At 42.4% G+C, this 118206-nt stretch overlaps 5 protein-coding genes and 1 non-coding gene across 12 annotated transcripts; 4 read left to right on the top strand and 2 right to left on the bottom strand.

The window, feature by feature from the left end:
- Positions 1–13614: 13614 nt before the first annotated feature.
- On the bottom strand, positions 13615–19629 carry LOC138605610 (keratin, type II cytoskeletal 8-like). Its single transcript, XM_069677981.1, has 9 exons — positions 19167–19629; positions 17203–17411; positions 16346–16406; positions 16117–16212; positions 15840–16004; positions 15295–15420; positions 14895–15115; positions 14742–14782; positions 13615–14437 (listed from the first exon to the last, which is right to left on the bottom strand). The coding sequence occupies exons 1-9, from the start codon at positions 19596–19598 to the stop codon at positions 14142–14144; spliced, it is 1647 nt and encodes a 548-aa protein (XP_069534082.1). The 5' UTR covers positions 19599–19629; the 3' UTR covers positions 13615–14141.
- Positions 19630–27338: 7709 nt separating this feature from the next.
- Positions 27339–31170, top strand: LOC138605507 (keratin, type I cytoskeletal 18-like). Of its 2 annotated transcripts, none has more exons than XM_069677805.1 (7): positions 27339–27901; positions 29127–29209; positions 29760–29916; positions 30007–30171; positions 30256–30381; positions 30564–30831; positions 30978–31170. In XM_069677805.1, the coding sequence occupies exons 1-6, from the start codon at positions 27431–27433 to the stop codon at positions 30786–30788; spliced, it is 1227 nt and encodes a 408-aa protein (XP_069533906.1). In that variant the 5' UTR covers positions 27339–27430; the 3' UTR covers positions 30789–30831; positions 30978–31170. The 2 variants fall into 2 exon arrangements, with proteins under 2 accessions (XP_069533906.1, XP_069533903.1); XM_069677802.1 differs by having other exon boundaries at positions 27340–27901; positions 30564–30784.
- A 1254-nt stretch (positions 31171–32424) lies between these two features.
- Positions 32425–44116, top strand: eif4ba (eukaryotic translation initiation factor 4Ba). 5 transcript variants are annotated; one of them, XM_069677785.1, is made up of 15 exons: positions 32425–32450; positions 34302–34442; positions 36567–36772; positions 37459–37575; positions 37780–37834; positions 37928–38074; positions 38202–38333; positions 38544–38711; positions 38865–39165; positions 39406–39494; positions 39743–40004; positions 40179–40216; positions 41803–41932; positions 42351–42423; positions 42677–44116. In XM_069677785.1, exons 1-15 carry the CDS (start codon positions 32438–32440, stop codon positions 42752–42754), a joined length of 1950 nt encoding a protein of 649 aa, XP_069533886.1. In that variant the 5' UTR covers positions 32425–32437; the 3' UTR covers positions 42755–44116. The 5 variants fall into 5 exon arrangements, with proteins under 5 accessions (XP_069533886.1, XP_069533885.1, XP_069533888.1 ...); XM_069677784.1 differs by having other exon boundaries at positions 38865–39180; XM_069677787.1 differs by lacking the exon at positions 41803–41932 and having other exon boundaries at positions 38865–39180.
- A 1866-nt stretch (positions 44117–45982) lies between these two features.
- LOC138605601 (tensin-2-like) lies at positions 45983–78669 on the top strand. Its single transcript, XM_069677969.1, has 27 exons — positions 45983–46900; positions 55821–55926; positions 56098–56135; positions 65678–65710; positions 65799–65848; positions 65945–66128; positions 66968–67018; positions 67193–67315; positions 67415–67479; positions 69224–69307; positions 69390–69502; positions 69631–69691; positions 69896–69971; positions 70458–70587; positions 71245–71310; positions 71423–71539; positions 71633–73039; positions 73122–73272; positions 73353–74176; positions 74341–74472; positions 75562–75654; positions 75868–75945; positions 76097–76174; positions 76363–76531; positions 76714–76782; positions 77063–77092; positions 77263–78669. The coding sequence occupies exons 1-27, from the start codon at positions 46778–46780 to the stop codon at positions 77405–77407; spliced, it is 4596 nt and encodes a 1531-aa protein (XP_069534070.1). The 5' UTR covers positions 45983–46777; the 3' UTR covers positions 77408–78669.
- Positions 78670–79554: 885 nt separating this feature from the next.
- On the bottom strand, positions 79555–79626 carry trnaq-uug (transfer RNA glutamine (anticodon UUG)). The gene has a single exon. It is a non-coding gene; the product is annotated as a tRNA-Gln (tRNA).
- A 6467-nt stretch (positions 79627–86093) lies between these two features.
- LOC138605756 (vitamin D3 receptor B) lies at positions 86094–111685 on the top strand. 2 transcript variants are annotated; one of them, XM_069678179.1, is made up of 10 exons: positions 86094–86120; positions 86846–86919; positions 98270–98417; positions 99347–99477; positions 100578–100774; positions 101215–101314; positions 102052–102232; positions 103704–103855; positions 105020–105136; positions 105648–111685. In XM_069678179.1, the coding sequence occupies exons 3-10, from the start codon at positions 98272–98274 to the stop codon at positions 105899–105901; spliced, it is 1278 nt and encodes a 425-aa protein (XP_069534280.1). In that variant the 5' UTR covers positions 86094–86120; positions 86846–86919; positions 98270–98271; the 3' UTR covers positions 105902–111685. The 2 variants fall into 2 exon arrangements, with proteins under 2 accessions (XP_069534280.1, XP_069534279.1); XM_069678178.1 differs by lacking the exon at positions 86094–86120 and adding an exon at positions 86366–86539.
- Positions 111686–118206: the final 6521 nt, after the last annotated feature.

The following is a 118206-nucleotide window of genomic DNA, read 5'->3' as shown; positions in this document are numbered from 1 at the left end:
TCCTGTGCAAAGCAAAACAACAGAATAGATGCAGAGGGAAGGGTCTCACAAGGGTCTGCACACACACTCACCAACACACATGTATAGAGGCCCATAAGTGCTGATTTATATTATGTTATATTTGTAAAAGTCTGTATTTTATTTTTCTAGGAAAATTGTATTTATTATACCTTTAAGTAAAGATTTAGAGACTGAGTGTATTGTGAAACTTGCAACACTGTGTATTATAATACAAAGAGGCACACATACTCATCTTTCACCATGTAGCTCTGGCATCCTTCCACACCTGCTTATTGTACATAGTGTATCTGTTGTCATGCAGGTCCTGTGACTGTAAATCATGCACATCAATATAAATACACTTGATTATAGGGTGTTTGAGGTATAAGGGCTATTCAGTTGAATTCAAGAAAAACAAATTAACAGGATGTATTAAAAAATATATCTCCAAAGATACTTTGTAGTTTTTAAGGAACAGGGTGGATTTTGAATCAGCACTACATTAACTCGACGCAGCACAGGCTTCTTGACATTCTTTGAACTAATTGTTGCAGTAAAAGTGTAGAAAGAACGATGTTGTTTTCTGGCATGCAATTTTTTCACACACAAAGGCCAGACAGACTTTCCCTTACATAACAGATAACTCTTCATGTCAAAGTGTTAAATGAGTTTCTGTTTCTGCCTTTTGGCGTCAGATCTTAACTTTACTTTGCTGCTTTTACAGCTTCGCCTCTGGACGCTAAAAACCTGTCCAACAGCTCAAGCGACTATGTTTGTTTGAATTTAGTTGTTTAGTTAACATGCTTACTTTAACATAACATAAAAGATCCTCTATACAGGTAAAACACAAGAGTCAAGAGATCATTGTACACAGCTACTTCCAATATAATCAAACAACTACTATAACTAGTGCTACATACTTCTAACCACACGACAAGAACTTACAGTAGCTTTTGCAAATCCTCTTAGACTGTTGTTCCAGTCAGCTTCATATCTGATGTGCATCGTCTTGGGGTGGAGCACATACTTGTTAAAATAAGACAGGGAGTATCACTAGTAAAAGAGAAAAGTGAAGACAAGCTTCGAGCCTGTAAAGGACTTTACCATCATAAACCGATAACTTGTGATGTGTTCAGATCACATCATGTTAGTGGACAACAACACCAAGGCCTCACAGCCAAACACATTTCAACAGTGCTTTAGTATTCTGACCAACTATTTTCACACTTTCATTATAAATGAGCTTTACAGCAACATATTTTACTTTAAGGTATATTTGGTATAAAAGCATTATTTTTCTTTAAAAAAAATTTCTATTGAAGAAAATTTACCCCATTTCTCTTCTTTAAAAAAACCCAACATAAATGAGATTTCTTTATCCAATTTGCATTTTTCTTTTCGTTCATTAAACTTTTTGTAACTTCATGTTTTATTTGGTTGACTTCTGATTCATTCATTCATTATATATCACAAAATGCATACATAAAATGCATCACATTTGTTTAGCTGACAAGTACAGTCGACCATCCATATTAGTTTATGTATATTAGTAGAGCTCTTCAGATACCTGTATTTGCAAACAAGCCCAAACTTAGAACCAATTTGATAGAAGTGCAAAAATAACACCTACTACATACTTTGGACCCTGTATGGTTGAGACATGCTTGCTATCATGTTTGTGTTGTCTGGCTCAGTGAGTGTTTTATTTGGTGGTTTGACAGTCATTCATAACTGAGAAATAACCTTTCATAATGGAGACTATTTGTTTGACACATCTTTCTCACCTGTTTAAGAGCCTCTGAGAGACACTAATCTTTTAATATATATATTTATGTAAAGTTTCTGGGCTGTTTTTGGCTTTAATGGTATGACAGCTGAAGAGAGACAGGAAATATGGGGAGAGGAGAATGGGGGATGAAATGCAGCAAAGGGCCGAGGACGGAAGTCGAACCCTCGGTGGCTGCAACGAGGACTGTAGCCATGTGTATATGGGGCTCCTGCTGTACCCACTGAGCTAAACCAGTGCCCAAAGACACTGATTTTTAACATGAAGCTTCTATATTCAGTATTTTCACCCGTTTAAATCATCGCGTCTTTTTGCGTTTGATTCGGCTCTTGTTTGAAACCTCAGGGAGGACAAAAAATAGTTGAATACTATCCTCACACCAAGCAGACCACCTTCACGCTAGCTGAGCTAACACCGTTAGCGACAGCTAGGCTAGCAGCCCCTCCTTAAGTGCGGTGTCCGCTGTATTGTTGGAAAAACATTTTAACTTGATTCAGTGTAGCTCTGAGGTCATTCTCTTACAGCACCACACAGCTTGTTGTGTAGGCTACTGGCCTGGAGAAGCGGAAAAGAAATGATTTCCGAAGACACGACAAGTAGATTTTATTCGGAGATAAATTAATTACGGAATCTGATCAGCGCACGGCGTGGCGTATTTCCTGATACCTGATTAAAGAGTATCGGACACATTATTCTTCTATGGTGTCAGAACAACTCTATGTATTAGTATAGTTAGAGTGTAAGTGTGACTATGCTTTCCATAGTGAGGAATAATAACATACTTAGTGCTTTATAGGAACACCGGTTTGATATGAACATGATGTGATTACTGAGGGTATGTTAAGAATTCAGATGCACAAGAGGACAGAGTGACTGGTAAGACTGGTGTCTGTGCTGCTTTGCCAGTGAGGAGAGCTTTTTTCTGCAGAACTGTGAGAGAAGGGGTACTGAGGGTTACTGTATTGTGGTCACCAGAGCTTCATTTCACTAAAGTTCAGGAAGTTCAGGATGCCTGGCTGAGTGTTATCAAACCATTCATGGCACGATGAAGAATAGTGAACAAACACGAACAAGAAAATCTGAAGCTTTAGGACACACAAACACACCCCTGCGTGCTTGTTTTGGCGTCCTCATAAAGTCGTGGGCGTGTTCATCATGAGGGAGTGCTGTTGAATTTCCTTTTAATCTGGGCCACTCAAACCACCTGCTGAAGGTACACACCCTTACAAGACAGCGGCTGCAAATAATGCATGCAATTGTGTTGTGGAAGCCAAGAGAAGGGAATGTGGTAAACCTGCAACGAGAGAGTAGAATCAAAGGTTAGTTAGCATCACAATGGGCGAGTTATGAAGTCTCTCTGAGAATGTTTCACTAACACGCTCAGCCGCATTGCCGAGTACCCAGTGTTGGTTTTTACACAGTGATGCAAAGTCAACAGTTTGTTGGCATGCTAACACATTTTCCAAATACAACCGCACAGTTTGCTGAAAAAGTCACCAGGAGATATTACTTTACGATTCTGGACTTTAACACCTTGCTTATAACCCACCACCCAATCCACCCCCCTCTTCCTCTCTGCACACTCACACACACCTTGCCTCACTATGATGAGATAATAAAGGAAGATCTCCGGCATGGGAACTCTGTCACAAGCTGCAGTCTGACTGAATTACTCACTGCTTCAGATGGGAGAGGTCATGTCGATTGTCTAGCCAAATAACGACCTAGCAACAGGATCAAACATTTGCTCTTCTGCTTTTGGATGAAGTCATACGCACTTCTGTTTTCTGGTTTCATGTTTGACAAACACAGGTGTGCTACATAGATCATCATTTTTTTATACGATGATGAAATGATAAAAAAAAAACACCATCAGTTTCACAGATTAGCTAAATAACGCTAGCATACAAGATTCTTAAAAGCAGCAGATATGCTCATTTCTTAGTTTTTAGCCGTGCTAGAAGTTTGGCTGCTTGGATTGTGTTTGTGTTTGTCGGTTCATCACTTTAGTCCTGACTGAAATACCTCATAAAGATTGATAGCTTTGATCTTTGTACTGATATTCAAGGTCCCTAGAGGATATTCAAATGACTTTGTTAATCCCCTGATCTTTGATGTAGCATCAGGTCAAGGTGGATCTTATTTCCAAAATTGGGGTGAGGCATTACATGGTTGTGTTGTTTCAGTTTCTATGTTGAATGTCTTGTGCAACATCTCGGGGACCACTTCATAATCCTTTATAATGTTTTTGCTCTATAATAATCCATACATAAAACCAGTCTGTCACTCAGACAGTCAAAGACACTTTTTTTATGAACAAATTCCTGGGAACAAATTCCATTCCCAGTCGCCGCAGCTCTACTTTGTGTTTTGTGATGATTATCAGACGGTAGCAAGCTGCTAAATATTAACTGCTACACTTTTAGCATGTTAGCATTGTAACCGTGAGCATGCTAATGTAAGCATTTAGCTCTTAGCATACTTATACTTATGGCATGTAGTGTAAAGTGCTTTGAGTGGTTGGCAGACCATTTGCCATTTTACTTAACAGCCTGTAAGAGTCGATGTGGATGTAGATATTAAGCATTCATATGAAAGAGCCCAGTCTGGGGTAGTTGGATCAGGTTAGACTTTGTTATCAGACAGGGCACTACATTGGCAGATGTAGCATCAAGTCTCACCTTCCTGGTTGGCGACTTTGATCGTGAATTGAGTTTATCTGTTGTCTTCTACTTTGATAACTTTCCAGGGTTGTAAAATCATGTGTCAACATGTGAATCATTTTGAAGTGGTGTCTTATAATCCTCTAAATGTCATATCCGTCTAAGTGGATCATCACTGGTACCATTAACAGCCCCTTGTTTTAAAATCATCGGTTCCTGGTTTCTTTTTCAAAATGTGTGGAGTTTGCATGTTGCATACAGAGGTGACTCTGAATTGCCCACAGGTGTTAGCGTGAGCGTGAAAGGTTGTCTCTCTCTGTATGTGAGCCCTGTGATTGATCAGCCATCAGACAAGGGTGTACCTCGCCTCTCGCCCAATGACAGCTGGGGTAGGATCCAGCCCCTCCACGACCATGAAAAGGATAAGCGGTATAGATAAAGGTTGGATGGATGGATGGATGGATGTTTGCTATGGGTCCTATTTTAGTATTGCAGGGAATAGACAAACTGTCATTCATTTTGTTCTTCATTTCATTTTACATGATATGCAAGTTAACTTTAACCTTCCTTCAATAAAAAAATCTTGTGATTCTTTGGATAATAATTGTGTAAAATAAGTTAACATTAAGCTATGATAGTTGTTTCTCGCTGTTCCTTAAGTTAAATGTGTTGGACGAGGGTTAAACATCTCCATTATACTTACAAAAGATTTGTTTTAACATAGGGCTGTTTTGGTATCAATAAAAGGTAGAATAGAAACTCCCCCTGAGCATGTCATACACTTTCAGTATTAATACTAATGTAAGTCATTCTGATCCTGATCCACACCGCGACTCAACCTTACAAATAGCCAGAATAAAGGACTTAGCCTCCTCTCGTTGGGCTGTAGGGCAGTCCCTCTCAAACACAACAAGTCTAAGCAGGTCTGTTCTGCCTGCAGTGAACACATTCCTTGGACGCCACCCACCCTATCACTCAGAGCTGCAGCACTATCGCCGGCCTCACAGTGACACAATAGAGAACGCTATCCTGTGGATGTCAAGCACTTACCCCAGCCTACACATCAATCAACAATTCCAATAGTGATTAGTAGAATTTACTGCTACATGCTATGCTCTTTATATACAGTGAAACCTATATAATCTGTCTGCAAATGGAGTGGGAAAGGGTGTGGCCCCTCGGTCAACACTGTCATGGGTTAAAGGCCCCTATAGGGTGTTAAACCTGTCTGCTGTTGCACCTCCCATTCATGAGATCTCGGAGTTAAAGACATGACAAGAGGACTGGTGGGTTGTAAAAACAATGAACAGAGGTTTTTAAATGTAATTTTTTCATATTTACACTTTAGCAGTATTATTTCACAGTTGGAGGACATAAGTCATGTATCTGTTTACTGTTATCAGACTACGGTCTCTTCCCACGCTTCGTTACAACAGATGTGTATAAGCCACCTCCTGTTATTGTTTCTGCGGTGCCTAGCAACCACTGCCCAGTCATCATATTTATCACCTTTATGTGTCCCCTTCATGCGTGTGTTTGTGAAATAAAGATTTAGCGAAGTTACCGGTAGGTCATGATGATGCAAATGTTTTGTTAAAAAAAACAGTGGGTAATTGCAGAATCAAACAGCAGACTTGTTGGCACATACCTGCATACTAGCAGGTTCAAACAGGTGAAAGGAAAGTGGGAATGTGTCATCAGACCACCACACCCTTACAGCTTTTACACCTTCTCAATGCTACTCATGATAGTAGCAAATTATTAACTGGTGCCCATAAACCACACTTGGCAGCAAAGAGGACGCCGGAACTTTACAGCTGGCAAATTCTTTAGCGCTGGAGAAGCCGTCCTGTAAAGCTTGTTTCACACAATGTTACGGTAATGGGAAAGTATAGCGAAGAAATGAATAGGGTAGAAGAGAGATTTTATGCTGTGGCCGTAGTTTCTCCAACTAACAATTTGGTTTGAACATGGATCAGTTAAGGCTCACTGAGGTTACAAATGTTGCTGATGGATGGGTTACAAATATCAAGACCCGAGGTGTAAATGACAAAATCATCCAGGCTGAATGATCATCAAATTGCACCTTGACCTCGAATATATATGACGTTCAAGTAGTTATTGTGCGTGGAGTTGTAAATATGACTCACTGGGAAACTGGAGCTGCTTTATTCTATCATTCCAATTTCCATGCCCTTGTCAGTGAGTTTATTACTAATGACTTGAAATCATCGGTTCCTGGTTTCTTTTTCAAAATCGCGGTGCACTGAAGTCCCGGGGGACCCTTGTCAAAAGCACCAGATTCGGCTAATGCAGTTTTCAGTAACTTTATGGGGCTGCACGGTGGTGCAGTGGTTAGTGCTGTTCCCTTAGCTTCCTAGTTTCAAACAAGGGCCTTTCTGTGTGGAGTTTGCATGTTGCATACAGAGGTGACTCTGAATTGCCCACAGGTGTTAGCGTGAGCGTGAAAGGTTGTCTCTCTCTGTATGTGAGCCCTGTGATTGATCAGCCATCAGACAAGGGTGTACCTCGCCTCTCGCCCAATGACAGCTGGGGTAGGATCCAGCCCCTCCACGACCATGAAAAGGATAAGCGGTATAGATAAAGGTTGGATGGATGGATGGATGGATGTTTGCTATGGGTCCTATTTTAGTATTGCAGGGAATAGACAAACTGTCATTCATTTTGTTCTTCATTTCATTTTACATGATATGCAAGTTAACTTTAACCTTCCTTCAATAAAAAAATCTTGTGATTCTTTGGATAATAATTGTGTAAAATAAGTTAACATTAAGCTATGATAGTTGTTTCTCGCTGTTCCTTAAGTTAAATGTGTTGGACGAGGGTTAAACATCTCCATTATACTTACAAAAGATCAGCATGAAATGAAAAATGTCTAAAGATAAGAATAAGTCATTGAGTCCAACAAGAATGTTGAGCCATGCAAAGGTTTGTGCTGCATCAGGAATTGTAGTCGGACACACCCGAGCATTCTTCACAGGGAAAGCTATGTGTCAGACGAACAGATAAACACAGAGATATCTTGTGCACACCCACGATCACTTCTATCAGAGTCAGATATCAGTGATTAAACTAAACAGGACAGCCCGAAAAGTCAAACATCTCACTCTGAGTGTTTTGTTGTGCGGTCAAAGAAAGAAACAAACCCTGGGGCGTCCAGCACATGCCTTTTTATGGCATGCTCAGCCAGCCCGTTCTCATTCCCAAGCCGTCAAATACAGAGGTGCAGTCGGGGCCTCCAGAGTCTTTACAGATGCACAGGGTACCCTCAAGTTTTTACAGGGGAGTAGCCATATGAGACACTTAAAAGTCTGTCAGGAGTGATGGGTGTATCTCTATGAGAAGCAAAAGGGGTATTTTGGGATGCTGAGACAAAGCAGTGTTATTTGACAGCTGATAACACTCTGTGTGACCGTGAGTTACCCATTCATGATGTGTGAGCTGCCAGCATATCTTACTGTTTTCACCTTCTGCCGTTTTACCTCGTAGCTATTGATCAGAGATTGCACCACCGCAGAAACATATTTGAAATTGCAAACAGTAGACACGGCTACATAAAGGAATTCTTTGCAGGTTATCAAAACATAAAGTAAAACCAAAAAGAGGCGTATGCAAAACAGCACAAAATAATGTTCTCCATGCAAATAAGTGGAAGGAAGGAAACCTACCATCTGCTGCAGTAAAGAAAAGGCTTTATTATTTGCACAAGCAGGCTTATGCAATTAAACAAGCAGAGTAAAAGATCTTATAATTAGTTTCTGGCATAGAATTAGGTGGTGATTCTAAGTAATTCTGCAAACATATCCTGAGGTTAAATACAATCCAACATTCAGAGCTACACACCTACATGCCACACTTTGGGCTGGGCAGCGTCGCTCTGCCAGATCGTAGCTTCAAACAACAGTTGAAACCCAACAGGTCCGGCCCCAGGTGCCCCAGAAGTATGCAGCAGTTTAACTACAAGTGTCTTCCCACTCCGGGCTTCAAGAGTGGAATGTGGAAGGTGACAGATGATAGTTTCCTTAAAGCAGCGAGAGTCAATAAAAAACCAGACACAAAATGTTTAGGATGGTTGAGAAGGGTGCAACCGTGAAGGTGAGAGTAACATACCGTGATGGTTTGAACTTCAAAATGTTTAAACAGGTTTCACTGACTTCTCCGTGGCTTAAATGTACTGCAATCGAGCCTAGATTTACTGATGGCTCCCTGTTGACCTCTGACCTCTACCTCCTGCCTTCAGAGCGTTGGTTACATCAGCATCATGTCACCTGCACATTCTCGCAAGGCTGCTGGAGTTTTCTGTTTGTCAACTAGTTTATGGCAAATTTGATTGTACACAAATGACACGGAGCCCGCGACCTCAGGCAGACGGCTCGAGTTACACTCACATGTGACATTCCCTTTTTGCATTGCACCTTTACTCAGGGCAATCGGCTGCTGCACGTCGTTCTCCCTGTGACCATCGTTGCGTTACGCAATCCAAACATTACTTTACTGCTGAACATAATTTAGCAACATGCCCTAAACAAACACACAATTGCTGAAATAAAAGAATGAAGGGCCTCCTGAATTTGACAGAGAGGCCTTTTTGCACACAGGGCTACAAAATATGGAACAATGCAGGAGCTGCCTGACTAAATATGCTACCTCAGTGTTGCAAACACTAAAATTTGTTAGTTGCAGTTGTTGTTAAACTGATGCATGACCTGACATATGCATGTGATATTGAGGTATATAGCGCTTTTCTAGTCTACTGACCACTCAAAGCATTTTAACACTACATGTCACATTCACCCATTCACACACACATTCATGATGGCATGGGCTGTTACGTGAGGTGCCAATCTCCAATTAGGATCTCGTCATTCATGGGAGCAATTGTGTTGCCCAAGGACACTTCGACCCCCAACCTTCTGATTGAGAGATGACCAACTCCACTACTGAGCCACAGCCGCCCCTAATGTCCTCCTGCACTGTTTGTAAGCTTGGCCCATATTTTGGAGTCAGAGTAATGATGTTTCTTAAAGTGATAATCTCGAAGATCTCAGTTTCGTTCTCTTTGGCAGCACCATATGGCGTAATTGCGGGAGCACACTTCCCAGATATCCAGACAGTGTTGCATGTGTGACGTCCACGGTTGGCTCCGGTTGTAACTCTTAATTTTCCTCGCTGACGGTCGCTTTCCTTTTTAGACTGTTTGCCTTCATCTGAGTATCAAATTTGTTTCTCTTTCTTTGGATTTTCACTTATTTTTGAAGTTGTATCTGTAGTCATCGATCTTTTCTTTGTTTGTTCAGCTATAGATTACTTTTGACTTCCTACGTATGCAGAGACCAGAAAAGCAGATGCTTAATACACAAGTGTGTTTGTTGAGTTAGCTCCTCCTACCCTCTCTGGCTGACCAACCGCTGCTGGGTGACGGAAAACGCGTCACCAACTTGGCGCCGTTTGAGATTTGTTCCTCGAAAATCAAACCAGACAGCCAGTCCGTAATACTGCAAATGCAAAGGCTTTCATCAGTGGGCTATAAGCTCAGTCACCATTGTGTTACCTCATTCAGCGATAGATAGAGACTTAACAGACATTTATTTACATACAATTTTTGAGTTATCACTTTAAATGATATTTTTGAGTAGTTTTGATGGACTTATATTAACCCTCACTCTGATCTGCCTTATGTTCTCCGTTGTGAGATCATATTGGGTTGCTGTATCAGACGTATCTCCACCATAGCAGGCTCAGTACATTATTTTCTTTTTTTTTTCACTTGTTTTGTAGCCCAATCTTAAAACTCTGCCTTCTTGGGAATTCATCACCTTCACTTTGTGTGTTGTTGTTGTCGTGTTTGCTTCTGCACGCTTTGGTTTTTACACAAGCGGCACACCTAAACCAGGTATCTAGAGAGTTTCCACTTCCTTAATAAAGATGTTGATCCTCCACCCTCCTGTCAGTGATCTCCACCCTGTTCCTGCAGAAGAAATCAGACCTGTTACTCAAGCTGGGAGAGCAGCTTCTATTTTATAGGTTGTCAGTCTTGCACCTTTTTTATATCCTTAATATCCTAAGTCCTGTGCAGACAAATCCCAGATCAGGCAAATTAACGTGGTGATTACTTGTATTGCCGCTGGTGTAGTTTTAGTGAAACGATTAAATCTGACAGTTGACACGAGTAATCATAAATCCCTGGCGAGACATCTAACACTAATTGTTTTTGAACGAGATAGTCATCGTGGTCTTTTAATCTAGTTTAAGTTCTTTCACATTTATTGTTTCCTAAGTGTGCTAAATCGTTGCTCCACCTGGTTGCCATGCCAAAGTTTGTGTTACACCTTTCATTATGTCTCACGTCTCACGAGACATAAGTTTGTCTCCGATGAGCTCATGGACTGACTCAATGCTGACTTAATACTCCCTTATTTGTTCTCTTTGTAACCATACCCTGTATGCTTGTGAGCTGTTTCCTGCGTTGCAGATGTAACATAAGCTGACCTGCAAGCCTGCACGGGCATGCTGCGCGGAAAATTTAAAGTGCCATCAAACGTCCTGCTGCAAAAAGAAATATATTAAACATATAAAAGCTCTGTCAATGTTAGTGTTCAGTTTGAAGATGATCAAATGTGCTCGGTTACGAATATCCAAACAAGCGTTTCTTCTTGAAGTTCAGTTATACAAGTTCAACACTTGCCTTCAGGCAGTCGAGATGAAGAGGAGAGAAAAGAATTCACCTGATTGTCTTTCCTCATTGAAGCGTGAACGTATTTATTCTGACATTCTGTGTTAAACAGAGGCTTATTGTATATGTTGCATAACATAAAGGTAGAACAGGTACCTGTGACTACACGCTGTGCTGTTAACAGGCTAGAATGAAGGGGTGTGGGCTGCACATCAATCAATCAATGACTAGAATGCAGCCAAGTTTCTATCAATGTTCTTGTTTCACTCGTGTTAGAGTAACCTCACCCCATACCTTACACTCACAAATCCGGAAAATGTATAGTATTTTTTTTTCAGCTTTTATTTGTTCGGACTTATTTTAGATTCTGACAAAGGTTTGATTCACAGGTAGTTTTTGAAAGGGTGCAAAATGACATACGGTCAATCCTACGTGCTACAACAAGAACAGGGCGTGTTAGTTCAGCAGGACTGCAGAGATCAGGAAGCTGCCTGATCCCCGTTCTGTGCGTTATCTGCAGAGTGCTAGTCGTGTAGTAAAATGCCTCCTAGGGGCAGCTTCGACAACTGTTGTCAATGAATAAATGCATGAATGAATTTTAATCAATGAAGTTAGACTCTGGATCCAGCAAGAGGCTCATTTCCACTGTAATCAGAAGGCCCAGGAGGCAAACCTGGAGCAGTACATGCAGTACTCCGAGAGCAGTATATCTGTCAAAGTGCAGTATGTATGTGCAGCAGAAGCTGTCAGAGCAGATTCCTCAGCAGGGCGAACAATGAGATGGCCTCCTAGAAAACACTCAAAGGTTAAAGCCTCTGTGGTTAGATAAGGCAAAGTAAAAATGGTGCATGGTATGTAACTGTGTTTGAACTGTTTTTATACATTTGACCACAGAAAATTCACATCATGCAAACAATGCATCATTAAACTTAAAGCAGTTCTGGCTGTTCGACTGTAATCAATTATGTGGACATTAAATGCAAAGAAACATTTGCATTTGAATGCAAAAGAATTGACACATTACCTTTACTCTTAACAACCATACGTTTTTTTCTGCTTGTTTTATCTGTACAAAAGAGTGTACAAACTCAAATTTGACAACAACTTCTCTTAGTGTTAAAGCTAAGCTAGCTTGCCTTACGGTTGCGGCTCGGGCAGCTGTGGCTCAGTGGTAGAGTCGGTCGTCTTTAAATTGGAAGGTCGGTGGTTCGACCCTCAGTCTACATGTCGAAGTGTCCTTGTCCAAGACACTGAACCCCAAATTGCTCCCGGTGCCATTGCCAGCGGTGTGTGAATGTGATGACTGATTGACAGTTGGGCACTTTACGTAGCAGCCATCAGTGTATGAACGTGTGTGTAAAATGTGACCTGTAGTGTAAAAGCAGCTTTGAGTGGTTGCAAGACTAGAAAAGCGCGATATAAGTACAGTCCATTTTCCATTTACATTTAACCGAAAATTGTCCAGCAGGCCTATCAATCAAAACTGTCTGACTTCTCTAGCTAACCCGGAGCTTTTGAAATACAAATAAAGACAACACAAAGACAGCAAACACTAGAAAATACAGGAATACTGCAAGTCGCACAGAAAACAGAAAATAACGAACACACCCGGACACACCTGGGACACTCCGTCTTTCCTGGCATCAGCTATAAGTGTCCATTCGGTTAAACTATTGTGACCCCAGACTGTATGTGCTTTCTGTGACAACATGCACAGTTCTCACAAAGCCTTCGGGCCTAAAAGGCCTCCAGCCTGCCCCTGTGTGTGTCAGCAGTCACAGCTCTTGTAACAGCGTTGTACAGCAGGTGGGATTGTCTGTCTGCAGCGTAAATTCATGAGAGGCTGTATAGCCTTGGGCGCGGCACCCCCGCCCATAATTCAGGCTTGAACCTGTTCCTGCAGGGCTGAAAGGACCTCTTAAATAATCATGCACTGAAACTTAAACATTTCCTGTTCCTCAGACAGATCGCACAAACATGTCCTCGATGCGACTTATTTAAATGAGATTGTTCGTTGGTTTAGTTCGTTTTGTGCTTTGTGACAACGACAAATACACACTTTATTTACACTAAGTGGTTAAAGGTGTTTAGGAACATGACCTATGTTGACATTTGGTGGGAACATCACCTCTTCTTCATTTTTTTAAAAGAGAAAGTCCTGAGCGTGAACGCATGAACAGGGGCCAAGGCGGGCTGGGTCATGTTTTATGTGGAATGTCGTTATTTCTGTCAACTTGTCTATGATGAGCTCGGTGAAAGTGCAAGTTTAGTGTGTGTGTGTTGACAAAGATTAACAAGCCCCCTTCGGGTGTGTAATAATTTTCCTCAAACACTGTCTTTCATTGTGTGTTTTTCAGGTGAGGTGTTAAGTTACATTTTGCTATCAAATGTTACATTTTTTATTAACTATTTTGTGCTTCTACATAAAACGTCTACAGTATCAGCAAAACAGCACAGAATACAACGTCAAACACTGTCTGAAGAAGATTTATTGTCAAGCCAACAGGACTCCAGATGTTGAACACAAGTGCACCAAAAAACATCAAAGTTAGAAAACTTTTGTGCCTGATGTTCGTCTTGTTTAACTCTTTCAGTACAGCAGGTTTAGAACAAGGAGTTCGGCATGGAAAAGTTCATTTTTCCTAAATAACTTTGCCGTCAAGTGCAGGTTGATGTGTCCGCAGAGCTTCGAGTTTGTCAAACAGGAGGAAACGGCAGAGGAAAATACAACAGTAGTGCCACCTGCTGGCTCAACGAGTGTGGTGCAGTGATCACAGGAACAGGCAGTGACAGACTATAAAGAGCTCACAGAAACCCGAAGAGCGTTCAGTTAGCACCTCTTTATTCAGGATGTCTGAGGGAAAGTTGTGCTCACACCTCTTACAGTAGAAACACATTATTCAACAGGCACATTAATGAGTGAATCATTAAAGAAGTAGAAAGTAAAGCAGAGCAGGCGTCTTTTTTATCCTAACCCAAATCATGAATCTGAAAAGTATCACTCCTCGGCCACAGCTTCGGCCTCCACCTGCTCCTGCTCCTTCTTCTCCTCAGCCGCCGGCTCCTCTGTTGCGGCCTGCGGCTCCTCCTGCTTCTCCTCCTCCTCCTTCTTCTCCTCCTTCTTCTCCTCGGCCTTGACCACCACGGTTTCTGTCTTGGTGACTGTGGTGCTCTTCACTGCGGCTCCCTCCAGGGAAGTGTCGGCGCCGCCGCTGGCCCTGGCTCCACCGAAGGAGCAGCTGACGTAGGACGGGGTGCGGGAGCTCTCCAGGCCGTAGGCGCTGTAGTTCATAGCTGCAAAAGTAAAACATTAATTAAAAATAAGGAGGTGTCTTTTGTTTGGAAAAATTGAGTTACTGTTTTTGGTATGTGTCACCTATTCACAAAACCAGGCTTCTGTTTCTCACATGCAGAGGCCTGCAGCTTTCCTTGACTGTAATGTGTATGCGTCAACGGGTAATAGAGGTAATAGTGTATTCATCTTATTACACAGCCCTGAGACCCTATCATACAAAACATCTGATTATCTTTATTTTCTTACTCTTTCATGTGTTGACGACATAACAAAAAAAAATTAACAGCTAAAATATGAACTTACATGTCTGCTTGGATATAGTGGTCTTGATTCCTGTTGCTAACCTGTAAAGAAAAGCAGAAGAAAGGCATGATAAAGATATACTGAATAATATTAGCGCAAAGAAGACATTCCTCATCACTTCCTCAGGCTGCTGCACGAGTCCCTCCCTCTCACCTGTCCTCCTCTCCTTCCAACAGTTTCCTGTAGGTGGCGATCTCGATGTCCAGAGCCAGCTTCACGTTCATCAGCTCCTGGTACTGGCGGACCTGTAGGGCCATGTCCTGCTTGGCTCTCTGCAGAGCTTCTTCAAGGTCTCTGATGCGGAGCCTGGCGTCCTTCACGGCCAGCTCGCCCCGCTCCTCGGCCTCTGCGATCTGAGCCTCCAGACTGTTTCGCTACGAGGAGAAGAAGAAGAGGCAGAATGAAGGGCTGTACAACAAACCTCCAAAATCGTTACAAGGTGAGGTACCACTGATTTAATGCTGAATTAAGCTACTCAAATTAAATCAAAATAATTAATAACCTTTACAGTATGACATGTCTATATATACAAGCAGCACGCTGTCATTCTCACCTGTGATTTCACGATGTCGATCTCTTGCTGCAGCCTCATTATCCTGCGGTTCATGTCAGAGATCTCAGCCTTGGATGACTTCAGGTCGTCTCCACATCTGCCTGCTGACTGCTGCATCTCCGCATACTGGAAGAGGCAGGGAAGAGTCAGAGTGGCACATCAAAATGCAACATGTAAACCAGGTATGTTTTGCTGGCATGCAAGTTTGATGTCATACCAGATGTTTTTTTACCGCACCTAAATTTGACAGAAATATTGCGATGGAAAACCACCAGTCATGGTTTGCATGAGGCTTTTGACAAAGTGGAAATTGAGTAAAGTACAGTATAAGGCAAGCTGAGTTGTGACAAGAAGGCCAGCTAAGACCAAAGAGGTCACGACATCGCTCTTACTAACTACACTGCACAAAAATCATGCAGCTAAGAAGAGGAAGAGTCTGTCCTGGTTTTTTTGGTGTACGGGAAGTTTACGGGAGAGACTGGCCTAGAAGACTGTAAGTGTTGGTTAAAGGCATACATTTGAAATGACCCAAAGAGTGCCCTCACCTTGTTCTGGTACCATGACTCCGCCTCGGCTCTGCTCCGGTTGGCGATGTCTTCATACTGGGCGCGCACTTCAGCGACAATGGCGTCCATGTCCAGATTGCGGCTGTTGTCCATCTCCACCACAACAGATGTGTCCTTGATCTGACCCTGCAGCTCCTGGATTTCCTACAAAGGCAAATACGCAAGCATAAGCACAGAAGACATGGACCTAGAAAACAAAATATAAAGTGAAAATACCCCTTTGTTGTTTGTTGAAAATACCCCAGTTATTACTTACTGCATCATAGAGCTGCCTCAGGAACTCGACCTCGTCGGAGAGCCCGTCCAGTTTGGCTTCCAGCTCCACTTTGACCATGTAGGCTGCATCAGTGTCCTGCACAGGAAGGGACAACGCTGAGAATAGTTGCATGCAGCTCGAGGTACAAATGTCCATTGTGTGGGCTCATTCTGCTGGAAGGCTAATTATTGTTTCAAGATCAGGAACATGTAAGAAAGACTAAACAGACCTTCTTTGTGAGGACAAAGTTGTTCTCACACTCGTTGCGCTTGTTGATCTCGTCCTCGTACCTGAAAACAACGACAAGATAAACATAAATACATTATATCTTAATTATTCCATTAAAGTGTTTTTAGATTGATCTGATCAACAAGCAGAACATAAAAAGTGTTTGTACTCAATCATATTTTCTCCATGTAAAAAAAAATACCGTGTGCACTAACGTAGGTTTGAACAAACCACTTTCAACCAAACATATCGTGACATCCATCAATCAAACCTAAACCTTAAAGTAGCACAAAGCTAACAATCATTAGTTAGCTAGCTAGTAATAGCATGGTGAGCTAGTGTGTGTTTCTGTGGATGCAGCTCAAAACTTCTCCAAATTATGCACCAGGCATTTTACACAGTGCTTCAACAACTACTTACAAGCCCACTTTTTCAAAGTTAAATCACATTTCTCCTAACTCAGAAATACTCCACCACACAGAAGTGAGGTACTCCTGAAATGTTTCAGCTCGAACTTAATGAAGCCTTAGCAGAAAATTTGAATTAAATACATGTGATTTCCTCAGAAGTAATCTGCATCTAAAGGAACAGATTTCTGTCAGTGGGAAGAAGGCTGAGATTTGATTAAATGTTGGATGACTGGTTTTAAAACTGTAATAACTGTTTGTTGAAAACATCTGACTGCTGGGACTGAAAACAGCGCTGATGAGAGAACTGAGAGTGAAGCAGAGAGGCTGACTGCAGAGTCTGTGTGGGCTTGTCAGTGGGAGAAGTTTGATCCACTGTTGATACACAAATATGATTATAGGTGTTTTAATGGGGGGTAACACTGAAGGTTAAAACCCTCTATCCACTCACTTGTTTTTGTAGTCCTCCACCAGACCCGTCATGTGATGCAGGTCGGATTCTAGCTTGACCTTTTCATGACCCAGGTTGTCGAGCTGCTTGCGCAAGTTGTTGATGTAGGCTTCGAACATGGAATCGATGTTGGAGCGGGAGGTGGTCTGTTCCTGCAGAAGCTTCCACTTGGTCTCGAGCATTTTGTTCTGCTGTTCCAGGAAGCGGACCTGCAGACAGAACAGGTTCAGTTTTAGGCATCATGTGCGAATATATGGATGGATGTGCAGGGGTGTGTCCAAGGGGTGGCATGGGGTGGCATGGGCCCCCACTAAAAAATGATTTCCACCCTCAGATGCCGCCCAGAATCCCAAAGTATGATCGGGACCTAATTTCACCCCAATTTGCAACTGGCTCCTCATAGCATCCGTGGCCTTTCAGTGTCGCACATTTTCTTTTGTTGCTCCTGTTGTTGAAATAATTAAGCTTGGATAATTTGTATGTTGCCGCTCTGTTGTGATAAGGTATGCAATGATATGTAACTTCTGTATGTAGCTGTCGCGCACATACTCGTGCCACCCCTGCATAAGTTAGTGCCCCAGTTGGGCCACCCCTGTCAGGAAAAAAGGCCGGACACGCCCCTGTGGATTTGACCAGGCTAAAAAATGTTCAGTGACAAATATATGTCGTGAACAGAGAGAGAATGCATGTAAAGAGAAGGTGGGAGTGACTCAAAACACATGAATGGATGCACTTTGTTTGCTGATGGACAAAGGCTAATTGAAAGAAAAATGACTAATTGATCTTCTCCCACCTCCGACACACTCTAAATGTCACATCAATTACTCCTCGCTCGATAACCACACATAGTGCCGTGTATCACAAAGAGTCACTGTTTCCCAATGGTGACACAGTTTGCTAGTTTTATAGCTCCTCTATTCAGCGTCCCGGCCCTGGGTGGGGTCCGGCTACCGCTCTGCAAACATGATAGGAGACACACAGCTCTGCATGTGTGTGCCGTATCTCGATGGTATGTAGAGAGTTTGTTTTTTTTAACGAGCTGAAGAATTAGCGTGATTGATTAACAGTTTCAGGGTGCCTCCTTAAACATAAAGCAAGGATGGGCGACAACTAAAGAATCTGATCAATCTCAGGTGGAGAGGAGGTTCAGCTTCTGTCCGATAAGATAGCTGCTTCAGACATTGCAGTAATCTAACTTTTATAGCCCGTGCATTTCAATGACTGAAAATTGGCTTCCTGATTATTTTACAGCCTCATAAAGTGGGGTATTGTTCACATTACTGATAGTCCACTCTGTATTTAACAAGCTTGTCTTGTGCAAACCTTCCTCCGGCCACTCCCACTCTTTTTTCTTCCAGTGTTTGTACACACTGTGTGTATATATGTGGCATTTTAAAATAACACAACTCATAAGACTTTGCAAAACCAGAGCTCAAGAAGACACCTTGCATTTTGTCTACTTTCATTACCACTAAGTCTCAGTCTGCAGGGGATTGCTCACAGTGGGATGAGGACCTAAGAGACAAAATGTTCTCTTCATCCCAGCCCTGTATGTAGGCTGTGCCCAGGTTGATCCTGCTATCTGAGCTCTGTTATCTTACCTTAATGAAAACATGTGCAAAACTCAGAACAGCCTGTATCCTCCAGAGATCCTGTGCACTGCTTTTAGCACACTGCACATTGTTATATGTGCAGTTTTCATTCTTTTATCTATTGTGAAGTCAGACCTATTTTACCGTGAGCTTTTTGGCTTGCTCTAAACTAATTTCCTCTGACTTTCCTGAGATATTTTTCTACTCTCTGTGGAATTTGGTAGCTTTATCCCCAAAGTCCTAGAATCCAACAGAACATCATAAAACAAAAGCCTGTACAGAAACAGAAAGCATGTCCTGTTTGATGCTAGTGATGCACCTTTTTCTAGCTTTAGCTTGTTTAAATCTCCTCTCAGTCTTAAGTTGACTGACCTTGTCAATGAAGGAGGCAAAGCGGTTGTTCAGGGTCTTGATCTGCTCCTTCTCCTGGGTGCGGACGACCTGGATGGTGGGGTCAATCTCCAGGTTCAGGGGGGCCAGCAGGCTCTTGTTCACAGTCACTGCAGTGATGGGGGCCATCATTTCATTGGCCATGCCACCTCCCATACTTCCACCAAGGCCCATATACCCAAACTCTACTCCACCTCCTCTTTGTCCAGAGCCCATCTTAAACCCCCCAGCGCCCATGGCAGCCCCACTGCTGCCCACTCCCCCATAGGAGCTGCGGACAGCATAGCTCTGCCTGCCACTGCCCGCACCGTGGCCCCCGTAGCCAGAGAAGGAGCGGCTGCTGTATCCCTGTGAGGGGCCCCTGGAGGAGGACACAGTGGAGTAGGTGGTGGTCTTCAAGGCTCGGACAGACATGGTAGCAGAGGATTGTGTGAGAGGAGAGACTCTGCTGAGGAGAGGAGAGTCAGGCAGATAGACCCTCCCTGGTTCATGGTGCTATTTATCAGAGCAGGGGAGGGACCCTGCTGAGGTGCGATTGGCTGCTGGCCTCAGCAAGGGAGTGAGGACGGGGGGTGGAGGGGAAGAAATCGCTCGTGTTACACATTTACAACACACTTGGAGAGAAAGCATAAGAATTACATAATAGCCAGTGTGCCAGTTTCTATAAAACCACTGCAGAAAGACTAGAAGAGTCTGAGCTTCGTCCACCTTTCAGACCTTTATGAAATGCCACTTTCCATATTAGAAACGTCACATTAGTTTCATCATAGTTACAAGCACTCACAGCCTTTAAATCATACTATACTTTAAATGGAATCTACACCTGCATCGTTTCCTCTCCACACACACACACACACACACACACTCACACATGCACATGCACATGCAACACCACAACAAGAAGTCAAACCTGGGCTATAATGAACAGGCGCATCGTTTTATGACCTTTTCTGCTTTACAACACTTCTCACAGAAGTGACATATTGCAAAGTTAATTATGGGCGCCCGGTGCAATGTGCTTTATGCGTTTGTGGGCAGTGACTGTATGTCTCATAAGCGTGGGAGAGCCAAATTTACACACTGAATACGTTCCACTATCTATAGTAATGTTTCCATTATCTATACAGTGAATTAGAAGTGGCACCTAAATCCTTTCATAAAACACAAAAACATGTTTAAAAGCCAAAACGTTACGTAGACTTTTATAGACAGTAACATCTAAAACTTCAAAGTAAAAGCCTGTGTTTAAAGTCTGCACATTGGGCAATGATACGGTGCAGTGTGCAGGATGTGTCTGTTATCGGCTGTGATCAATGGACTAAACCAGACAATGCACACACACACACACACACACACACACACACACACACACACACACACACACGCACACAGAGGGACTATTTATGGACATTCCTTCCATATCAGCCAGGTGAGTTGTCAACAGAGTTTCCATCCATCCATCCATTATCTCTACCGCTTGTCCTCGTCAGGGTCACGGGGGGGCTGGAGCCTATCCCAGCTGTCATTGGGTGAGAGGTACACACTGGACTGGACTGACCTATGGGCAATTTTAGAGTCGCCGTTGAACCTAAAGAGCATGTCTGTGGACTGTGGGAGGAAGCCGGAGTACCCGGAGGGAACCCACGCATGCACGGGGGAGAATATGCAAACTCCGCACTTCATCCGAACCGGGTTTCGAAACAAGAACCATCTAGCTGTGAGGCGACGGCGCTAACCGCTTTTGCCAAACATAAAGACAGAAGATAGATAAAGAAAGAGAGAGATGACTCATGAGTTTTTTCGGAGCAGTTCGATAATTGTTGCCTACTGTGTACCACAACGAACCCACTTGCTCCCTCTACCAACATTTTCACCACACCCCTCTTCTATTGTTTTCCAGGTTTTTTATGGTTATGTGAAAAAAACAGAAACACTCACCAGCCAATGAAAAGAGCCGAATCCCAAGGTACTGCTCTGTGTGGAAACTAACTGTGACTTGGCAGAGGGGGTACGTGTTGTGGAAAGTACAACTTAACAACCAGAAAGAGACTTTCAGGCTTTGGACCGGAGAGAAAAAAAATGCACATTTAGCTTGGCTCGTCTCAGACAGTGACGTGACTCTTCACAATGGAGCCGCTGTGCTAAACTTGGAGGGAGCCATATATGTACAAGTGAACCAGTTTTTGGTTGTTTCATTAAGTCAGCCTTGCTGACAAATTCTGAGAGCTCTATTTATTCCACGTTAGACGCCTTAAACATGACTGCAGTTGCTTTTCCTTCTTTCTCCTGATAAGATTTTCCATCATTCTTTCTGCATGAGATAAGTCAGAGGGTAATTTAAGCAGCTAGCCCCCCTGACCTTAAGTCTCTTAAGAAGTCGGTGATGTTTTTGGTTTGTATGAAGCTGCTATATGACACATCGAGTCAGGAATGTGCTTAGAGAGACACGTACATGCTACAAGACAGAGAGCAGGGTGGGGAAGAGGATGAGCAAGTGCGGGATACGAGGAGACAATTAGCAAAGATAAGAAACAAACCTATTTCACAACCACTGACATAGTGAGACAGTAAGAATAGGATGCAATACTATGATGGCGTTCGGTGTTTATGATACTCCTGCATGCATTCCCACATTTTAAAGGAAGTTTAAGGCTACAATTAAAGGAAATGAAGTAAAGAACTGTAGGAAAACATAAAATTGGAAAGACAAATGCTCTTAAAGTTTGTCTGTAAGAACGTGAAGGTGTTGTGTTCAGCTCTGGACTTTGTAGCATTTCAGAGGACCCTCCCAAGCCTTCAAAACTATCGGTTAAACAGTTATAAAACTCACTTCCTGCTGCGCCCTGATGCCTGTGTAAACAGAGCTTCCAGCGCAGACATGAAGGAAATCTACACCAAGGCACGGTGCATGGAGCTAAACAATGGGAGAACACATGTGCTCGTTGTACATCGTGTGGGAGGAAGCTAAAGAACATGCTGTTATATGTGGACCTACCCTCCTCTCTCTCGCTATAGTACGTTTGTTTGATTTGAGACTTGTGCCACCTGGTGGCTGCAGGAGGGAAGTGTAAGGTTTTTATTTCATCCCAGGAAATCACACAGGAGGAGTGGCATGATGTGGTCACATGGTATCATCAGTGAGCTGAGCTTCTTCATGAAACTTGATCCACTCTAGAGAAGGAGTTCCTTTTTTTTTTTTAGGAAACTAGCAGCATGACTGTGGGGAGGGAAATGTTATAATCTCCCTGTCCGACAATTTTATCCAGATGGAAATATCTCAGGAATAACTGGATGGAAAATTTGCAACAGACAAACACAGTTGCCTTTCTGTGATCCCCTGATGTTTCAGCTTCTGCAGACATCCCTGATTCAGAGTGAAATGTCTTGTGTGGACCAGAGTTAAATTTGCTGTCTACATATTTAAGGCCTCTTTCCTCAAGCACCACAAGCGGTCACTTATAGATGTGACATTCTTGATGTGTACTAAATAGACTGTAGATATTGTATACAGACATTCAAGCTTCCCATGAAACTAAAGTGCTCCTCTGACTGTTTATCACTTTGAGACTGACCATTTAAAAATGAATAAAAAAAAAAAAAGAGCTTGTTTTCTGTGAAATTTGGCACAGATATGCCAGGTTAATAAATGTTGTGATCCCTTAGCTTTGTATCTAAAAGACGATTTACGTCAGTCCCTCAGCTGTACTTCGTTTTTAGTGCTAGTAAGCGAATGTTAGCATGCTAACATGCTAAACCAAGATAGCTGCTGTGTCATAGGCTGTGTTCGAAATGTCATGCTATATACTACATATATACTACTACATACTGCATATTGCGTTCGGCGGTAGTATGTAGCATGGAGATGTTCAAATGTATTTTGCAGTATGCAGCGCCAGGCACCAGTTTGTGGTTTTGGAAAGCAGAAGTAAACAAAAGCCCGCCAATAGCAAAAAGCTGCTTCTTTAGCAATAGCGCCCCTATCTGCTCTTCTGCTGCTGTCTGCTATTTCAACTGCCGTTGTGACGTTTCAGCGCTTTGCATTGTGGGATACAGTTGGTGAGGAAGACTGGTCTGATGCATTTTTTATACTGCACATTTTACTTTTGTTTGCATACTACATATACTACATTTCGGCCAAATCAGTACGTACTGCTAGTATAGTATGGCATTTCTAACACAGCCTAAGACTGTATAAAAAGATGCATGACATGTCAGCTCCCTAAAAGTGAAGCCAAAACATTTGGAGCGCCCCCTGCTGACTGGCTGCAGTATAGGTCATAAAGCCCGCCTCCTCCATGTTAACAGATGGGACATGAGTCAAACTATAAAATCAAAATACACGTCAAATACATTTTTCTCAAACATGGTTTCTGTCAGTATAGTTAGTTCTTATCATGCTGGTTAATGTCCAAGTGTTCATTTTTCTGACAAGTTTAGTTTTAATTAGTTATCTGATGCTGTCTAAAGGATGATTGACAGCTCTGTTGACAAATCCGACTCCTGCAGCTGATCTGCTCCGGATTAGCAGAGTAGAGGAGGATCGGAGAGAGGAGACGTAACTAAAATAATACCTAAAGTTTCCATATCTGTGAACGTCTGCTTCAGACCAACACAAAGAAGCTGTTCTGCTGTTAAATATGTCGCCATGAGGGATCCTTGCTGGGTTTTCTTTTTGGTAATTTAAGTGAAGTGGAATAGCACCTAATGTTGTGAATGTTCGAAATATGCAAGCAAGAGCTAAACAACTCATGTTATATCGTAATTTTGACACCTTTGTGACATATAAAATAGAAAGTTAATGGGGCACAAAACATTCAATTATTTAATAGTAAGGCACAGCAGAGCTTTGAGCTATATGCTAACATCGGCATGCTAACAGGCTCACAATGCCAATGCTAATATGACCATGGCCCAATAACGGTTTATTTAGAAGGTAGATGCGTCTCTATCTGCTCTCATTGTACAAAATGGAAGCCAAAATACCCCTGTGACGGGCGCTGCCATCTTGCGATGGTGATGTCATTTGGAGCCGAAGAAGAAGAAATATGCCGTTTACTACACACAGATTAAAAAAGTCTACTGTATGATAGACTTACTTTTTTTAAAAACAGTTTCACTTCCCTAAAAAACTGAATCATTCATGTCCACATGACAAATGGGTGAATAGGTGACTCTTCTCAGCAGTTCTTACTCACTGCTTCTTTTATGTCTTCCTGTGAAATGTCTTTGCGCTAGAAATGGACCTGACATCCCACAGAGAAAATGTCTCTTAGCCGTCACATTTCGCTAACCTCTAATGTGTGACTCATTCACCATGCCGATGCTTCTGGCTTCTATATTTTCGAATATGTTAAACTTTTTTTTTTTTAAATGTGCGTCTCTTGGTGGCTTTGGCACATCTTGGATGAGTCAGTGAGGGAGTGATCAAGAGAGGAAGGGAGGATGTAAGGAAGAAAGTGTGTAACCGTGCATCACACTCACACGTAAGTCCGCATACCGTCTTGCATCTGTCAGAGTTCACACAATGCACAAATCTGCATATGCAAATATGCAAATACACACTTTGGACTTTTTATATAAGCATGTGAGAGTGCTCATTCTGCAGTGGAGCTGAGAAAGAGGAGGAGGGACGTGAAGTTCATTCGAGGCCACGCTAGAATGAGAGCCGTAAATGTCTGACAGCGTCCAGGATTTGTGAAGCACATAAACGTCTGTAGTAGTTTCCAGATTCCTGCTGTGTTGCTATGACTCACCGGCTCCAGCTTCCCCTCTTTCCACTCCTGTTTTTCTTGGTTTATCTGGAGAGTAGGATGTGGGATTCGGATAGAGACGATGGCTCGTGGGTTATCATTCATAAAATCCTTTCATGGTGTACGAAGTCTTAAGTTGTGCAAAGGTCAAAGTGCTTCTCTGTTTGTATTTTTCAGTTCCTTTACAGCTTTTTTGGGTCCTGGCAGGCGAGCCATAATGTTGCCAACAAACATTCAAACAAACAAGACAGTGGAAACGCTGTCATGAGTTATGAGTCATGCTGATTCAATTCACCCTTCCTCTTTATATGTGACTGTCCCTTTCCCAGGCTGAACTCATCAGTGCTTCTTTAGCCTTTTCTTTGCTTTTCACCGCTCTCTACATGCTGTTTCTCTTCCTTTATATCGACTATAACTAAAAGAGAATTGTGGCTAAATGTGCAGTAAGGAGCTGGTGTGAAGTGTGAGAATCACTGAAACCTGATCCCAGTGAAGGTGAGGTAATATACGACATGAAAAGAAGCAGGTTGTATGAAGCTCAGGAGGGTGTTTGAGCCTCTGCCAGTTCTCCCCGGGGGAGGTTCATTTGGGTTTTGTTGTTCAGTTCTCCTGGGCCCAGTGTGAAAATCCGCTTTGAATTCAACTTCAGCTGCAGTTAAACCTCATGTAAGTAGACCTGTCCAAGGTCAGGCAAGAACAGTGCGTACTACAGCCGTTTTTTAGGGAAAAAAAAAAAAAGAAGTTTATTTTATGGTTTTTGAGTTTTCCTGAGTGTCAGGCTCTGGAACACGAAGTGACTTTAGCCCTTTTCCCACTGGTCAAAAAACCCGCTAACTACCACTAAGACCCGGCATTTTTGCTGAGTGGGAAAGGTTACAATCAGCATTCAGACACGGGTCAAATGACTCTGCAGTAGACCCGGGTAATTATCGGCTCTGATCGCCATGGGAACTAAAAACCCGCCTTGCTAATCTCCGCTCCCTTTCCGGCGCGATGCTATGCGCCGTCGGTAACTTCTGCGACTCCTTGTCATCCCGGCTACAAATTCCGCCCGTCTCCGTCCGAGCAGCGCTCGAACATCGTTCCAAATTTGTCGGCGTCAAGTTTGATAAACAGACTGAATGAGTAATAGATACATAAAGACGTAACCACCGTAACATCTTCACTGTTTACTAACCCTGTTTCAGGCGCGTTTGTGATGTCAGATGGTGACCCAGCAGAAAAGAGACTGACAGGAGTACACTTCGCTGGCGATGGGAAAAGAGACAATCAGCATTTATAAGCGGGTCTTCCAGGGTCTAAAAAATGTGCATCAATGCACTAATTTCTTTGGGTTGATGCAGAGGAGGACTCTTAACTCTGAGGTGAGTGAGGGTAACATCAATCCCAAAATCAATGGAAAAAAGAGCACTCAAAGGTGGATCTCATGACCGGCAGCACACCTGATAAGGCTTCAGAGATGACTGTTCATCAGAACACTGTGTGTGTAGATAGTGTGACTGTAATGAGGGCAGCTTTTCTTCCCTTTTGATTAGACCTGAACAAAGTGCTATTGGCTTACTTTAGCTCTTTATTCTTCTCTTCTCAGGTCTTCTGGGTGTATTTGAAGCTTGGGTGTCCTCAGGTTTCATTTTACAATACGGCAGGTTTCATTGTTAAGGTTTCTTTTTTGTCTGTTCAGTTTTTACACATTTTTCATTTTATTTAGCTATAAAAGCTGTCTGATTGCAGCTGCTCTGATAAACAATTGACAGTCACACTGAAAAGTTTGTATTTCCTCTTAATTCATTTGCACTTTTAAGAGAATAAAGTACAAAAACCTCTGTTTTATCTAGAAGTATCAGTGCAGCTGCTGTATCTCACTTCCTGGTTAGTCTTGATAGGAAAGTTGAACAATTCTGTTTATTTTGGGGCCTGGCTGACCACAAACACAGAAACTATGCAGCAAATGGCAGACATTAAACCTTTTATGGGCAAACCAAAGGAATTTAGTCGCATGCTAACAAAATCAACCTCATTTTGGAAAGAATATTCGACTCCTTAACCTCTAGTTTTAATTCTATCCTAGCTTTCTCTATGGAAGCATGTTCTCTACCCTGGATGCACGCCTATCACCGCTTTCTTTCCTTTATTGTGTACGTGATCTCTGCTTGATCAAATGTGATGTTTTTTATGTGCTTTACAACAGAAAATGCCGTACATGTTTCCCTGGAGACAGGAAATACACTGTAGCTTACAAAAAGGGAACATGTGGGTGAAAGAGAGCACGAGAGAGAGAACAGGGAGGGGGGGGGGGGGGGGGGGGGGCGGAGAGGAGGACTGGGGCGATGTTAAAGTGGGCAGGGTCTGAGAGAGCAGCTGTGATTGAGGGAGAGAAGCAGGAGTATAAGTTCCCCCACTTCCCACTGCCAGCGTCACTTTCTAAGCCGGCCAGTTGTGAGTCTCCACATCTCATTTTTTAACTCCATTCACCGCCGTGCCTCTAACTTCTCCAAAATGAGCTTCAAAAGATCCACCATGCAGCAGATACCTTCCTCCCACGTCTCCTTCACCCGCTCTGCACCCCAGTACAGTTCTTATAGCGTCCATGCAGGTGCTGGTGGTCATGGGCACCGCATTTCCTCTGCTTCTACATCTTCCCTGCGGTCCGGTGCCCCCATGGTCTCCTCTTCCACTGCCTACAGGGTGAGCAGTGGAATGGGTGGCGGTATGCGCTCAGGCTTTGGTGGTGCCGGTGCATCCGTGGCTGCCGGCGGTAGTTCCAGCGGTGCTGGGATCCTGGGGAACGAGAAGGGAGCCATGCAGAACCTCAACGACCGCCTGGCCAACTACCTGGATACGGTGAGGAAGCTGGAGAAGGCCAACCAGGAGCTGGAGATGAAGATCATGCAGGCGCTGGAGAAGGGGGGGCCCGACATGAGGGACTACAGCAAGTACGAGCCCATCATTGAAGACCTACGCAGACAGGTAAGCATGATAACGGTCAATGAAATGAACAAAAAGGTGAGGGATGTGAGTGTAGAAATGGTTGATTGAGCCTTTTTTATGTGAATGAATAAGTGTTTGACATTTTGATCAACTTGTGGCTACAAGTTTTAGAAGTTTGTAACTAAATAGATGTTAAAAATATTTAGGATGAGATGCACAACACTGCCCTTGTCTGTTATCAGATTTCCTGAAAGAAAATGAAGGGTGTGGCTGCCAGGCTCCAACCCTCCCCCATAAAACTTTGTCAGTGCCACAATCTGGCCAGAACTTCCTCTGGTGAATCACCAGCATGCGGGCAGCATCATGGGAGACGGAGTCAAAAACCTCCCTTCCCTCAGACAAAGACATTCCCGAAAGGTCCCGCTTGCTGGTTCTACAGGCATTCTTTGGTGTAGGCGGACCTCAATGTGAAACAGATGTGTGGTAAAGACACACACACACAGTCATACAAAGGGTCTGGGACTACCAGCCCGTGTGTGTGTGTGTGTGTGTGTGTGCGTGCACATACAGTATATGCGTGTGAGTGCACGGGTTGTATAACAATCAGCTCCAGTCCGAGGGGTCAAATGTCACATTCTTCTGCAGACCCCAGATCTTCTGTGTCACATAATGACACATTGATGGGGGCACTTTTGTATTTTTCCACACATAAAGGGACTTTCCTTCAAGGCAGGATGCATATAAAACAGGATAAAGTCACGCATTAAGGATTGTGCAATCTCTGCACACATAAACGCGTACATTGACATACACAGACAGTGCAGCTGGGTGTAACCGGAGAGGAGTAAAACTGTCTGTGTGACTTATTCAGACAGGAAACCCATCTTTCCAACAGAGCTAAAACAAACCAGATTCAGCTCTGGCACGGGAACATCCTCTCTTCCTGTTCTTCACTTTGTGGTTCCTCTTTTCTCTGAATGTTACTTTGCATTCACACAATGTTGTGGTTCTAGTTTGAAATCTGACTCTGAGGTTTTCTTTGTTACATAAGGGGAAACAGTGATTCAAATCATATGTTGGATTCTGTAGCTGAGTGGAACGTCGCTTTCTCAAAGCACATAATGACTAGAGCAGAACACTTAGTTATGCGCTGAATGAAAAGGCCTCTGGTTAAACGACTCTGTTCCTTCTACCCAGAAGAGTTTGGGGTGAAACGTCCACAAATGTCAACTTATGAAGTTTTTCTTCTCTTTATTCTGTCCAGATCTTCGATAACATCTCGGAGAACGCTCGCTTCGTGCTCCAGATCGACAACGCCCGCCTTGCTGCCGACGACTTCAAAGTGAAGTATGTTGATTTTAATTAAATCGTTAATTATGTGGTTTTATATATTAAACTCAAATGAGGCCAGTCTATGCTCACTCTACACATCCTGTACAAAAGCCTAAAGTCAAAGTTAGATGGAGGCCTGCAGAGTTGGCCTACATAAGAACATGAATATCTGCAGAACACATTGAAAAGAATGCCGAGTTTGTATCTAAAATACTTGTTTAAAACTTCAGTCACGCTCTGTTATAGCTGTGGTTGAACTTTCTGAATAGGAGGGAATGTTTTATTTGTGCTATGACGTTACTAACCTTCAAACTCGACATTCTCATGTGCTTAGACTGTGTGTGGCCGAAAGTACAAATAACATGGGCCTTGTTGATATTTTAGACTCCTGATAGTGGAGGGAGCTTGACCTAGAATAACACACATATTCTGATACTGTATGACATACTGTGGAAAAACTGTGATATCAGATCGTGCTGTATAAACACATATATCCAAGTCCTGTTTATTCTTTTATTCATCAATGTGACCCAAAGCACAAATTGAGTTCCTTGCACTCCTGCAGGTTTGACAATGAGCTGGCAATCCGCCAGTCTGTGGAGGCCGACATCGCCGGGCTGAAGAGAGTCATAGACGACACCAACATGACCAGATTGAACATCGAGAGCGAGATCGAGGCTGTGAGGGAGGAGCTCGCCTTCCTCAAGAAGAACCACGAGAATGTGAGTCATCTCATTAAACGCCACATAAACTGTCTGAGGGAATTGGTCGAGGTCACATGTCTTGAATGTCTTTTTTTTTCTGTCCTGCAGGAGGTGATGGAGCTGAGGAGCCAGATCTCCCAGTCAGGCGTGCAGGTGGACGTGGACGCTCCTAAAGGTCAGGACCTTTCTCAGATCATGGAGGACATGAGGGGCAACTACGAGAAGATTGCCGTGAAGAATGCAGAGGACCTTAAACGCTGGCATGAAAATCAGGTAATGCAAGATTAAAAAGAGTCAGTAGTACTGTTTACTATCGTGTTTCTTTGCTAACGCCCTCTTTCTGTGTTTCCCCGTCAGATCGCAGATGTGCAGGTGCAGGTTTCACAGAACACAGAAGCTCTCCAGGGAGCCCATGTGGAGAAGAGCGACTCAACCAGACAGATACAGACGCTGGAAATTGAACTTGCATCCCAACAGAGCTTGGTAAGCATGCATCTCACAACATATCTATGCTCAAACGTTTGTTTTGACTTTAAGCCAACAAATATTTCCCTATAAAGTTTAAGGTTGGAACTTTCCCACATCTCCAAAATTACTTTGACTTTTTCCCCCCATAAAACATAATTGGCATACTTTCAATTCTTCCTTTTTCAATCCTTTATCAGAAAGCCTCCTTAGAAGACACATTACACAACACAGAGCTACGAAACAACATGGAAATGGAGAAGTACAACGGCATCATCATGCGTCTGGAGGAGGAGCTGACCAACCTGCGTGCAAACATCCAGCAACAGACCCAAGACTACGAGGCGCTGCTCAACATGAAGATGAAACTGGAGGCCGAGATTTCCACTTACAAGACTCTCCTGGATGGTGGAGACTTCAAGTAAGAGTTAAAAAGAGGTGGAAGAGAAAACAATGAAGGTGGAGGAGGTGAATACTAAAATCACTTGTTAACACGGTTTGCATGGTCCACTATAACAACATTATAAAGTGATGCAGTGTTTCCACTGGGTTCATATGACTAGCTCAGCATGAATGTTTTTAAAGTCAACATGTTTAATTTGTGTTTTGTTCAGGCTCCAGGACGCACTGGACGAGCTGGCCGGAGCGAGCTAATTTGGATCAAAGAATATGAAACCCTGAAACCAGAAAAAAACCACTAGTCAATTTGGGGAGAAAAGAAACTCCATGCTGGTCCAATCAATCAGAAGAAACTGCTGCTGACCTGACAGCTAAATAAAAATGAATAAAACCACTATTTGACCCACAGCCATGGCTCTTGTGCATTTGTTATTGTTACATAATTTAAGTGTACATGTTATGTTGTGTTATAAGTTGTTATTTGCACTGTAATACTCACTTACCTGACCTGCCAAGGGACTGCGGATAAAAATTAGCATTAAGCTAACTCTGGTAAATTGCAACAAATGGTAACATTCATGTTTAATATTGTTCATGGTCCCTTCAACAATAAATGAAATAAATAAAACTTGTTACATTTTAATAAACATATTAGTTATTAGAGTCTGTTGACAATAAAAAAAATATCTCCAACAACGAGAAAGGCTGACAAAGTACATAATTTTGTAGCAGATATAATTAAGAAAACTAATGTTGGTGTAACTGTTTATCTCCATGGAAACCTGCAGGATGCCTAAAGCTGCTGTAACAGATGTTTGGCCACCAGGGCTGCAGACCAAGTCAAGAGATACAGTCCTGAAATATAATCACCTCATACGTCTGCAATAGTGGTGCACATAAACACACTTTAGCTCCACACTTTTCCCCACACATTAGTGGAGCATACAATGCTACTTTATACTACATTTCAAAATAATTTATGCTTTGTCAAGTCCACTTCGCTGAAAACATATAAAAACTAAAAATATATTGTTATTAACTATGTAACAATATATTAAGTAGGTGAATTAGTGTTACTGTAAGCAGCTACAACGCTAAAATGCTGCTTTGACATAGACTGTATGGCACACTAAGGCATAAGTCCAATAATATAATCATGATGGTACATTAAAAAAATGAATGTACAAATATGCTTCAATAAGCACATTCCAAAGTCTGGGCTTATCCTGAGAGGAATTTTAATCCTCTCTTGGTCAAGCAGTGCAGGCTACACTTAAGTTAGAGCTAAACAATAGGAGAGGTCAAAGGTATATATTTATCTCTTTTATGTTTAGCAGTCAAGGACTAAACAATTTAACATTGGGGCTTTAATTTAGTGTAACTGTGTAATCGCTCACAACTAAACTTTGCATACCAAACAGATAAAGATTATTTAAAGCTACAAATGTGTAGAGTTGAATGATCCGCAGACATAATAAAGACCCGTGAGATTTGCTGCTAAACGTAGTTCAGTGCAAGATATAAACCGAGTAAAAAAGAAATTTCACTCCTTGAAGTTGAGCTGATGTGGCTGAGAAAACAAGGGAGGAGACAGGCCCGTGAACGGCGATGCGCGCTCCCGATAATAAACCTCTGACGCCTACATCCGGGAACTTCGACGAACTCGCTCTCCAACATGGCGGCGTCAGGTGAGGTTTATGAGGGTGAACGATCTTGGTAGAATGGGGGTAATTTCAGTGGGTTATAACTCGATATAATTAAAAACATTAAGTTTTGGAATTGTTAATGCCCCGTGTTTTTGACTCGCGTCGTTGTCCCGCGTGAAATAGTCGGTCTGTCGGTTGTTTTGGCCCTGTAAAGACGCAGCTGCTGAAGGAAGGCGAATGAACGAGGCTACGACTGCTCAATCTGAAAATTTTAACCTACAAATAACATGTGCTCTCTTCTTGTGTAACATGTAATTGTCATGTTTGGTGTCTCCGCTTTTGAGTTTACGTGGTAGTACATGTAGTGGAGGCTGTGCGGCGTGGTGTGCTGTGTTTCTAACTGCGTGCAGAGCTGGCACATTGTATGCCCGTAGCGAGGCTCGCCGTGGCGCTCACAGCAGATAAGCATCGGGCGCAAGCGCGTCTCGTGGAGGAGGGGCTGGGCCGAGAAGTCCGGGCAGCCCGAGGAGTCTCCCCACGTGTGCAGCCTTTCTCCCTGGTGTCGGTGTTTGATGAAACGGGGCAGCTGGGCCTGTTGGGTCGCTTCCTAAACACTTCCCTGGCAGCTTCACAACTTTGCGCTGTCCCGTCCGCCCGGCCGAGTCCTGCTCCGATGATGGCGCACTTGGATCCGGCACTGCGACGTGCACTAGGCCCTAAAACCTAGCCAGCTAAGCAGGGATACTTCCCCCGTCAGCAGTCTTTTGCTAAGCCCGCATAGGCATTAAAACAAAAGCGACCTACGTAAAAGGAAAGCAGACAACCTGCGTGTTTTGCCCAACAATTCTCTGTTTGTCCCCGCAGCTATTATTGTAGCTTTAGCATCTTACAAAGTTAAAATTACGCAGCTACTAGCGTGCTAATGTCACATTGGTGTGGAGCTCATTAACCAGTCAGTATATTTTTAGTTTTCAGACTATAACTTTTTAGGCCTGTTAATAATAAACAATGACTTGGCATTATTCGCCGTGATAGAGGTAGAACGTGTGTGTTGATCTGTATGTGTATGTGCGCGCGCGCAAAGAATGTCCTGACGGTTGGGATTTTCACAATAAAGCTCCCTGCCAGCTTTGTTGCTCCCCTTCTTTCTGCTTCAGACCAAAACAAACCAGACCTGCTCTATGAGGCAAACCAACTGTTTGCTGTTCATAAACAGTATTAGAAATCTTCTGCTATGGATGCATGACCTATTGATTCAACCTCTTAAGACACATTCCTCAGAAATGCAGCAAACGAGCAGCCCAGTGGTTCAAACTTGAAATGCACCAAGACTCGTCTGACCTGCTGTACAGTGACGGTTGGACAGGCAAACCATTCCCTGTGTTTACTTTCCAATAGGAAAATAAGTGTGTTTTTGTTATCACTGACATAGTGCTGTCCCCTTGGACATCACAACATGAACAATACTGTTGTTTGTCAGTTTGTCTGCTCAGAGATGCAGCTGTCACATGAGCAAAGGCAGACATGCACACACAAATGTCATTTGAAAAGCAAGACTGTTTTTGTGTAGATGTTTTGCAGATTTAATGTTTATTTGTTACAATTTCATAAAAAACGTAGTAGTTTAAATATAGTACAAACCAGAAAGGCTAACTTAAATTGTTGTGACGCTGAAATTATCATATGTTGCATGTAACAAGCCATATCAGTTGTTTTTTTTCTTTTTAATTGGTGAAATATAGGCTATAAAATTAATGAATATTAGTATACATATTTATTGGATATAATTCACTTTAGGATGGGCTGTGTGGGTATGGGCTTGAGAAACTTCCCTGACATACTTCAATATGGTTAATGACTGACTGTGTCCTCTTTTGTTCACATCCCATTTAGCTAAGAAGAAGAATAAGAAGGGGAAGACCCTCACTCTCACTGACTTCCTGGCAGAGGACAGTGGAGGCAGCAATGCGCCCCCAAGTTACCCGGCCAAGTCCACTAGCTGGGCCGATGAGACCGACGACCTGGATGGCGATGGTGAGCGAACACTGAAATACTCAAATAAAGTCTAAGATTGCATTTTATCACAATAGTTAAACCAACATGGTCTCTCTATTGACCTGGTTTTCTGTTAGTTTGTAAAGGGATATTAAAATGTGCAGAAGAATGCTGTCAAAGTGGTTGTGCCATTATCATGTCAAATTAATAACTGCTTTGTATTATGTGTAAATGTGTCATGGTAGCTTACAGTTAACCTTAAAAAACTAAGTTTTCTTTCAGTTGTATTAATGACTCTGAACATGTTGGAGCCGCATATGTCAGCTGTAAATCTTAAGTTTTTAAGTTTTGAACAGAAAAGATTTTTGTAAGATTTGGGATGGCCTTTTAAATGGTGGTTGGATCGTGTGGGATGGAGCCCTAGAGCAGGGCTATTCAACTACAACAGCAAGTGGGCCACATAGGATGATCACAGGGGGTTCGCGGACCACACAGAATATTTTGTCAACAAATGGCTTCAAATAGCTCCTGCATTTACAGTATGATGTTTATAGATTTCAATAATAATAAGAAACTAGTGAGGCCATATTCCTTCTCCATTGAATGATAAATAAACAATAATTATCTGGGTTTATTACTTAGTAGAGCAGACTTGTTCAGCTTTGGTCCACTTAGAGACACTTTGAAGCTGCTTGTTTGCTAAAAATTGGCTATTGGGACTTTTTCTGTAAATTGCCTGTGAAGAGTTCAAATGGAAAGGTGCAGCCTAGGTAAAATTTATGTCTTAAACATTTTAAAGAATGCATAAACTTGTTTCCTTTAGATTTTTTGTTATATCATAGTATTAAACCTTCTTAATTATCAACTATATTTTTGTTAATTCCTGACAAAACTTTAATCTGCTCACCTTTCTGCATTTCTCTGATCCCCAACCATACACACACTCCTGTCCTGTCTTCACACACACAGTGTGCCCCGCCTCTCTTTCTCCCTGTGTGTGTCCGCTCTGATGACTTTCTCCATCAGCTGTACGTTTCATGAAGTCGCCTAAAAACACAACTCTAGTCTTTTTTTCCACCCGCAGTCTGTTTGAAACGAGAGGAACCAACGTGTTAGTGGTAACGAATGACATCAGATACACTACAACCAGCTGCACTCAGAAAAAAACGGCATTAGGAGGCATTAAAAAGGAGAGGTCCCAACAACAGTCCTCTCCTGTGTGTGCGTAGCAAGAGTGTTCGCAGCAGAGCATGTGTGTCTGTCACAATGAACAGGAGCAGGAGGGGCAGCGTGTGCTGAGTGTGAGCTGTCTTCTCTCGTCCCTGTCCCCCCCGAAGAAAAAGAAATTGATCAAATGCTAAAATGGGTCGTCAATAGTACTTGGTAGTGTACCTGGGTGGACCATCTATGTAAAGATGGCATGGGAAACGCTGGATGTTCATCACCTTTAGTAATTATCATATTGCAGACACCAGCTGGATGTAGGCAGCTTCGAGCAGGCCAGAGAAAAATTAAAAAGGGCCGGATCAGGCCCGCGGGCCGCCAGTTGAATAGCTCTTCCCTGGAGGACAAATGAATCATCACAACTCAAGTCATATGGTCATACTGACCATTTTCTTTTCTGAGCAACACAGCAGGCTACACCTCATGTAATCACATGTTGTCATGTGATGTGAGGCTAGTTCTCTTTTCAGGAGGTTGGATAAATTGGTAGCAGTCAAAATGTTATTTCTGGATATTTTCTTTCAACATTTTGATTCTATTCCAGCAGCTGACCCATGCTTTTTGGCTGGCATTAGACCCAGTGCTGATTCTGGCTCTGTCAGTATCCACTTCGTAGAATAATTAAACAGTACACAACTAATACATGTCTCAGAACATGGTACACTTTGCTTAATTAAAAGGGCTTGTGCCAAAAAAGGGTTTAAATTCTGCAGTGGAGTAATTTTTGAAAGGAAGTCCGGCAGTTGATTTAATGTAGAAATTTAGTTTGTATTATTATGTTTGTGTACTAATGTGTTCATGTTTTCCATTAAGATTTAGTGTTGTAAATTCTTTATTTAGAACTCCAGAAAAGGAAAGATGCAAGTATCAAAGAGAAATACTTTCAAAGTAACTGAAAGGAAGTTTTAAGTTTGTCTTTGTTAATTTCCCCTCCTCCAGTCTCGACTTCATGGCACACAGAGGAGGACAGCTTCAGGGCACCACCCATCGACCGGTCCATCTTGCCCACAGCGCCTCGCTCGGCTCGTGAACCTAATGTCGACCGTACCCGACTGCCCCGTAGCCCGCCTTACACGGCCTTCCTGGGCAACCTGCCCTATGATGTCACTGAGGACTCGATCAAAGACTTCTTCCGCGGCTTGGCAGTAAGTGGTGCAAGTTGAACACGCATGCAGCACGGGGCGCAGCAAATAACACACAGCACTCGGTGGTTCCAGTTCCTGCAGAGCTTTGTTTTGCAAGGAAACACAAACACTGAAACTCTAGTGACGGTTTCAGTTGCAGTTGCTGTAGTAGCTGTAAATACCTAACTAATCTGAACATCTTGTTGAGGTAGTCTCTGATACATCTGTTATGTAAATCTTTGTTTTTGAAGTAATTTGGCCCACATTGATATGGTGCCCTTGGGACTGCTGTAATTGGTACGCTTCAGGACCACTCAGTTTGTCTTAATAATAAAAAGAACAGGGCATGCAGTTCTACTTTGTGTTTAATGATATGTATCATAGGATGTTTAACTACGGTCCAGATGTTGTTCAACCTGTTTGTCATGTTGGGGCTCCATCAAGGTAGTATTTCAAGTTGAACAGTTGGAGCTTCGTAAAGTTCGGCAAAATCCCTCATTCAGGTCCTTGAAACATAATTAAAAAACATGCACTGCTCTTATGGGATGTTAGTTCTATACAGGCCTCCTGTGCCTACCTCTGGCTTGTTCAGTCTTTCAAGTGACTGAAAGTAGCAACATTTTTTTTAACTTGCGTGCTACTCTTTCTTTATTTGAGTGAACCACACAGTGTCTTTGTTTCAAATGTTTTTCTGTCTTCATCTCCAGATCAGTGCAGTGCGTCTGCCCCGAGAGCCCAGTAATCCAGAGAGGCTGAAGGGCTTTGGTTATGCTGAATTTGATGATGTGGATTCCCTCCTGAGGGCCCTCAGTCTCAATGAGGAGGTGAGGATTCAACAACAACTTTGGTTTTATAATTTAGCACTTTTATTTTTACATATTAGCGTCGGACTCCTGTAGGAGTTTATACAAAATTAGATTAAATATTGAGTTAATCAATGGCCTGGCTGCATGAAGTAACAAACTCTTTTATAAGATTATAAGTGGAAGAATCACAAACTCATCCCTTCTATTTGTTCATGCAAACAGAACCTGGGAAACCGAAGGATCCGCGTGGATATTGCAGACCAGTCTAATGATAAAGGTACATTGCTGAGATGAACTGAGAAAATCTCCCCGTGCTTTTGTTATCTGTAAAAGAAATATCTCAACCTCTCATCTTTTTCGTCACATTCAGAGAGGGACGGTGGGTCTATGGGAGGCCGGGATCGGGGTGGACGAATGGGGGACATGGGTCCTGACAAGACAGACTCCGACTGGAGGGCTCGACCCAGTGGAGAAAGTGAAGAAGCACCTCCCAGGAGAGACGATGCCTTTGGAGAGAGTGAGTCACAGTTTTGTTTGTGCTTCAGCATACCCACTTATTGTACACGTGATCCCAGGGTAATTGTGTTTACAGATTTTGTTAGAGAATAAAGATTCTTAGATTTTACCTTTAACGATTCTTGCAGGATCACGTGACCGTTACGAGTCAGATCGGTACAGAGATGGGCCAAGGCGGGACAATGACCGCTATGACGGAGGAAGAGACCGCTACCGGGATCGCTATGACGACAGGGACCGCAGAGACTACGATAGAGGAGGTGTGTCTTTGTGCTTGCATGGACCCTTTGTCGGGATTCAGCTCCACCTTCTGTAATTGAATCCTGAAAATATTCTTTAACCTCTCCTCTTCTAATCAAATCATTAATAACCATAGACGCCTGATGCACCCTTGTTTACACTATGATACACCATTCTTAAACTTTTCATCACAACCCTTTTTCTCTCCTCTCCTCCTGCCGTTCCTCCAGGTTTTGACTCTCGTGGTGGAGGAGGAGGAGGTCGTCGTGCCTTTGGCAGTGGCTTCCGCCGCGATTACGATGATAGTCGGGGTAGCAGTGATCGATATGGGGACCGGGATCGTTATGGCGACCGTGAGGACCGGTTCGAGAGACGGGATGACAGGCGTGAGGAGAGAGGTGAGTTCAATATGTTAATACTACGTTTGATCAGTGCTTTTTCTGAAGATAAATTATTTTTTAAGTTATAAATAGTGTTGAAATATTTTTACACCATTGTCAGATATTCACAGCCAAACCAACTCATAATATTGTTCTTCTCTGTTCTCTCAGCTGCTCCTCAGCAGAGACCCAAATTGAACCTGAAGCCCCGTAGCGTGCCCAAGGAGGAAGAAACTAGTGGTGGTGGTGGCGGTGGTGGTGGTGGCGGTGGCAGCAGCGGTGGTGGTACTTCCCCAGCTGCAGCTCCGAGCTCCGGCAGCAGGGCCTCATCCATCTTCGGTGCGGCCAAGCCGGTTGACACAGCAGCCAAGGAGAGGGAGGTGGAGGAGAGGCTGAAGAAAGAAGAAGAGAGGCTGCAGAGGCAGCTGGAGGAGGACAAAGGCCGAGGACCTGACAGAAAGATGAGAGACAGGTCAGGGTTTGAAATGTATGCTCATTTCTTAATATTTTTTATCATGGTGGCAACTGTACTCTTGACTTAATAAATTAAATGCAATATATGTCCTATTTTGGGAGAAGTACAAGCAGCCAGCAGCAGTGAAATCAGTGTGTTACAAAGCCAAGTTCTGACATGCTGTCAGAAATGTCACCTTTTTTCATCTTACTGGAGTTTGCGGACGTATTTTTGAAGCTTTTTGTGTTGTTTTTACAGGGACCCAAGCTGGCGCAATGAGGAACCTCATACTGAGCGATCTCGCACAGGAAGTGAGTCTTCACAGCAAGGCAGCACTTCTGGGAGAGGTAACATCCATGTCCTTTTTGTTTTAAAGAGATTGCCTTCTGGAGGCATGTGCCGTTTTGTTTTTCTTAAAAAAACACAATTTTTGTCCGAGGGTCTCTGTTGTAGCTGTCATATTGCACGGTCTTGCTGCCCTGTACATAAAACAGAAATGAAAGACCTATTTTGTTCCCAGTGCAGAAAACTTTACCAAAGACAAAATTAAACAACATTGATGTAACCCCCAAACGATTCTCTTTTCATCCACCAGGTTCCCGATGTCGAGATAGCGAGCGCTCCGGGGAGAATGAGGTTTTCAGTGAGAGAGAACGGGAACCCTCCTCCCCTGGGACCTCCCCACTTCCTCCCTCTACTAGCTCCACCAAGGAGCCACTGAAGGTGATGCCTGCACCTCCTCCCAAGGAAAACGCCTGGGCCAAGAGAAGTGCCGCCAGCACAGGCTCTAGCGAAGGTGACGGACGAGCTCCGGTCTCTCCTGTATCTCCCAGTGGTTCAGCTCCTCCCAAACTCAGGTGAGTCATCGAGAATGTCCTGAGGCCTTTTGGGAACAGACACTTCAAAGACTTTCTAAGCTTAAGTTGTTGAACAAACATGTCTTGTCATGTCTTTTCTCAGGCTTGTAGAAAAGTGAATTATCATTTGAGTATTTTTGAACCCTAAACTGACTTCTCTTACTTTCTCTTTAGCTCCCCAAGTTCTGCAGATGAAATAGGACCAGGGAAAGGTAAGGCATACTCATGGGTGCTAGACACAATGAGGATTTTACCCAAAACAAACCTAAGTAAATGGATAAAATCAAACCATGGCAGTGTGGCATTTGCATTCAACTTTGACTGGACTGGACAAAATGAAACTACAGAAGGCATGTGTGCTAACAAGACAAACAAAGAATGTGAATGAATTTGAACAAGATTTAAAGTCAACAGCTTTGTTTGCAACCCTGTGAGACTTTATAGGTGCACACAAAATGGTGGAGATGCATGAAAACGTGACAACGTTGCTGTTTTTAGATCACTACAAACCACCGGTAAGACAGAACATAGAAGTTCCCAGTGAAAAGGCCAAGTAGATATCTTAATCACAACAATTATTCCTCTGTACGGTGGCCCTTCTAGGACATCTCAGGCTCTTCTAATCAGGCTCGGCTCGCAGCTCAGACTAGGCTCAGCTTTCTTCTGCTTCAGCTTTTCTTTGGCTCATCTTTGCTTTCTGCTCAAATTCAAAGTGTGGCTCCAATTGCTGGAAGTTGCTCTCTGAGGCCTTGTGTCCATGTAGTTTTATTTCTGAGAGCCAGCGCCTTTTCCACTGTTGCTCCTATTCAGGCAACTAACCATATGCAGCGGTGACATCATTAAGCTCACTCGTACAAAATCTTGATGAGCGTCTCCCAGATGACAGTGAAAAATCTATAGCGAACACAGGCTGGGTAATAAAAATCCAAAGGGTGATGCTCGTCTATCATCCAGCTGTATTTGTTAAGAAATTATTGTCATGGAAACAAAACCACACAGTTTTTCTTGCTGTATCCCAGCACCACGCCAGGGATTCCTGCCAGAAAAAAGGCTGCATGGACACAAGGCCGAAGACCATTTGCTCATTCAGATTTATTTTTCCGATCTTTCACTCTTGAATTCTGATGTCAAAGTGGCTTCAAACTCTTGTGTGCCCCGCAAAGACTGACTCAGGTTTACTTAACATCCAAGTCCATAAAAGAAAATGCTTCACTTTACAGACAGGAAGTCATGTCCTTATGTTAAAGCAAGTCATACTGGAGAATTCCTGTTTTCCATGAAGACCCGCTCACTTCCATGATTAGGTGTAAGAGCAGCTGTTACTTTTCACACAACTTTGCAGCTGCATTATAATCAACATATTCAGCACGGCCAAAATGTGATAGCTGCAGGTTGTGAGCTCATCTTCCTGTGTGGAGTTTCTTCATCATAAGAGGAGCACTAAAATATGTCTCGCATTGCTCTGCAACTCATCAAAGTGACCAACAAAGAGAAATCTCAGGTTCAGACTCAAGACACCTGGACAAATGAGAAAAGGCTGAACACCTTCATGCAGGGGGTATCTGAGAGTAGGACTTTTTTTAATTGGTTCAAATTTAGAGCCAGAATGAAATTAACAGGAAGTGAAGGTCAACCTGCATGTAAGCAGTTGTGCACCTCTCATTTGGCCCTACATCAGTGACTAACACGTTTTGAATCCAACCCAGTGGCTTTTGATTGCTGCAGTGTGTTGCGAGTGTAGTCTACTGTATAAAGACAACCAACCTCCCTTCACTCAACTGTCTGGCTCTCCTTTAAGATGAGAACAAGGCTGACGGTGTGCGTCGGGACCGGGGTCCCCCACGGGCACGAGGGGGGCCTGCAGGGCCTGGAGCAGGGCGGGGCCGAGGAGAGGGGCCCAACAGAGACCGAAGAAAGGAGGCCGACAGGTCAGCCATCCAAAGCTAGCAACTCCAGAGTTCTTAATGAGACGAGGAGAACATTTATATCTGGGCATCTGTAAAGAGTGGCCTATGCTCAGTTACACAACTGATGACTCATTCATTAGGAACACAAGGGCACCAGGATTTCTGGTACACAATAAAACATTAAGTGCAACAGAAATTTGGAACATTTCTGAGTTTGATTTGATGTTTTTCTCCTGAAAATGAGGACTGAGCACAGTGTGAACTGGGTGCCAAGCAGCTTATAGATGTAAACTCTTCAGACAATGGAAATGAGCATAATTTGTGCTCCTTTTTGTAAATCTTATTAGCTGTGTGTGTTTGAGGATTAACAGCAAAGGTAAACTCTCCAGCACTGAGCTGTGCTGATTAATTTTAACCTCAGTGTTCGTTCGGATTGTAGAAAGGATAACAGAAGAGACCGAGACTCCAGACCACCCCCAGAGCCAAAGAAATTTGAAGAAACCCCAACCCCCGTAAGTCCTTCACTGCCAAGGTTCAGTCAGACTTTGATGTCACCTAAATTATTCCTCCTAAAGAGCTTCCCCAAAGCCTTAAGTAGTGTTTCCAGAGCCTGCAGTTCATTATAATTGGTTGATAAACTGCTCTTCATCGATCATAAGATGATAGTTATGTTTCTTGCTCTCTTTTCTCTTCTAAACGCTATTTTTATGACGCACCCAAAGCGACTGTTCTGATCCAGCTCCTGTTTTGTTTTGCTTTTTGCAGAAGTTCAGCTCAGCCAGTAAGTACGCCGCTTTGCTAATGGACGGAGACCAAGGAGACGACGCAGAGGACGTAGAATAGAACGAAAATAACGAGACGAGGCCCAAAAGCGCAACAAGAGGAGAAAACAACGAACGCAGAAAAAAATTATCTCACATAGCTTATGATTAAAAAAAACTCCTCACACGGAAGAGGCTCCTGGGAGGACATCACTCCCTCCCTCCCTCCCTTCTTTTCCTTCTACAAACCTGTCCTTTACTTTCAACACACCCACCCACCCATCCTCCCTCCCCCTGCCCCACCTTCAGGACTATTCAGGTTTGAAAGAATAGTCACATACTGGACTTGTTTTAAATGGAAAAAAGGAGTAGTTGACAAATGGAAAAGTGATGGATAACATTGAATTAATTGTAATAAATAAATGGAAAAAGTGGGGAAAAAATGAATTTGTATATTTGTGGGTCACGGGTGGTGTGAGACTGGATCATGTGACGAAAGATAAAACATGTTTAGTGCAAACTTTTAATTTCTCTTAACTTTTTACTCATTGATTTTTTTTAACTGAATAAAATGCTTAGTTATTAAAGTTATAATCTCGAAGATCTCAGTTTCGTTCTCTTTGGCGACACCTATGGCGATAAACGGTAATTGTGGGAGCACATTTCCCAGATATCCAGACATGTGTGACGTCCACGGTTGGCTCGCGTTGTAACTCTTGATTGTCCTCACTGACGGTCGCTTTCCTTTTTAGACTGTTTGTCTTCATCTGAGCGTCAAATTTGTTTCTTTTTCTTTGGATTTTCACTTATTGTTGAAGTTGTATCTGTAGTCATCGATCTTTTCTTTGTTTGTTCAGCCATACTAGATTACTGTTTACTCGCAACACTTGCAGAGACCGGAAAAGCAGCCGCTTAGCTCCGCCTACCCTCTCTGGCAGACCAACCACTGCTGGCTGATGGAAAACGCGTCACTAACTAAGCCTGCAAAGGCTTTCATCAGTGGGCCATTGGCTCAATCACCATTGTGTTACCTCATTCGGTGTTAGTGACTTAACATTTACTTAAATCTTCGAGATTATCACTTTTAATAATAAACCTATTTTATCCTTGAGAGAGTAATCATAGAAATCAATCTCCTGTCTTCCAATACTAACAGTTATGAATGCTTTGACTGGTTACTAATTAAACAATGTCATGTGCTACGCTAAAAAATAATTGAATAAGTTCTGAACTGATTAATACAGTAAAAAGGAGATGACTGTAATGCAAATAAACTCTTGCTGGATTGACTTTTATGTCCAGACAGACAGAAAAAAAACTGCCGCTACACGATACTCACTCAGTGAGTCGGGCAAGTGCCATCACATCATCCCCAATCATTGTACTCATGCGTTTCTACACCTTCTGATGAAATCAAATTAAAGGCTCATGAAGGCCGTTTCCAGTCGTCTCAAAGACTCAACAGCTGTCAAATCATTCCCTCCTCCTGCAGGGAGGAATACAAACATTTTGGTAGAGTCTGGAGTCTGTAGCAGGGGTGAAGAGTTTCATAAGATTACATGAAGCTTCCAATTTGCCATATATTGAGGTCATTGTGTACATTCGAGTATGTGCTCATTAAATAAGCATGCATTAAAGGAGGGAACCTGGCAGGGGTTTAAAATAACCTCAGCTCAAATGTGTGAACTACTCATTTAAAGCATTTTGTGCTTGAGTATATTTTACAGTTCATACATCAGTCAATCAGCTACACTTTGCTGGCTGTACAACATGCCTACAAACTTTTGTGGCAGCGTGACATTTAAACCAACAATTTCAGCCATGCCAGTCGCAGGTTGCTGAGTTGCACCGTCACGCGCATCACTTTTATGTGCAGCGACGACAACTCATTTTCCTCAGCTCACTGTTCTCCCGGTGTGGTCTGTGAGGCGGACAGTTTGCACAGTATTTCTTCAGTCTGGACCCCCCGCTGAGGGCCAGACTCCTGGTGGCAGCTGGTTAGGATCCTGCTGAGCTTCACATCCCACACACACACAGAAAGCATCCACTTACTGTGAGATAGGAATCCTCTACACCAGTGGTTCTCAACTGGTCTTGCCTCAGTACTTACGAGAGAGGAGTCTCGGTGTGTTAAAGGTTAATGACAGCTCACACGAGTTGTTCGCTTCATTTTCCTGTCAAAAAGTAGTCCACTTTTTGTGTTAACAGCACATCCATTGTAGGTTCTTTCTTAGACAAAAGTGACCACTGAGGGAGCTTAAAATCTGTGGGTGTAAGATCGGAACCTGCTAAATCCAAAACACTCTTTGTCCTGTTCTTGAAATATCTCCTCATGGTCAAGCTAACCCAGCCAATCAGCATCAGGTAGCATTTGGGCACTACAAGCTGACCTCTCTTTAATTTACTTGAGTATTTTGACGTTATTTAATGTTTGAAAGTAACAGGAACACTTTTGCCAATGCATCAAACGAGGAGAGTTATAGTATGATAACACTGAGAGGAGCTATCCTGCTGCATGGAAACTCTGTGCTCTAACGTGAGATTCTACATGCAGGAATTTTTAAGTTGTAGAATCGCTACTTTTACTTTTAAGATCTTTTCCCACCACTCTTCAAACATGTGTGCAACCCACCCACCAGCCCCCGCCCCTGTTGCCATGTGAATCAGCAGCTGGTCCACACAGGAGGGTCCTTCCTTCCTCCACTTAAAGCCACCGCATGACTCAGTTGTGTGTGACTCGCTTCCCGAGATGATGTATCAAAAGTTAAATTTGCAAAGATCATGTTCTGATTGAAAACATATCATCTGTGTTACAGAAGCATCCCTGACGTAGATGAAAGTGTGTGTGTGTGTGAATGCGTGTTGATGGTATGTCGCCTAATTTAGCTCGCAGCCACGGATTTGTCTCACTTTTAAAACCAAGGGCCGCTTTGTATGGTCTAACCGGGGGCTAAAAACATGGTTTTAGAAAGGGCTTATTGTTGGAGATTTTCCCCTCACAACCCTAAAAGCTCCAGCTTAAAGCAGTATTTTGTCTGGAGAGCCCAGTTTGAGGAATTTTGTTATGTGTGCTTGTGTGTGTGTTGCAGAGAGCGACAGAGAGAGCTGTAGTCTGAAGGACTTGAACGAGGGGAGAAGCAGATCTGAGATTTAAGCACAGAGGCTATCTTTGTTTTAATTTCAGTCGAGAGCTACTGAGGGAATCAAACAAAGACTTTAATGTTGGTGTCATGTGCCCTATCAAACAGTATGGTGGAGTTCATTACATCTTGCCTCCGTTGCTCCAGGCGAGCAGATCATGATTAAAAGTCGTCTTCGCTTCCTCACAATAAGCTCAGAGGAAGGAAACGTAGGATTGAGCTTACAGTATGTTCTCATGTGCAAAGCTACAGAGTCAAGAGGGGTGACGTGTGTGAAAGAAGCTCTATCTAATCACTCCCCCATGAGGAAGAAGAGAGCAAGAGGGGCTGAAGTTGAAGCCAAAGGAAAGGGGAAGGGCCTGACATCAACAAGCCAAAACAGCTGCCCCCTTCTCCCCCGTGGAGAGACAGCAAGAGGAGCCTGATGGAGCGGGAGAGAGAGAGGGGGGAAGACTGGAGGGTCTGTGAGAGTAGAGAAGGAGAGAGCAACGTGCAAGACATTTGAGGGTCTGTAGAGGCAAAGAGAAGAGAAGGAGGTATTGGCAAGTGAAAAGGGGGAAGGGAAGAGAGAGGTGTATGTTTGCATGCTTTCCGAGTGAGGATAGCCAGGGAGCAGGGGACAGAGAAGAGAGAGGGTGGGAGAAAGAGTGCAGGGTCTGTGCTTGGTGACACTTCTTGGACGGGAGCTGTGGTAAGAGGAGAGGAGGGTAAGAAAAAGTCATCTGGGGTTGATTTCAGGGCAGGACAAGCTGTCAGAGCGACGGGGCAGAGGTGTGAGGAGTTGCTGGGGAAGAGGGAGCATGCCGGAGAAGGAGACGTTAGCTGTCGCAGGAACATAAGGAGGCCTCTTCGAAACATGAAGCGCTGAGAGGAGGAAGAGGAGAGGGACCTTGTGGAGGAGAGCACTTGTTTGAAAAAGTTGAGGACATTCAGGATACGAGGAAAAAGAGGTGCGCGCCGGAAGTATGGGGTGCGTTCACAGCACGAGCACCAGCCGGATAAAGAAACCTGGGCCCGGTACTGAGCCAGGAGGAATCCCTATGAAGGTGGACCCGGAGGTGCATCCTGAAATCCTTCAACTTGCTGAGGTAAGAGAATACCTTACAGTATGTTGAGCATGAGCATTTGAAGTTGCATCATGGTCCTTGATGTTGTTGATGCTGCTCCATACTTGTCATTTGACTCAGCAGAACTTTTTTAACTTGTCGCACGCAGAAGTCACCACATATTAGTCACGGAAATCAACCAAAGGAATCCAAAGTATTACTATTACATATCTAAATTAAATGCTGCCTGGAAATATGCTTCCTCTGTGTATTGTCGGCCTTTTTATAGTAGAACAGAAGCATCTCGTGCCGCACATGCCTGCATACCCAAACAAATGCAGGTCCCATTTAGAGCTGCATCAGATGCATGCAGAGGGGTTGTGTTTACAGGTTGGAGCAACAGTCAAAAGTATCTTATTTAGAAGGTCGCATAAAGTGGTCATTCCTTCAGCATGCAAAGGAAACAGTGTAAAAATAAGACACAGACGTCGGTGGATGATCCCTTTGATTGCTGTTAATCATGTCCCTCTGGGGTCGAGGTTCAAGAGGAAGTGGTATAAGTTACTGTCCAGTTCCGGCACGCCGTCTGCCTGTCTGCTGCCTCTATTTAGGAACATGTATGGATTTAGGAGCACGCCACGCTGCTCCACACGTAAAGCCACCAGGGGACTTTTATAGAGACTAAAATAAAAAAGCGTTTGTTGGTTTAGCACCAAGGCCACACAGCAGAATTTGTGTGTTCTCACATGACAGAGTACACACACTCTGGCAGGTTATATGTCAAAGGAAGACAATGCAGTAATCAAAATGTACCAGATTATCCAAACTGCATATTTGCTGCGAGGTGTTTCTCTCTGGATCTTGCTGGAAGGATAACATTGCTCAGATCACGTGTGGCCTCAAATCCCCCAAAGCCCTGATTGTGTGTGTCTGAATTTCTTTGTGTGTGTGCCTGACCATGCCAAATAATGATAACATAGTCCCAACAGAATGGGTGGACTCTGCAGTGGAGGGGAATGTACTGTGTCATACATGTGAACAATCCAGGAGTTCCTAATGCTTTGTAGCATGTGGTGTTTTGGTTTTCTTGGTTTATCACCAACACACACACACAAAGACGCACACAGACACAAACATACACTCATTCCCGCACCTATTTTCAGCATTTTCATGGCTGTTTAGAGGTGACACCCCTTACTCCTTGCAGGTTATAAATACCCTGCCAGAGCCGGAGCATACCCCTGGCTCGCCACCTGCTCCCGTCCCTTCCTGAGATGATCGTGTGTGTGTGTGTGTGTGTGTGTGTGTGTGTGCATGCGTTCTTGTGAGTTAGAAGTTGTGGCTCCTGCTCTCTAGCATGTCATCACCCCTGAGGTGTCACTGGAAAAAACACTCACGCAGACCCAGGCATTTAGTGCCAAGGGGGCGTGTCACTGTAGTCTATTAGGAAGACAGGGTCCCCATGCACCCTGTGGATATATTTTTCGAACTTAGTTTTTTGTTATCCTCATGGTCTCTAGGAAACAAATGTTGATGTTCCCAACTCGAAATATTGTTCCAAGGGTCCATTTGGCGGCCATTTTTGCAGCCATCTAGGATTTCTGACAAAATTAATTGGCATGAGGAATTTATTGAGGGTGTTATTATCATGATTTGAACAAGTTAGGTGTATTCAAACTTGAAAAAGCCAGATTAATTTACACTCAAAATCTTACCCCTTTTTATTGTTTTGACTAAAAGGAACAATCACAACTTGCTTGTTCTGTCCCTCTCTCTCTATGTGTCTGTGGGTATTTATATATATGCAGAGATGATGACAGGGATGATGATGACAGTGATGATGATGACAGTAGGGCTGCAACAATTAATCGATTAAATCGATTAAAATCGATGATTAAAATAGTTGTTTACTAGACACCATAAGGATTACAAAAGTAAGAAAAATGTATGGGGTGCATGGAGACCCTATCTTCCTACTAGACTACTGTAATATGTATTCATTTACAGTGTGTGTGTTTGGTGCAGCCTTATATTTCTACCATTTGAGTGTTTAGATACCATAAAATGTGTGCTTTTATGCATCTAAACACATGAGAGAAAGTCATATAAATGCATTTTTTCACTCCTCCAAATCTTGACCCAGAGCTTTAAATAACTTCCCTGCATTTTATTTATCAATCCATATAAGTTGTTTTTGCATAACAGTATTAAAATGCTCCCGCTGGCTGCCCTTGCAGTAATAAATAACAAAGCTCATGCAGCTGCAGTCATAAAGAAATCCATTATGCTTCTGTTGTTGCCTGACCCGCTCTTCATCTCCATGGTAGAAGCTGAAGTGCTCCGGGCGCTCTGCAGTGGTCAGAGATGCTTGAGGAATGACATAGACTTTGGCTGCAAACATCCTAATGGGGTGGGGTTCTTAAATACTGCAATGCAATGCTGCAACACTGCTGATAGTCACAGGAGCCTCTGGAGACTGAATGCACACTCAAGCAAGTTTCCGTTTTACTGGTATCGAAAGTACATTAAGGGGGTGGACACAGTATCACAAACACCTGCACCCTCTGATGCAGTCCGAGCTCAAAAATACCTCTGAAAAACATCTACTTTAGGATTGCTTGACTGGAAACTGGAAATGCTTTCAATTTTGGGGTGTATTATCTGTTATGTGTTCTTAATGTTAAGGCCACGTGTACCACCCTGCTTTCTCCTTCTACTCCTCCATTCTGTCTATTGTAACTGATCTGGGAGAAATGGAGGGAAAGAGCAGCAACTGGTTAAAAGTTTAAGGGGCTGCACCACTAAGTAAAAAGACACCCCCACACTGTGACATCCATGAGTCATTTCATTTAAGGCCGTTTTTAATTATTGACTCATGTTTTGATCCCATCTGTCAGTATTGGACGGATGATTACCACAAAATGTGCTTTAACTTAAGTGCTAACTCATCAACCAACGGCTAACAGCTCCGCTAACACTCTGCGATAAAGTAGTTGTTTTTTACTACTAAGTTGCTGGGTTGTCATTCTTAGGATATTTCAGAAACACCTTGTTAAAATTTCTTCAAATTTGGGACAAACATCGAGTTGGGCTCACAGATGAATTGATTAGACTTTGGTGGTCAAATGTCAAAGGTCAAGGTCACTGTGAGCACAAATCAAGAATTCTATGCTAATTATAAAACACTTTCATACAAATGTCTAAAAGTAGACAATAAAGCGATTTCGACTTCTTTTTTTAATAACCAAAGGTCAAAGGTCAGCTTCATTGTCAAATCATAATGTTATGGAAAAAAGCATTCCTTGCCATTATTCCTACACCGTTCTTGTAAAGCTCGGGAAGGCCAGGCAGTAATATCTTCCATTTAGGCAAAACATGGACTAAAGGATGAACAGATTTGATTTTGGCGGTCAAAAGTCGAAGGTCAAGGCCATTGTGACCTCACATCCATAGGATGCACATGAGCACAGTATCTCTTCAACTGAAGAAGGAAAATGTATTCCATTCATGATTAATGAACAAAACTCCCGTCGCTCTAATCCTGACTTATTTCAAAGGACATTTGTCCTCTAGTTACAACAGTTGAAAAGCACATAATCCATTAAGTCTGAAGTCATTAAAAAAAGTTCAAAGCACTTTGTTCTCCCTATAACTCTGAGTCCCAGTTTTCCACATCTTCTCTTAAGGCAGAATAGTTTGTTCTGATTGAGGCTTGACTGCAGGACTTGTATTTGTCCACCATGTGGTGCCCTTCACTCATCCTTAGTGTTACTGACACACTGGCATGGAAAGATGAGTAATAGCTGTGAGGTTTCAGCATTACACTTATGACATGGTGTTCAGCCAAACTGAAATGCACCACTGCACTTATGTCAATTTACTGTTGCTTGAAATATGTGTTTGAATGATATTTAAAAATAGAGACTTGCTTGGGTGGACTGGGGGATCGGGCCTTCCACTCTGCCGCTGCACACCTGTGGAACGCTTCCCTGACCACCTGAGGTCAACACAGAGTGTAGAAAGAGTGCTTTTACTTGTTATTTTAATTACCAGCCTTTTATTACTTGTTCTTATTACCTGTTGTTTTTTATTACTTGTTGTTTTATACTTGTGTTTTTATCCTGTAGCACTTTGAGATTTGCTTCAAACGTAAAGTGCGTTATGTATAAAATGTATTTAAATATGTATTTGGAAAATTATTATTACTGTTATTTACTTTACTCAAAGCTAACAGCGAAATAAAAATCAATTCAAACTCTATTAGTTGCATGCCACTCAAACAGGAGTTATATATATTGAAGTTGTGTTTACTGCTTATATTTCTTTAAGTAAAACATAAGTGAAAATATAAATATAAAAGTCGTAGCTTTCCTGTACTATGAGTCTGGTCCAATTACTTGTGAAAACTTTGATCCTGCAGGTGATCTGATGTCAGTGTTATAAAGGCCCTCAGTGGACCGTTGCATAAGCTCCAGAATTATCTGGTTATGTAATAACATTTATAATGTAATAGCTGAAGAGGATGATGATCCTGCTATCCCCTCATATGCTGTCTTTTTGTCAGGTTCATCGCTCATCATCTCTCTTCCTAAATCCCCTCACACAAACACACACTCACACCAAAACACACACACAGAGACCCAGATTCATCACATGTAGCGGCTGCCAAGGTTTAAAGTAGGAACCATTCATCAAATCAGCAGAGGACACATGTCAATAGTCCAATGTTTCTCTGCTGCCTTCAGCATCTGATCTGTCCTGGTCAGTTAACAAAATAAACGCTGTGATTACACCTGAAAAGGGTTTTGTTTTCAGATATGACAAAGGTGAATTATATTATAAAAATGAATGCATCTAATAGTGAATCTATTTTGAAATCATGCCTTTACTTTGGAAATGCACATCCTACAACAATTTTAACACCTCTTGACTCAAATGTGTGACATCACAGTCTCATTAAATATAAGCACTGTACAGTCCTTATGAGAATCACAACATACACAATCATCAGCTTATTTAACTAGATTCATACTCCTGTGTGTTTGCTGAATATGAAGCTAACTGCTGGTCTGTTTAGCTTAGCTTAGCTTAGCTTAGCTTAAAGACTGGAAACAAAGAAACAGCTACCCTGTGTCTTTCCAAAGATAACAAAATCTGCACCTCATGCAGATAAAGGGAATATATTCCATATTTTTATAATAATATTCAAAGCAACATATCATGACTGTCTAAAATAACCATAATACATTGCATTCTGTTTTCAATGCAGTAGGCCTACATTGTTATTTAACCACAAACCATGATCTTTTCCTTAACCAAACCAAAGACAGAAAACGTTTCATTTTGCCAAATGGTCACAGTTTGGTTAGATTTGGGCACTCAAACTGCTTTGTTAGGTTTTGGAAAGGTTCACAGCTTAAGCTAAAATTATATGTCAAAGTATTTTTTTTGTTTCACATGGGACACATTGGTCTCCCATGTGAAAAACAGACAGCTTTGTTGTGATGGTTACAGAGCCTGCCAAAGCATGCACTGCTATATCTTACAAAACTAGGAGAAATTACGTTTTTTTTTAGGGAGTCCTGTCCTGCATTTGCAGCTCCTCTAAGCTTTGTGTTGGTTCAGCTCACAGCTCTTCTAGTTTTCATTGGAAACTCAACTATACACCACCTGCTCAGGCAGCACCAAACACCAGGGACACAGTTAGTAACTAACTGTTGAATATAGTGCAGCCTTTGGCAGCCAACAGACCAGATGTTTCCCTCTGGAGTTGGTGGAGACCAATAACAGAGCTAAACGAGATTGATTTTGCCACTTGTTTGTCAAGTATCCATCCATCCATCCATCCATTCATTTTCTTCTGCTTATCTGGGGCTGGGTCGAGGTGGCAGCAGGCTCAGCAAGGTGACCCAGGCGTCCCTCTCCCTCTCAGCAACATTTTTTGTTACATTTCGAGGCCTTCCCAGGCCAGACGAGATATAAAATCCCTCCAGCGAGCTCTGGGTCTGCCCCATTGTCTCCTCCCAGATGGACGGGCCCGGAAAACCTCCACAGGAGGCATCCAAATCAGATGCCCAAACCACCTCAACTGGCTCCTTTCGATGCAAAGGAGTAGCGGCTGTACTCCGAGCTCACTCCAGATGTCCAAGCTCCTTACCCTATCTCTAAGGCTGAGCCCAGACACCCTCCAGAGGAAACTCATTTCAACCGCTTGTATTCCGCGATCTCATTCTTCCGGTCACTACCTCATGACATAGGTGAGGGTTGGAACGTAGATCGAATGTTTGTCAAGTGCACAAACATAACTTCAAAATAATGCCAATGTAGTTCTGTTACATGCTAACCAGTTTGCCATAAAAGAGGGGTTAATTATTCATGAATGCTCAAAAAACATGTTTTCCTTCTGTTCCTAGGTCTTTAGGCTATGCTAGTCTCTATGCTTTATGCTAATCTCCTGGCTGTGGTTTCATGTTAAGCAAACAGACATGAGATGTTGATTCTTTATCTAACTTGATAAACTTTCCACTAATGATACATAAAACACTTGACTTGAGTTATATGTAAATTCTGTGCATGTGTTTAGTTGAGGGTTGTGAGGTGTAGTCAGAGAGAATCGGCTGCATTTTTGCTCACATTATGTAACCACACAAAGCCCAAGGTAGGGCCACATTAAACATTAATTACACTTTTCTAGTCATAAAGGATTTAAACTGTGTACGCTCCACTTCAGAGAGATGGCTCTTCTATAATGGATTGCTGTTAATAGAATGAGTCTCCCTCAACTCCCAATGCAAGTTGGTGCGAGAAGCCGGATTCAGGTGTTGGATAGTAAATAAATAAGTGCGTGGGAGGGTGAGTCCAAACCAGAGAGTATGCACCTCCACCTTCCAGAGTTAAATTCAATGCCTCTCCTGTTTGGGAAAACCCAGGCGTTGGAAAAGTAAAAAAAAAAATACTTGAGCTGAGAAATGTTTTTTCAAGACCAGAGAAATGCATCAAGGCCTTTAAGAAGAAAAGAAACACCAGTGTGTGCAGCTCGGCTGTTTGTGCCCCTCCACCTCCCCCATTGCGTCATACACACACAAACACACACACATACACTACAAACAACTTCTCCTTCCTGTTTCCATGCCGCTCCTCCTCTGCTCAAGGAAAGATTTAATGGTTTAATGTGCTTCACATGCTGTCAGAAGGCTTTGCTTTGGTAGGGCTTTACCCTTACTTTACATAAACACGGTCCTATCTCTATACCCTGGGACATTTGAGTACAAACACAAATCCATGGATTATGACTCAGCGAGTGAGTGTGCAAAGAGATGCATATTTTATGTTTCTCTCCAGGGTAAATGCTTTATATTTTCATATCTGAATATATTTAAATGTATCCTATTAGCCACTATCTTTCAGTTAATTCAGGCTATTCTAAGTGTACTGAACCTTTAAGGCAATAATATAGTATCAGTAGAGAGTTCAGTCTGTCTGTGTTGGATCAGATTTACCTTAGTCTCTTTGCTTTGCCCACAGAAGCTGATGTCTCATGTTTGCACAGCTGCCATGATGGTCCACTGTGGTACCACACTGCTGTGTTGAAAGGAAACTTACAGCAGGCCTGTTATCATAAAGGAGAGACAACAGCTACTTCAGCCAGAGTTAAAGAGGGACTACAATGAAACCAAAAATGTATTAATGTGAAATATTAGACAGTGTTTAGTTATAGCTCTGTTAAAAACCTTTAGGCTAGCTTGAATGTGGGCATACTGCTAGTTTAGCTAAACTGTTGATATAGTGCGATATTGCCGGGGCATATTTGGTTTTATTAGTCTTTTTATTTTTAACGATGTGCTGTATTTATTGTGTTGTATGAGGAGAAGCAAAGAGGAGGCCTTTTAATTGGGTATTATTTGAATGTAGACAAAAAACTAGGCAAACGGAAAGCAGTATTTTGCTAACTAAGCTAGTTGTAGATGGTGCTTTAAGCTAAATGCTAACTCTTGCACCGTCATTGTATGTTGCAGTGCTAATATCATGCTAATATCAACAACAACATCAACAACATGCTAATATCCAAATGTTTATCAGTTATAAACATTAGCATAAAGGGACAAAACAGTCTTATATTTAGTATGTTATCAAGCTAACACACACATTAGCATTAACACAAAATACAGCTTAGACTAAGGAGTGCCATTGTTTTTGCAAGAATTAGACCAAAGTACAAGACAAATACAAATCTTGACTTAATGTTTGCCTCTCTATAGACCTCTCAAATAGTCAGCGGATCAATTAAGTCAAGAAGGTTGTTTGTCCAATAGGCTTTATATTGGATTTAGTTGTTGATTAGTCCAAACCAAACTGGTGGACCAACAGGCGGACTGACATCTACAGATCATTCATGCCACTAGCATGGCTAACATAAATATCAATATTGCCAGAAAATATAAAATCAAAATATGTTAAATCTGAAACACATAGGGACCAAAAGGAAACCACATTATTACAATGGAGATGACATCAACAATGACCAGCAAGTCTATCTATTCAGTTACATTTCCTGTGACCACAGCTCATTAAATGGAGCTCGCTGCACAGAAAACTGCTTATTTTTCATCATCGTCTTTGTTGACTGAGACAGAATTAGGACAAGTTAAAAGACGAGATGACAGGATGCCTTTAAACGCAGCGTGCTGTGACAGGTGTTTTTAGTGGAGGAGTCTGCATGTACGGCAGGTAGGGCATCACTGCTCATGCTGGTGTGTCACTGAGCTGGCATACATCTGTTCTGACAGCAGCCGTGCAGGAGGCGACCGTCCAGTGCTTCAGAAGGAACGCTGCCTTGAGACACATGACCTGTTACAACATGTCACAACCGCATATATAGTCATACACAGTCTTTTCAAAAGCACACTAATTATATTTATTTGTTATAAGAAGGATAAGATTTGACTCCCCTGTGTGTCTGCAGCTCGCCAAAGCAGGGAGCCACGCCTTCACGGAGAAGAGCTTCAAGAGGAAACGGGTGTGCGATGTGTGCAAGCAGAACATCGACAACCCGGGGGCTTTCTGTAAAGGTGAGTCCACAATAAGGTCAGGCTTCAGACCCAGAGCGACACCACTGACACACACCTAGACCTGACATTGATGAGCTCACCCTGACTGTCCTCTCTCTGTGTCTGCCAAAGCTGACTGTCAGACTCAATCATGTCCCCTAACTCCTCTCCCCATCTCCTCACTGTGTGCAGAGTGCAAAGTGGCAGTTCACAAGACATGTGAAGCCAAGGTAAGCCCCAATCTTCTCTACATTCATCACACTTCACCTCTCTCCCGTCCTGTTTCTGTGACAGCACTGTGTCAGAGGTTCCTATGTTAATATGCTGTTAGTCTTAAGTGGAGTAAGCCATGTGCACTGACCTAGATGTCTGGTTAAAGATGGCCTCCCCCTAAACCGCAAACAGCCAGGTTGCTATGAGTAATTCAGTCATGTGGTAACGCAGCAGGAACACCTGAGAGTCTTCAAACAACCGGGACGTCTGAGCGAGAGTGAGTCTCTTATACAGCCTGATGTGAAGCATCTGTGCTTATCAAATAATGATACTTTACACCATATTCTTATTCTCATTAGCATTGTCTGTGATAAGTGCTGCGAAGGCTGATCTGAAGGGGGCAGCAGTGAGCTGTCTCTGTGGGGGTCAGAGGAGGAGAAAGCTTCAAGAAGCAGCTCCGCAGAGGGAGATGGCACCTTGCAGAGAAGATTAATTCATACTTGTTTTAGTGTTTTTCCTCTACAGAGCTCTTTCTATTTATCCCACTTTTCTTGCAAATTATGGTTCTGTATTTGCAGCAAAATTGTCAGGGTGTTATGGCTGTCACCTTTGACCCTTCATGCTTTTAACATGTAAAATATGTGGTGTTTGATGTGTAAATGTGAGTGAATATATCATTTTCTCATATAGCAGTCATTGCACATCACATGTGTAAGACATAACACGCAAAATGTGCGGGAAAGAGAAGATAAAATGAAAAATATTAAAGACAAATTTGACCTTAAAGCATTTAAGCATTACAATAGAGCTCAGTTGCAGAGCATGTTCATGCATTGCATCAGTGTAAGGTGTTCAGAGTGAAATAGCTTCTTGTCATCATTTTGCAGCCGCCTCTGACCTCACAGCTCGCAGCCGCTCAGTGTCACACCACCGAGTGAGCCTGTGACCTTGCTGTAACTGTGCTGCTGTGCCTCACCATCCAACAGCACAAACAAACAGACAAAAAAACACCACATTCGCACCATCGCCTTCAGTCCTCAGCCGGTCAGGTCAGCACAAATCCTGTGGGATTTATGGTTGCGAGGGGGGGGCAAAGTTTGCCTTCCTGCCCCCTCCTCTTCCACACACACACACACACCGTAATATTGTACGACTGGGCACTACCAGCTGTTGTGCCTTAGCAGCATGAATCAAAAGAGGATTATTATTTTTGTCATACTCGTCCCCCCCCGGTCACCACAGCGATAGCCAAAAACAACTCATGGTGGCTGCAGGAGAGGCTGGCGCCGTGGTGACCGGAGTGGACACCGTCACACAGGACGATGATCAATGTGGAGAGGAGAAGTCTGAGCGGGTAAATATAGAAAATAACAAGAGTGCCGTAGATGCCGGCCAGCGAGTGATCTGTGGGGGGACACAAATAAGTGAGAGGCAGCTGGGGAGGCAGATTGTGTGTGTACATGTATGTGTGTGTGTGTGTGTGTGCAATATGTCCCATTTGGGGGTATTCATAAATAAAGGGGGAACATTAGGTCAAGGCTGCAGATTGCTGTCTGCTTCATGTCACGCTATGCTCACACTGTATCATGAAGCTTTTTTATGTGCCTCTCATATGTCAACCCTTTCTTTTTTACTGTCTTTTACCTTTACTCTGTTAGATTTCTCCTTGTCCTTATGTTTTATATTTGCACCTACAGCTCCTTTCACCTCCGTTTTCTCTTCTTTTCAAGCCTTAAATGCTTTCATCAGTGTACATTTTTCACACATCCTTTATGCATCTATCTATCCCTCTGTTCTGTATTTCCATCTGATTCTTCCCTCTTTGTCCTGCTGCCACATCATTCTGCCTCCTGTCATCTCTCTCTCTGGTCACTGCACATCAGCACCATGTGCCTCTGCAGGGCTGCCCCGCTGTCTGCATGTGCTGCATTGATGTGTGCGTTAGTGCACGTGCAAAGGGAAAGTACTCGCACAGTGACGCGCTTTACTGTCTCTGCGCGTATGACAGAGGCAGAGCGAGGCGGAGGGGGGGAGGTATGCTGCATGTGCTGCTGGCACAGTGGGACAGTGTGTGTTATCGTGAGAGAGGGAGGGAGGGAGGGAGCTGGCGAGAGAGAGTGAGCAGAAAGCCTGTATGAGGGAGAGAGAGGGGAGGTTTGTGTATCCCACTCTACAGACAGGACTGCTCGGAGTCAGAGGGAAACACTGAAGCTGCTTGTTGAGGTAAAAACACACCCTTTTGGGATTTACTCGTATATATTCGGCACAAGTTTGGACTTTCCATCTACTTTGTGTGTCTTTCTTTTTCACCACACAGCAATCGAGCAACCTTAAAGCCTCTTTGCTGTGTTTGCTCTGATAATGCAGCATGTGATTGTGCATATTATTCCATTAAAGCTGTAAGTCAGAGCGCTCCTGCTCTGCCAAGAAAGAGGATTGCATTTACTGTGATTAAGGCAAGTGCAGAAAATGAAGACCCCTGCTGTGACCTACAAAAAATACAGACTTTAATTTTTAATGAATGCTAGAGAGTGAATGTATAAGATTTACTTTTTAATGAGTCAATATGTGCAGGTTGGCAGAGTATAGAAGCTGTACTTAAATCCTGTGCATCCTGTACATGCCTGTTTGTGTGATCTCTGCATGCGCGTGTAAGTGTGTCTTTGCATACACGCGCATGCATGCACAACTTTTCTTACTTTTAATTGTATCAATATTTAAAAGTCTCCGTGCCGCATATAGTTTGTGTGTATTTGTAATGCAATAATGCAGTTGTATAATGTGTATAGACAATCATCTGTATGACCAAAGGGCACCTGACAGAGACAAATGTCTGTGTATCACACCCAGTCAGCTGTCCTAACATCATCTGATGATCCTAATGTTGCGTAGTGAGATACAGATGGTTTCGGTGTCTGCTTGTATACACACCAGCTGTCCTGCTAATGTTTCCTGCTGATTTATGAATAGAAAGAGAAACTATGATAATATAATGGATGCGTGCCTGTGTATTAAGTAAGTGTACATTATACTGCAGTCCATTTGTCCTGATTAGTGCCAGCTGAGCTACAACAGATGAGGAAAGTTGCCTGCAAAGTATAAAAACAATCTGCGATATTCTACTTTATCCTGATTTATTGGTCTATCTTTCATCTGACTGTTTTTATTTATTTGTCTCCAACTTTTCCAGCTTCTCGTTCATCAGGTATTTGAGCAACATGGCAACAAGTGTTTTTTTTCACCCTTTCCTGTTGTTAGTATCCCACCGCAGGACACCACGTTAACATACTGCCCTGATGTGGCCGCTCTGCGTGTCGATGTTTGTCAGAGGTAGAGCGAAGTCGATACAGAAAGCGGTCTCAGCAGGATGCTGGTTGTAGTGGATGCTGTGGATACAAAGTCCTGTCAGACAAACACAACTTGATTAAAGCCATTGACGTACGGATGTCACATTGTTGCTGCTATTTATAACCACCACTGGCATGGTGCACTGTGTACAAATAATTATCATGGGTAATTCAATTTGACTGCTTTACTCTTCTTATCAATAATATAGTATTACAGCGCACACAGACAGGCAGGCATGCAAGCAACCCGAGTGTTTATATTTACCTAGAGCTTTTAATTTCCTGAGAGCTTAGGCCAGGTGATAAGTGTGCAGCAAGCCTTGTTTACTATTCCAGGACTTATACAGTCCCTTTTAATGTTGGATCATCATAATAACTATGAATAACTAAAGCTTAGAAAGTGTTATTTTTATATATTTACTTTGAGTCATGTGCTGGAAGGATGTAGGCTCCAGTTTGAGATGAATGTAGGTGTTATTTTGCGACCATTGGATGTTAAATGTTGTTATGCATGATGCAAAAGATGAGGTCACATGAGGCACAGCTGTAGTGCAGATGCATTGCCAGATCCCTAAAAAATATCACCGCTGCTGCTTCCAGAAAGGCAAGTGGACATGTGAGATGACTGACGGACAAAATAGACAAAGTGAACCTTTAAGTGTTCTGGTTCTGAGTGTAGGCGGTCTAAAATAAGGCGCTCTATCAAAATAGCTCTGTGAAATCGCTCTGCTCTGTGTCAGTGGTCAGCGTGTTCAGCTGTTGACATCTCTCTCCCATCCAGCGCCCGCTCTCGCTTTCTGTCTGATGCTTTCCTCCTCACCTCCTTTCTAAGATCTGTCTTTATCTCCGCTCCCTAGGTATTTTTTTTTGCTTCCTCGCTTCCTCTTGTTCCCTCCTTCTCCATTGCCGCTTGCATATAGTGACGTGCCCCGGCTGTGTGTGATGCTTATCGAGGTGTCCTTTGTCATCTGATGTTGTTTATTCAGGGGGGAGGACATACTTGTGTCTCACGGCAGGGATGGTTGTGGGTATCCTGTCCCCAGGCGCTGACAGAAGAGAGGAACAGAGTGTGAGGCTGCAGGAGGAGTGGCATACTGCAGGGGGTAGGAAATACCAAAAAAAAAGGGGATCAAAGATGAGAGAAAACCGGGGAAAAAGGGAAGCGATAATGAGAAGAAAGAAGGGATGCTGTCTTTCATGTTAAGCCTCCTAAATCACAGCCACTCCTAAATTCGCCCTCTAGCCTTGGTGAAATGTTAACGGTCTGCTCAAAAAATAGAAGCCTCAGAGTTTTATTTAGCTTTTTTGGGCTTCAGTGTCTTTCTGAGACTATGGAACCTGGAAGACAGTGTGGTTATTTTGCTTTTCCAGTTTCAAAACGGGCAGGCTTAGTCACTTCTTCCTCTCCAGAGTGTGATGTCACATCTGAGTTGCCTGTCAGAATAAAACCTCGCTCCTCCTGGATGGCAAACTGACGCCTGCCGTCTCAAACGCTCACATGTATCTCCAACTTTCCCTGTAACTGACTCAGCTGCTCCGGCGGAGCGCTGTGTTGGATTTCCTCTCGCTGCAAAAGGAGTGATGAATCACGATGTGGCAGTAAAAGCTTTAGAGATTCACGCCACAGTCAATCTGTCGCGGAGCGGATTCACAGCGAGGAAACTCTTAAGAAGTTTGAATGAAGATTAATGCTGATTAATCTGTCAAATCTTGAGTTGATCAGATTGGATGTAAATGTCAGGAAGTAGTGAGCCCCATACCACGCTCTTATGTCTCTTAGTTTAATATGAAGCTTGAGCCACAGCTGGCTCGTGTTAGCATAAGCACGAGGAGAAACTGTTATAGCCTAGCTATATTGAAAGGTAGCAACCTACTAGCACTTTTAAAGCTTTTACATCTAAATAAGTGAGTTATAAAGATGCTTTAAGGAGGCTTATTTAAACTTTAAAGATAGTCAAGCACTTGTTTCCAATGTTTTCTTTTCCAATTTGCTGAGTGAAGCCAACTGGCTGCTGGCAATAGCTTCATATTTGTCCCAGATTTAGAGACAGGCTGTTGATGGATGTCTGGTCAGTTTAAGTGATTCAGTTTGCTTTTTTGCTTGTTTCATCTTTCAGAAAGTGAGAATCTGCAAGTTTTTGTGTTATTTTTGGTCTGTTGACTGAAACAAATTATTTAAATTTATACTATACCACTCTCATATCTGTCTGAGCCAGCATATGGTTAGCTTAGCCTAGCATAGGCACTGGGAAAAGGGGGAAACAGCTGGCAACAACAGCTAACTCCAAACACCTCTAAGCAACAATGTATTATTCATTTCTTTTTGGGGTTAGAGCTAGGCTAATTTTACTTCCCTACTTTCAGTCTTATGCTAAGCTATCTCTCTCCTGGTAGTGCAGGGTGTGTGGTAGCCTATATTGTTATTAAGGCTAACTCTAGGGAAGGGAATGAGCATATATCCCCAAAATATTCCCCAAAAGCCAAAGATTATTGAGGAAAGCGTCACAGTCTCACATCTGACAAGCTGAACTTCTGCTTGATAAATGAATGAAAAGTTTGATTTGATAAACAAGGCGAACTGAAGCGTTAAACAGACCAGGCATCCAGTCCACTAACAGTCAGTCCGTCCCTGAGAGCGGCGACGAGTGCTGTCATTGGCACCTCAGTAAATGCTAGCTGATGAAGAAGACAAACTGAACCAGATGGCTGTGTTCCCTGTGGCTCCAGCGTACAGTCCACATGCATTAATGAAGAGCCCTAGGCTGGCAGAGCTACCAAAGACACATGTTCACAAACTGCATGTGTGTGTGTGTGTTTTGTATGTGCGTGTGTACATGTGAACCTAGGTTGACCAGCGCTGACATCCTGTTGCAAATTGTTTCCTGTTGACTTTGGTGTCTTCTCCCTCTGCCTTTGTGCAGCACGTCGTTGGTCTCTGTCTTTAAGTTCAACTCTGTGTACATGTGTGTGAGCATGTTTTTTTATTTATGCAGGGGTATACATGTGTATGTTGTGTCTGTCTCCTACTGTTCCTTCCTGGAGCCGACCACTTTATCCACTTAACCACCGTTATTAAGCCTATTAAGAGAGGAGTTCTCCCCTATGGCTGAATCTCTGTATTCTCTCATTTCCTACTGCAGGTTTTATAACATGTTTGCGATCCGTCTTTGTACATTAACGCACGGCAGAGTGCGGAGAATGCTTGCTTCCTGTCGTGGAATGTGAACAGAACTGATTGGCTCGGGCAGAGATGTGGACATTACAGATATCACGTGGAGATATGATGGATTTAAAAGAATAAGAACTATTAAACAAAGACAGATGGTTTGTGTCAGTCTGTCTTAGACCAGCGTGACAACAACCATGTGATGACATCATTTTGTTATTTCAGCAGCTGCATATTTGGATGAATTTTCTCTGCCATGCTGTAATTCGGTTACACGCCTTTTACCAATTCACTTTTCCCTTATACTCATTCCTCCCTGGATCACATGTGTGTTTACAGTTTTCACCCGTCACGTCCTCTTTAAATTCCTTCCCAGTCTCTCCGAGTGTTTTTCCCCATCTTATGAATACACACTTAAATACAGCGAAACCTCAAGATCAACTAATCGCCAATTGCCGCACAGAAATGAAAATAATGGTTGTTTTGAAAGATTAAAAAGTGTTAACTTTGAACCTTTGAGGCAGAACTTGTCCAAGTTAATGAATATTTATTAAAGTACTGCCGGGCGTGAACAGACTTCTCCTGACTGCCTTAATCATGTCAAATCAGCTGCCATTTTCAGAGTAATTTACGTTATAAGTGTGTGTCGGTAACTGCTAATGTTTGGTGCGAAAAGGACCATAATGCAGCAGGTGCAGTCGCCCCTCGCGGCCCTCAGTGGCTGCCTCAGTTTTAACGTCATTTTACAATTTCTCGTCTGTGTTGCTGACATGATTTGCCTTCAAGACACGCAACTATTCTTTAAAGACAAACAAGAAGTCAACCTCGACTGTCAGTGGCTGCTAGTGGGAATCTAATACACTTACGTTTCTCTGGAGCTAGGATTAAAAGCAGTGCCGACATGGAGGCTTAGCCATGTAGCGTGGGGCGGCTCTGGCTCAGCGGTAGTAGGTCGTCTTTCAATCAGAAGGTTGGTGGTTCGATCCCCAGCCTCCTCAGTCTGCATGTCGAAGTGTCCTTGGGCAGGACACTGAACCCAAAATTGCTCCTGGTGTGAATGTGATGCAGAATGATAATACAAATTTTATTTAGGCACTTTACATGATTAAAAAAAGGAAAAGTTACAACATAATGAGAGATCACAGATTTAAAGCAGATTTAAATCGGTGGGTTTTGTGTGCAGTTTTGAAAGAGGGGAGTGAGGGAGAGTTTCTGAGGTGTTGGGGGAGAGGGGTTTCCAGAGGGAGGGGGCAGCAATGGAGAAGGCTCTGTCCCCCCCCCCAAAGTCTGGTGTTGGGTGAGAGGGTTGAGGAGGTTGGCGTTGGCGGATCTGAGGTTGCGGTAGGGAGTGTGTTGGCGAAGGAGGTCAGTAAGGTAGGAGGGGGCAAGATTGTGGAGGGCCTTGTAGGTGAAGAGAGAGAAGATTCTGAACTGGATTCTTTATTGGATGGGGAGCCGGTGGAGGTTTTGAAGGACCGGGGTGCGAGAGTCGGTGAGCAGACGGGCAGCTGAGTTTTGGATGTACTATAGTTTGTTGAGGATGCTGTTGCAGTGGTCCTGTCGTGAGATGATGAAGGCGTGAATGAGTGTTTCAGCGGCAGAGAAGGAGAGGGAGGGGCAAACACGAGCAATGTTTTTAAGATGGAAGAAGGCAGTTTTTGTGATGCGGTTGACGTGGCGCTGAAGCAGAGAGATTGATCAAAGATGACACCAAGGTTACGGATGTATGTGGAAGCAGTTGGGCACATGATGTAGCAGCCTCTGCCATCAGTGTGTGAATGGCAGAATATATAAGTACAGTCCATTTAGCACTGTTTACGGGGTTTTAGCAAAACGTATAGTAGCCACTTGTTTCAGAATGTGCCATGGCGAGCTTAAACTGAAATCAAATGCATTGAACTAAAAATGTCCCTCCACACTGGTTTGTTCTGTCATGTATTCCTGCTCTGTCGCTGTTGTTGTCCTGAGGTTGTTTCAGTTGTAGATCATTGTGATTGTCAGGCATTTTACTAGTTAACCTGTCGCCTGACACCTGTCAGCACTGTGCAGCACTCGGCCACAGAGTTCAGCTCAGCTGTCAGTCAATCTCATGGGATAGTTCACGGGTCAAAAGTTGACAGGGTGTCAGCTGTCAATGTTTACAGTCGGAGTTAAGCGTTGTTGTTGTTGCATTTCTCACCCATATTCTTTTGTACCTCTTTGATGGGTTGTGTTGTGTCTCTTTTAATCATTTAATGTGATGTGCATTATCAATTTAGAGCAGTAAATGAGCCTAAAAGTATCACACCACTCTCTACAAGCTTTGCACTTTTACTGTTTTCCTTATAATAAACACTCCAGAAATGTAAATACAGAAACCTGTTCAAGTCTATTTGTAGAGTACTGTGGCTGTTTGAGTGACCTCAGCTTCCATCGCTCTGTTTCGCTCTGTATACGTGTGTTTGGGTTTTGGCAATTAGCTTTTGGCTCGCCAGCGGAGAACAAGGACTGCACGCCACATGTAGAGTCTTCCTCCATTAAACTTGAGCCGTCTCGTTCCTCTCCTCCGTCTTTACGAGGCAAAAAAACACACGATCAATCATTTTTATTGAGTACCTCTTTTTATGCTGAGCACCATAAACAGTCAGTTAGACAGAGCGCAGAAGAAGAATTCAAATAAGTCAATACAATGTCCTCAAGTGAAGTTTGCCTTCATGTGTACGTGTCTTTTAGTCGGTACCAGGCTGTGTGTGTGTGTTTGTGTGTGCGTCACTAACCCATCATGTGGAACAGCCAAATCTGTGCGGACAGCCTCTTCCTCAAACCAGCTGCTGCAGTCTGCAGGAAGGAAAGTGAGAATGAATGTGCTATCCTCTCCATCAGCTCTGCATCCCTCCTCCTCATCCCCTCATCCTTCCATCCCTTCATCTGCGCTGCTGGAGCGAGACCAAGAGCACTAAACCAAACACATGACTTGGCATGTGCTGCTTCATTCCCAATGTGTCTGTGTGTCCATATGGTTGTGTTTCTGCCTCTTAAAAACAACCATGTGCTCATTTTCTTCCAGGTGACGCCCACCTGTACCTCCACACCAGACCTGGTGAGTGAAGGTAGTAGTAAGAAAGTAGTTTTATATTATATAAGACAATCAAACATTAAAGAGATGGTCTTTTCTGGTTGTTTCCCAGCACGGCTCCACCAAATCCACACCACAGAAGAAGAGAGGCTCCCTTCCGAGGTACAGACATCTATATTTTATGTGTACACTCTGTAACTCGAACTTTCTGATGCCTGTTTTCCGTCCACTAAAACAATGAATCCCCACAATGTGCAGGAGTAAAAGTGTGGAAAAAGTGATGGAGCATGTGATGGAGTGTCACTATGACTTCGACCTCACCTACATCACAGAGAGGATCATCTCAGTCTTCTTCCTGCCGGATCTGGACGAGCCGCGGTACCGCCGAAACATACAGGAAGTGGCCTCCATGCTGAAGTCCAAGCACCAAGACAAGTTCATGGTTAGTCATGAAACTAAAAACAACCTCAGTGCTGCAATATGTGTCCTAACATGACAGAGTAATTGTGACAGTCAAATTTAGGTCATCGCTGCAATTACAAAATGTAAAAATAACCTCATATACAGGTTTTATTTGCATATTTTTGTTACTGTCCAGACAGATTAGTGCTTTAAATTGACTTAAAGACCAGCTCCAGTCATGTTTTAAGACATATAAAATGTCTTTTCTGCAAAATACATTTAATTACCTTGTAAAAATCACATCTCCTCAATCTGCATAGCCCACTATGCAAATTTCCAACCGCCCCCTCCGTCGTGTAAAGAAAAACGTCTCTGCCATCTTTTAGTGGCAACTTGTTGAAACTTAGCGAGCTTGAAATGTAGTAATTAGTAGTACTAACTAATTAACGTTAGCGGTCAGTAGTGAGTTTGCGAAAAATACGATGATGGTTACAGCTGGCTCTCGCATCACCAAAGTAGGTTGCACATAATGATATGCATAGCGTCACCCCGTCCATTAACGGGATTGGCTCCTTAGGTTTGTGACGTCACAAACCTGCCAATGTGAAAACGTGTTGTTCAGCCTGTCCTTAGTACACTGCAGTTTAAAAAGCAGACAGGCCCAGCCATGGAGGTGACTGCTTACGTTGTCCCTGATACGTCTTGTAGCACATGAGAAACACCGCATGGAGATGTTTACAAGGTAAAAGGTTTTCACTGGAGGGGGTCTTTAACCACTATATGTTTCCTTTAACTTCTCCCTTTAAATGTATTTTATGCTATATTTTTGCTTCAGTTGTGATTATAAAACATCTTTTTATGTGTCTCTGCCTTTTCCAGCTACTGAATTTATCAGAGAAAAGACATGACATCACCAGACTGAACCCAAAGGTAAAAACATTGACAACTTAAAAGACTAGAGATCACACACTGCTGAGGGCACCACGACACATTTAAGATACATCAATTACAAATGTGACAACTTTTTATTTCAAAGATTAATTGAAATGTTTGACTCAGACAAAAACCTTGATTAGAAACATGTTTCCTCTCTTATGGTTTCAGGTGCAGGACTACGGCTGGCCTGATCTCCACGCCCCGCCACTCGACAGGATCTGTGCTGTCTGTAAAGCCATGGAGACCTGGCTGACCGCTGACCCCCTCAATGTGGTGGTTCTTCACTGCAAGGTCAGTGCCACATCAATCCACATCTGCTTGCTTTGTTGTGAAAAACGTAAACCAGAGAGAAAAGCTACTTCATCGTCACTTTGATCTGTGTCCTGACAGGGACACAAAGGGAAGACGGGGGTCATTGTGGCCGCCTACATGCACTACAGCAAGATATCAGCCGGGTAAACTGCATAATTTTTGATCTGACAAGGCGCTCTGTATATGTACAGATCAATTATGCATGCTGAATTTACACCTGCCATCAAAGCAGCATTTCAATCAAGAAAGAAAATGAATCCCTGCATGTTAAACTGCCAACATACACCACTAGGGTCGTGCATTTCTCTTGTGATGAAATCAGATCAACCTTGCAGCTACTTAGAACATCAGTGTCTCAATGAAGTCATTGTTTCAAGTCTAATTTAGCTGCCTTTGAGGCGAAAACATCTTCGACTACCTTCAGTGAAGCCAAGTTTACACATTTAGTCCAATCCAATCCAGCTGACTTAATTTATAAAGCACATTTTACAAAAGTGCTGCACAATGGATTAAAAATAGCAGAAATAAAAACACTGTAAAATACTTCAAACATAAAAAGTACACAAGAACACTTTGATAAACAATAAATAAAATGACATAGATAGATGGAGACCACACAACTCTAGTGTTGAGTTAAAAGCCAGGGAACAAAAATAACTGAAGTAGTGATGTGTGGGGCTATCCTAACGTGGGGGGGTAGCTCATTCCACAATTTGGGGGCCACTGCATAAAAGGCACTGTCACCCCTGGTTTTCAGCCTAATCTTAGGAACAACAACAAGCAGCGGATCAGTGACCTTGAAGACCTTGAGGGGGCAAAAACGTGCCAGAGGTCAGACATGTACCAGAGTGCCAACCCATTTAAAGGATAGCGTGTTCCTGCCTACGAGTACACGTTAAGAGACGAGCAGCAGCGTTTTGGATTAACTGTAAGCGTGCGGTTCAGTTTAATATCCCAAAAGAAAACTTGCAAATATTCCACTTGAAAAGCTGAAAGTATTTTTGGCAAATTTCTTGGAAAATGACTCATGTTGTCAAGCTCTATACAGAGATGGAAAAATGATGGAAATGTCACGGTTCATTGTTCACAAAAAGGTGAGGACCCAGATGCAGACAATGGAAAAGAGTTTAATAAACTAAGGCAAAAACAAAGTTATAACACCAACAAAAGACAAAAGGTAAACCAAAAGGCAGAGCAAAAAGCTTACTTCCACAGAACCCGGGAAAACGACAGTCCAACTGAAAATCCAACAAAAACAGGAGAAAACACGGGTAATCCAAAATCCAAAATAATACACAGGCAAACACGGGGATCAAAGCGGAAGACGTACCTTGGGTTTAACAGACAAAGACAATGAACCAGCACAGAGACTAAATAAACTTAGGCGGTGAGGCTAATCAGACGCAGGTGAGACAATCAAGGGGCAGGTGAAAACAATCAGGGCAGGGCACACAATCAAACAAGCGGGAAACACAAAGGCAGGAAGTGGACCAACACGAGAGACAAGGTGACAAAGTAAAACAGGAAATGATCGAACCAAAGAGACACAAGTGAAATCCTTAACTAAACAAGACTAAATACTGACAAGAACACGGAATAAACTAAATACAAAACTAAACGATGAGAACTCATGACAATAGACAAAGTGACAAGGGTAAAACAAGAAATAATAACTGAACACCGAAATACAAGCAAAACCAGAACTAAACTAGAAACTCATGACACGAATGATGGAAAAGTCCATGATTCCCATGAAGTGGTTTTTGTAAAATAGATCAAACTGTAGCCATGAAATCATAACCTCCAACAGACACATTATAAAGTCTTAATTTTTGCTTGTTTAATGTGTACTGAATCCTATATTAATACTCATTGGTCTGTCCACAGAGCGGACCAGGCTCTCACCACTCTAGCAATGAGAAAGTTCTGTGAAGACAAAATCTCCTCTTCCTTACAGCCCTCCCAGAACAGGTACTATACACATCTTTGCATTTGCCATATATCACTTCTTGTGCTGCGACTCTCGTCACAAGATTTCCTCGCCCTTCTTCAGGTACATCTACTACTTTGGTGGTTTGCTGTCGGGGACCATCAAAATGAACAGCAGTCCTCTGTTCCTCCATCAGATCCTCATTCCATCGCTGCCGAACTTCCAGGCGGGAGGAGGTCAGTTTCACACAGTATTGACCTGTAAAAGATAAACAGCAAAAACAAAGTAGTCTTTGTCTCGTTATAAATGCCCCACACACACCTTTTTTATTGGTTTCTGTCTCTCACATCCTTTATATCTGCAGGGTTCTACCCTTTCCTGAAAATCTACCAGTCCCTACAGCTGGTCTACACCTCAGGTGTCTAGTAAGTACAAAACTTTATTCCCTTGTCTCACTGAGAGACATTGTCTACACAGACCTCTGTCTGTGTTTAGGTGTAGGCCGGTCTGTGCTTATGTTAAGGTTTAGCACTTTTTTAGCCCAATGAGATATGTTTAGACTGGTTTTATGTATGTTGTCAGCCAGTGTGACTGTCTGTTTTCTTCATTCTGCCTATGTGTTTGTCCAGTGATCCCCAGAGCTCCAGGGCAAGGAAGCTGTGTGTGACTATGGAGCCAGCACTGTTATTAAAGGGGGACATAATGGTGAGAAATAGCTCATAAAAAACTGTATTTCACTAATTGGAAACCTTGCTTTGATTTAAATCCTATCCATATCCACACATAGAATAAATTACTGCAATAACTACCCAATTTTTTTCTTACCAAAAGAAATGCAGTCCAAGGCTTCTGTTCCCACTAACAGGACACATTTTTCTCCTGACTTTAAAGCATACTTCTGTATCTTTGCCTTTGAAAAGTGCTGGATTATTTTTAAACCACTTAAGCTATAAATCCTCTGTAGACTATAAAAATGCGCACTTAATTATTTTCTTGCGCTCTCTTGCATGTCTACTTGAGACGGTAAAAGGCTTCAAAGCCTCTAGAGACCTAAAAGGACATGAACTGAAAACAATTGACTCAACATAACCATGACACTTTAACAAAGCCAATGTAATTTTGCTTTTCAACCAATATATAATCATTTGATGTGTTTGAACATGGCTTTCTTACCTGAATCCTTCTCTGCAGGTGAAGTGCTACCACCGGCGGAGTCGGGCAGCAGAGAGGGAGGTGGTGTTTAGAGTCCAGTACCACACCTGCACTGTTCACGGAGCCCAGCTGTGGTTTGGCAAGACTGAACTGGACATGGCATGCACAGGTATAGAAACACAGAGGCTGTTTTATTTCTTAGGAAGTTCATGGGACAGTAAGAAGGAGCAATTTTCAGCTTTTGGACAGTCGTGAAGACATAACAGAGGAGAGTACAGTGAGTACGGAGAGAGTACAGAGGTTGTTTGGACTCTACTCGTGTTTTACTACACTGAAACTTTCTTATATTGTAAACTTCTGAAGAAATGGAACCCTCCTGCTGTATATTTCTATTGCGTACTTGGTGGCTGTATAATTCAAGACCCACTTACTGTTCAGATGTTTGTGGTGTTTGTGGTTATTTTGAGGCAGATATCAAATGACAGTGTCTCTTACGATGAAGCAGCATTGCTTGAACATGGCTAAGTAAGCAGCAGTCTCATGACAATTGCTCTAAGTGCTTCATGCTGACGCATGCATACAATATCTGAGTAATAAACCCACATTCATGAATGAAAGACAAAAGGAAACTATTTTTAACACGTCTTTAAAGTGTTTTGCTATATTTCCATTAGGAAGAGTGACAGCATCTTTATTTAAATATCTTTATATATTCACTTTGGTATTTCCACTTCACAGAGCACGCTTTCTTTTGACTGTTTTTATCAGTCTTTGTAGTTACAGTCTGGGTATTTTAGTCATTGCCTTTATGCTTGTCTTTTTGTAGATGACAGGTTCCCTCCCGATGCTACAGTCGAGTTTATCTTCTCCAATGGGCCGGAAAAAATGAGAGGTAATTAATATCAGCCGTCTGTCTGTCACTTCATCCTTTGGTGCATTTAATACAACTTATATCCTTCTTTTTACATTTCCTATGCTTGAAACCAAAATGTCTGCCTTCACAGGTAAAGAATACCGCAAAAACGACGCCTCCGTCAAAGTGGACTACAACACCTCAGACCCTGTGGTCAGATGGGATTCTTATGAAAACTTCAACCTTCATCACCAAGACAGCATGGAAAGTAAGAAATGTATAAATACACAGATTTCAATATAAATATCCTGTACAATCAGAGGGTAAAATATAATTGTTACAAATCAAACTCGTTATCCAGATATCTGTCATACGAGGGGTCCTCTGGACGGCAGCCTGTACGCACAGGTGAGGAAGCGCCGTGGGCCCGGCTCCACCGCCTCAGCAGCATCAACCAATGGATGCCTCACAAGCAGCCCAACAGTCAAGCCTCACACTCCGAGCCAGCCCCAGCCTCTCTCCTACACCCCTGACTCTAAACGCTCCTCAGTCCCCCCTGAACAGCTGGACGATGCCTCTCTGTCCATAAACCGCCCAGAAAGAGAAAACACTAAATCTCCATCAGGGAAAGGAGACGGGGAAGATGGAGCCAAGGAGAAAACAAGGGGGAAAGAAAGGGATAGAGAGACTGCCATTTTAGATGACGGAGACCCATCGAGTCCTGGAGGTTTGAGGAGAGAGCGCCTGTGCTGCGGTCGAGTAGGTACAAAGTGTGGCGATGGCGGATGGGAGAGGGAACGAGAAAGCTGCAATTCTAACGGTCATTGCCTCGGACGGTGCAACAGCATTAAAAACCACCCAAAGAGCCAAACCCTGCCGGCCTTACCATCCAAATCCATGTCCCCACCTCCTCATTCAACTCATGTGGAGCTCTGCCATCGACACAGTTCTCATCCATTACCAGAGTTACCATGGGAACGTCCACCCCCACCCCCGCCCCTGCCATGTTTCCACAGGCCTTGCTACCCATACTCCAGCCCCGAACACGCCCATCAACACAGCCACACCCTCCCTGCCTCAAACAGACTCTGCCCAGGGGAAGAATGTCAACTCTTCCATTATTCCAGCTATAATCCGGCCACTCATCTCTCCCATCAATCGCTGCCCTCCAGCCCCTACAGGGAAATGTTCTTTGGCTCTCCACCGCCGACCTCTGGTTGCTCCTGTCGAGACTGCTCCGGCAGGCGAGAGCACCAATCAGCCTCAGTTAGGACATTCCACCCGCTGCACCCAGACCAGTTAGAGAACCCTCACTGGTCCAAAGGAGCAGGAAGAACAAGAGATCCACCTCCACTGTGGGAAAGTGAAAATCCATGGGAGATGGCAAGAGAGGCAGAAATCTGGCCGTGCAAATCCGCCATGCCAGCATTTCGTGTATGCCATTCCCCTCTGGATCAAGGCCAGAACCCGGAGCAACCTAGATACGCCATCGGGCCCCACCAGGGCTACCCCAGCCCCCAGTCTCTGGTAGATGTGCGGGATGGAGCCAGCAGTGGGTACCATACCCCTCCACAGCCACGCCACTCCTGTCCCTGCTCTTCTTATCAGTCGTCCCCAGCAGAGAGCCATGAGAGTCGGGGTTACGCCTCAGGGTACCACTCTGGATCAGCCTCGCCTCTCCCCGCAAGTAGCCCCTCACCTGGGAGAGGCAGGCTGCCAGAAACACCCTCTGGATGTAGAGACCAGCAGCCCATTGATGATCATAAAGGTAATTTATTTTACTTCTTGTACACTTGTTTTACATTTCTTTGTTATTCCTTTATCTAATCTTGTTCATCTGCTTCTCAAAGTGGAACAGGCCAAGGCTGATGGGGAGGATGACATATCGCAGGGTTCAGATGGCAAATCGAACTCAAATGACCAGTCAAGCACTGCTGGACTAGACTCTGATCATGACTATACAGTCATCGGTAGCAGCAGCCCCACACATACAGAAGAAAGGTGGGTGAAACTTTTGTTTTTGACATCATCTAATGCTGAAAATGAAATCATAATCATCTTATTTTTTGCCTTTTCCTTAGTGTTACTGCTGATAGTCCTCCTCAAAGCCAAGAAGGTTCGATACATACAGAGTCCAGCAGCCAAAATATGACCCCAGTACCAAAAGAAAGGCAAAGCCAAAGTTCCAACATATCCATAAAATCCACACAACCTTCAAGTGAGCAGAGTTCCAGCTCTGATGGTAGTTCAGACAGAACGAACCAAATGAAGACTTCAAGCTATGCCACTGTCTTTATCACCCCAGTCCAAGTGCAACTGAATGGCTCTACCATTCCTTGTGATACACCAACTGACAGCAGTGGAGGGGTATCCATGAACCCTTCTGCCAGCTCTAGCCCTTCCACCATCTCCCCAAATTCTCCCATTGGCTCCCCAGATCTCCAGTTGTCTCCTCAACGCTGTTCATCAGCTTCAGACGTGGCAGGACAAAGACTGACTCCGGACAGAGACAGTTTATCTGACACCAAGCCACCATCACCTGTGCCCGACGGATATCACACACCAACTTTCCCGTTAGCATCTTATTACTACCCATTACTCAATGTCCCTCATGTACCCTACACCGGGTACACTGCCATCACCATCCCCGCCATCCAGCCCCCGCTCCCTGAAAAGAAACGGCTTTCAAACACACCAGGATCCCTGAATGGACACAACTCTCTACTCCGGGTCTCCTCTGCTCCTTCCCCCAGCCACAGTGTTACGTTCTCTCCCGCTGTTGGCGAGCAAAGACGAGGGTCTGCACAACTCAGCTGTAGGGATGACTCGGATGTCAGGGTCAATGCTAAGTTTGTCCAGGATAGTTCCAAGTACTGGTACAAGCCTGGCATCTCCAGAGACCAAGGTGAGGGGAATAACGAAGGATGAAGCAATGTTTGTATTTGCCATTATCAAACAATCCGATCAACGGCAGTTTTACCTTAGACATATGACCGTATCTTGTCATTGTTGTGTGTCTTTTATATTACACTACATCAGCCTGACTCCAATGTGTCTTCTCTTCTGTAGCGATAGCTGTGTTGAAGGATAAAGAACCAGGAACTTTCCTCATCAGAGACAGTAACTCCTTCCAAGGGGCCTATGGTCTGGCCCTCAAGGTGGCTACCCCACCTCCAAATGCCAACATCATTGGCAGCAAAGGTATGCATCATGAACGTGTTGTAGACATCAGTGAGCTGGCTTCTAACTGGCCCTATTGATTTCTCACAGTAGCAAAAGCATTGTGCATCACATTTAGCTGCTTTAGTTTCAGAGAACTGGGCTGCTGTCCAATATTTGTTTTAGCTTAGGAAGGTTTCTAACTTAGCGAATTGACCAAGAAGTGTCTACATGGCGATCATGATAATAGCAGGTAACATAAGGTACATTGTGCCATCCCTTAGGAGACAATGCTGTCCCACAGTTCTTTGCAGCAGAAACATATAAAGCAAACATCACTAATCTCAAGTCACATAATTACGTAGCCCAGTGTAAGTGCTTTACTATGTCCTTATGAATTCTACGTCACATCTTTGCCTGACCTTTTCCAGGCCTTTTTTTTTTATCAACGTCAAAAACAAAAATGGAAGGATAAAAGATATAGGATGTAATGATTATCACTGTTTGACAGCAGCCCTGTTGTTGTGCATGCTGGATCGGTGGGAACATTGAATAGAATAACAAATAAACTGTCTATTAAAAAATCTCATGGCATGTGTTTTCTCTGTACCATACCCCCATTACAAAAAAAATGTATAGGATGTTTGTTGCCAGTTTTATGTACTTCAATGTTTAATCAATAAGATGATTTTCGTTCATCTCATAAGTCTGTTTTAACATCAAAAAACATGTTGTTCATGAGGACAATATTTCCCAACAAAAATGTTATACAGCCAATGTGTGATTCCTTTACCCTATCAATTTGCATTTATGCGTATATAATGAAGAAAAGGAACAAACATTTCACATTCAAGTTTAAAACAGTTTGATTTTCTTGTAAACGTTTGCAAGTGCAACGAATGTTGATTGACATTTTAATGCATTTCTGATTCATTCTGTTAATGCACCGAAATAATCACGAGCACGGCCATGATCAAAAAGAAAGTGACATTATGGTTTTTATAGGTCATTATATTTAGAATCTTATATTTCCTCTATTTTTGTTGATAAAGTCTAACAGAAAATGCTCTGCAGGAAGAAAGTCTGTCATGTTTTTCATCCTCACCTCTCTCCTCCCCCTCCCTCTCCCAGGGGATCCTCTGGAACAGCTGGTGAGACACTTCCTCATCGAGACAGGGCCACGGGGAGTGAAGATCAAGGGCTGTCAGAACGAGTCCTACTTCGGTCAGTTATGTGAAAGACACAACCGCTGCAATATATTTCATATGTTTACTTTTGTGAGACATACTAAAACTGATCGTGTTTGCCTTTAAACTCAAATTGTTTTGTTTTGGGGGGGAATGTCTTATTTTTCCCCCTGATATTTTCTTTTTATTCAATGCTTTCTAATCTGTCACCATCGTAATCTGTTATATTCTCTGTTTCTGTTTGTCTCAGGAAGTTTATCTGCTCTGGTGTACCAGCATTCAATTACACCCATCTCTCTGCCATGTGCGCTTCGGGTCCCAGAAAAAGGTACAATTTTCAGCATTTAATGCAGATGTAATGATTTTTATACCCAAATTCGATATCCACCTTTCTAAGTGAAATAAATATATCATAATTATAATATATCCTCACCAGTTTGGACAGTATTGTTGCATGACCAAACATGATGATGTTTCAGATCTGGTCGGGGAGCTACAGGAGGTGCAGAGTGCAACAAACACCAGCACAGCAGCTGACCTCCTCAAACAAGGAGCAGGTACAACAAACGCTTGTTTGGTTTTTGGTGATTCTCAATGATCCATAGAAGAGCTCTCACATGCCACGCATTAGTTGCAGTTCCCACCTTTGACCAGCAGGGAGTGCACAAGCCTCATATTTTCAAAGCACTGAGCCATTAAAACACACGTTTATGTTAATCCGTGTTTCTTATCTCTCGCGAACAAGCTTGCAACGTGCTCTACCTGAACTCTGTGGAAACCGAGTCGTTGACGGGGCCCGAGGCCGTTTCAAAAGCAACCAAGTGTACTTTGGCTCTGAGTCCACGTCCGGTGGCAACAGTGGTCCACTTCAAAGTGTCCTCTCAGGGCATCACACTGACGGACAGCAAGAGACGGTACATCTTAAACAGGAGTCTTAAATCTTTGTAACATTTTAAATTCATTGGATATTTCTGGATATTTTATAAAGTATTATTTATAATTGTGTAAAGTTTCTTATGCATAACACAGAATGTACTTTTCCAGATGGTATTAAAACTAACTGCTAATGAGTCATAATATTGTGTCTGCTACACAGGCTATTTTTCAGGAGACACTATCCAATCAGCAGTGTGACATTCAGCAGTCTCGACCCCCAAGACCAGAGGTGGGTCAGTGCGGCCTATAAAAAAAAAAGACATAACAGTCTGATTTTAATTAAAACATTTTGCTTGTGTATGTTTGGTAAAGGCAGTATTATATGTGTGTTTGCTGCGTTTGCACAAATACCTTCTGATTGACTTATATTTTATAAATATAAGTTCTCTGTGATTTGCTTGCACTTTCAGAGGCAAAAGTAGAATGCTAGTCTGAGCCGAGTGTTTGTCTTTATGTCTCTGTTATTCATGTTTTGTCTCTGTGTCTCTATTTGTGCACCCGTGCTTCAGGTGGACTAATTCTGATAGCACTTCCAGCAAGTAAGTGCTTGCTTCATTGTCTGTTTTTTCCTAAGCATTGATATTGTCTGTTCAATGTGCTACTTCGCATGGCAATTAATCACAATCACATTTGTTACAATGAATTCTTAAAACCATAAATACTATTTTCTATCCTTTCTTTTGACTTCCTTGTGTCCTTTTCACTGCAGGATGTTTGGTTTCGTGGCGAGGCGGACGGGCAGCGCGACAGAGAACGTGTGCCACCTGTTTGCAGAGATGGACCCCGAGCAGCCGGCTGTGGCCATCGTCAACTTTATCAACAAAGTCATGCTGGGTCCACAGCTACACAGATGAGGGAGCAGGGACTCTGAGTTAATAGGGCATCTGGGGGAGATAATGTGATTTTGACATGTTTTTTGATGACGTGTGTGTGTGTTTGTGCAGGTGGCACCACTGTGCTCGGCTGTACGACTGTTTCAATGAATATATAGGAGTTTACAGTACAGTTAGAGAGGAATAGCTCAATAAACCAAAGACTGACCTCACTTTGGTTATCTCTGCCAAATGAGACTGAAATATCAGTTTGAAGGTTGTTTTGTTTTTGCTTTTGGTAAAAATATCTTTTATTGGTTATTCAGTTTCCAGGAGTTCACACTATGTATGACAAATCTTCACAAGCTGCGTGGGTGACAATTCACTTACGGAACTGTTAGTTACATGACTTATATGAGTAATTGAGGTTCTCTTCTCATCCAAGGCTAAAGAAATAAAACAGATGAGGGGTTTTTAACCAAGTAGTAGATAGTCAGAGTCATGTTTCTAAGGTGTAACATGGTATAATTGCATTTTTGCATTTTCTTATGCAATGTGAAGAAGCAATCAAATGAAGGAGGTTATGTGATTTGATTATTTAAGAAGAAATTGACTTTGGCTGCATTATAACTTAGAAGTGTCATACATATTTGTAACAATCACCTTATTGTTCCCATGGCAACTAAGCTATTAAGTGTTAAGCCAAACCTACCTACAATTTAAAACACAGACAGGTAGATGATTTAACAAAATATAGTTATTACCTTCATAGAAAAACATTTAGTAAAAAAGAGGTCAGCCTCTATACAGAATCAACAAACCCTATATAAATATTATGGACAAAACATGAATATTTATGTTTTCTACAGCTATAAATAATAAAAAGCCTTACTTTGTGAAGTTAAAAATATCACAGCATCAAAGAGCGTTCTCTTATGAGAAAATGTCAGTAATGCAATTATAAAAAGGGCCAGTTTAGAAAAGTCTCCATATCCCAGATTAGATCCCGTTTTATGTCCCTGTTTAACACATAGTACATGATTTATGTTTTGGAGGGGAGTTCACTTCAAGCCAAAGACATTGTTATTGTATAAAGATTTTTTTTTTATCAATATATTTTTGTTTGTTATATGTGTGTTTTCTATAAACTGATACAGTATTTACATGGCTTAAGCACAATCGTTATTTTTCATAATGGATTTTTATGTAAAAGAAGTAATATATTTTAGTCCGGAGATGTTGAGAGGAATGGTGTATGTCATATTTGACGGGAAATTTAAATAATAAAATCTGATGGAATGCAAGTGTGTGCTTCATCATTTAAAGTCTTTATACAAAAGCTTTTTATTACATATTTTCAGGCTCAATAATGTTTTTGTTCCAATCTTTTTGTGACTTGCTGAGAGTGGTTTAAGTGGGTAAATCTGATTAAACTGAGCGCAAAACTTGGCTTTGTGTATGTTTTCTGACATATACTCTGCTTTTGGACAGCACAATTCATGAGCCAGGCAGCGATTAATACCTCCTCCTTCTTAAAGGTTGTATAGCAGTTAGCTTCCTTCTGTCTGTAATTGTAAAATCATCACTTATACTGGACTGAAGGAACCCCTTCCAAAAACCCAGCTGCCACTGTGTCCTTGTTTACTTTTCTCACCTCATCCTCCAGACAGACACTGTCCCTTTCTCGTCTTAATCTGCTCTGGTACATTGCCAGCACACCTCTTTTCTCAAAGTACATTCCCCTCTACTTAACCACCTGTTCCCTCAGTTTACTAGTGAGTCTACAGCCTACCAGTGTCTTACCTTACAAGCATCTTTCAATCCTGCTCTTTCGGATTGTTTTTCCTTACCTTACCCTTCCTCCCCATACTTAAATGTCTCAACAATATGTAATGTATTTGGTCTTTCTTTGCGCATTCCCAGTTTTGGCCAGTAGATTCTTTAATTCTGCCATCGTAAATGAACCTTTTGATCAAGCTCAATGCATTTTCTTGTTGCTTGTTTCTTGTTTCCTCAATTTCGAGATTTCTATCTATAATCATTAGATGAGGTTCTTAAAAAAAGAGTGGCGATGACAACCGTTACTGTGACGAGCCTCTTTCACCATTTACTCCCACTTTTTATCTTCTCATTTATATTCCGTAATTTACAGCATGCATACCTTTGAGCATGGACAGGTTAAAAGGATGAGGTCCCACCGAGATTTGAACTCGGATCGCTGGATTCAAAGTCCAGAGTGCTAACCATTACACCATGGGACCGACTTCCCTCACCTTGCCAGAAGAACTGTATTTCACGTTATTGCACAATTTAATGACTTTTGCGCCAATTCTCTGTTCATGTTTTAAGTATAATTGGGGACATTTCTCCTCCGGTAATTGTCTGACAAAACGCTACGAAATTAGGCTGGTTATACTATTTAGCAGAGTAACAACGACCGTGTTTCGACATTGCTAGTTAGCTTACCGACGCTAAAGCTAACCTGACGTTAGCTAACACTGTCAAGCTAACGAAGCGTGTGTTGATAAACAGGCTGCAGCGTTAGAGTGTGGAATCAGTGGCATCGTGTTTCTTATATACGCATATATCCCCAGGCGCAGATACTCTACCACGTTTGTCTACCCAAGCCTGCTAATATGTGTAAACAGATACATTACAAAATGTTTGAGACCCACTACGATTACTTTCAATTAGGCGGTCCCCCTAGCTAGTCACTCGTTTTCCGGTTTCTCAAAATAAAAGCTTTGCTTTCAAAATAAAGTATAGATTGGCTCATTGCTGAATGTGTCAAATATTCTTAGCCTATTTTTGAGTCTATACACTTATATATTGTGCAGCTAAATTTTTACTCAGGTTTTTTTTACAGATTCTTTGTCATGATCGCAAATTTCTACTGTTATCATTCTTATGTTACAGGTTGGACCATAGCTGATTAACTTATGATAATGATAGATAGCATACTAATAAGAGTTTTATAATGATAAGTAGCCTAATATAAGACTGATTTCGAAACCAAATAAGACAGAATACAATAATTATACCCCAGCTCCAGCGGAGCTGCTCAGTAGCTGAAGTTAAAAGATTGTTTGTGCTAATTTGAATGTTATAATTGGGTTTGTGCATTACACACATAAAAGATACACATACTTTTATTAGGTGTTACATCACCTAATAATTAAATCGATATGGAAGTGTTTGTTGAGCCAAGCAATTTAGCAGGTTCTCCCTCTAACTCTACTCTCAACTTTTATCCAGTTCTCTGGATGAAGAACAGTAATGACTTTGTTTATATATTATAATAGCATAAGAGTGTTATTATATATATGATCCTCATGTTTGTTTATTCTTCCTCTGCAGATGAGAAACAATAACGGCTCCACTGTAGTGCGATTGCTTTGAAGTAGCTGAACTGGTTGCATAGCTGTACATTTCCTTGGCAGCCGATCAGGGATATAAAAAATAGCACTGTTGTGTTGTTATTGCTTAGGGACCCATGTGTGATAGTATAGTATGGTAATGGGTGATAAGTAGTCCCCCATCCTCCCAGAAGAGGGAAGTAGAGGGGCTTGTGAAGACAGATCTCTACATTGCAGCTCCTGGTGAGCCTTTTGAGAAAACCCGTATCACAGCGGCACACTACGAGGTTTCAAATGTTTCAGTCTTTGAATCAAAGATCACAGTCAGTCTCACCACATCTCTAAATCTGAGAACTGGCTCATGTAGCAGCTGTAATATCTTTTCCATAAGTCCTGTCACTTTTGTGCTTTGTGAAGATTTGAGCCCCACCACCCCCTGCTGTCTTCTGAGGAATTATAAAAAGAAAATAACCTTTGGTCTCTTAAGTAAATATTTGAAGAAGACACAGGAATTCCAACAATGCTCAAGATTTGCTGCTATAGAAAACTTAAAAAAAAAAGAAAGAAGATTATGTATTTTCCTTTGAGTAAAACCTCATGATCAAACTATTTAAATACTTCAGCATAAGTCACACATCAAAAGTCCCTCTGAATGCATGCAAGTTATTTCCTGTAAATACTGTTAAAATATTATTTTATAAAATGAAAAATATATATTGGATTGGTTTGACAAGAAAAGCATAATACACTCGATTACTGAATTTTATTATGGCTAATAGCAAAGGTCAAATTTAAGTACATTTACTACAGTGTTCTCATTCAGTACAATTTTGATGTACTTGTGGTTAATTGTAGAAATAAGGTTCATCACTTTTTCATCCTGCAGATTAAACTAAATTAATGCAGTTGTGTTTAACATTCCTGGATTGGCTACAGCATTCAAATATATAATAAAAATACACTTGACATTTCTAAATAGTACTGGACACTGATTTGCAAATCCTTAAACAGTCTAAACAGTACACTGAATTAAAAGAGAAGGGGATTTTAAATACAGTAGAAAAGAGCACAATGTCAACATTAAAGGCAGGATTTGAGTGAGTGATATTTTGTTTAGAAATTTAACTGTCTGATGGCATTGATGACGACTCTGACCTGACCACGTTGGCTCTGGTATAACGCCTGGTAATGTTTTCCAGAAGGTAAAAGCCTGCGTAGTCTGTTGCTACAGATGAGTGTGGTCTTGGATGTTTCTGTGGGCCTCCCTTCGAGTGTCTCCTGCGGTAAATGTCCCGGAGGGTTGGTCTTTTATTGCCTGTGAGAAACTGTTCTGTTTACATCACCTGCTGTACAGCTTTACAGTCCAGGGTGGTGCAGCTCGGACACCACACAGTGACGCAGCTGCTGCGGATACTCTCAACGTAGAAGGTAGTAGAGAGGATCCACGGAGCTGAATTTACATGTTGACATTTCTCAGTATACTGCTGATCCAAAGGAACATGAAACTGCTGACTCTCTCTGCTTAATGGCATATTGATGAGAATGAGGGTGTTCCTTCCTCCTCCACAATAATCTCCTTCACCTACATGTCCTGGCACCATATTTAGGGGTCTCATCTGTGCCTTGTTTTTACTCAGATTTTATATGTTCACACAAAACCAGGTTACTGGGAGATAATGCAACGAATAAAATAAGGGTTTACTAACACAGAAATCAGAATTGTCCTTATTTTAACCAGAGCAATCTTTTAAGTGCAACCAGGAATTAAATGATATATATTTAAAAAAACCAATTTATTTCTTACATTACCAGGGTGTTATACCAGTGTCTAACTTGTACAAATATCCATCTGTTTGGTTGATATTTCAGAAATCAGGCTGATATAAGCTGGAGACAATCTGAATTTCTTTGTTCTCTGTTAAATGACAATGTGGCGTGGCCGTGGTGTTGTTCTCTAACTGATGAAAGTGTCTCTGAGCTTTGCCACACAGTAATGTGTGATCAGGGAATACTGGCATGGGCTGGAGTGCTAAGAATGAGAGGAGGAAGTGCCAATCCTCACCAGCAGCCCCCTGCCTGTCAGCAGGTCTGGGATTCAGTTGCACAAGCTCAGAAGTGCTCCCTGAGGATGAGGAGGGTTCTACTGAGAGCTGTGCTGTTATCAGCAGTATTCTCACATGTATGACAGGGCAGTGCGGGGTTAGAAGATCAGATGATCTATTTGTTCTATGCAGAATGCCTCGATTGCTCGGGGGAAGTGACTCTCTATGTGGGTTTTGACCAGCAGCCCGAGGCATCCCATGATGACAGACGTAAGTGGAACAGGGTGGTAGTCCCTCAGGCAGGATATCCTGGGTTTCATAGGCATCAACATGAATGCATGCTATTGCAGCGGAGCAGGCAACGATTTAGTGCATCCACAAGGAAATCCGTAAGCTGATCGGCACATGCTTTAAGGATCAGGCCCGAGACACTCTCAGGTGCTTTGAGTGGGTTTGTGCACCTGCGGGCCTTGCTTACATTAGCTCTGGATACAGTGAGCGCTCTAAGTCATACAAAGCCATTCCTACTGTAATTTGTAAAACATGTAAGATGTGTTCAGCCTGGGTTTTCCCTTGTTGCTCTGTGATAGTCCTCAGCTGTCAAAATAGATTGTTGAAACAAGATACATATGATCACATTTTCAACTGTTATGTAATATATCATAGGAAAGAAAGGCTGCGGTCACATTTTGAATTTAATTGACAAAACATAGATCCGTCTACAACTGTATGTGATAAAAGGCTGCCGTACTTGAAAGAATCTTCTGTTAGACCCATGAATAGCAAATCTCATCTTCTCCAAATTCACAAACTTCAAAGAATCCCAGATTGAGTGTTTTAATGTTGGATGTGACGCTTCCTTCCAGTTTAACTGGATAAGTGCTGTACTACATTTGATTGGCTATTAGGTAATGGTTTTATCTTCAGGTTGGATGCCAAAAAGAGCGGTGAGACACTTAGGTATAATAGGTTTACATTGTTCTACTATAAAATAAATGCATCTCCTCTGAATCTGCGGTCACATTATTGTTTGGATTTGCACACTAATGCAGGAGTTCGACTGATGTTTACCCATCCTGCACTGTCCCTTTGCACTTTAGAATAGCTTTAACTTAAATCTGTCTGTCCTCAAGGCATATGCCAGCGTGCACTCTGTTAATATGCAAGTTATTTATGCCTCTGCACCAGTGCCACAAAGACTAATTCCCTTACTTTTAGTGGGTCAAGTGTTTCTGATTTATGATTTCCACTCTCCTGTTTTCCAAACAGCGAGCCAAGCTCACTGTGCAGGGCCGGAGCATCTGAGGACACAAACTGGCTGGGCCAGGATACATGTCTGACATGGGTGTTGTGGAGCCAAACAAATCCCTGTTAGCTGAACGGCTTGATCCAGTGCTTGTGCCAGACTTGGAGACCGCCCAAGCCACAGGACAAGGATCAACTCTCCGTGAGCATGAACCTAACACCCACACATTTTACTACTAGTTACTGCACATGAATCAACTGTTAACAAGCTTATGGCACATGTCTAAGGTGCTGCACAGCTCTGGTTATGCTAATTTTTAGGTTTGAGACAAAATACAGAAATGGATAGACATTAAACTTTGTATGCATGCTTTGATTTTACGGTGTGGCCCTAATTGTTGCGTGTGGACATGTATGAATCCTGTCCACTCATTGTTGAGTGGAGTGGAATATTTAGGGAATGTTTGTTGTGAAAATTCATGTTGTTATGGAGTCAAGGCAGTGCCTGCAGAGGATATATAAAGCAACGTACTGCAGCTAAAGTACTGTGTTGACTGGTTGATATATACATGGGATGCATGGGGGCCTGTGAGAGTGCAAAATACCCGTTACAAGACTTATAAAATGAAACAGATGCGACTGTAGATTGCTCAGACAAGCACAAAACGTTCTTTTTAGGGGCTCAAATGATTGGTTATTGCTGTAGTATGTTTTTGACATTAACTCATTATTTATTTAAGCAATTGAATGCATCATTGTTTTCAGTTTGAAAATATAATTTTAAAAGATATAATTTTGAAAAATTTAAAAAAATAAAAACAAAGATGATTTCAAGCAACAGATAGGATAAGAATACTCGGCTACAGTAGCAAAACTGTTTAGATTTTAAAATGTAAACAGCATTTATGGCTAAGGCGTGTAAAACGTTGTAAATTAATTAACGTTTCTTGAAAGGCATCCTCGGTTTGTCTATATTTTGTACAGTAGAGATCTACATTCTCCGTAGAATCTGCACAGCTCTACCTCCTGTTTTCAGGGAGCAGCAGGCATAAAGAACGATTACTTGGAAGAGGATATATGGGACCGGATGCGGCCCTCCTCTCTCTTTCCCTCTCCCCTTCGTATCTGTCGCTTTTACTGTGTTTACATTATAGACACACCCCTGACCTTCACCCAATCCCCCTCCGCATGGCCCCACCACACACACACACACCACCATTTACACCACATACCAGAGCTCATAGTAACCACCACCGTGAATGCACTAATATCATAAAAGGATCCACTAAATAAAACAAATGTACACGGAGAACAGCACAAATATCATCAAATAATTACCCTGCGTGATCGTGTAGTAGAGTTGTTTAATCGTCTATTTATAGCTTGCTCGGCCATCTCTCATGCATTGCAAATGCATGGCATCGCCATGCAGCGGAATTGCTTCCCAGCCTACCACTGTACTGCAGAGTAGACACACCCCTCTCATACACACGCCTCACTGCACACATTTGCAATATGTCAAAGAAATAATGGAACATAATGCACAAAATGGGAGATTCAAGACCAGGCGTAGCTGATATTATTATTCCAGTTGCATGATATCGATGGTGATTGTGTTAAGGCTTATTTAAATTTCAAATGTAAGATTCAAAGCCTAAAGCTGCAAAACAAAGGCAATCCGATGAACGAAAGAAACACGACCTCATTTCCTTCTAGAGAGACACTACACCGTATCTAATGATAGTATCTTTATCCCCACACCGCGTGCCCATTGATTCAGAGATCACAGGCAAAACGATGTTGCTTTAAACCTCACGCGGTCAAAGTTGTTTACCTCTTCGTTACCTCTGACGTCACGACACACCCCTGTTTGAAGGGGCGGCTCTTCACGTTAAGGGCACTGTAACTGACCAATCAGAGTAGGATTGGGCTGAAATGTCACCAACCACAACACGGGAGACACGCCGAGCCCACCTGTGATTGGTTACCGGAGGGGCTGGGGGGAAATCCCTCTTTCCCGTAGAGGTCCTGAAGAGGGGGCGGTGCATAACAAAAAGTAATGGCCATCTATTTGGGTCCTGAAGAAGGAGGGGTATTGCTCGTCGGACTATCGTAGGTGTGCTTGAGTTTTCTTCATGTTAGCGCGTACGTTTGCCCGTTAGTGATATCCAGTTGCGCCTCAACCGTTTTTCCGTTAGACGTTCGTTAGCAACGGTCGCCAAACGGTTAATAAGCTGGCTGAACTTGGTGCCGCGTTTTAGGGTTAAAGCAGGCAGCTAGCCACGCTAACGTTAGCTACTACCAGCGCCTCTCTAGTGAGCCAACGTCTGGAAGGGCGTACGAGTTTGACATTTTCTCCTCAAGTCTCCTCACATTTCTGAGTTTAGTACAACGAGCCTCACTCTCCTCAAAGCTAGCCCACCCCGACAACATGGAGGGGACACACTTCCTAAGAGCATGAAGACGACGAGAGACGGCAACTGAAGAGGATTAAAAGCAACTCGGTCTTGATGGGGAAAAGTTGAGCTGAGGTATGAAACTCGCGTGCACAGGAGGAATGCTAAAGCCGAGACTCGAGTTGTTGTAAATTCTGTTGCTCGAGACCGCATTAAGAAACATGTTAAGCATAGTTCAAATCTGTTGTGTCAATGTGTTTACCTGCGTACTTGTGTAACTGCTTACTACCTATATGATGATTACCATTGAGTGTGTGTGTGTGTGTGTTACTGTTGAAAATAATTCAGCGTTACATAAACGGAGCAGCTGCAGGTCAGGTACTGAGGGTATAGGCCTACTAAGTGACTTGCGACATGCCATTTTGCTTTTGTATTGAACAGGACTTACAACTTGGGATAAGCTGAAGAAAGGTTTCAAGTCTCTCCTATTGTACAAGGGCATGCTAAAACCTCAGGTGAGACATTTTTTCTTTGCTTTAACGTGCACACGTGTGTATTGATGGTCTGCTGTCTTGATAAAACACACTGAAATTGTCAACTCACGTGTTATTAAGCTGTAACTCATGTTGCTTTGAAGTTTAATATTACTTATTGAATTGGTCATTAGAAGCATATTTGCAGAACAGATCTTTCTTACAAGTAAGGTAGAAAAAATAATGTTAAATTATTATAAATAATGCAATTAAAAATCTGTGATAATAGAGTATAGAAACAATAGCATTTGCAGTTTCTGCATTGACATTATCGGCACTTTTAAAACTTTGGTTAACTTAACATGACCTGTAAAAAAGAGACCTAAATCAGTGGCACTGCTCAAATCAAAGGACTGTGTTTGACTCTAAGCGCTGTGAAATCAAAAGGAATTTGCCAATAGGATCCATTTAGGTGTAGGTTGTTTTTCCATTCCAAATGACAACAGTGTATCATGCAACTACAGAGTGAACATTCTCACTCTAAATTACCTTCTTGTTATTTGGGCATCCCTTAACAGGGTCATATGAAGTCATATTTTATTTACTCTATAAAAATATTATAAAATGTTAATTGGCTGCAGGGTTTTCAACAACTATGCAGAATTCAGCTCTCTCGTCATGAAACACACTTTTACAATTTGCCTGTGTGAACCTTGTACAACAACGACTTCTCTGTCTCTTCACAAACACACAGTTGCTAGGTTAGATTATTTATATTTCCACAAATATATTTTTACCGCCCAACAACTCACTTTATAGTTACAGAGAACGGAGCTTCTGGCTGATAATGGCATAATTAATTACAACAAGGCTCTTGTCTTTCTTCTATCTGAAATTCAAACAGCCTCCAGCTCTTTTCTCTCCGCTGCTCGACACTTAAAAGAAAATCTGAAGGGACCAAAAACAGCTAGCAGCACTGGGCATATAATTCCTGGCTATTTTCTCAGTGCGCTTTCTGCTGTCATTCTCACACCTATCCATTTCTGTTTATGAAACAGTTTGACTCTTGGAAAAAATAGCAGGTAGGATTTTGTTTTTATATCAGCTGCTGCATTCCCTGTTTTGGAGAAGAAGGGAAAAAAATGAATGGGGCTTTCCTTCTCAACAACTTCTTGAGATCAACGGTCACATATGCTCTGAATTTATATGACGTGGAAATTTACGAGAGAACCTGTAGTATTTGGGACAGAACAAAGGAGTTAACCCGAGTGTGTTTCATCATTTGAATCAATTCTCAATTAATTAAGACGAAAGAATGGTGACGATGAGCCACAAAATGGGCTCAGTTTTTGTCTTTTATTGATTGTAGTGTGTCGTCAACAGAGCTGTGTGCTGCGGCAATGGTACAGTCCATTAGTTCTCCTGTACAGTGAAAAGTACCCCGCCCCCTCCCCCCTTTCGTGACTACAGTAATTGGTCGCTTCCTCTCACATGTAACCCTATAGAAAGAAAGAGGCTGCTGTACTTAACTGTAGAGACCCACTTGTATGTACTCTGTGCATGCGTGCTGTTTGCCACATATGTTCAGTTGCCTTTGGGACTAATGAAGTGTTAAGTTCCCCCTAATGTCCTTGGGTGCTAAATTACCTCCTGTGGTTGATGGTTTCTAGGCCAAACACATCACACAGGTAATGTTTTGTTGTATATGGAGCGCAAGTCATGCAGGAAAAAATCTTGGAGAACAAAATATATGCTACTGCTTGATATCGAGGGCAGTTTAAAAGATACATGTCAGTGTATAACCAGATAACAATCCTTTTAGATAACTTGTAAAAGCTGACTTTTCATTAGAAGTGCAAATGCTAGTCACTTCCTGTATTTAAATTTTTTTTTACGACAAGTATTTCCTGTAAGAGAGACAGTGTTTTATGGAGCTTATATAACTTTGACTTGTGGGCTAAGTGCATTTGCACCCACCTCACCCACATGTCTGTTGTCTGTCCGGTTCTGTCCAGTTAGATGTCGACGTGCACGACTTCTGTGTGCTTGAGAATGTGCATTCTCTGTCAAATTCAGCATAGACATAAACAGGACTTTCGGTGTGTGTTTGAGTGGGCCTCTCCCTGCCTCGTCTCTTTCCCCTCTCCAGAGTCCAGCAAGGGGCCCAGCATAAGGGGGCAGGCTGCCGTCACTGCCTCTCTCTCTCCCCTTGCAGGCCAGCGCTGGGGCCTGGGCAGGGGGGGGAGTGGTGCAGAGACCATAGGGTTGGACACGGGACATGGGACCCCCCACCCCTTCCACCCCCAGTTTAGCCCATCCTGTGTGGGGCACAGGTCACCTTGTCATGTGCTATTACTGCTGCTGTAACATGCTCCCTGTGATCGTAGGAAAAGAGCATGAGATAGACCCGTGGAGGGTGCGGGAGGGAGAATGAGAGAGAGAGCGAGGGAAGGGAAAAGACAGGACTGGACTAGTCTGCTCAGCCAGTTGTTTAGCCGCATTACAGACTCAGTTTGTCTACGTTGTTGTTGTAAGGTCCACATTGTCTCATTTTGTTCATTGTTCTCTGTCCTCTGTTTTTTTTCTCTCAGGACGTTTCTAAACACCAGCAAGATTGATATTAGAATTCTTCTGTGTCAAATCCAAAATCATATTTTCTTTCAATATTTTCTTCACCTTCCAGTTTTCTCCTCCCTTAATTTCCCCTTTTTTTCTGCCTTTATTGTGGACCTACATGCACGTCCATGTATGAACCACAAGCTCATGTTTTCCATTGTAGCTCAGCTCTCTCTGCAGCCCGGGTCATTCCAGATCTGAATTGTTTTACGTCTCTTCTGTACTCGTAGTGACCCAGCCCGAGGTATGCAGTATAACACATCGCCTTATGTTTTCTCCCTCCCAACCCTCTCCACGACTTCTCCCTGGTCTTTTCCTTCTCTCTCTCTCTCGCTCTCTCTCTCTCTCTCTCTCTTTCCTCTTTTAAATCTTTATCCCACCTTCTCGCTCTCTTTTTTTTCCCCTTTAAGAGAAACTTTTGGCAGCATGGAACAATTTCAGAACCATTTGTGGGATTGCGTCATGTGATGTAGACGGCGGATGCTCATTGGGCTGTCCGAGGGCCTCCTTCTCGCACTCAGGCGTTCCACAGCGATCCCTCTCTTTCTTCCAGCGCTGTTATAGGTCTGGATGTGATTCCGACTTTGACTCTTATGTGTTGGGATGTGGTCTGTAAGCTCATTGCTGACATTCTTGGGACGTGATGCCAGAGGTTTTTTTTTTTTTTTTTAATTTCCCGCTTTCCCCTCTCTCTTCTGCACGTCTGTGTGCAGTTAAAATGATCCCTCCTTGAAATGATGTGTGGATCCTCCTCTTTACCCACTTTGTTATATCTTTCACCATCCTCAATCACATTTAATTTCAACACCCAGGCACTAATGGTACCGCTTAATTAGGTTTGTTAGTTGGTGGACGTTGCTGGAGGTCGAGTTTTTATAATCGCTTGATATTGACTTTGATGAAAGTTAATCTAACATCTGGGCTGCGGTCCAAACCTTTTTTCAGAGCTGAGGTCTCACTTAGGTCTTCTGTAAGTAATAGGGCACCTGACAAGGAAACCAATGGCCACTTTCCTGTTTGGTTATCACATACTTAGACAATAGCGCAGCTGAAAATGAAATGGCGAGCACAACAGAAGGAAATAAGCTACCTTATGAGTGGTATTGGACTCTTGCCACTGTCCGTCTTGGCACTTATCCCTGCACGATTATCTCCCAACAGCTTAAACTCACTACAGATAAGGTAACTGCAGCAGTAAAACAAAGACTCAGGAATTACTTTAAGTGTTACTATTTTTCCTATTAGCATTTAACAAGTATCTACTCTGTTCCTCAGGTTCACACCATCTGCAGTTGTGACTTTATTTTGCACTGATTGACAGCTAGTGTCAGCTAATTAGAAGGTGTTAGAGGTTTTCATTTGGGAAACTGGGATGCAGATGGCGCAATCAATTTGCACTGTTAAATGTGACACAGGTTTAGTAATTTCTGTGGATTTTATGGAAACTGTGCTGGGGTATTCCCTCAACTACACAGGAGTAAAAATAAATGTGTTTTTTAATAAACATTTAATAACTTAGAGGTCTAATATCGATTTCAGTTTTGTTCTCTTTGGTGGCACCTTTGGCGATAAACAGTAATGTGGGAGGACGGATCCCAATTTAACCTGACGTCTACGCTTGGCTCCTTTTCTTACGGTTGTAATTCTTGATTTTCCTCCCTGACGGTCGCTTTCCTTTTTAGACTGTTTGCCTTCATCTGAGCGTCGAATTTGTTTCTTTTTCTTTGGATTTTCACTTATTTTTGAAGTTGTATCTGCAGTCATCGATCTTTTCTTTGATTGTTCAGCCACAGTAGATTACTGTTTACCCACAACACTTGAAGTGACCGGAAAAGCAGCCGCTTAGCTCCGCCTACCCTCTCTGGCAGACCAACCACTTCTGGGTGATGGAAAACGCGTCACTAACTGGGCGCCACTTGTGATTTTTTTTTCTGCGAAAGTCGCCACAGACACCCAGTCTGTAATCCTGCAAATGCAAAGGCTTTCATCAGTGGGCCATAGGCTCAATCACCATTGTGTTACCTCATTCGCCGATAGATAGTGACTTAGCAGACATTTCTTTAAATGAAAATCTTTTTTCTGTTGTTTAGGTTCAGGCGAATTAAGATATTCAGTGATAAGACATTACGAGTGTTTTTTTTTAAAAAGATATGCTGATCTTAATTCAGTCCAGATCATAAGGGCGCTAGACCATTGATCGTCAGAATAGATGAACTAGTATCAACTGTTAGGCATTAAGGCCGCAGCAGAGGGTGGCACGTGTTTAAATCCAACCAGGGGCCGGTTCTAACATCAGTGCCTGGATTATGAGACACATGCGTGTCATTTCAGCCATGATGTGAATAAATCAAAGGAGGAAAAGATGAGTCACTGCTCCTCTGCATGCTAAGTGGCACTTGTTCTCCCGCCGCCACTTTGTTGGGTAAAAAGACGGGGAAACTCCCTAGCCTCTCCTCCAGCTTCACCAAAATTGGGCTAATGTCTTTATTTTGCAGCTTTCACCACCCAGTTAAAATGACATGCTAGAGTCAGTTTGTGGTCCTGCGCATAATCAAAGCAGGCCTCATCCGATGCTCATCGGCCACTGCTGTGTTACTCACAGCAGGAGTATGCTGGTACACAGGACTTTTCCTTTCCAGTCCATCAATTAGTGTTATATGTTAGGGTTATTTAGTTGTCGATTTAAAGGTGCTTATTTTACATTACATGATCAATTCTTCATTTAACTTTTATCACATTTTCTGCTGTGAAATGCAATTGTTTTAAGTATGTGCTTCTTTTTCCTGTTTTCTGTAATTGTAATTATACATCTTTGTTATGCATTATAAGTCAGATGAAAGAGGACATCTGTGCTTCAGGAAGCAATACATGTTTCCCTTTTTTTTGCCATTTTCATGTTCAGAGTATATAATCATCTTACAGGAGTATTAAAAAATATACAATTTGTAGCATGAGTCATGGCATTGTTAGGTTTTATCCAATCTCCCTAATACGCCCTCAGAAAACAGAATAACTGGACCATCCTTCAGGGATTTTTACTCATTGGCCGAGCAGGGGGGTGTGGCGGTTGTCACATGTGGTGTTATGTGATCCATCCTGTGGGTACCAGTCTCTCTCGTACATGCAAGTGTAAACACACACACACACTCAGGAGCATCACATCACACCAAAAACAGCACCTTGAAGATGAAAATGTGAGTGGAAAAACGCAGAAATAAATAATAGTATAAATGTGACGCCAACATGAAAAGCACGCTGCTCCCTGATAGATGCTTTTTCCCCTCAGATAAGGCGCTGTCAGAGATGAGACACTTATTTTTTATTTTTAGCCAGTAATTGAAGTGTCTTCTGACCGCTTATTTTTAGCCGTCTTTTTAAATCACAAAAACAGGCTGTTTGTTTTGTGTGCCTCTCTCCCTGTGTGCCGCTGCTGTGTCCACCCCTCGTACTACGACTCGCTCGTATCGGCACCAGCCAGCAGGGTATGCTTTGTGACACAGAAAGTCACTGTGACAAAGAGGTCACCCCTCCCCTACTCGCTGTATCTACGTTTATATCGCTGTCTGTTTTTACTCCATCTCTCCAGCGTCCCCTCCACCCCACTTCTCCCTGGCCTGCTTCTCTCGTGCATCCCTCCCTCCCTCCCTCCCTCCTCCTTCACTACTGTCACTGCTCTCGCCTTCAGGCTGGCACTTCCTCTCTCCTGCTGCAAGCAGCAAACGGCCATTCAGAGGGCAAACGATGATATCTGACTCATCTAAAGTACGAGTGTTGTGAGGTTTAATGCACACAAAAGAAAAGTAAAAATGTCCCTACAGTGTGGAATAGTCAATGTTACTCATTTATTTATTTGCATCCTCATTAGCCACTACAAAGGGTGCAGCTACTCTTCCTGGGGTCCATGAAATTACCCTCTATACCCTCTTAAAACTGCTCTGACCAAAAACGACAAAGCAAATTCAGTAAACAACCTAGGCCATTTGAGTATTTGGCATAAATTAATGTAACAGCCATAATGCTCAGGTAGACGTTCTTCATGTTCAGAGAGATTTGTCTCCTTCAGTTGCTGTAAGCTTATTCCTTCTCATACTAGTCATGTGGCTGAGATGAGCTACCTTAATTAGCCTCAGTAGCTCTACACTTCACATGGAATGTGTGCAACATTCAAGGTCACCAAAAGACTATGATTCTCCATATTTCATCCTACCTTATACATCCATTCCTTTCATATACTTATAGCATACAAAAACTAAAGTAAAATTAAACTGTTTGATGTTCCTGTATGAATTGCTCCCGCATTAAAAAAGTTTGAGTATTATATACAATATTAAGAACAGACTGCTTTGTTTCAGACATCAAGAGCAGAATCATATTGTTCTCTGTAAATAATGTGCCGTGATCATGATCATGATGATTTGTCAGGTCTGTCCTCAAGAGAAGAAGACACCTACTTTTAAAATGCTTGTTTGTTGAACGGAGGTCGAATCGATATTTTCTGATGCATTTGGGAAAGTCGGGAAATCTGAACGCTGAGCGGCTTTCGTGACACTGACCATGAAATGTTAAGACATATTAAAAGTGGTTTAGTATAGATATGTCATACAATATAAAAATGTTAACCACAGATTCAGTTTTCTTGTGTTCTGGTTGAGGTTGGGATTTTTTTGAGCAGTAGGGTGACCCGAGCTTGCTTGAACTTCACCCACGTTTAGTATGGACAACATTGTAAAATTAAATATCTTAAAATGTGAAACAACATAATACCCCCTCTTTGCTAAAGCAACCTTTAAAATTTTAGTTTGAAGATGTGATTTTAAGGCTGCTGTGAGGAACCTTCATTGGCAACCCCTGGACAAAGCAGTGCGTCCTGCTGTCTGTTAACAGCCAAACATAGCCCACACCATAAATATTTGCCATCGAAAATGTAAACAAAGGCTCTGTTGGCAGCACACTGTTAATCGCTGTTACTGACAGCAACCCGGTAGAAGCGGTAACAGGCATTAAAAGTAACTATATAGAAATAATCTTGTCGCTGATAGTCTTGTTTGCTATCATAGCTCATTTAGAGGCATCAGTATTCATTTCAGTCTGTTTGAAAACCAGATGAAAACTCCTCACAGGAGCTTTAAAGACGTCCCTCTGATTAACCTTGGCTCTGAATGAACTCCCTGCTAACTTGGAAGTTTCTTAAGGTCATATTATTGAAAGTGGGGTGTCTGTGGCTTTATTAATAATTCAATACATTTTTATCCCGAACGTTAAGTCGCAGCACGACACTCAGTTTTATGTCAAACCAATGAAAATAGATTCAAGTATATCTTATTTCCAGCATACAGATTTACTCATGCTTTCAATAAGTAACATTTCTGTTGTTTTTACCTTATTTAGATGTTTTTTTTATTGCTTGCAAAAAGATTTTCAATAGTTTTGATAAAGCTGGTGAAGCGTCTCTGTTGGCTCGACTAGAACGAACAATTGACTCATCCTTATAAATTCCTTATAAATGTTAACAGTTGCCTTATAGTTTGGCTTGGATAAGAAAAAGTGTAAAAAAAAGTAGACCTAATTACCATGAATAAAACAACAGCTGTCATTCTGCATGCTTAGTAGGAGCTTAACATCATATTTCTGCCAAAATAAATGTTTTCCATTTTTGCATGGAACAACAAATCTGCTTACAACCTGAACAGTTCTGAGTTACAACAGGTCGGAGTTCCAAAAGTTTTAATCCAACACCTTCAGTGGAAAATTCTAATGTCCCCTCTGCTACATGCACTATCAAAGCAAGTATTAGTCATTCTCTTACTGGTAAAACTGTCTAATTACACTACACAAACGCGCCGCTGTTATATGCTTCTTATCCAATGTCGTCATCATACATAGCAGCTTCTATTAGTCGGCCGTCAGATGACAGGGCAGTACTTGGTTTCCCGTCATGGAGCAGGGTCAGCATAAACAAATCACCATCAAAGCGTTACTGTTTTATCCTTAGGCCTCATGCCAGCGTAACACATGACGCATGAGTAATATTTCACATAATTGCTGCAAGGGAAGAGTTAATTGATGCTGCCAAACGCCCCAAACAAAATATGTTTATCACTCAAGAGTAGGACATTCAGTACAGCTCAAAACCTGTTTCCTGGCTTTGCGTGCCCGAGACTGGAATGAGTACAGATCTGGTCTAATAACCTGATGCATTATTTAGCACGCTCTCAATACCACTGTGCATTTAGTGTAATGGCCTGTCAAGGCTGAATGCAATCACAGAGGACTGACTTCACCGATCAGTTGATGATGTAGGAAGGTAAACGGGTGTTTTTCCTATTGGTTCACAGTGAGCGATGAGTGAGGAGGCCTCCTGGGATCAGTTTGCTTACACACAGTGGAGCTGTTTTTATGATTAGCGAACGGCTGCAGCATTTATACTAGTCACTGTTGTGTATCATTACATTACTTGATAGCAAGATTTTGTAGCTAGTATGACGGACCTGCCAAAATGACTAATTATGTGTGGAAACCAGCCATAGACTCTGCACATTGAGTACTCTACATGAGAATGGGTGCCAGTTTTATGAAAGAAGCATGACAGTACGACGAGGACGCTTGGCAAACTCTAATTACAGAAAACAGTATCTCTATGGAACTAGTCAGAAATATCTTCTTCTAGCCTGTCAGTTCATTTTTAAGTGCTTTCATACACCTTCAAATAGAGCCTTGGTTTGGAAGGTAACTCAAGTGAGTGCTTTAAATGTGAAAACCATGCCTATTCATATCACATCCCCTTTATAGAGTGTTATCATACATTGAATAGCCCCGAGGCCTTATCTTGATCTGTTCACAGATGAACCCTTTTCTAACACTGACATGAAGACGTGAAATCATTGCTTAATGTGATTGATGATTAGTGCAGCTCTCAAAGCCAGGTATGTCATTCTGAAGGACCTTTGACTCAACATGTGTGCATAAACTCAGCTTAAAGGGCCAGTTCACTGGTTTTCAAGATCAGTCCTATCATGCTGTTACGGGGAGCTGATGCCATTATGGTAGAAAAACAAGGCGATTTGGCTCTGTGCCTTTGGAGAACGCTCGTCATATTTTGGATTCAGCGTCTCTCGCTGGGCCGTTCCTTTCAGAGAGAGGGCTGCAATGCACGCTGGATGTTGTAGGAATGTAGAATGGGCGAAACCACGAACTGTTTGTACAACTTTCGCCAATTTCAAATATTATTGCTTCTATCGATTGCAGAGAACACCAGCTTTGACTGATGGTGGCTTTTTCCAGGGGCGAATTGCTCCTTTAAGAAATCTTGGAGAGAGAAACACGAGTTGTGCTCTGAGACAATTAGAGAAAACAAGAGAGTTTAGGACACACCCTGGTTTATTCTGTCACTGGAAACCAGGCCAATCTGTCATCATATCTAAACTAAACAGTGTGGACTGTGGACACACTGGTCTTAGAAACGGTAAATGCTCTATTGCAATTACAATGTTATATTTGTCAGGCTTTACAGTGTACATTTAACCCACTACATTGTTGCTTTTTAGTTATAATTTTGAATTTGAGTTGTCTTTACATCAATTCCTGTGTTTCTTTGTTGTCTATTACTCATCAGATTTAAGTTAATCCGGATACAGAATTCCCCACATGAACATGAGCTGTCAGGTGCTGCCACTTCCGTTGGTTTGCATGTTCGCTGTTCCACCGTATCAAACTTGTGGATGTGTCAGATATTCCCTGGTGAAGCATGTGGTGCTGCAGTACAAGACGTCTACATACGACGGAGGCGCTGCAGGCCGTGATGCCTGCAGCAGTAAACCAATGACTGGATCCTCTGTTTTCCTCTGCTTCCTTTGACCTTTTGTTTTAATAAGGACTTCATGTCCTCGTAATAAAATTGGTCAGGAGCAGACTTTGGTTTAAAGGCAGACGGTTTAATTTCACCGTTGAGCTGAATAGAAAAATAACAGATACACCGTTGTTGCATCTGCTGGAGTGTATGAGACTTTTCAGTTGGACCCGTGTTTGAGTGATGGAGCGATCTGTCAGAACATTTTAAATTATTCAGCCGGGCCCTTTCCTTCATTGGCTGTTGATTTGTGAGTTTGTCGAGGTTTGTATCGGATTAGTTACCGTCCCCAGCCCCTCCCTCCCTCGGCCCTCCCATCCCCTTCCATCATTCGCCTCGCTTACCCTCCTCAGAGGAAGCAAAGAAAAGAATAAGAAAGGAGCTTTGTGAAAAGGACAGTGATTGTTTGTTTATGAGGATGCTAGCCTTGCGGTGACATGCCTTTTTTTTCCCCCCTCTCCCTCTCACAAGGCTGTTAAGTGAAATAGACACTCCGAGCGCTATGTAATCAAATGTAACCCAGATCCAGCATTTAGAAGGGAAACGAGGGTTTTTCCACTTGATTCATATGGCCCCCGTTCCTCGCCCCAAGGCACATGCACTGGAGTCAAGTTCCCCTCAAATGGGCTGGACTGAGGACTTGATTTTGTCCTGAAGGATGGGACACTGTTTGGTTGGCATGGAGACAAGTAAAAAGAGGTGTGTCTCCCTTGATTTACAGCGTTATTGAAACAATAATGAGATTATGATTAAATATTCCTGAATTTACTTTAGATGCTGGAAGTTGGCTGCTTTATTCAGTTTTTTCCTTTTTTTCCTTCCCTTATTGATTGGTGGCAAAGTCATCGAGCAAGTGAACAGCTTGTATAACTGGAAGCTGATTACATTTGTCTTTTTTTTCTCTCTCCTATTTTTCCTCTCTTTGTTTAGTGATGGAGACAACTGTTGTGAGTACGTCCACGCTGGCCCCTGATGAGTTCGATAGGAACGTGCCGCGGATCTGCGGCGTGTGTGGCGACAAAGCCACTGGCTTCCATTTCAACGCCATGACCTGCGAGGGCTGCAAGGGATTCTTCAGGTACATAAATGCATATGTAATGTCACATATACACTGTAAAGCTGACACAAATTTGCATATCTAATACACACCAAGTAGGCCTTGTGTAACAGCTCGTCAGCTGAATGAAAACAAAAGCATACATATTGACCACGTTACTGACACATGTTCATATTAGAATACTAACAAAAGTCTGATCTCGCATACATATAAATAATGGCCACCCACACACACACACACATTAAATGTAATTACCACCCGCAGTTACACGAGAACAGCTGACAACATTGGAGTTCGCACTAATGCCCAGCAGCACGTCGAGAATATAAATAAGCTCACTCCTGTAGTTAATGCCTCGGCTGCTTCATGCTCATTCATACACACACGAGTTTCCAATTCAACCAAAGACTAAACTAGAGCAAATCATTATTTTGTAAGCCTGCCGTGCGCGACGTATCCGCCAGTTTGCGCCTGTTCCTCTCGGCAGTGTTGATATTTAAAGGAGAGGATGAAAAAGACGGATGTTTGATAATCTCCTTCCTCGTCTCTCAGCTGGCCCTCGTTTGAACTCTCACCATGCATGCTTCTTCTCTGTGTGCTTTTGCTCACATCTGTGTATAATTGTTCATACATACACGTACTTCACTGACCAAATCATTATGCTTTGCGTCACCATTTGGCAAGACTCATCTTTTACCCCTGAATTCCTTGGCGCGCGGTCCCAGGCTTGGAGGGCAAAAATATGTTTCCAGTTCTGCCATGATTTTTATTTGAGAAAAACACTTGGTGCTGTAACACAGGTGCTGTATTTGAGCTCTGTTATCAGCATAGTTACAAACATGTTTAGGCTTACACATAGTCTTAACCAATCTCTTAATACAGTGACTGATTTCCTTGAACTTTGCTTTTGAATATTTTAACACACTGTTAAATGTATGTGATTTATTTAGGCGCAGTATGAAGCGCAAGGCAGCCTTCACGTGTCCCTTTAACGGCAGTTGCACCATCACCAAGGACAACAGGCGCCACTGCCAGGCATGCCGGCTCAAACGCTGTGTGGACATTGGCATGATGAAAGAGTGTAAGTATGACATGTGACCTGTTTGTCTTCAGAGCAAACCTCGTAACCTTACATGTTTTCAAGTCACCTGCAGTGTACAAATGATGATTTTAATAAGTATACATTCTAGGATGGGAGAATGTTTTTATGACAACAAATGAAAACTCTTATATATAACTATAGCCTACTGTATATAAATTTAATAATAATAATAATAAATTAAATCTGCTTTCTTGTTTTTCATTTTTTTTGATGGGTAGTAACATTTACACAAAGCTGTTAACAGTTTTGGGGACCTACTGTCCCCTTTGTATGTATTATGTAATATTTGGACTGGGGTCAAGTATCTCGGGGTCTTTGCCCCCTTTGCTGTGTTTACATGTTCTATTTGAACTAGCAGAGCCTCCTCACATTGTATACAGAAAATATACTCCATCTGAAGTTTAAACACCTGCTGTTATGTACAATCTAGCGAGGCCTCCTCTTAGCACACAGTCGTGTTTATTTTGCTTCTCTAAATAGCAGGTACATTTCTTCTTGTTTTCCCCTGATATCCGGATATTGTCCACAGGCCTCTTTTAAGCAAAGGCCTCTGACTTCCAGCTCAACGTTCTTTTCCCTTGAGTGTGTTTTCTGGGAATACCGCAAGAGTGGAGGTGGCAGCAGCACTGCCATTTACTGTACATGAACAGGAGCCAGTGGCGTTGCTGTTGCAAAAACAGCCGCATGTTGTTGAGTCTCAGCGCTCCCTCTCTCTTGGTTTCTGTGAGCTAATTCAGTGGCTAGAACAACAAGGAGCAAACAGAACAAAGACAATGCTTTCAGTTGTTCAGTGCAGCAGGGGTCTCCATATGGACCCGTCTCCTCCCATGTTCTTCCTCTAGAGAATAACAACCCCCCTCCACCCAACACCACATTGACATAGCTGTCATCACAATGTGAAACACAAGTACATACTGGAAGGCTTAAAAACCTCAATTCTGTAATTTTGGCTTCAATGTATCTTAAAGTCATTGTTGCCCTCGCCGTGGGCCCTGCTTGTGCTCCACCTATTTCTGCTTGTGTTTATATAATTGTAACACATTCTCCCCTTCTTTGTCTCCCTTTACTTGCACTCTCAGTCATTCTGACAGACGAGGAAGTGCAGAGGAAGAAGGACCTGATTCAACGGAGGAAGGACGAGGAGGCCCAGCGCGAAGCAGAGAGGGAGGCCCGGCGTCCCCGGCTCAGTGATGAACAGAGCCAGGTCATCTCCACGCTGGTGGAGGCTCACCACAAAACATATGACGACTCCTACTCTGACTTCTGCCGCTTCAGGGTTTGTGTCTAATAATTCAATACTTAAAGCAACCAATCACATGAACAATTATTCCCATCTTCAGGATATATCTACAGATGTCTCACAGAATAATGATAAGTATCATAGAAGACGACGGATAACAATTATGCTGCTTTAGACAGCATTTGGTCACTACTGTACTCCCATGAAATAACAGTATTACTATTAAATGAGTGTGGGAATTATTGTGATACCTTGTAGTGCATCAACAAACATTTATTTGCTGTTAATCCTCATCAAGCCTGTAGTGCTGTTCTGTTGCATATACTAATATTTATCTTTGTCGAGCTCTAGAAAATACGCAGATGGTCAAAATAAAGTGCAGTTTTAAACCTCACATTATGTATTTTTGAATATAAACGTGAGTAGTAAAAACGTATATATTTGGGTCTTTAAATGTGACCTTTTCTCCTATCCAGCCTCCTGTGCGCGAGGGCCCAGTGACGCGTAGCGCCAGTCGAGCTGCCTCTCTCCACTCTCTGTCTGACGCCTCCTCTGACTCCTTCAGTCACTCTCCAGGTAAGACGCACTCTCTGTGACATTAAGTGAAAAGAGTGGACTTACAAATAACCTGCAAAGTCGCCCGTTTGTAGGAATAATCTAGAAACATTGTCACCCTACTAAAATAATAAATTACTTCTTAAACAAAAATATCTTTACATAGGAGAGGAAACTATCTCACACCATTGGCAGCCCTGCTTTGCAAACATTAATATCATAAGAGCTTATAGTTAAGAATGCAGTGTGTTTTCCAGTTCAGCTGTTTGCATGTTGGCTTGTGTAATCTGTTAAACTGCTTTACTGAGAATTCAGTGGGAATTCTGTGAATAACGCGACCCCCCATCTCCAACCCCCGGACACCTGACTCCTACTAGTAAACATCAGTTCATTAATGCATCCGTCACTAATGGAGTGAACTCAGCGAGGGACACGGTCACATGGCTTACCGCCAACACTCAGCGGAGACAAATGACTCAAAACAACCCCAGCTAGCTCTGCATGCCTCACATGTTGTCGTAGCTGTCATACAGGCTTTCATCTAACTCCTACTGACCTGACACTCGTGTATTTTCAGATGATTCTTTCCATCAACAAACCCTCTTTACTCCCAAGATTTCTCTGGGGTATCTCAGCATAGAGTGTGTCTATTCATGGAGGAATGGTGTGACATTGATGTGCTGTATGTATAACTAATTTTCTGTCTTTTCTCTTCCTGTGTCCTCCCTGCTGCGCGTCCTTCATCTTGCTCGCTGCAGAGTCGGTTGACACCAAAATGAACTTCAACAACCTGCTGATGATGTACCACGAGCAGGGCAGCAGCCCCGACTCCAGCGAGGAGGAGGGCTCCAGCTTCTCCATGCTGCCCCACCTGGCTGACCTGGTCTCCTATAGCATCCAGAAGGTCATTGGCTTTGCCAAGATGATCCCTGGGTTCAGGTGTGTGTGTGGATGTGTGTGGATGTGTTTTTGCATTCTGCATCTTCGACATCTGACTTTTTCACATTGCCTTAGTCGTTAAATTGACCTCATTTGTAGAATTTGATTGGAGAAGGAAATGTTGTTTTGCATCCCACTGTGACAAAGATATAAAACATCCATCATTTCTGGGCTTCTCTGTTTTTTAACCTTTGCAGCAGACTTCCTGCTTATGCAACAAAGTTGTGAAGTCTGGTAAAATATAGTGTTTTTAAGTGCTAAATGTACAGACAGAATTTTCAGAACTCCTCCCATTTATTCTTTATTTACATATCTCTGAATGACTCTTAACCTAAATAAGCGTTGAAGACTTTGTACACCTGCTTGTTTTTCTGCCCGATTAGTCGATATTGTGCCACAGCGATTGCTGTGGTCTAAAGGCCATAGGTTACTGAAAGACTGTATACTACAGATAGCTGACGCATTGTGGAAAATGTTTTATGTCATGTTGTTCCTTCTCTGTACCAGATTACACATTTGCTACTATCTTGTTGTTGGTGTGAAGTTCAGCTCTTGAAGTGTGTTAGTATGTGATTGCCCAACCTTAGAGGAAGACACACCTCTAGTTCTGAGTACTCGCCTGTCTGCACCACATGTACACCATCAGGTTCATCTGAGTTTAAGTCGTACATGGTTGATTCAGACAGAATACTTGAATAGAGTAAATAGACACGAGGCAGAACATTATGTGTGACTGAAGGCAAGATTACAATTACTGTCCAAGGCCTTTTCTTAGTTTCCTCTCCATCTAACCCACATGGCAACTGTTGCCTTTCAGCGTGTTTGTCTGTCAGTGCTTTGACAGGGACAAAAGTCTCAGTGTCTTGGGGGTCAACACAAAGTCAAGGCTAAAACGAGTTGAGGCCTGTATTTCCTGAAAGTTGTCGTCCTCACTGGCAGCGAGTGATGGACGTGGTCGGATTACCTTTGGAATGTTTGTCCACTTATGATCTGCTGCCTAAAGCCTGAAATCACTGCAGACCTCCCCTAAAGATTCGCAGGTTTTAACTCATGTCTCCTGCTGGTTCAGGGGTTACGTTTCCAAACCGAGAGAGAAATTTCATAACGTTACCTGATGTAGGATTTCACTTTGACAGTGATGGCGCATAAAGTGGCATCATTTTGGCTTAAAATGAGTTTTTGGATGTGTTTTTCTTGCTGCACAGCATATTCTGATAAACTTTAGAGACTTTGACTGACCACGAAACCGCCGTCAGTAAATCATTGATAAGCGACATCCTTTGAATTGAAATTATACAACTGATAAAGTGACATAAACATGCAGAATGAACAGTTTCTTGTCACACTTGTCGCATCAGTTCCTGTTAAACCAGACCTGATCAACATACATGTTTAAGGTTATCTGAGGACTGTGTTTAATAGTTTACTATTTGTGGTTCACTAACTCAGTAGGTGTTATCTTTCCCTGCAGGGAGCTGACTGCAGAGGACCAGATTGCCCTGCTCAAGTCCAGTGCCATAGAGGTGATTATGCTGCGCTCAAATCAGAGCTTCAACCTGGAGGACATGTCCTGGAGCTGTGGCGGGCCCGACTTTAAATACCAGATCAGTGATGTCACCAAAGGTCGGTTTTAAAGCTGCCACGTGTACACTTTTAGATTGCTGTGATGACTACCCTTACTTTTTGAACTATGTATATGCATGCCCGTCTACTCATTTGGCTCAGCTGACAGCTGAAGAAAAGAAGCGCATGTTACACATTAACACTCGGGCTCAGAGCTGGAAGGAAGCAGCGCAGCGTAAAGGAGGCGATTAGTTCATTAGTGTGTGTGTACAGATAAGGTTACAGGCAGCGGCCCCTGCACACACCCATAGGAAAAGGATGCTAATGCACGTTTTTCTGCTAAACCAGTCTAACATATCCGCAGGAGCCCCTGTGGGCATGGCTTTCATTTGCCTTTCAAACAAGACCCCTCTGACTGGGATCAACCAAAGAATGTCACTCATGACCTGCTCACCACACAAAACAACCACTGTCTGGAGCAGGAGAAGTGTGTGTTCCTGACAGGAATTTGTGCTTTTCTTAAAATATCCCTGAATGGTCGACATGAACATGACTGGAATACAGATTTATGTGTTTCTAATGGAAGTTTTAGATCAAGATTAACCAGAAACAAAGTTTAACTCTCATCTACATTGATTTAAGATGCATTGTGCACATGGTTTCACACTTTCATCAGTTAGACTTCTTGTATCTTAGCAGTTGTAGTTACTGCTGTGTATCGTTAAAATGTACATTTCCACTCTGATCAAAGTAACACTTTTTAATGCTTCTTTTTATCAAGTTAATACATTCTTAAACTTAAAAGCAAATCTTTAAAATGCTTCAACACCTCAAGACTAGCCTCTGAATTGAAATATAAATACAAGTAAATTATTCAATTAGTATTGATTTATGAATGTACACACATTTGTTTGCCTTCTCATGTAAACATCTACATAAACAACAACCCCTCCCCCTCCGAGAAATGGCATAAACGCTGATTTGAATTCATATGTGCTGATTAAAATACATTCTCACCCATTACTCTGTAGTGAAAACAAACCTAAATAACGCGCAGCACGCAAGAAGAAATCCTCTCCAGAGATGATTCCAACAGGCAGAGTGAAATATTAATGAGTAAGAGGGATGCTAACGTTCCCTGGAGGGCCTTTTTTCTGTGATATATAGCGTGGAGCTGATTCTGTGTGCTGCATGGACAGTAATGATGTGGTGCGTCCTCTATAGCGGGCCACACTCTGGAGCTGCTGGAGCCGCTGGTGAAGTTCCAGGTGGGCTTGAAGAAGCTCAACCTGCACGAGGAGGAACATGTGCTGCTGATGGCCATCTGCCTGCTTTCTCCAGGTACTGTATGTCTGACTGTGTGGAGGAGGGGACATATAGAGGGTCAGCAGCATGAATTGTTTATGTGTTGTGTTGTTTGTCTCTATTTTTCTATGTATAGAAAACGTTCATTATAGTTTTATTGTTTGAGCAAAGAAAAGATTATTTGAAGCGCTGTCAGTCAGCGGAAATCGCAGTGAGGAGCAGATCTAAGCTACATTTTTCTTTATACACTCGTTGGATGGTATGGATTTTCAGAACATACAGTGCATATATTATACATGTAGAGTTATGCGAGTAAGCAAGCATGTGTAACTAAGTGGATATTTGCATGCCTTTGTATATATGAGGCACCTCATTAACAATGCATGCATGTGCTCTCCCTGATCTAAAATTAACAAACCACCTGACCAGAGTGGTAGAAAAAAAACGGATAAGTTAGAGATAGTTTTCTGGGACCATTAACACAAGCCTTATAGTCCTCAGTCCTCAGCTGTAATTGTTATACTTTTATAACCATAAATATCTGCAGATCGCCCAGGTGTGCAGGATCACGCGCGGATCGAAGTCCTCCAAGACCGTCTGTCAGAGACGCTGCAGGCTTACATCCAGCTCCACCACCCAGGAGGCCGGCTGCTTTACGCCAAGATGATCCAGAAGCTGGCCGACCTGCGCAGCCTCAACGAGGAGCACTCCAAACAGTATCGCTCGCTCTCCTTCCAGCCGGAGCACAGCATGCAGCTGACCCCGCTGGTGTTGGAGGTGTTCGGCAGCGAAGTGTCCTAAATGCTCAGAGGTGGAGACGCAGCGGGAGACGAGACCCCTGGTGGTTAAAAACGAAGGGAGAGAGCTGTGGATGTTGCTGGATGGACCAAATTGGAGGTGTGGAGTGTGGAGCGAGTGGAAGAGAGAAGGTTGTGTGTGTGTGTGTGTGGGTGCGTGTGTGTGTGTGTGCGTGCGTGTGTGTCTTGTCTAATCAAGTCTCGGCGTAAAGGCCAAGGTTGTATGGAGAGCAAGCAGATGTTTGGAGACGCAGTAAACAAGGACACTTCATATAATACAAATTCAACTATACATACAACCTCTTTCTACATACAGTGTTTTTGTCTGTATTTAAATCAACCAACAGCTGCTTCAGATGCCTGGACATTTTGTCTGTGTGTACGTGACGTACACGCATCAACTCAACAAACGCACTCAGTTATTCATTTAGCCATTCAGTTGAGCTACCTCTTGGTTTTACTGGGGTTGTTTTATATTTACATCACCTGTGTGAAACAGTAACTTTTACTCGGAACTATTTAGATACAGTACGGACGACATTTCAGTTTACCTGTGCAAAAGCAGTGCCTGCACATTACTTTGAATTTTTACGATGTTTGTGTTTCTTTTATTTTGTTTTTCATCTGCTTCTCTCCAAGGCAGCATATGTATATGACTGTGTATACAAATCAAACACATGCCTTTCACCTTTCACCAAAGGTATGGTCAACTACTTTCTCAAAAAAGCTTCCAGTACCTAAAAATAACCTTGCTGCTGCTCCACGGCTCGTTTCACGCATGCAGCCACACGGCATGCGAGCAAGTTGTGCGACTGGCCTCGCAGCCTATGAAGGAAAATGACATTATTTAGATTTACTGCAGCGTGCAGGACTTAGTCTGTAATTTAGTAATGTTTTTAATAGGACTTTGGGGTGTTTGAGGTGAGAATTAGCCACTAAATGTGTTAGCTACTTTTACACTGCTAACTGTCAATCAAACCGAGCCCGCATTATGGCTCGTTTCTCTCTTTTTCAAATTGTTTTCCATTCTTCTTCTCTTTTTGTTTAATTGTTTATTTCCTTGTAAATAGTTAATTACTACCACATGTATCCTAAGCACTGTTATACCACCTTTACTCAAGCCTATGTATTGTTATACAGTATCTATATTATCACAGATTTTAAAGGGCTAAGACGCCAAATCTAACTGGAATATTAAATCGAGGCCAAAGCAAGGGGCCTGTCTTGTTTATATGGAGCTGCATACCATACTTGGAATTGGCATAGCTATGGATGTAATATCAACGGATGCTTTTTGTTTTATACGTCAGTTCACCTTTAATAACAATTCCATGAATTGTTCCTCCTCAGTATACCGCGAGCTCGGCGGGCGGAGAGCTTGGGAAGCTGCTTCAGACCTCCACAGATATCACACCCTTTCATTTCTGACAGGGAAGTGGATTTTCTAGAATGTCTGAGGGCCTGACTGTGGTGGTTGTGTGCACCTCCACACCCAGGCCCTCCTGTTTGATGATGTATGCTGCGCAGCCCTCTAGTGGCTGCATTGTGTAAATACCAGGTATATATATAAATATGTAATATGTCCGCCGCTGTACATAGGGCTACATAGATATTTCTCAAGGCAAATTTTTCAGAAATATATATGCAAATTCAATATAGACCCGTGTTTTGTTTTGATCCATTATCACTACGTTCTGAGACACTATGCTCTTTGTTTTGACTTTGGTAAGAATGAGTTTGAGGATTGGCTTCAACAGGGATTGCTTGTGTATTTGACTCAGTCAGATTATTTGTTTAGTGGTGGGTTGATGTATTTGCCTAATTTTCCATGTTCACTCTCAGAAAGAGGACAAGCTAAACATACCATGCTGCTCTCTAATATAAGCCATATAGATCACCAAGCTAGTTATACACCTGATACAGTACAGCACATCAAAGTGATGATCCGGAGCCATGGGTACTCTCATTATATAAACTCAGTATGCTATTTATCCATGGCTTTAGGACGATAAGCTTGTGTTTGATTAGAACTCATACGCCTTTCTCTGCTGTCGTCTTCGGCTTATGCTTCAGACAGCTTCTAATGGCTTACAAACCAAACTGCCGAGAGAAGTGAAATGCTTATAGTTAGATGTCAGTGATGTATGGCGCGCTGCATGTGGGATTATGGTAAAAAATATATATGTCATGACACGTCTTTTATATTAAGACAGTTCCCCTACTAATGTAACTTTCTGTAAAATTCAGACGATTTCGCAAGAGCCAACTTGGCTTAAAGGAAATCCTCTGGAGAGATGATTCAATGTGTTTTATTGGTTTTGTGATGGAAGACGGTTTCTGTGATCGGCCATAAAGGCTTCCTATGACTCAGACCCGGAGCCTCTGTCGGCTCAGCAGGCCCGGGTCACTGTGAGATCTTACGGGAAGATGGTCAGAGAGAGCATATGTTGTGTTGGGAGTGTTGAGCTGATCGATTCTCTGCTTTGTGAGAAGTTGTTGCTTTAATTCGTTGAGCCCACGTGGGTTTCTTTTTTTTTTCTTTTTTTTTTTCAACCCACCACAAGATATCAAGTCCATTTCTGTCACTGTGGCTTTATTCCAACACTTCTTTGGTCACTGTGACTCCGTGCATGCTGACAGTCGGGGATGTACACGACGTATATAATCTGCATAGCACAGGTAGTGAAATAGTTTTTGGATTTTTCCATGTTCACATAATCACAATGACTTTTCCTATTAAAAATCATGGAGAATATTTAGTGTATATTTATAATTCCAAGTGTCCCACAAATCTCCCTGCTGTGATTGAACTCCAAGGAGTTGCGGCTCGAGTGTCTTTAGGCAGTACCACTCATATGTATAGTATGTCAGTTTGATGAGGGGTATGATGTGCTTGGTTACTGAACACTGACTTTTGACGTTTTGAAAAGTCTCCATGTTGATTTTTCTCTGAATACATACTTCTGTATGTAGGGTTTGATTTTTTTTTTTTGGTCCTTTTTTGTTTATGAGATAGAGATGCAGTGTTGATTTGTGTATGTTAAATACAGTGGGAGGTTCGGTGAACATGTAAGTGCCACGGGGAGAGTTCCCTCCACACAAGAACAGGGTAAAAGAGGAGTTGCTCTTGGGAATTTGAAAACCAAACAGGAAGAGTCTCGAAGATGCATCACATAGCCGCTTATTGAACTCTCTTTCCATGTCCTTATATTACATCCTAGGCGTTACACTTTGTGATGTAATTGTCTAGAATGTCGGCAAAGCCGCTTATTGAACAAGTAGTCATTATCGAATTTCATTTTGTGACTTAGTATGGGATTAAATGTTGTTTTTAGGATTCTTTTCACTATTACCGTAAAATTTGGAATATAAGTCGCACCGGAATAAAAGGCGCAGTCTGTTTTCTAAAGCTATTTATTAATAAAAACATGTATACAAGTTATTTCAACACAATTTCAATTGATTTTAATGTTTCCGCCATGTTGAGTTTGCAATCCTGCTAGCTACCGGTGGCGGCTGCACTGCCGATCATGATGGCGCATGTCTGTGACGAAGCTTTATAGCGCTATTGTCTTGGTAAAATACCCTAACGCAATAAAATACCTCTCTGCATTTCATACTGGTATATTGGTCGCACCGGTATTTAGGACGCAGCTCAGTTTTTAGATGGGGAAAAAAAATGTTTTAAAAGTGTGTCTTATACACCGACTTTGACGGTAATTCCCCCCGACATGTACATAACATAGTACAGTTAGATTTAATGATGGTGCGTCCCCAGACTTCCCTGTTTGGTTTTCCCATGGTAGGCTGCTCAGAATCCGTAAGTTTTCAACTCTGCATTGTGGTTGTTTCAAAATACTGGAACTTGAAAAACCATGCGTCGACGGGGAATCTCCCACATATTAAACAGATCCATCTTTCGGTGAGATTTCCTCATAACACAGAACACAATGCCTGCAATATACAACTTATGGTACACTATCACCAGCAAGCTTTACAGGATATCATGTTAGACATTTTTGAAGATTTTTGTATAACTGTTGCCAATACAAATCCTGTCTGTACAAACGTGTATGATATTATCATCCATAGAGAACAGTAGGCCATCTCCCATTCAAAGGCTTTCAAGTCTTTATTATCCTTTTGATTTTTTTTGTTCTTCCCATTAGGACAGGGATTGTAATGGAATCAACTTAATGTAGTTCTTATAAAAAAGGAGTGTCCACAATGGATGTACACCATAATCTACCTAAAAAACCTACCTCTTTTAGCTCAGATTTTTGCTTTAGCATTAAGCATTTGCCTCTGTTTTTACTTTTGTAATATTTGTATTCATGTTGGTATTTATTGCTGTCTAATGAGTCATACTTCAATGATTACCTCAGAGATATCTCACAGATTTGGGAGAGTCCAGCTAATGAAGTCATTCATAGGTTTTTTTTTTTGTACAGTTTTTTTTTTCTTCTCAGACTTAGCATTGCCTTTTTTTTTAACGCACAAAATACCAGGAGTGTTTTTAATATAGTGCCTGCACTCTGACCAACGGGGCTCAGACTGGCTAGGGCGAGGCTGCATTCACTCCAATAAAGAGACGTCCTTCTCTGCAGGTTTTGCTCTGTCTTTGATTTTCAGCAACAAATGCAATCAATCTCATTGCTGTGTTGCTGAAAATCTAAGTGTCTCAGAGCAAGCTGAAGAGGAGAGCGTTGTGGAGTGGATGCAGCTGTAAAGAAGGAAAACCTGACAGACTTTGCGGCAGTAGGAGAAAGAGAGGTGTGTTTGTGCTCCACTTGGTGACGATAGCATGGTCTTTGCTCCGTAGTACGCCATCCTTACCTTCGACCCGCTACTTTTCCCGTCATTTCCTCCATCTCCTTCCTGTTTCTTCACCTCTCCTTCTGTCCTAAAGTCTATTGCACCTTCATCATTCCCTGCCGATGTTTGGGCTAATGTAGGAGAAGTGAAATCCTCAGTATCCATGCAATGCTGCTTTTTATCTGGAGCATCACCAAGTTGTCTCTTATTGACACTACATTATAATGCAGGCATCGTCCAAAATGTCGGCCACCGACGGCGCGACAAGCCTCATTGGAAGATCGTGTCTTTTCAAATGAACACAACTTAGTGGTGCTTATCGGGGGAGAACTTCCCCTTCAAATCCTAGTATCATATTAACAGAGCAACTACTCACTTTGGTGAATTTAAACCAAGTTTTTGTTTTGTATTCATGTCAAACTGCTTCAGGTAAACACTGAATGAAATAAGAGAGGTTTTATTGATCAGTGAATACTGAGGAACGATGGTCACATCTACCCTGAGCTGTGTGCCATAGCGTGACCCTTTCTAATGCAGGGGAGGGGGTGTAAATGAAGCTGGCTTCAGATGATGTCTGAGTGTGAGCTTGGCCTCTAACTTAGTACTCTGTCGGCCACGTGTATCGATCGTTTATTAGGAATAAAATTTGAATCTGGCGTTGAATTCTTACCCTGCATTGTGAACCCAAATTGTGCCACATTCAACTAAAATGCCTGAACCAACAAAAGCACTTAATGTAATGTTTGTAACACATGCATACTTATGAATCTAGCCATAAACTGCCTGTGTTGGTCAGCATGATATGGCTTCAATTATCAAAAAGAGTTAAGTCACTTAAATTCTAATGTAATTGCAATTTATCTTTTTGTCTCTTTTTTTTTCAAAGATCTTCTTTTTTCTATTATAAATTGGTGTTTATGTAATGTTATTTTTGTCAGATGTTTTGCAAATCAAAAATAAACCGTTGTACATAGCAGCTGGCTTCTGTGTGACTTATTCTACTTATAAACTGTGCATCTTTAAACTATGTTACATCTCTCTTATGGCAGTGTATCGGCTATTGCTCTTTGCTGATCACATGCTTGTTATGGTCTTTTAAAGCTTATTTTAAAAGTACTGTTTTATATTCGAAAGAATGAATGAGCACAATTTGCACAAGGACATTGCAGAGTACACCCACAGCACTGATTGTAAGAGAGGTAGGATAAAGTGTGTGGTAACATGCTGATTCAAGTTCTGCTTAGCACTGTTTGAGGACGTTTCACCTGAATAAACTACACAAAGACAGTTAATTACTACAGTTTAGCACATTTTTGGTGCATAACTCACTACCTCATTATTCTCAAAAATGAGGATGAGGATCATCAAGTTTTCCTTTGGCCTATATATCTGCATCTAATAACCAGACCTATAGAGATGACAGGCAATGGGTGCAGTGAGAGGTATATAAACTCCTAATTTTCCTATAAATCAGCGTCTCTCTCTACACGTCATGTCCAGCACAATCTAGATCTGAACCCCAGTCAGACCTGATGATGTCATCAAGAGGAAGCTGGATGTTTACAAGCCATCGAACAAAGCCGAGCTGCTTGCATCAATGCGCCGTGAGTGGCATAACAACGATCACCAAACAGCAATTTGAAAGTCTTCCAAGATGCATGAAAGCTTTCATTAAAAAATGATTGCATCAAAATTGCTTTCTGAACTCTTCCTGAGTTACAACATTCAACACAATGTTTAAAAATGAACATGAGCTTGCTTTCTTTGCGTTACTCGAGGTCTGAAAAGCATCTTTTTTTGTCTGCAAATAAAAATCTAATGAGAATATTTTATTGGAAGTGGAAGTAGGGAGAAATGTTTTACAAATAAAACAAATGTTTACAAACAAATTTTACGCAAACTTAATAAACCTATACATAGTAGAACCAGAGAAAAAGAGCTGGGGATACAGGTCGGTGCGTCATTGACCTCCATGACCTCCTGTGTTTATTACATTTTCCTGTTTTTACATTACAGTGTCCATCAAAGACTTTACTGATATTCTTTCCTATATATAACAATTTAATCCTTTGTCTTTTGAATCTTTTCATTCTATTTTTTTTTAAGTGTTCTGTGCTGTTTTATTTAATAACTTGATATATTTAATTCATTTGGCCACCAGAGGGCGCTGTCCCTCATTCAATGTGTCTGTGCTACCTCATTGACCTAATGACCTCTCTGGTACAACTCAGGTCAGCCAGAGACAGTTAAAATTGTTAAGTTTGCACAGGACTTCCTCACCACTGAGCTGTGGTGTGCCGAGAAACAAACAGTGCTGGTGAGGACGGACACCCACACACACACACACACACACACACACACACACACACACACACACACACACACACACACACACACACACACACAACAAGCTTGTATGTAGATATATATCTGTCATATGTACAATCTGTCGGAAGAGATTTGAGCTCACCTCAGCTCACCTCTGTCTGCCTGCTCGTGGATGGAACAAGATTACACGAGCGGTGATGTGCAGGAGGAATAAAACAAGGTTATCTGAGAAATCCAGTCATTGCACGACAGTTAATTGTCAGCCCTGGTACGAAGCAGAGGCGCTTCTTTTGACTGCTGATAAGGGTTCGCTCATGCGGTCTGCTGAGCCGTTGCGTCTGTGCACGAGGTCAGATGAAGGAAAAGAGGGGCTCTGGTTGCAGCAACATCCTTTAGGTGAGGGCTTTCCGGCTGCTTTATCTCGCAACCAGAATGTGTACAGCCTGTTCTTTTCCACAGCTTAACCATTTTCTAACTGCACGTCCTACCATAGATAATGAGCATCATCATCCAAGTCTGCAGTTCCCCTCGGATCCTTAAACCATTTTAGCATCTTTCTGCTCGTTGTTTTGTTTTTATGAGCTTGACCTTCTCTGCTTTGATTACAGCCGCAGAGCCCCTGAAACCTGCTACACTCTACCTGCCCAGCACCAATCAGAAGACAGGAAAAGTCAGGGACAAGTTGGTGAATTAATGGAGCATTTCATTAGCAGCTAAAGAGCTCAAGGCTTTGTCCTTGCACTGCATGTCGTCGCCTTCCTCTCGCACCCCCATCCTCTGTGTCACACTTTGACTTTCATAATCAAATAAAGGCTAAAGGGACGAAACAAATGAAGAGGAGAGGAAACATGTGTCACGGCCCCTCTACTTGGTAGGCTCTACTGCTGTTTTGCTCTCTGTCTCCAGGACTGCAGACCTGGTGGCAGGCTAATCAGGAGAATGGGATACACCTGGGCCCGGTGTGTCTCATGTATTTAAGCCAGAGCAGCAGCAGCAGCAGCCAGTGTCTGGGCAGACCTCCTATCACCACACACCTCTGCGTTGCTCTTTTGTTTTTTCTTCTTTGTTTTTACACCACAACATCCATGCAACACATTTACACCCATCCACACCCCACACGACAGATTATTCATATCTACATGTTTTTGTTGGTTTTGACTATTTATGTTGTAAATAAATTACTTTTTTGATTAGTATACCCGTGTGTCTCCCGTTTTTGTCGCAGTCTAAGAGCCGGGCTGTGACACATGACACTTACATTATCCAGCTGAACAGGTTTGATCATGTTGCTCTGTGTCAGATTGATAAACAGGCAGCTGATGGCTAACACATTTGCTTTAATACCTTTTATCAGGTGAGTATGTGGCAGTGTTTGGTTTACAGCTTGTTTAGCCACTCCAAAGTGGCTCTTAATACTCACTTAAAGTAGCTGTATAGTTATATTTTTGAATTAATAACTCATTTAAGAATGTGATGCCAGGATACAGAACTCAAACATGTCTTTGGTGCTATTTTTTCCTTTGAAGTCTGAAGCACGTTTACATGTTACACATTGTGTCAAACGTGATTAAGAAAGCGTCAAAATCTCACCTCTTTCTGTTTGTGTTCACAGTGACCAGGGTCACACCAGGACAGCTTCTTGGAATGACATGGCATGTCTTCGTTAGGTTTTTGGGTGAGGCAGAGACTAGTAGTGGGTACCAGATAAGGACACACACACACACACACACACACACACACACACAGACACAGACACAATCAGCAGTCCATAGTGTACCAGCCCAATAAGGTGGTCCTCAGGGGCGTTTATTTCTGTCTATATTGGTATAAATACTAACGGGTGGTGCCCTCATATTATCAGACGCTGATAATGCCACACATGTGCACACTGATAGGCCGCAGGCTTCTTATGAAATCTAACTGTATGTTTTTCAAAGAATGCCCCTGCCATAATAAGGGGTGTTTTATTTTTGCGCCCCAGCTTGGGGTATGACTGTTCAGTTGGCACATAGCCGCCTGCAGGGGGATGTCAGATGTCAGTTGTGACTTTCCAGTAATAACAAGGGCGTGTTGTTTTCTGTGTGCATATCTCATGTACGAGTGTGTGAGACAGACAGAGAGAGAGAGAGAGAGAGAGGGTTTTATTTCAAACCAAACAGCCCGTCACCATGAGAAGACAAAGCAAAAACCATCCAGTGGGATCAGTAATAATGTGAAGCTCATGCTTTGCATTGAATGTCCGCGTGTGAAAGAGAGAGGACCCTTTTCTCCTCTTTCCGATTGATTCTGTGCCCGCTTATCCAGATTGGATGTGTGATGCCCTTCATGCAAGTCATCCAAATATCATTAGGACTGAGCCCAGCATGTGGTTTCGGTTGAGAATGTGAGGAACGCATGCATGAACCGTGGATGTTTCTCTTCTCTCCGGCCCTCCATGGGGCGAAATAACATTTTGTGCTCTCACACAGCTGAAGGTGGAGGCAGACAGAAAATACATACATACAGAAGGACAATAAACCAGCGTTTTATGAGAGACTCTGAGATGTAGCGCTCGGGAGGCAGAAGTCTCCATCGCTGTTAACGGTAGCATTGCATGCAAAGATTGACTGAGTCCAGGGCCCGCAGTGAGAATAATGTTATCAGTTATTATTACACAGCTGGATGATTTTCATGGAAGAGGAGGAACATCATATTTGACATATTTTAAGAGTGAAATGTTAATTACACTGAGAGAAAAAACTTCCCCATAAGCTGGACATTGTTCCAAAAAACAAAAACATCTTGGCTCTTTTAAACATCTGTTGTTCTTGAGCCCTTTTTACTTTCCAGGAAAAAGGAAGAGGGCAGAGCTGGAGAAGGCAGTGTGTGTGTGTGTGTGTGTGTGTGTGTGTGTGTGTGTGTGTGTGTGTGTGTGTGTGCGTGTTTGTGTGCGTCTGTGTCTGTGTCTGCAGGTCAGTGTGTGTTTGTGTTTAAAGGAAGTGTTCTCCTTGGAAAATAATGGCTGCAAAGTCACATTAGCAGCCAAACATTTCCCCTCGTCTTTTCCCGTGCCCTATATTTATACTCTCACTACACACACACACACACACACACACACACACACACACACACACACACTCTCACACAGCATACCGCTGTGTTTATTCACTTTTCAGCCGCTTCAGTCATGCGGTTTCTCTAATGCTCCTGATTTCATTATGCATGGAGTTTAGGTGGAAAGATGGAGAATAAAGTTTAGATTTATTTCTAAGTGAGCTCAATAAACACTGACTTTACTTTAAATTGCTGTTTCCTGTCATGGAGGTATTTATAAGTGAAATACATGTTCGTGAGTAAGTCAAAAAAGTGCCCAAAAACACACATGACCCCACTCCAGTCTACATCTGTAACATTATTTTCTGCTGTTATTCCACTTCCCAGAGGCAGCACATGTTTTTTCACAAGTTTTCAGAGTTATTATTATAGTTATTCAGAATTATGAAACTGACAACCAGTTGCATAAATCTCCAAGAATCTTTTGAGATTGCTGCTAAATTAAACAGGCTCACATCCACCACTGACTTATCACACATTTATTACACGGCTGTGTTAAATACTCGATTCTGATTGGCTAATCACGGCATTCCGAGGTCTGCTATTTCTCAATAAAAGACCGTTGCTATGAACAACAGCCCGTTGCTAGGGATTCGGCTCTAATCACACAATCAAGAGGACTAACTGACGAGAGAACGGAGAGAAAGAAATAAAGATTAAAAGACGCAAAACCTGAAGGCTACAGCAGAGAGATCTACAAAACTGAAGACGGCACATGAAGTAGACATGAAACCGAATACCGTACGGGATGAATGGAAGCAAAAAATACCCAACAATTTGTACAGACGTTGATGTTCCCCTCAGGATGAATTGAGGTCAAGAAACTTAATTTAATATATTTATACAGTGACATTCCAGTTACTCTCAGCTGTACTTAGTTTGAGCTCTTCTTTGAAATACAGAAACTGCTGTTTGAAGTAGACGAGAACAGATACAGTGTGAAATAAAAGGAAACAAACTGATTACAGAACTGAAATAGTGGATCAATCTGGTGTCACAATAATACTTAGCTGTGTCCCAATCCACGGGCTGCAGCCTTTGAAGGAGGCGGTCCACGGAGGATGTTCCATTCATTGCCTTCGTAGACCGTAAAGCTGAACTGAAATTAGACAGTCTGGTCTACTTTTGCGTCATCAAACACCGCTCCTGTCACCTAGCAACTGGTAGCTAGCGGGTTAACTAGCTAGCATAACTGGCAATTGAGTTGAAACCAAAAACTCTTACATTTTAAAGTGTATTCCTCGGCCGTTTAAAAGTTCGCCATTTCATTTGAATTGCCGTGCAATGCATCTTGGGATACAGTGGGCCGTGAAGGATGCGCCCGATGGATCCTTCGCGGCCCGGGAAACAGAGGATGCATTTGTCGGCCGCATCTGAAGGAGCCTTTGAATTGGGACAGCCTTCGACGCGTTTCTGTGACGCCATCGGCCTTTAAATACGGCCTTCGAAGGCTGCAGCCCCTGGATTGGGACATGCCTTATATTGCATCACATTTGCAACGTAGTAATTAAGCACTGCAGTATACATTTTAGAGTTTAATCAGAGAGGAGAAAGGTAGCAGCCTGACTAGAATGTGCTCATTACAGGTGTGCGTGAGTGCGTGTGTGTGTGTGTGTAAATATGATCCTAAATGTCATTGTGAGGTGTCTGAGCTGCCTGTCTCTGTGGTTTCCTGAACATTTCACATCTCAGGCTCGTCTGAGATCATACACACTGATGTATTCAGCACATATAACGCTGCTGTAGGTGAGCCACATCTCTCATGAGCAGGTTTGTGGATAAACCAAAACACGAGTTTCATATCAGAGTGAGCTACCGGGTCGCCAAATGTCTGTGTACTCAGTGTAGGATGGTGCCGTGCAAACCAGGTCACGTCAGGTAAAAGTGGTAATGTTTGCATGTTTTTCTGTGTGTTTTAATGGTTGCTTGCTTCTGTGGGGTGGCTGAGTGAATACCACCAAGACTACATTACCGGTGTAATAATTCAGAGAACGTGTATGTGAACAGAGTTGGTTTGAAGCTGTGTGTTCACGCCTCTGCTGCAGAAGCATTTTCTCAGTAAAAGCCACAGAG

This window comes from Semicossyphus pulcher, unplaced genomic scaffold (assembly GCF_022749685.1).
Source record: "Semicossyphus pulcher isolate SPU_LCO1_2020_fin unplaced genomic scaffold, fSemPul1.0.p SCAF_3, whole genome shotgun sequence".
NCBI classification, from domain to species: domain Eukaryota; kingdom Metazoa; phylum Chordata; class Actinopteri; order Labriformes; family Labridae; genus Semicossyphus; species Semicossyphus pulcher.
The sequence above is the reverse complement of the archived record's forward strand: the minus strand, read 5'-3'. Positions and strand labels throughout refer to the sequence as shown.

What these genes read in the sequence shown, in the direction of transcription:
- LOC138605756 (XM_069678179.1), top strand. Translation starts at nt 98,272, where the DNA reads ATGGAGACAACTGTTGTGAGTACGTCCACGCTGGCCCCTGATGAGTTC. An exon ending in AAGATGATCCCTGGGTTCAG is followed by an intron (nt 102,233 to 103,703) that starts GTGTGTGTGTGG and finishes CTTTCCCTGCAG; the next exon opens with GGAGCTGACTGCAGAGGACC. An exon ending in CATCTGCCTGCTTTCTCCAG is followed by an intron (nt 105,137 to 105,647) that starts GTACTGTATGTC and finishes AAATATCTGCAG; the next exon opens with ATCGCCCAGGTGTGCAGGAT.
- LOC138605610 (XM_069677981.1), bottom strand. Translation starts at nt 19,598, where the DNA reads ATGTCTGTCCGAGCCTTGAAGACCACCACCTACTCCACTGTGTCCTCC. An exon ending in AGTCATGGTACCAGAACAAG is followed by an intron (nt 15,421 to 15,839) that starts GTGAGGGCACTC and finishes TGCCTCTTCCAG; the next exon opens with TATGCGGAGATGCAGCAGTC. An exon ending in CACTATATCCAAGCAGACAT is followed by an intron (nt 14,438 to 14,741) that starts GTAAGTTCATAT and finishes TTACTTTTGCAG; the next exon opens with CTATGAACTACAGCGCCTAC.
- LOC138605507 (XM_069677802.1), top strand. Translation starts at nt 27,431, where the DNA reads ATGAGCTTCAAAAGATCCACCATGCAGCAGATACCTTCCTCCCACGTC. An exon ending in AACGCTGGCATGAAAATCAG is followed by an intron (nt 30,172 to 30,255) that starts GTAATGCAAGAT and finishes TTTCCCCGTCAG; the next exon opens with ATCGCAGATGTGCAGGTGCA. An exon ending in TTGCATCCCAACAGAGCTTG is followed by an intron (nt 30,382 to 30,563) that starts GTAAGCATGCAT and finishes ATCCTTTATCAG; the next exon opens with AAAGCCTCCTTAGAAGACAC.
- eif4ba (XM_069677784.1), top strand. An exon ending in TGACAGGCGTGAGGAGAGAG is followed by an intron (nt 38,712 to 38,864) that starts GTGAGTTCAATA and finishes CTGTTCTCTCAG; the next exon opens with CTGCTCCTCAGCAGAGACCC. An exon ending in GACAGGTCAGGGTTTGAAAT is followed by an intron (nt 39,181 to 39,405) that starts GTATGCTCATTT and finishes TTGTTTTTACAG; the next exon opens with GGACCCAAGCTGGCGCAATG.
- LOC138605601 (XM_069677969.1), top strand. Translation starts at nt 46,778, where the DNA reads ATGGGGTGCGTTCACAGCACGAGCACCAGCCGGATAAAGAAACCTGGG. An exon ending in TCACCAGACTGAACCCAAAG is followed by an intron (nt 67,019 to 67,192) that starts GTAAAAACATTG and finishes TTATGGTTTCAG; the next exon opens with GTGCAGGACTACGGCTGGCC. An exon ending in CCCACACATACAGAAGAAAG is followed by an intron (nt 73,273 to 73,352) that starts GTGGGTGAAACT and finishes CCTTTTCCTTAG; the next exon opens with TGTTACTGCTGATAGTCCTC.